Raw genomic sequence first — 144,179 nt, forward strand, 5'->3', positions numbered from 1 at the left:
GACTTGGAGTTACATTGTGTTGTTTAAGTGTTCCCTTTATTTTTTTGAGCAGTATATTACTTTATTTGTAAAATTGATCTGCAGGCCTACAACAATGGTGTCCCTCGGGGCCTCCAGTTGCCCATCCCTGATCTTTGTCTTAATTGCCAAAATCTTGCTGTATCCCTTTGCCGTGTCTTTGCTATGCCGGATTAAGTGATATGACATGCTACTCTATAAAATCATTTATCTGTAATTAATATTACCTGATTGAACTAATCATGTAATTAACTAGAAAGTCGGGGCACCACGAAATAATGTTTATAGAGATGTTATCTTCCGAATAAACTCTTAAAGACCTAGTAATCTTTTACATCAGTAGCAGTCAATTATTAATCGTCACCTTATTCAGTCTCATCTGAACTTCGTAGAATTCTTGGTTATCTTCACGAACCCTGGCTAACAAGTTGAATCAGCAATACAAAATTTGTTTTAATTATTTATTTACTAAATACCTAAAAAGTCACACAGAATTACATAAACACAGGATGGATCATACATTGATTACTAATTATGTCATACATGAAAAATGTCCCTGGTGGACGGAGCCAACATCACGGCTGGTTACACAAAGGAAAGGGGGTTGGGTTTAAATGAAAGCGCGGGGAGACTGAGGAACAAAAGGTTCTGTGTCTCTATCGGACCTTAGGAAGCTATGCTATCGTAAATACAGAATCTTATGCATTCTAAATAACCGCCCATTTGGAAAAGGAAAATGCAATAAATATTTACTCTGAGCTGCGCTTCGATCAGTTGGTCATAGATGGAAGGCCGGGTTGTCCTTTGAAGAATGTCTGGTGGTAGAATGGATACTTGGTAGTACCGTCGTCGTGTGGTAGAACGGCTACTTTGTCCGTCCTTTCCTAGCCCATGTTTACAGCTGCTGTTGCTAATGCAACGGCTAGGAGGTATCACTTCTTTAGTGAATAAGAGTTCAAAGTTCATACCAAGTTGCCATGCTATATGCTCATGCTATATTCTGGCTGGTATAGTCGAAATTCATCCTTCCGGCGTGTAGATCGTCACCTTCACATTGAGATTCGATGCTAATTTCGTTAGGTTCTTGTCGTTCAACCAGAGCTCACGCTGAGGTTGGCTTAGTTCTGTAGGTGATCTCGTTCTTTTAACGAAGGGACCGCAAGTCCTCACGTCCTTTGAACAGAAAGTTGGATTTTCGTCAACGGGCTTATATCGTGGTGAAGAGAAGGGTGTTTCATAGTTTACAACCAATGTCTGTTCACTTGGGTGGGGCCTCTGTGTGAGCAGAGTTTACTCTATGACAAACCGTTCTCTCATTAAGAAGCTAAAATTACATTTAATCTTTTCACAAATAGTTTCATATTTAAACCTTTAAATTGCACAACAATTCCATGTGAATCTGATAACTAGAATGTGTAGACTTTCCAAGATACAGTTTATGCCATACTATCATTAGTAGTAATGTCTCAGACAACAACTGATCTGACATCATATTCATTAAGTACCAACGGTAATTTTCAACTGGTTGGATTACCGCAATATGGTTCCGTTTCCCACCTTTTGATGTTACCAGACTCTGTATGTTAACAAAGGCTTTCCAAGAGTCAACTCTATAAAGTAGAGAGAGACAAAAGGGGAAAGGTATTTATGGGGGTCCTTAACCTCCCCCAACAGGGCAATGTCATGACACCTTTAAACTAGCCAACTGCCAACAAATGCTATTAGCATTTTTATGCCAAAACTCCATGAAAGTCGAACTCTCCTGTTTTAGCATGTTTTAAATGTCATGCCCAAGTCTGTCCAGTAGAGGGCACAATTTATGTTTTATTTATTTTTTTATTTTTTATTTCACCTTTATTTAACCAGGTAGGCAAGTTGAGAACAAGTTCTCATTTACAATTGCGACCTGGCCAAGATAAAGCAAAGCAGTTCGACACATACAACAACACAGAGTTACACATGGAGTAAAACAAATATACAGTCAATAATACAGTAGAAAGATAAGTCTATATACAATGTGAGCAAATGAGGTGAGATAAGGGAGGTAAAGGCAAAAAAGGCCATGGTGGCAAAGTAAATACAATATAGCAAGTAAAACACTGGAATGGTAGATTTGTAGTGGAAGAAAGTGCAAAGTAAAAATAGAAATAATGGGGTGCAAAGGAGCAAAATAAATAAATGAATACAGTAGGGTAAGGGGTAGTTGTTTGGGCTAAATTATAGATGCGCTATGTACATGTTGACAACCCTGATCTGTTGTTCTTACCCTGACTGTGTGCTCTGTTGTCTGTAGATATAAAGCCTTTAGGGACAACAATGGAAATTACACTCTGATTTACTGGGAACTCCTGGCTGTGAGGTTAGGCTTCATCATCGCTTTTGAGGTACGCAAGGATCTGTCTGTCTGTCTCTCTCTCTCTCTCTCTCTCTCTCTCTCTCTCTCTCTGTGCCTTTTGTATTCTTTCTCTTATACTGTGCCATGTCCACCTTTCTATTCATTACTTGTCTTGTCCTGTTCTTACCCCCTTATCTACTACCTGTGTATGTTATTGTGTACCTTTGATAATTTGAAGCTTGCTTGCTCCCTACTAATCTTTGCCTCTCAATCCTCACATGGTATTTTACTCTTTAATATTTTATCACCTTAATTCTGTTGATACTGCTCTTCTCAGAATCCCGCTACTTCCACTGAGGTTTCTCTGTAATTTCACCCTCGGTCCTCTTTTCCATCTCTGTCTCTCTCTGTCTCTCTCTCTATTCTCTACCTTCCTGTCACCCCTACTGTGTGCTATTTTTCCTTCCCTCCATCCCTCCCGCCCTCTCTTCAGCATGTGGTGTTCTTTGTCCTGCGAGCGATAGACTGGATGGTGCCGGACGTCCCTGAGTCTCTGGGGCTGAAGGTGAAGAGGGAGCGCTACCTGGCCAAGCAGGCCCTGGCAGACAACCAGGAGGCCCTGTTGGTGAGTCATCGAGGTTCGGCCTCCAGCCAAGGTTAGTGGAACACAGCGATGCTCACACACCCTCACCACACACACACTGCTTTGCTGCACGGAATCATTGTGCTGGTCAGGTTGTTATTGCAAAAGAGAATGTGTTGTAATTTGTCATTACTTACCTGGGTAAATAAATGCACAAAACACAGACAGACACAGACAGGCACACTCATACAGGCAGACACAGACAGGCACACTCACACACACCCACTGCAAGCTACCATCGGCCCCACCTCCTCCACTTTCATGCTGTATTATCGACCTACCAAAGAAGCAATGCAAAGTCATCTGCTTGTGATGACTCTTTGATATGTCCTGGATACCTTAAAAGGCTTCCTTGGCTTGTCTCCTTTCCATCATGACTGGTGGTAAATGTACACTTAATGGGTTTCCACCACCTTGCCATTTTAACCTGTCCAAGGCCTTTCAAATCAATGGTCATCAGGAGAGCTGATCGTGGACTACAGGAAAAGGCGGGCCGAACAGGCCCCCATTAACATCGACGGGGTTGTAGTGGAGCGGGTCGAGAGTTTCAAGTTCCTTGGTGTCCATATCACCAACGAGCTATCATGGTCCAAACACACCAAGTCAGTCGTGAAGAGGGCACGACAACACCTTTTCCCCCTCAGGAGACTTGAAGAGATTTGGCATGGGTCCCAAGATCCTCAAAAAGCTCTACAGCTGCACCATCGAGAGCATCCTGACCGGTTGCATCACCGCCTGGTATGGCAACTGCTCGGCATCTGACCGTAAGGCGCTACAGAGGGTAGTGCGTATGGCCCAGTACTTCACTGGGGCCAAGCTTCCTGCCATCCAGGACCGGATATACTGTCAGAGGAAAGGCCCAAAAAATTGTAAAAGACCCCAGTCACCCAAGTCAAGCAGTACCGGAGCGCCAAGTCTAGGACCAAAAGGCTCCTTAACCGCTTCTGCCCCCAAGCCATAAGACTGCTGAACAATTAATGAAATGGTCACTGGACACGCCCCACACACTGTTTACAATCTATGCAGAGTCACTTCACCTCTACCTACATGTACAAATTACCTCGACTAACCTGTACCCCCTCACATTGACTCGGTACCGGTACCCCCTGTATATAGCCTCATTATTGTTTAAAAAAAATGTAAATTACTTCTTATTATTGTTTACTTCAGTTTATTTTGTAAATATTTTCTTAACTCTTTCTTGAACTGCACTGGCATGTGACAAATAAAGTTTGATTTGAGAGAAAGCCTCTTGAAGGGAAGGAGACAAGGAGAGAAAGCATATTAAAACTATTGGGGGACACAGGCTCTTATGTGTTCACTCACCTCACTCCATTGTTTGATACAGTGCCAATAGTAAAACACCCATTACCTCATTAGGGAGTGTGTTATCCATGTTAAATATTGTACCGGTGGCTACTCATTAGCTAGGGCTCCTGTTCATATGAAATTATACAGACGTACAGTAAGTCATTAAGGATATGAATTGATGACTCGTTGAGAGTCCCAAATGGCTCCCTATTTCCTCCGTAGTGCACTACTTTTGACCAGGGCATCCATAGGGCTCTGGTCAAAAGTCGTGCACTATATTGGGAATAGGGTGCCATTTGGGACTTAGGCACGCTCATTGAATCCACTGTACATATCCTCGGGTATTATGGGTGGTAAAACAGGAGACATGTTGAAGTAACTGCTTGACTGAAATGATCTAAAGCTGCTGTATAAGTAGAGCAAGCTGCATTGTTAATAAGTTACATATTACACTATCACTGAAACCAATTTGGTCTTAATAAATTAATTGCAGACTTTATAGCCTTTTAAATGCCAACCCCCCCCCCCCCCACCAAAGGCTTGACTCAATAACATTACACTGCTCAAGTTAGCAGCTATCCTGGTTGCTCTGTCATTCATACTCAATAAAAAAAATCTGATTCTGTTGTCTGCCGAGTTGACAACCTAGTTGTGCACGAACACGTGCGTACACACACACACACACACACACACACACACACACACACACACACACACACACACACACACACACACACACGCACACACGCACACACGCACACATACGCACACATACGCAATAGCTAACCACACACAATATTTAAAGACTGGACTACAATGGCCATAATATGGCCCCAGAAATGCTCAAGTGCTCAAAGCCTAACCCATAAAACATTAACCTAAGTTAATGCATCCATAACGCTCTTCCCCTGGAATGTGTAGTCTCTCTCTCTCTCGCCGCATCCCATCAGCACGAGACTGGTGCTTTCTCACCCATTGTTTCTCTTTGTGGTTGTGTGGTGGTGTGTGTGCTTCCCTGTGTTCTGACCATGCCGTTTTGGTCGTTGTGTTTCTTGTCGTGAAGGTCTTGGATGGGGTGAGTAGACAATCTCACTCCTGCAGTCTGTTGTGTTTCTATTAAGTATATGCACTGAGTGTACGAAACATTATGAACACCTGCTTTTTCCATGACATAGACTGACCAGGTGAATACAGGTGAAAGCTATGATCCACATGTTAAATCCACTTATTGATGTCACATGTTAAATCCACTTCAATCAGTGTAGATTAATGGGAGAAGAGGTTAAAGAAGGATTTTTAAACCTTGAGAAAATTGAGACATGGATAGTGTATGTGTGCCATCCAGAGGGTGAATGGACAAGACAAAAATATTTAAGTGCCTTTGAACGGGGTATGGTAGTAGGTGCCAGGCGCATTGGTTTGTGTCAAGAACTGCAACGCTGCTGGGTTTTTCACGCTCAACAGTTTGCCATGCTTGTCAAGAATGTTCCACCACCCAAAGGACATCCAGTAAACTTGACACAATTGTGGGAAGCATTGGAGTCAACATGGACCAGCATCCCTGTGGAAAGCTTTCATCACCTTGTAGAGTCCATGCCCTGACGAATTGAGGCTGTTCTGAGGGCAAAAAGGGGCTGTGCAACTCAATATTAGGAAGGTGTTCTTAATGTTTTGTACACGCAGTGTATGTAATATTCTGATATGAAGTTTAAGGGGGACAACAAGAAAGGCAATTCTTATCAATCCATAAAAGATGATGTCTTGTAAAATGAGTTTTATACTATAATTCAGTAACATAACATGATGTAGCACCTTTGTGTCTACTGTCTGTATGTTTGCTCTTGTGTGCTTCAGTGTTCTCTATGATTGTTCTAACCAAAGCTGTACTCATGTTGTCTCTCCTTCCTCATTTTCTCCCTGAACAAACTCAACTGTACTGTATGCCTCGAAGCAAGCAACGCGTCCTTTGGCAACATGAGTTAGAACGGTAGTGCGGAACTTCTGCACCAAGAGAAGCAGAACAGATGGAGAGGAGGGGGAGATAAAAGAGATTCCTTTGCATTTCGGGTCCCATCAATGGATTTGTTTCCCTGTTGCTCTCCGTCTGTTCTCTATGGTTAGTCTCTAGGTTTGTTTACGGAAGGGATGACCACACCGCAAAGGGCCGGTGTGGTTGCAGGTATTTGTTCCAGCCAAGCTGTAACACATCTGATTCAATGACCAACTTATAGTCTTTCATGAAAACTTTGATTAGTTGAATAACATTTGTTACTGCTGGGCTGGGACAAAAACTGGCACCTACACTGGCTTATTGCTGGTAATATTGGCCAGAATGGCCACCACCTGGTTTTCAGTATGTGAGAGTGGGTTTGTATTGTTCAAATTATTTTGCTTGACTATTAGCAGATGACTTGACATCCTTCAACTCTGATGATTTGTAATGTTCTCACTGTGTTAAATGGACAAGCTTGATTTACTCAAACAGTAATGTTGTTTACACTTTTCTTCAGACAGCCTGCTCTGTTGTGTGTAGGTATACATAAATATTTATATATGTGAAACTGGTCCTGCTTTTCTACACTATCACTACACTATATTTGTATGGCGATAAAACCCGAAACATATCTTGTTGTTTATCTTGTTGGTATAAGAGTTACTGCTGTATTACCATAGGATTGAAGTCCTTCTGCATGTGTTACCCGTTTTGTGCGAGCTGTTTTGCATTTCAAATTTAATAATGTTTACATACTGTTTTAACTACTTTATATATATATACATACTGTATTTTAGTAATGGCTCATCCTATATAACTACTGCTGTACACACATTTATATTCACATACTGTCCATACTGTCTATACACATCATTCACAGACACATATACAGTATTATTTATATTCCGGACTCATTTCTGGAAGCGAATATCCTGCAATTCTATCCATTTTCCTATGTGGTTTTGTACTGTGTACTTACAGTATATATTGTATTCTTGACATAGCTCATTGTAGTATTTATACTATTGTACATTGAATTTTAGTTACACTGTTTATACACACCGCATATTTATTTATATGTTGGATTCTTGACATAGGTCACTCTAATATTTCTACTGCTTTATATATAATTTCTAGTATATCTTGTGTAAATTCATCCAATGTATATACTGTACGTATAGATTGCATTTTGATTACTGTTACAGTGCTATTTTCGTTGTTAATTGGATTCGTTCCGACATTTCTTGATTTCTTGTTGCTCTTTCCGTTTTTTTTGGTTTCTGAAATTAATTATTTGTGTACCTGTTTGATATTTCACTGCATTGTTAGGTGCTACTAACATAAGCATTTCACTGCACCCGCTACAACATCTGCTATACTTTGTTTTCGACCAATAAACTTTGATTTGGTTGGATGAATTTGACATTTTTGATCCTCCAAATACATTTTCAAAGTGCTAGATTCTGCCGTTGTCAAATAAAATCTCAAATATGTTCTCAAATTTCGAAATGCCGGAGAACTTATCTTACCAAAAAATCTCCTCCTCCCTTCCTCCCCACTCGCTCGGAAACATGACCCCCTCAGAAAAGGAGAAATCCAGACAGATGAAACCCCTCTGATTTATTAGGAGTCAGAGAAAGACAGGTGTTCTGTTAATGATTTCTCTCCCTCCTTTCCCTCTTCTCCTACGCACCCTTCCAAAATATTCCTATTGCCTTGGGCAACTCTCTCTCTCGCTCGCTCTCTCGCCCTGTCTCTTTTCTCTCTCTCTCGCCCTCTCTCTCTACTGCTGTAGCGTTCATGTTTTGATTGTTATGATTGCTGTGAGTGTGTTCCTTTGCCATTCAGCCTGCAGGAAGTGTGCGCTAGTACATGTCAACTAGTGGAGGCAGGTATGCAACGTGGACACAGCCTCCAACAGACACTGTGTGCGTCCCAAATGGCACCATATTCTATATACTGTAGTGCAATACTTTTGACCAGGGCCCATAGGGTTCTTGTCAAAAGTCATGCACGATGTAGGCAATAAGGTGCTATTTAGGACAGAGACACTGTACTAATAGTTCTCCCATTATACCTCAATTCCACACTTAACAGAGCAGGGAAGCACTCAAAGGCAGGGAGTGAGAACCCATAACACCACCCAATGGTATTCAGTTGATGTGTTGATTGAAAAGTGTCAACTTGTCATTTATCCACAAACAAGTTGCCATTGTAAGATTGAATGTACAATATTGTGTAGAGTAGTTATGAAAGCACATCAACTGCCAACTATAGACAGAATTTATATGATTGATTTCTGGTTAATTGTTAGGCATCATGAAAATAAAACTCAGAAAGTCAACTTCAAAACATGTCAGCGTTAACTGTTGTTTTTTTTAATGTTTAATTAGGGAGTTACAGTGCTAGAGAGGCAGAATCCAAGGAGTTTAATCATGTCTTGCAGATACTTTCTTTCTCCAAACTGATATTTTTCTACCTACTTAATTGCACACACACACACACACACACACACACACACACACACACACACACACACACACACACACACACACACACACACACACACACACACACACACACACACACACACACACACACACACACAGACACATGCCTGAGCACACACAGTCTACTTCCCACCCCTTTCCCCCTCCTACCTGCCTGCTATCCACTTGCAGTACATTTTTGTTGACACACGAGAATCCGACCCATGCATGCACACACACACACAGACACACACTCTCACACATACTCACAGAGAGGAAATATTTTTCACTCACGCAGATGGCTGCTAGCTCACTCCTCTCTCCCTCTCTTTCTATAAGCAGGTGTTAATATGCAACACTAAACTATTAGAGACCGACAAAGAGAGAGGAGAGGGAGGATAGAGAGAATAGGAGAGCGTGCACTTCCCCAACAGTAGCAGAGGGAGAGAAACAGAGCGAGAAGGATTGTGAGCAAGGAGAGTAAGAGCAAAAGCTTAAAGAGGGATCTGCATGGTAAGTAGCCAGAAGAGCGAACACTTAAAACATTTTTTTTAAACTGCTTTTTGGTGGAGAGGGAGAAGAGGGATACAACGGAGGAGTCTGGACCCTGTCGACCAGTTCCCCTGCCTGGGCACATTGGTCTTCAGACGAGTGGAGTAAAAAGTGAAGGAAAACGACTGAAGGGAAAGAAGCCGGGAGGAACACAAGGCAGTCATGGATAGCACATAGAGGCTCAGCCAGACGCTAGGATGGCCTGGATTCTCACACTGTCGCTGGCAACCGTCCAGCCCAGAAGCTACTGATACCCATGAGGTAGTATAGCCTATCTATCCATATGGATTCCTATCTCTCTCTCTCTCTCTGTGCATTGTAATGTAGAATGTAGACTCAGTGTGTACCATTGTTAGCTGTTGTGACCTTTGGATAAGGGTGTGGTCTGGTGGGGGGTGGATTATGATGTTGAATATGAAAGTTAAGCCTGGCTGTTTTTTTTTTGGGGGGGGGGGGGGGCAGTCAAAACAGTGCCATGGTGCTGCTTTCAGACTATTGCTTTGCTGTGGGTCAGATGCACACATTTAGAGGTAGACGGAAAAATTGATAATCAAAAACGACATCAATTTTACATTATATTGAAAAAAGCACCAGGTCATATTATATTATTTTCATGGTATTTGAACTGAGAGTGTGTGTTCCTCTAATGTGCAGTCGACATAATGTGCTTTTAGAGTAAGACAGTTTGTGAGAGTTCAAGGGTCAATTTTCATTACCATATCATAGGGGTGTACTCCATAATATTTAACTGTTATGGAATTAAACTTTATATTAAAGTGCATTTAACAACTCAATAAACGTAATAGAGTAAAATATGCACAACAACAATAACAATCCCTGACATTTGCTCTAATCCAGAGACTGACTTTACAGTCTGAGACAGTATTGTGTACTGTATAAGGATTATGTATCCATGTAATACACACAGGCATCTGTCACTACATATAGAAACTTTAGGAGCACAACCTAAAGTACAGACTCAACCTTTCACATCAATTATTCATTAAAATTGTAAAATATTATATTGGAAGCGTTCAGTGGTGTAAAGTACTTAAGTAAAAGTACAGTATTAACTGTAAATAAAGTATTCACACCCCTTGACTTTTTACACATTTTGTTGTGTTTCAGTCTGAATTTAAAATTGATTACATTTAGATTTTGTGTCAGTGGCCTACAAACAATACCCCATAATGTCAAAGTGGAATTATGTTTTTAGGAATGTTTTGAAATGGGCACATTGGCTTCTGCCTGATATGCTTGGACGTGAAAGCTGTGAAAAGCTGAAATGTCTTGAGTCAGTTAGGAAAGCTAAGACTAGCTTTTTAAAACAGAAATTTGCATCCTGTAGCACTAATTCCCAAAAGTTTTGGGACACTGTAAAGTCCATGGAGAATAAGAGCACCTCCTCCCAGCTGCCCACTGCACTGAGGCTAGGAAACACTGTCACCACCGATAAATCTACGATAATCGATCATTTCAATAAGCATTTTTCTACGGCTGGCCATGCTTTCCACCTGGCTACCCCTACCCCGGCCAACAGCTCAGCACCCCAGCCCAAATCCAGACAGCTGATGTTCTGAAAGAACTGCAAAATCTGGATCCCTACAAATCAGCTGGGCTAGACAATCTGGACCCTCTCTTTCTAAAATGATCAGCTAAAATTGTTGCAACCCCTATTACTAGCCTGTTCAACCTCTCTTTCTTATCGTCTGAGATCCCCAAAGATTGGAAAGCTGCCGCGGTCTTCCCCCTCTTCAAAGGGGGAGACACTCTAGACCCAAACTGTTATAGACCTTTATCCATCCTGCCCTGCCTTTGTAAAATCTTCGGAAGCCAAGTTAACAAACAGATCACCGACCATTTCGAATCCCACCGTACCTTCTCCACTATGCAATCTGGTTTCCGAGCTGGTCGTGGGTGCACCTCAGCCACGCTCAAGGTCCTAAACGATATCATAACCGCCATCGATAAAAGATAGTACTGTGCAGCCATATTCATCGACCTGGCCAAGGCTTTTGACTCTGTCAATCACCGCATTCTTATCGGCAGACTCAATATCCTTGGCTTCTCAAATGACTCCCTCGCCTGGTTCACCAACTACTTCTCAGATAGAGTTCAGTGTCAAATTGGAGGGCCTGTTGTCCGGACATCTAGCAGTCTCTATGGGGGTGTCACATGGTTCAATTCTCGGGCCGACTCTTTTCTCTGTATATGTCAATGATGTCGCTCTTGCTGCTGGTGATTCTCTGATCCATCGCTACGCAGACGACACCATTCTGTATACTTCTGGCCCTTCTTTGGACACTGTGTTAACTAACCTCCAGACGAGATTCAATGCCATTCAACTCTCCTTCCGTGGCCTCCAACTGCTTTTAGATGCTAGTAAAACTAAATGCATGCTTTTCAACCGATTGCTGCCCGCAGCCGCCCGCCTAGCATCACTACTCTGGATGGTTCTGACTTAGAATATGTGGACAACTACAAATACCTAGGTGTCTGGTTAGACTGTAAACTCTCCTTCCAGACTCACATTAAGCATCTCCAATCCAAAATTAAATCTAGAATTGGCTTCCTATTTCGCAACAAAGCCTCCTTCAATCATGCTGCCAATCATACCCTCTTAAAACTGACTATCCTACCGATCTTTGACATCGGCGATGTCATTTACAAAATAGCCTCCAACACTCTACTCAGAAAACTGGATGTAGTCTATCACAGTGCCATCCGTTTTGTCACCAAAGCCCCATATACTACCCACCACTGCAACCTGTATGCTCTCGTTGGCTGGCCCTCACTACATAATCGTCGCCAAACCCACTGGCTCCAGGTCATCTGTAAGTCTTTGCTAGGTAAAGCTAGGTCTTTGCTTATCTCAGCTCACTGGTCACCATAGCAACACCCGCCCATATCACGCGCTCCAGCAGGTATATTTCACTGGTCATCCCCAAAGCCAACACTTACTTTGGCAGCCTTTCCTTCCAAATGACTGACGAATTGCAGCCTTTGGCAGCCTTTCCTGCCAAATGACTGGAACGAATTGCAAAAATCACTGAAGCTGGAGTCTTATATCTCCCTCTCTAACTTTAAGCATCGGCTGTCTGAGCAGCTTATCGATCACTGTACCTGTACACAGCCAATCTGTAAATAGCACACCCAACTACCTCATCCCCATATTGTTTTTTATCCTTTTGCTCTTTTGCACCCTAGTATCTCTACTTACACATCATCATCTGCACATCTATCACTCCAGTGTTAATTCCAAACTGTAATTATTTTGCCTCTATGGCTGATTTATTGCCTTACTCTTCTACATTTGCACAGACTGTACATCGATTTTTCTATTGTGTTATTGACTACGTTTGTTTATGTGTAACTCTGTGTTTTTGTCGCACTGCTTTGCTTTATCTTGGCCAGGTCACAGTTGTAAATGACAATTGTTCTCAAATGGCTTACCTGGTTAAATAAAGATTTAAAAATAAGTATTTAACCCATTTCTTATGACAAGCCTAAATAAGTTCAGGAGTAAAAATGTGCTTGACCAGTCACATAATAAGTTGCATGGACTCACTCTGTGTGCAATAATAGTGTTTAACATGAATGACTACCTCATCTCTGTACCCACACATACAATTATCTGTAAGGTCACTCAGTTGAGCAGTGAATTTCAAACACAGATTCAACCACAAAGATCAGGGAGGTTTTCCAATGCCTCGCAAAGAAGGGCACCTATTGGTAGATGGTTAAAAAAAAGCAGACATTGAATATCCCTTTGAGCATGGTGAAGTTATTAATTACACTTTGGATGACGTATCAATACACCCAGTCACTACAAAGATACAGACGTCCTTCCTAACTGCGTTGCCGGAGAGGAAGCAAACAGCTCAGGTATTTCACCATGAGGCCAATGGTGACTTTAAAATAGTTATATGGTTTAACAGCTGTGATTGGAGAAACCTGAGGATGGATCAACAACATTGTAGTTACTCCACAATACTAACCTAAATGACAGCAGGAAAGGAAGGATGCCTGTACAGAATACAAATATTCCAAAACATGCATCCTGTTTTTGTTCTGAATACAAAGTGTTATATTTGGGGCAAATACAGCACATCACTGAGTACCACTCTTCATATGTTAAAGCATGGTGGTGGCTGTATCATGTTATGGGTATGCTTGTCATCGGCAAGGACTAGGGAGTTTTTTAGGATAAAAGGAAACGGAAAAGCGCTAAGCACAGGCAAAATCCTAAAGGAAAACCTGGTTCAGTCTGCTTTCCAACAGACACTGGGAGATAAATGCACCTTTCAGCAGGACAATAACCAAAACACAAGGCCAAATATACACTGGAGTTGCTTACCAATACGACATTGAGGGTTCCTGAGTGGCCGAGTTGCAGTTTTGACCTAAATCGGCTTGAAAATCTATAGCAAGACTTGAAAATGGCTGTCTAGCAATGATCAACAACCAACTTGACAGAGCTTGAAGAATTTAAAAAAGAATAATATGCAAATATTGTACCGTCCAGGTGTGCAAAGCTCTTAGAGACTTACCCAGAAAGACTCAATGCTGTAATTCCTGCCAAAGGTGATTCTAACATGTACTGACTCAGGGGTATTTATGTAAATGAGATATTTCTGTATTTAATTCTGAATACATTTGCAAACTTTTTTTAAAAACTTTTTTTTACTTTGTCATTATGGGATATTGTGTGTAGATGGTTGAATAATTTTGTTTTAATCAATTTTGAATTCAAGCTGTAACACAACAAAATGTGGAATAAGTCAAGGGGTATGCATACTTTCTGAAGGCACTGTACTTCAGACCTATTTAAGTCGTTTTTGGGGGTATCTGTACTTCACTAGTTATATAAAATACCAGTCAAAAGTTTGGACACACCTACTGTACACATTCAAGGTTTATCTTAATGTTTTTTCTACATTGTAGAATAATAGTGAAGACATTGAAACTATGAAATGGAATCATGTAGTAACCAAAAAAGTGTTAAACAAGGTAGGCACCCTTTGCCTTGATGACAGCTTTGCATACTCTTGGCATTCTCTCAACCAGCTTCATGAGGTAGTCACCTGGAATGCATTTCATTTAACAGTTGTGCCTGTTTGAACAGCTCAAATAAGCAAAGAGAAATGACAGTCCATCATTACTTTAATACATGAAGGTCAGTCAATCAGGAAAATGTCAAGAACTTTGAAAGTTTCTTCAAGTGCAGTTGCAAAAACCATCAAGCGCTATGATGGAACTGGCTCTCACGAGGACCCACCACAGGAAAGGAAGACCCAGAGTTACCGCTGCTGCAGAGGATAAGTTCATTAGAGTTACCAGCCTCAGTTATTGCAGCCCAAATAAATGCCTCACAGAGTTAAAATAACAGACACATCTCAACATCAACAGTTCAGAGGAGACTGCATGAATCAGGCCTTCATTGTTGAATTGCTGCAAAGAAACCATTACTAAAGGACACCAATAAGAAGAAGACACTTGCTTGGGCCAAGAAACATGAGTAATGGACATTAGACCGGTGGAAATCTGACCTTTGGTCTGATGAGTCCAAATTGGAGATTTTTGGTTCCAACTGATGTGTCTTTGTGAGACGCAGAGTAGGTGAATGGAAGTTCTCCACGTGTGGTTCCCACGTGAAGCATGGAGGAGGAGGTGTGGGGGTGCTTTGCTGGTGACGCTGTCGGTGATTTATTTAGAATTCAAGGCACACTTAACCAGCATGGCTACCACAGCATTCTGCAGCGATACGCCATCCCATCTGGTTTGCGCTTAGTGGGACTATCATTTGTTTTTCAACAGGACAATGACCCAAAACACACTTCCAGGCTGTGTAAGGGCTATTTGACCAAGGAGAGTGATGCATCATATGACCTGGCCTCCATAATCACCCGACCTCAACCCAATTGAAATGGTTTGGGATGAGTTGGACCGCAGAGTGAAGGAAAAGCAGCCAACAAGTGCTCAACATATGTGGGAACTCCTTCAAGACTGTTGGAAAAGCCTTCCTCATGAAGCTGGTTGAGAGAATTCCAAGAGTGTGCAAAGCCGTCATCAAGGCAAAGTGTGGCTACTTTGAAGAATATCAAATATTAAATATACCTTTTTGGTTACTACATAATTCCATATGTGTTATTTCATTGGTTCAATGTCTTCACTATTATCCTACAACGTAGAAAATAGTAAAAATAAAGAAAAACCCTAGAATGAGTAGGTGTGTCCAAACTTTTGACTGGTACTGGAGATATATATTGTATTTATTACTTTTATGACTTTTACTTTTAATTCACTAGATTCCTAAAGAAAATTATGTACTTTTTACTCTATACATTCAGACACCCTAAAGTACTTGTTACATTCTTGAATGCTTAGCAGGACAGGGAAATGGTCCAATTCACACACTTATCAAGAAAACAACCCTACTTTCTCTGGTCTGGCGAACTCACTAAACACAAATGCTTCATTTGTAAATTATATACTGTATGTCTGAGTGTTGGAGTGTGCCCCTGGCTATCCGTAATTTTAAAAACAAGAACATTGTGCTGTCTGGTTTGCTTAATATAAGGAATTTGAAATTATTTATTTTTTACTTTTTCTTTTGATACTTAAGTATATTCAAAACCAAATACTTAGTCTTTTACTCAAGTAGTATTTTACTGGGTTACTTTCAGTTTTCATTGGGTCATTTTCAGTTAAGGTATCTCTTGGGTGCTTTTCCACCACTGGAAGTGTTATTTTTTGCATTGATTATATTTCCCTCTTCTTGGGTACAGCATAGGACATTAGGTTTTGTGAGGCTTTGAGGCTGAGGTGCAGTGGTTACAGTAGGAGGCAGGAGCTGTGAGTAGTTGCAGGGCAGGTAAGTGCACGTCAGGAATATGTTGGGGGGGGGGGGGGGGGGGTTATTAATGAACTGTACATTGCTGAAAGTTGGTGCTGTAGTGTTCACACACTCTTTCCACATCTTAGTCTACACCAGGAGACAGTTCAGTTCAGCTGCAGGCCCTCTAGTGACTACACTGTAAACTGAGGAGCAACCATGTGTGGATGTCTGTGTGTGTGTGTGTGTGTGTGTGTGTGTGTTTGCGTGCATTTGTGTTTCTCACAGCAGTGTTTGTGCAGGGAGTGTTTTTCTCTCCCTCACTCTACCTCCTAGCATGTTTGTTTGCCCATTTAACTCTGTGTCTCATAGGAACTGCAATCTGGCTAAGCTGTTTACAGACCTTTTTGAGGAACAAACAACTGATGCAATGATGACATTCAACAGCTTAGCAATATAACTGTTTAGTGCCTGTGAGGCTATTACATGGAGTTTGTCCCAAATAGCACCCTATTCCCTATGTCGGTCAAAGGAGGGGCGGCAGGTAGCCTAGTGGTTAGAGCGTTGGGCCAGTAACCGGAAGGTTGCTAGATTGAATCCTCGAGCTGACAAGGTAAAAATCTGTCGTTCTGCCCCTGAACAAAGCAGTTAACCCACTGTTCAGAGGCCATCATTGTAAATAAAAAATTGTTCTTAACTGACTTACCTAGTTAAATAAAGGTTCAACAAATAAATACTAGAGAATAGTTTCATTTGTGATGCAGGCATGCTCTAATCGGCTTTGTTTTTTTTAACTAAGTTTGATTGAGGCCATGTCCCCAAAGACGACTTCTTGTTTAGATATAGATAGTTGATGTAACACTAATGGATGTGGTGAGAGAGAGTGCCAAGGTGATGCTTAGAGAATACCCACAAGTAATTTAGTCTGTCTTACGTATGACTAAGTGCGCTGTCATTGGGAAAAGACTGTGTTTGTGTCCCTGCGTCCGAGCCTGTGCGTGTCTCTGTCTGTGTCAGTGTCTGTGCTGGTTGAATAAATGTGTGAGAGGGTATATCTCTGTGTGTGAGTCTGTGCTACTGATTTGCCTACTGGCCTATAGCATATTTCCGCTTGCAGAAACGGATAGACATACAACAGCTGCTGCACTCCAGGCTTATACTAGGATCTGTACATAAAAATGAATTAAGAGCCAATGTTTCACTTTACATAAACAGATTCAATATAGATTGCAGAATTGTCTAAGTTGAATGTATCTTTCGTTAGGAAATTAAACATATCCCTTTATCACTGACTGTTTTGCTCCTAAGCATGCAATTTTAACACCAGAATGTATTGCTGTGGGAAGGAAAGTATTGACAGAGTAATTTTATCATATAGGCAAATATGATAGAATATACCATAACAAATACTGGGTAAAGTTGAGAGTGACTAAAGCACTCTTTGGATCAGACCATAATTATTGTGTGGCTGTGGGGGCTTCCCACAGTCTGTGATGTCACAGCCATATAGTTATGTTTGTTGTCTGGGGGAGGTGAAGGAGACAGCCATAACTTGACTGACTCAGACCCCACAGACAAAAACACAGCTGTGGTGGAAACATTGACAGAAGGTTGGTTCAACTATGCCTGGTGGGTTCCTTATCATCACTGATCATTGAGTCAGTGATAAATCATTCTAGGGAAATGGCCTGTATATTACTATAAATGTAGAATATCCATAATGGTTATTATTAGTTATCATGTTATGACTATGTTGATCTAAGGTTTTCTTGCTGTGAGTCAACAGTTGAGTGATGGTCCTCTTTGAGTGATGGATTTTTATTTGAGGTCAAGAGTCATGTGCCTTCACTTAGACCTCGCTGAGGTTTATAACTTAATTTACTGCAGCGTACCCTTTTCTCCCTCCCCTTCTCTTACTTTCATATTCCTTCCCTACTCCCCTGTCCTCCCTCACCTCCCTCTCTCTGGAGCAACCTGCCCCATCACTTGTCACTCAGACAGTCTGTGTGTGTATACATGTATGCACGTATGTGTGTGTTTGTGTGTATGCATGTGTGTGCTGTGTATTTAATGTGCACTTGTGCCTGTGTTTGAGTGTGTACACGTATGCATGGTTGAGAGTGGCTAGAGATGTACAGTGGCTTCGGAAAGTATTCAGACCCCTTGACCTTTTGCACATTTTGTTACGTTACAGCCTTATTTTAAAATGTATTAAATTGTATTTTTCCCTCATCAATTTAAATACAATACCCCATAATGACAAAGCAAAAACAGGTTTATAGAAATTTTTGCTAATTTATAAAAATATCACATTTACATAAGTATTCAGACCCTTTATCCAGTACTTTGCTGAAGCACCTTTGGCAGCGATTACAGCACTGAGTCTTCTTGGGTATGACGCTACAAGCTTGGCACTCCTGTATTTGGGGAGTTTTTCCCATTCTCCTCTGCATATCCCCTCAAGCTCTGTCAGGTTGGATGAGGAGCGTCGCTGCATAAATGTAATATTTCATTTTTTTATTTGTATAAGTTACCAAAAATGTCTAAAAACCTGTTTTTGCTTTGTCCTTATAATAACAATTCAATCCATTTTAGAATAAGGCTGTAACGTAACAACATGTGGAAAAAGTCAAGGGGTGTGAATGTACATAGGGCAGCAGTCTCTAAGGTGCAGGGTAGAGTACCGGGTGGTAGCCGGGTATTGACTGTGTCTTTCATTTAACCCTTATTTTACCAGGTAAGTTGACTGAGAACAAATTCTAAAAGTGCCTCCTACTGGCCCTCCAACACCACTTCCAGCAGCATCTGGTTTCCCATCCAGGGACCAACCCTGCTTAGTTTGAGAGGCAAGCCAGCAGTGAGATGCAGGGTGGTATGCTGCTGGCTAAGGTTCAGGGCAGGGTACTGGGCAGAGGAAGGCTAGTGATGACTGTTTGATGGCCTGGATATAGAAGCTGTTTATCAGTCTCTCGGTCCCAGTTTTGCTGCACTTGTACTGTCTCCGTGTTCTAGATGTTAGTGGGGTGAACAGGCCGTGACTCGGGTGGTTGAGGTTCTTGATGATCGTCTTAGCCTTCCTGTGGCACCGTATGCTGTAGATGTCCTGGAGGGCAGGCACTGTGCCCCCGATGATGTACATATCATTTCAATTGTAAGCAAGTGTGACTTTTTATTATTAAGTTTTGACACATTTTCTGTAGTGACATCATGTTGATATGTACAGTACATTGATCAAACATGGAAAGAATGGAATGAAAAATCTAAAAATGTACATAACATAAAACAACCAACCAGTTTTTCCCCTTGATGATATCTCATATTTTGAGTGTATTCAGAAAACATATATTTTAAAATACCCATTAGATTCACAAACTTGTCCCTTTTCTTATGAGTGTGAGTGGTGATCCTGTATTTGAATTATAAAACAGAGCTGAGGGGAAGTCTTGGCCCTGGTCCTCTAAGTGAATTATAAACCAGAGCTGAGAGGAAGTTTGGCTCACGGGCTGTGTGAAAGGCCCTTCCTGACAATGTTGCTTGCACACCCATCTAGAGTTGAAGCCTGCAGGCTGTTCCAACCACTGAGTTGGCTATGGCCTCACATAATCTAAATTGATATAGGGAGGGTTTCACACATGCACTCATACACAATAATATATTTCTGTCCTACAATAAAGTTAAACAGTTCTTCAATCAAAGACAGTTGTGCAGTGTTCTTCATGAGTTAATCCCTTCAGTTGTACATGTTAGTATTCTGTTCAAAAATTAACCCCAGATATGGCTGCAAGGTAGAGTGTTGAGCCAGTATTTACTTTACTGCATTTACTTGCCAACTTGAAAGAGAACTATGGAGTTTGTCCTTTGAAATGTTCAACTGTTAGCATTTCGCCTGACTCCATTTCACCTCCTGAGGCTGTGCTCTTTCATCCTTTGTTTTTTAATAGTTTGTATCTTCCCCCTACATGCAAAACAAATATTCCTGCATATATTTTAGTCATTTAGCAGATGCTCTAATCCAGAGGAATTAGGGTTAAGTGCCTTGCTCAAGGGCACATAGACAGATTTTTCACCAAGTCAGGTTGGGGATTAGAACCAGCAAACTTCCAATTACTGGCTCAACACTCTTAACTGCTAGGCTACCTGCCAGCCTAGTCAACTTTGAGGTGGGTTCTCTACCAACCCCAATCATGTTTCAAAACAAGCAGCCCTCAGTTGACTTGTCCATACCTGTCCAGATAATAAAGGAGAGAGAAAGACAAAAAAAATGCTGTCTTGGATTGAAACTGGAGCCGAGAAAGAGGGAGAAGTGGATGAATACCACAGATGCATCAACAGAATGTTCAAAGTACATGTACAAGTTCTGACACATGATCAGATCTGAATTAAGCAATCTTTGATTGAAAGCTGTTTGAGTGGATGTGAACTAAATGTAAATAACACATCAATAACAGAACTTGGGCAAGATTCCTTTGCCTTACTTTTCAAAGTCATAAGTAATTTAAGGCCTTCACAATGCATCCAATGTTATGGATCTACCATAGTCAATGAAACAGTGCTGTCCATTGTTACGACGATGTGGATTCTCACACAGGATTGTTGAAAAGTACAAACATCTCAGGGCTTCCGTTTGCTTTGTGATGAGAGGTCTTCAGTTCATCCTTAGCCTACTTTTTACAATTCAATATTATGGCATTCACCTGAATTCAATGCTATTCCTAGAAGAAGATGTAATGTAGTTAGTCATTTATCCCAATCTATTAGTCAGCATCTTGCAAAAGAGATTTCATCTAAATGAGACTAACCTGGATAAATGAACAGATCAATACAAAGCAATAATAGAGCACATTTGCTAATATTTTGATATCTGAATTGAGACAAGAAATCAGCCTTTAATTAGAGTACTTCCTTCATAAACTCGTCAGACTTGGATTCAAATACTTTTTAAAATCGTTCAAATATTTTGACTTTTGGTTTTACCCTGCCTAGAGTGCCAGATGGGCGGGGATTGCACTTTTGGGACTTTTCTATTGGTTCGTTGTGACACAGAAGCTCAATCAAGCACAGCTAAAGTATTGGAAATTATTTCAAATAGTATTTGAACCCCAGGTTTGAAACTTACCCTCCTGACTAAGCCGAGTCTGTGTCTGCTGCTCGTCTCCCTCACACAATCTTTCTCTTTGACAGGGGGGATAATATTGTCGAGGGGACAGGATGTGCTGGTGCACCGAGAGGGGGAAAGCAAAGCTGCAGATGTCTTATTGTTTACATGTGAGATGCTCCACATTTTTGTGGGATTTTAAATAATATATTGTTGTTTGTGCTGTCTGTTAGCTAGGATCCCGACTCTTCGCCGAATTGTGACACCAGTCATCATATCATATTACCACAGAGTGCTTGTTTAACTGCCGTGAATCCCATGATGACATTATTGCCATGTCTATCCCATAGAGATCACACTATGCTCAATCTTTATGCTTTGTTCTGCCAAATGGAAAACATGCTAACTTAAAAGTGTCTGATCGTACAGGCATGGAGACTTGAATCAGAATTGAATTTCAAATCAAATCAAATTCTATTGGTCACATACACGTGTTTAGCAGATGCTATTGCGGGTGTAGCGAAATGCATGTGCTTCTAGTTCCGACAGTGCAGCAATATTTAACAAGTAATGTCTAACAATTTCACAACATATACCCAATACACATAAAGGAATGGAATTAAGAATATATAAACATATAGACAAGCAATGTCAGAGTGGCATAAACTAACATACAGTAGAATAGTATAGAACATTATACAGTTTATACATATGAGATGAGTAATGCAAGATATGTAAACATTATTAGAGTGACATTATTAAAGTGACTAGTGTTCCATTTATTAAAGTGGCCAATGATTTCAAGTCTATGTATATAGGCAGCAGCCTCTCTGTGTTAGTGATGGCTATTTAACAGTCTGATGGCCTTGAGATTGATGTTTTTCAGTCTCTTGGTCCCAGCTTTGACGCACCTGTACTGACCTCCCCTTCTGGATGATAGCGGGGTGAACAGGCAGTGGCTCGGGTGGTTGTTGTCCTGTATGATCTTTTTGGCCTTCCTGTGACATCGGGGGCTGTAGGTGTCCTGGAGGGCAGATAGTTTGCCCCCGGTGATGCATTGTGCAGACCGCATTACCCTCTGGAGAGCCCTGCGGTTATGGGCGGTGCAGTTGCCGTACCAGGCGGTGATACAGCCCGACAGGATGCTCCCAATTGTGCATCTGTAATAGTTTGTGAGGGTTTTAGGTGGCAAGCCAAATTTCTTCAGCCTTCTGAAATTGAAGAGGCACTCTTATGACTTCTTCACCACACTGTCTGTGTGGGTGGACCATTTCAGTTTGTCAGTGATGTGTACGCTGAGGAACTTAAAACTTTCCACCTTCTCCACTGCTGTCCCGTCAATGTGGATGGGGGATGCTCCGCTGTTTCCTGAATTTATGGTCATATCCATGATATATGAGTCTGATACAGGATTATGCCACAAAATACATTGTTCTTAATCATAATCAAAAGAGATGCTAGTGTTGTCACGATTGTCGTAATGATTGGACCAAGGCGCAGCGTGAGTAGCATTCCACATCTTTATTATAACGTGAAACATCAGAAAAAACAATAAATGATCAAATGAAACGTGAAGACAGTGAAGTGCAAATAGGCACCTACACAAAAACAAGATCCCACAAAACAGTGGGGAAATGGCTGCCTAAATATGATCCCCAATCAGAGACAACACTAAACAGCTGCCTCTGATTGGGAACCATACCAAGCACACCAACATAGAAATAAACAACATAGAACACCCCCAGTCGTGACAGTACCCCCCCCCCCCAAAGGTGCGGACTCCGGCCGCAAAACCTGAAACCAAATAGGGAGGGTAGGGGGGGTGATTAGTGTCGGTGGTGGCTCTGGTGCGGGATGAAGTACCTGCTCATCCCGCGGATCCGCCAGCATCGGGGGCGGCTCTGGTGCGGGCCGAAGAAACCGCTCATCCCGCAGATCCAGCCATGGACCCAGGCTGAACACTGTGCCTGGACTGGATCTTGATGCCGAGGAAGGTTCCTGCCATGGAGCGGGACTGGACACCGGCCCTGGCCTGGACATCGGTGCAGAGGAAGACTCCTGCCATGGAGCGGGACTGGACGCCGTGTCTGGACTGGGCATCGGCGCAGAGGAGAGCTCCTGCCATGGGACTGGACGCCGTGTTTGGAAGCTCCAGACCGTTGACCCTCGCCGACGGTTCCGGACCGTGGACCGTCGCCGGAGGTTCCGGACCGGGAACCGTCGCCGGAAGCTCTGGACTGTGAAGGCGCACTGGAGGCCTGATGTGTGGGGCCGGCACAGGACGTACCGGACTGGGGAGGCGCACTGGAGGCCTGGTGCGTGGAGCTGACGCAAGACGTACTGGGCTGTGGAGACGTACTGGAGACCTAGTGCGTATAGCCGGCATCAATGGTACCGGTTCGATGACACACCTCGCACGGCAAGTGCGAGGAGCTGGCATAGGACGTACTGGGCTGTGGAGGTGCACTGGAGACCTGGTGCGTAGAACCGGCATCAATGGTAAACATTCGATGACACGCTCCTCAAGGCGAGTGTGGAGAGCTAGCACAGGACGTACAAGGCTGGGAAGGCGTACTGGAGACCTGATGCGGCACAACTTTCACCAGACTGATAGCACGCTCCTCAGGACGAGTATGGAGAGCTGACTCAGGTGGCATTAAACTGATAACACGCTCCTTAGGGCAAATGTCGTGCACCCTCCACCAATTCAATAACTCTCTCATTTCTCTCTCCTCCAAATTCTCCCTCAACCCACTGACGGTCTCTGATTCTCTCCGTTCACTCTCCGTTCACTCTCCTCCAGTTTCTCCCTCTTCTCCCAGACTGGCTCTGGTTCACTCCTCGGTTCCGCCAACCACCCCTTGTGCCCCCCCCAAAAAATATTTCTGGCTGTTTTTTGGGCTTTCTATGTGGCCTCGAACCCCGGCGTCGTCGCTGTCCTCCATCATAACCTTCCGTCTGCCGCTCCTGCCAAGGAAGGCGATCCTGTCCTGCCAGGATTTCCTCCCAAGTCCAGGATCCCTTCCCATCCAGGATCTCCTCCCAAGTCCAGGATACACTCTCCTCCTGGGCACGCTGCTTGGTCCTGTTGTGGTGGGATCTTCTGTCACGATCGTCGTAATGATTGGACCAAGGCGCGGCGTGAGTAGCGTTCCACATCTTTATTATAACGTGAAACTTCAGAAAAATACAAAAACAATAAATGATCAAACGAAACGTGAAGATAGTGAAGTGCAAATAGGCACCTACACAAAAACAAGATCCCACAAAACACAGTGGAGAAATGACTGCCTAAATATGATCCCCAATCAGAGACAACGCTAAACAGCTGCCTCTGATTGGGAACCATACCAAGCACACCAACATAGAAATAATCAACATAGAACACCCCCAGTAACGCCCTGACCTACTATACCATAGAGAACCAAGGGCTCTCTATGGTCAGGGTGTGACCAGTGTACTACTAATTAATGATGTAGACATTCTGTCTTACAACGGCTGACTAAAATTACACTGAAACACCTACACCAAAGTCCATAACACTCCCAAATAACACCTTATCACCAAAAGCAAATTATAAGCTTTTGAATTGAATGAATGAAAATGTAACTTCATTAGAAATGTAATGAGTGCTTGAAATACATAACTTACTCGGATGTATTTATGGAAATGACCTTGTTGGCAGTTATCAGTAGATGCGGTGCCTAGATGGAATGGGCAGACATTGCAGGTTTGCAGGGTGTTACATGTTTTGCTGTCTGATAGTAGCTTCACCCTTTGGGACCCAACACAGTGGTAGACTGGATATGAACATGTCATAGACTCAGACTGGATACTGTCTTATTGTACATGTGTGTATGACCCTACTAACTAACTGAGTGTGTGTCAGCCAACATGTGTCTCTTATACTATCCCACACTGCTTTGGTAATAACATTTTCCCCACCTGACATGTACAGTGCCCTAATTATTGGGACAGTGAGGCATTTTTTCTTCTTTTGGCTCTATATTCCAAAAGTTCGATTTGATATCAAATAATGACTATGAGGTTAAAGGGCAGACTGTCAGCTTAATTTGAGGGTATTTTCATCCTGTCATGTGTGCTACCTCTCCGTCCTCTAGGTCATCAGGCTGCTAATTATGGCGCATACCTGTCACCATTGTTACGTGCACCTGCGCGTCATCAGACTCACCTGGACTCCATCACCTCCCTGATTACCTTCCCAATATATGTCACTCCCTTTGGTTCCTTCCCCAGGCATTATCATTTCTGTTTCTGTTCCGGTGTTAAGTCTGTGCGTTGTTCTTGTTTTGTTTTATGTTGCGTTTATTTATTAAAAACACTCACTCCCTGAACTTGCTCCACCAATCAGGCCTTTATGGTAGAGTGGCCAGACAGAAGACACTCCTCAGTAACATGCACGTGACAGCCTTCTTGGAGTTTGCCAAAAGGCACCTAAAGGACTCTCAGACCATGAGAAACAAGATTCTCTGGTCTGATGAAACCAAGATTGAACTATTTGCCTGAATATCAAGCATCATGTCTGGAGGAAACCTGGCACCATCCCTACAGTGAAGCATGGTGGTGGCAGCATCATGCTGTGGGAATGTTTTTCAGCGGGACGGACTGGGAGACTAGTCAGGATCGAGAGAAAGATGAACGGAGCAAAGTACAGAGAGATCCTTGATGAACACCTGCTCCAGAGCACTCAGGACCTCAGACTGGGGCGAAGGTTCACCTTCCAATACGACAACGACCCTAAGCACTCAGGCAAGACAACGCAGGAGTGGCTTCGGGACAAGTCTCTGAATGTCCTTGAGTGGACCAGCCAGAGCCCGGACTTGAACATCTCTGGAGAGACCTGAAAATAGATGTGGAGTCACCCTCCCCATCTAACCTGACAGAGCTTGAGAGGATCTGCAGAGAAGAATGGGAGAAACTCCCCAAATACAGGTGTGCCAAGCTTGTAGCGTAATCTCTGCCAAAGGTGTTTCAACAAAGTACTGAGTAAAGGGTCTGAATACTAATTTGTCAGTATGGTGTATTATGTGTAGATTGATGAGGGAAAAAATAATTTCATCCATTTTAGAATGAGTCTGTAACTTAACATAATGTCAACAAAGTCAAGAGGTCTGAATACTTTCGCAATACACTGTGCATATACAGGGTGAATTTGTCCCAATACTTTTGGTCCCCTAAAATGAGGGGACTATGTACAAAAAGTGCTGTAATTTCTAAACTGTTCACCCGATATGGATGAAATAACCCTCAGATTAAAACTGACAGTTGGGACTTTAACCTCGTCCAACATTTAAAGTATAGAGCCAAAATAAGAAAAAATGCTTCACTGTCCCAATAATTACGGAGGGCACTGTATATATTCAAGATGCATTAATTTACTGTGAGAGTAATTTACTCTTCTCTAGTGTGGAAGGATCACAAACAGTTCCCACACCCTCTTAGATATCCTGTGTACCAGGCAACCTACCCCGAGCCATAAGGATAAAGAAAGCCTTTGTTTAAAGCAGGGAACAGGCAACCAATTGTGTCTGCACTCGTGTGTGCGTTTGTGAGTGCGTGCGTGCGTACGAGGCAGAGAGGGCCGCAACTTGCCTATCTGTGCACTCACGAGTGGGTGTGGTTATGTGAAAGGAGAAGGAGCTGTTTGTGCAGCAGGTGTGCGTCCGTGTGTGGGTCCGTGTGTGTCTCTCTTTAACTGGGAGCCTGTGCCTGTTACCTGAGTGGTGTTAGAGAGAGAGTAGAGAGAGTTACCTGTGCTGTGAGGAGGGGTACAGTAGGAAGAAACCGATGGCTGGGAGGATGTTCTTTTATTTAGACAAAGAAAAAAGAGGCAGCCCTCTATCTGAGTATATCGGTCAAGTATGTGGTGAGAAACTATCACAGCATTATGAAGGTCTGTTGTGAGAATCTATCACATCATTATGAAGGTCTGCTGTGAGAAACTATCACAGCATTATGAAGGTCTGTTGTGAGAATCTATCACATCATTATGAAGGTCTGTTGTGAGAATCTATCACACATTATGAAGGTCTGTTGTGAGAAACTATCACAGCATTATCAAGGTCTGTTGTGAGAAACTATCACATAATTATGAAGGTCTGTTGTGAGAATCTATCACAGCATTATGAAGGTCTGTTGTGAGAAACTATCACATCATTATGAAGGTCTGTTGTGAGAATCTATCACAGCATTATGAAGGTCTGTTGTGAGAAACTATCACAGCATTATCAAGGTCTGTTGTGAGAAACTTCCAAGCATTATGCAGGTCTGGAAGTAGTTTCAAATTGATTGAATTCAATACTCCACTACCCCAAGACACAAGTATAAATGGTAATCATACTCACTCACTGGATGTCTGGGTTTGAAAACTCGTATACATTCCAAGAACATCCCTCCCTGTTCATAATTTCCTTATAGTTAGTAACACTAGCGTAAAGTTCAGTACTCTTATTCATGGGTCAGTGGGTGAATCATTTGTGAGTCAACGGCCCAGACTGTGACTCTCTTTCTCCCTCCTCTCTCTCTCTCTCTCTCTGAATCTCTTGACCACTGATCATGTCATAACATCCAGGTTAAAGGTTAAACACCGTGAGAGAAAGATGGGTCTATATTCTCAAGTGAAAGGGTGAAAGGTCACAGGGGCTGAGGATACTGTCTCACTTGGTTTGGCCGTCTGTTGAAGGGTTCTGAATGTGTGTCTGTTGTGGCTCTGGCCATGCCATCTGTAGATGAAGGAGGTGTGTGTGTGTGTGTGGAGAATAAATACAGGGGGCTGAGAGCTGTATGTGGAGCAGTCTTTAATTAGAGCAGGAAGACATGGCTCAGCAGCCGCACAGGGCCCGACCTGGGGGGCAGGTGGAAGGCACACTCCTATGCATGTATCCAAGTTCAACCTCCATTGTGCTCCAATGAACAGACTTCTTCCTTAATAAGTATATATTTCACACTACCCACAAGAGATTGTTACATAGTGAGCGACAGATAGAACAAACTGAAAATATCACAGGAAACATACAATTTGTTAACAGTATACATCACAAAACCTGGACAATTATGAGTGGAGGGGACCTATTTTGGCATACACAAACTGTAAGCAATGGCTTCGGGACAAGTCTCTGAATGTCCTTGAATGGCCCAGCCAGAACCCGGACTTGAAGCTGATCTAACATCTCTGGAGAGACCTGAAAATAGCTATGCAGTGACGCTTCCCATCCAACCTGACAGAGCTTGAGAGGATCTGCAGAGAAGAATGGGAGAAACTCCCCAAATACAGGAGTGCCAAGCTTGTAGCGTCATACCCAAGAACAATTGAGGCTGTAATCGCTGCCAAAGGTGCTTCAACAAAGCACTGAGTAAAGGGTCTGAATACTTGTGTAAATGTTATATTTCATTTTTGAATTTTTTAGAAATGTGCAAAAATGTCTAAAAAACTTTTTTTGCTTTGTCATTATGGGGTATTGTGTGTAGATTCATGAGGGAAAACATTTATTTAATCAATTTTAGAATATGGCTGTGATGTAACAAAATGTGGAAAAAGTAAAGGGGTCTGAATTCTTTCCGAATGCACTGTATGTATAGGGGTACGGTGACTAGGCATCAGGATATATGATAAACAGAGTAGCAGCAGCGTAAATGATGATTACGTGTGTGTGTGTGTGTGTGTGTGTGTGTGTGTGTGTGTGTGTGTGTGTGTGTGTGTGTGTGTGTGTAAAGTCAGTATAAATGTGTGTGCATTTTATGTGTGTGTTGAAGTGTCAGTTGAGTGTGCAGAAAAGTCCTCTCAGTGCAAGGGTCAACTCAGATAGTCCGTGTAGCCATTCTGTTAGCTATTTAGCAGTCTTATGGCTTGTGGATAGAAGCTGTTCAGGAGCCTATTGGTGTCAGACTTGATGCAATGGTACCGCTTGCCGTGCGGAACCAGAGAGTCTATTGCTATTGCTTGGGTGGCTGGAGACTTTAACAATTTTCTGGACCTACCTTTAGACACTGCCTGACGTAGAGGTCCTGGATGGCAGGGAGCTTGGCTCCAGTGATGTACTGGGCTGTCCGCTCCTCCCTCTGTAGCGCAATGCAATCGAGCGGAGTGCTGTTTCCATACCAAGCAGTGATGCAGACAGTTAAGATGCTGTCAATGGTGCAGCTGTAGAGTTTTTGGAGGATTTGAGGGCCTATGCCAAACCTTTTCAACTTCCTGAGGGGGAACAGCCGCTGTTGCGCCTTCTTCAGGACTGTGCCCGTGTGAGTGGACCATTTTAAGTCCTTAATGATTTGTACACTGAGAAACTTGAAGTTCAACGGCATTTCATGCCTTCTATAAAGGGAAGCCTGAACGAGACCAAATTATGAAGTGTTTATTAGAGATAAGTGAATACAATATAGCCTACAGTCGGTGCTGTTTTACCAGATATGGCAAGAGGATATTATGTTGGCAATTGAAGTTTATGGCAAAAACTTTTTTCCTTTTCTTCTGCAGCTCCCATGTGTTCTCTCAGTCATGCTTCCTGGGTATGGATTCTTCCCTCTCCCTGACTTCCAGCCTCACCTACACGCCTTCCGTTTCCGAGGAAAGAGCCCCAGCATGTGGATCCCGGTCTCAGGCGAGTCCCAGGCTTTGAGCGAGGCCCCGGACAACATGCCTCTCCTGCGGCAGTGCCACCACAAGCACATCGCTGTGTGTCAGCAGGAGACTCTGACCTTCATCGAGCTGCAGCCGCCTGTGACACCCAGCGTCAAAGGCTGGGGCTCCCCTACTGCAGACACTCAACGCTTCAGCCCGTTGTCTCTGAATCATCGTAAACACACAAGTGAAGCACAAATTGGCAGTGGGAGAAGTAAACCTGATCATTACACTGATACTGATATGGACCTGAGTTTAGACTCTCAGACGCTAGGGGGCGAGGTTGAGCTGGTTATCCAGGAAGATATCAGGACTAACCCTCCAGTGCAGGAGCAGTATGAGAGACCCATGACGGTGTCATCTGTGTTTCTTCCCCTCCACGCAGCCCTCAGCCTGCCCCTGTCCCTCCCTCTGTCCTCCATGTACAGGGACACAGACTCCTGGGACTCTCAGCCACCTGGCTCTCCATCCTCTCCTGAGCTTCCGTGGCTGCAGAGCCCAGATACCTGTCGACCCCAGAGGAGGTCATCACAGAGCTCCCTCAGGGAAAAGTCCATCCGTATGTACAGTATCTATCCATTTCACATCTTCAACTCTCTGTTAGTCCTCATCATGAGAATGTTTTATCCCCCTTCACATATTTTTATCTGTAGGACTTCAAGATCACACTTATTTCAGAAATATTTTGCTCAAGGCCATATCCAATATGACTGGACTGTAATTTGGGGGGGGGACATTTTCACCTGAGTCTTGTTTGTGTTATGTCCCAGGGCGTAAGGTGCGGGTGTACTCACCAGACAGCCTGAGCGACAAGTCTCTGGCCAGCCCCATTCTGGACGGCGACTACCTTTTCCCAGGACCCTTCGACTTCTTTCTGGAAGAGGACCTCAGGGGAGACCCTGAAGACACCGCGAGTCCCTCATCAACAGGGGTTGCCGTAGACCCTCAAACCCCCAACCTCCCAAAGATTCCACCTCTGTCCGCAGAGCCACATCAGTCGTCAGAGGACTCCTCTGTCTTGAACCTTGGGGCTGTAGAGAATTCCTCGGCCACCGGGGGGAGCACTTTAGCCTGCTCTTGTATGGCGGAACACGAGCGGCGGCGCTTCTCTGCCTCTGAGCTGATCTCACGGCTGCAGCTGTCCCAGAGGAAGAACTCGTTCACGCTAAAGCTAGGCAAGTCACTGTCGGCTCGCGTGGCTTCCAGTGACAGGCAGACCTCCAGCAACCTCAGCCCCAGCTCTGACTGTAAGTGTCCCGCATTAGCCAAAAATGCTAATAAATAATTTAGCAACTTGAGGCAAAATTCTGTGGTGGTTGTGTGTCTGCTAGTTTCCTCCACCTCCATCTAGAGGTCTTCATGGGTCCACCTGACCCGATATGCATAAATTAATTTGAAGAAATAAAACAAGACCGTTCCAAATTGACCCTCGGACAGTTAGACCCAAAAAGGACCTTGGAAAACAGACCCAAACAGATCCATGCTGGTTCAGATCCAAGAGACCCGTTCAGATCCGAGAGTAGAGAGAGAGAGAGAGAGAGAAACCTCCAACTGGGCGCTGCCAGTGCCATCAATAAACAAGCTATAATGGCCAAATGATCCACAGTTATGTGTACTTAAAAACTGACAATAACAAATTACAAAAAAACTATTGTTGTTTTTCAATGTGTAGCATATTCAAAACATATAGTCTATTGTTTTATTGGTTTTTAATTTCCTAAAACAATAATTGTGTACCACATGGTTTAGCTGTCAGAGATTTTAGCACTAAATGCATCAGGGCATTGCTTGCATATAGGCATAGGTCTGGGCGTCCACTGTATGATATTCATATTAAAAAAATATTAAGGGAGACAAGCTTAGGCCTAGCCCTAGAGAGACCAAGACAAAGATAGAGATATGCCGGCATCATGTTCCCGACATCGACATGCACTGCTATACAGATATAGGCGTACAGAAGGAGGCTAATTCATACATTTTCTAGCAGAATATTTTTTATAAAGATACGCATTATATTTTTAGATTAAAGGAGTAACTCTGGTAGGCCTAAAACATTAATCCTCACCTCAAATTCCACTGTCAGAGTCAGTTGTAGTGCCGGGACGCACTGCCTTCACAGGCCTGCAGTAGCTAAACCTATTCTAAACCTAACAATTGCCATACCACACCAAACTTTCACAAAAATTGCTTAACGTTATTAGGGTAAGATTAAAAGTAAGTCAAGTCATTGTTTACGTCTTGCCTTCTTTGGTTTTTCCTTTTCATGGTTTGAGTGCGAGTAGCATAGTGGGCCTACGGGTAATTCTATTATATTGCAGCAAACACAACGTTACAAATGGAACTTAATTTGGCCAACAAAAATGGCAAAACAGACTTAAATCTTTAAAAAAGTTTTGAACAGGCTTATATTGCAGCTATTACAAACAAAGGTGATTGCCTACCTTAGGCTTACCCAACAAATGACAGTAATAGGCTAATGCTATTTATTTTACAACAGGCTTATAACAATAATTATTATTATTATTAATGACTAAACAATTGATAATAAATACTAAATAAATAAATGAAAGATAGAAAAACCTAGAGCAAGTTGCAGACAGTCCATTTGGCCGCGCGAACGTTCTTCTCATCTTTGTCCACTACAATATTAAAACTTGTCCCCGAGGACATTCCCCTCGTCGGCTTCTCTTCACTATACTCTTTGTCCTCTAACTTTCATTTTACTTCAATGAAAGAGAATCCATTTTTGCAATCAAGAGTGGCCTTTGCCAAGGCTCTGTTTACTCTCTCTCTATATATATATTTCTCTCTCTCTCTCTCTCTCTCTCTCTCTCTCTCTCTCTCTCTCTTTCTCTCTTTCTCTCTCTCTTTCTCTCTCTCTTTCTCTCCCCTAAGCAGCAGGTCGCACTTGAGGTGAGCAGCTGGAACCAGTTTCAGCTGAACATAAGCTATACGTTTTATTGAGTTGCAATTGGCTGACACAGATTACAAGCTTGCGCAGTTCTCATCACACAAACAGTACATTAACAGAGGACAGTTCCAAATGGGTCCAGTCGGTAAATCAATTTTAATTGCACATGTCCGAGACCCATGGCAATTATATCAGACCCACCCAGATCCAAGACAAAAGTCAGAATTTAAGACCCGGGCCTGCTCGTGTCCTGGGTTGGATCTCAGAATTTTGGGTCTGTTGGACTTATGAAGACCTCTACCTCCATCTACCTTCTTATTCTCCAGATAAGTCCACTTCCAGGCACCGTGGCTCAGGTGGTTCCAGTCACAGCGCCCCCCACAGTCCTGTAGGACCTGTACTGCCACTACCTACTGCTGACAATAACACGCAACAACATCGACGGAGCACCGGATTCACAATCAAAAAGTGTGTTTTAACAGCTAAAATGGGTATATATTATCAAGATTAAACTCACATTTCAACTATACATCTTTGCTGGAAGTGGGTCGTAAAGATGTCTGCTGTAAAAAACACTGTTATAATGATTATAACTACAAACCTTCCCACAGTTTGAGGAAGAAATCCATCGAGGAGGATTGGTGCACTCCTCCCACAGTCAGCAGCTCCAATCGTCTGTCATGGTTTCTCCCCAGCTGTGAGTCTTACATTCCTCTTATCCTGTGTCAATAATTGAGTTAATTCCACCTCCGTTCTCCACCTCCAGTGTCAGTGGTATTTATATGGCATAGCAATTGTGTTCACGCTCGTTCAACCACATGCTTCATAACATCTGAAAGTACTTTTTTTTACTTTCTTCAATAACGATTTTAATTCTCAATCAACCCTGTATACTCTTCTTACTTCTCTCTCTCTTGCGCTGTTTCTTTCTTTCTCTCTCTCTCTCTCTCTCTCTCTCTCTCTCTCTCTCTCTCTCTCTCTCTCTCTCTCTCTCGTTCTCTCTTTCTCTCTTGCTCTTGCTCTTGTTCTCTCTCACTCTCCTCAGCAATTCTATACCAGGAGTACAGTGATGTTGCAATCAACCGAGAAATCCAGAGGCAGCAGGGGGAGGAGCCAGGTGCTGAGGAGGAGAGGCTAAGGGTGGAAGGGGCTGGGGAGGCCCCATCTCCGTCCAATCTGTCTCCGTCGAGCTCCTTTTGCTCGTCACGAGGCTCCGCCTTCTCCCTGTGGCAGGACATCCCTGATGTCCAGACCAGCGATCAGCTGGACAACTTCAGCAACGAGGAGCGCAAACTACAGGAGGTGAGAGCATGAGGATGACATCAAGCCACATTGGGATTTAGGCAGCACTCAAAGAGATGCATAGAAGTTGTGCATGACTTTTGTGGAAAGTGCACCCTCTATACATCTCTATGGCAACCTTACAGGCTTTTAACTTGTCCAATTAGCCAGCTAAGTTGATTTGTTTCATCTATGTGATGGATTTAAAAAAAATATGGGCTAACATATTTTGACATAACAATTGTGGTCATAACATTATATTCATGATTTTTTTCCCCCCATAATGTCTCATGATAATATTTGATATTTTTTATATAAATAAAGCACCATGATTTTAATTGTGAGTGAGAGGTGCACCTATTGCTTCCTAAAGGCCCATAATGTCTCCTCATCACAGGCCAAGTTTGAGCTAGTGACGTCTGAGGCATCGTACATCCGGAGCCTGGCCATCGCGGTGGACCACTTTATGCTGTCCCAGGAGCTGGGGGAGTGTCTGGGGACCCAGGACAGACAGTGGCTCTTCTCCAAGCTCCCCGAGGTCAAGGACGTCAGTGAGCGGTATAGTATAGTAACATGACACTGATGGAAGAGTACATTTCTTGAATGTATATCATGAGATTATTTAAGTTTTTTTCTGTCTTGTTTTTTCGCTCAGTATTTGGGGGTTCTGTTTCTCTGGCTTTCAGCATCTCTCTATCTTGATCACTCACTCTTTTTGCTCTGAATTCTTCACTTTCTTTGTTTCTCCCTCTCTTCCTCTCGCTCTCTCTTCCTCTCGGTCTAGGTTCCTGCAGGACCTGGAGCACAGGTTGGAGGAGGACATCTTGCGTTTTGACGTATGCGACATCGTCCTGGCCCACTGTCCCGCCCTGCGAAGGGTCTACCTCCCCTACGTGACCAACCAGGCCTACCAGGAACAGACCTACCAGCGCCTGTTGTGAGCAGTCTTACTTTGTGTGTATTTCTATTGGTCTTTGTTGCACATTTGAGTCTGTAAGTATGATGCTTGAAAATGACTGTATGTCACTCAGTGCCTAGTACACACACTTAAATAGTTGCTTTATACATATGGATTGGGTGGTTAACCCATAGAGGGTGTGCAGGTTTCTGTTCCAGCGAAGCAACTAATCAACTAATCATCAAGACCAAGTGCGTTAGTGCTGGGTTGGAACGAAACCCTGTAGCTCTCCAGAGTTCATGACCACGGATATACACTACATATCCAATCCATACCAGTGAAGGTTTTCCTACTATGTTGCTTGATTTTAGTGTTTTATATTTTCTCTGTAGACAGGAAAATGCTCGCTTCCCAGGTATCCTGGCTCGTTTGGAGGAAGACCCCATCTGCCAGCGTCTTCCCCTTGCCTCCTTCCTCATCCTCCCCTTCCAGAGGATCACACGGCTTAAGATGCTGGTGGAAGTACGATATAGAGCGCCCCTGTTCACCATAAAATGCAACTATTCATGACTTGCTGTAGCGACAGAACATTACTCTACCTTACATCAGATTACTGACCAGCGAATAGGCCAGTACACAGCAGTATGTTTTTGCAGTGCCCTTAGGTGAAAGTCTAGATCCAAAATGTTCTATCTTCTTTCTATCTTATAGAATATCCTGAAGAGGACAACACCAGGCTCTAGGGGTGAGGACACAGCCACCAAGGCCTTCAATGAACTGAAAAAGGTAACAGAAAAATATACAAAATACGCACGCATTTTTGTGGTCACCCTCCCTTCACATTTCTCACTGTCAATCGTGAATGATAATTCTTCAAGTTTTACCAGTAAAAGGTCTATGCAGCATCTGCATGCCAACCATTTGATCTCAATGGAAATATGCTTCTTGAGTTATGTACAGTGCTGTTTCAAAGTGCAGTGTTGTTTTGAAATTGTGAATAGTGAGCACATTTTTGAGTAGATGGTGTTAACAAACTGTAGCATAGGCCTACCTGTGTTTTGTTTCAATCAAAGCACATATTTTTCCGCATGAGTAAAAAAAAAAAAATGAGGTGGTGTTTTTTGTCTTACAGTAACCTTATAATATGCTATTATATTCGGTTGTGTTATGTCGAATACTGTCATCTTGCACAAGCACCATTCCCCATTCATCACTGAAATTCGCCAGAGTAGCCTGTTCTCTGAGCAGCCGAACAAGCAGAGCAAAGACTGTGCGTAAAGTAGAGAATCCTGCACATGCACAGAAGCTTCAGATCGTTAGTTATCGGCAAGAGGGTTACGAAGAATTCAGAACCGCAGCCACTCCTTATACCAAAAGCTGGAGTGAGGCCAATTTCTGGTCATTAACAGTAGACTTTGCATAGACATAGACATTGCATTTTGAAGAAACAATTACACTTTTTTCTAATAGACTATTGTGCCCAAAACAGCTTATAAAGGAGTGTAACTCCAGTGTGCAATCAATGAAGAGGATGGAAGAGCTCATTCACCTCAATAAGAAGATCCACTTTGAGGGCAAGGTAGATGAAAACATCACTCATTAGGAACACGGAGAACATTCATTCTCAGTACACCTACTGTATGTTAATGTATAGTATGTTCCCCTTTCCTCTATCCATTGCGGGATTCGTTTTGGACAACAAAGAATCCTATTTTTTATTGCCATAGTATGGGTTAACCCTATCATGTTTGCCCATTCTATATCCCAAGTAAAGAAACTACTATGCCTCTAAACCCAGTAATAATTAATTAACTGTTCATTCATGCTCATTAATAACATACGTACATCTCCCCGTTTTAGATATTCCCTCTGATCTCCCAGTCTCGCTGGCTGGTCAAACACGGGGAACTGCTGGAGGTGGACACACAGACCATGAGTATTTCTGGGTCAAAGTTCAAGTTGCCCACAAGGCCTGTGTATCTGCATCTGTTCAACGACTGTCTTCTGCTGTCCAGGAGGAAAGAGTGAGTACTAAATATGTCAAATGTAGAGGGAGAATATAAAAAAACCTACAGTTGAAGTCCACCTTAGCCAAATACATTTCAACTCAGTTTTTCACAATTCCTGACATTTAATCAGAGTAAAAATTCCCTGTCTTAGGTCAGATAGGATCACCACTTTATTTTAAGAATGTGAAATGTCACAATAATAGTAGAGAGAATGTTTTATTTCAGCTTTTGTTTCTTTCATCACATTCCCAGTGGGTCAGAAGTTTACATACACTCAATTAATATTTGGTAGCATTGCCTTTAAATTGTTTAACTTGGGTCAAACGTTTTGGGTAGCCTTCCACAAGCTTCCCACAATAAGTTGGGTGAATTTTGGCCCATTCCTCATGACAGAGCTGGTGTGACTGAGTCAGGTTTGTAGGCCTCCTTGCTCGCACACGCTTTTTCAGTTCTGCCCACAAATTTTCTATAGGATAGAGGTCAGGGCTTTGTGATGGCTACTCCAAAACCTTGACTTTGTTGTCCTTAATCCATTTTACCACAACTTTGGAAGTATGCTTGGGGTCATTGTCCATTTGGAAGACCCATTTGCGACCAAGCTTTAACTTCCTGACTGATGTCTTGAGAAGTTGCTTCAATATATCCACATAATGTTCCTTCCTCATTATGCCATCTGTTTTGTGAAGTGCACCAGTCCCTCCTGTAGCAAGCACCCCACAACATGATGCTGGCACCTCCGTGCTTCACTGTTGGGATGGTGTTCTTCGGCTTGCAAGCCTCCCCCTCTTTCCTCCAAACATAACGATGGTCATTAACCTGTTCGGGATAGGGGGCTGTATTTTCACATTCGGATGAAAAGAGTGCCCAGAGTAAACTGCCTGCTACTCAGGCCCAGAGTCAAATATGTGCGTATTATTCATATGTTTGGATAGAAAACACTCTGAAGTTTCTAAAACTGTTTGAATGATGTCTGTGAGTATAACAGAACTCATATGGCAGGCAAAAACCTTCCACCAGGAAGTGGGAAATCTGAGGCTTGTAGTTTTTCTATCTAATCCCTTTCCAAACTACAGTGTCTGTGAGGTCATATTGCACTTCCTAAGGCTTCCACTAGATGTCAACAGCCTTTAGAACCTTGTTTCATGCTTCTACTGTTACTGGGCAGAGAATAAGAGCCCAGTCAATCAGTGGACTGCCTGGGACCAGTGAGTTGTTTACTGCGCGAGCACACAGGCACGCTGCTCCTTCTTTTTCCTCTGTAATGAATACGCTATTGTCCGGTTGGAATATTATCGAATATTTATGTTAAAAAGACCCTAAGGATTGATTGTAAACATCATTTGACATGTTTCTATGAACGGTAATGGAACATTTTGACTTTTTGTCTCTGGTTTTACGCTCGTGCATTTTGCCTTTGGATAGTGATCTGAACACGCGAACAAAAGGAGGTATTTGGACATAAATATGGATTTCTTCGTTCAAAAATAACATTTCTTGTGGGAGTCCTGGGAGTGCATTACGATGAAGATCAGCAAAGGTAAGTGAAGATTTATAATACTATTTCTGAGTTTAGTTGACTCCAGAACTTGGCGGGTAACTGTATAGCTTGCTTTGATGGCTGAGCTCTGTACTCAGAATATTGAACAATGTGCTTTCGCCATAAAGCTATTTTGAAATCTGACACAGCGGTTGCATTAAGGAGAAGTGTATCTATAATTACTTCAATAACTGATGTACATTTTTGTAAATTGATGTGCTCATTCACCGGAAGTTTTGGGAGGCAATACATTTTCTGAACATCACGCGCCAATGTAAAATGTGGTTTTTGGATATAAATATGAACTTTATCGAACAAAACATACATGTATTGTGTAACATTGAGCCCTGGGAGTGTCATCTGATGAAGATTGTCAAAGGTTAGTGATTAACTTTATCTGTATTTCTGGTTTTTGTGATGCCTCTCCTTGCTTGGAAAATGGCTGTGTGGTTTTCTTGTCAAGTTGATGTCCTAACATAATCTAATGTTATGCTTTTGCCGTAAAGCCTTTTTGAAATCGGACAATGTGGTTGGATTAACGAGAAGCTTATCTTTAAAATGGTGTAAAATAGTTGATTGTTTGAGAAAATTGAATTACGATATTTTTGTTGTTTTGTATTTCGCGCCCTGCTATTCAATTGGCTAGGGGTCCCGCTAGTGGAACTTCTGTCCATAACAGGTTTTAAGGACAAACAGTTCTATTTTTGTTTCATCACACCAGAGGACATTTCTCCAAAAAGTACGATCTTTGTCCCCATGTGCAGTTGCAAACCGTAGTCTGGCTTTTTTATGGCGGTTTTGGAGCAGTGGCTTCTTCCTTGCTGAGCGGCCTTTCAGGTTATGTCGATATAGGACTCGTTTTACTGTAGATATAGATACTTTTGTACCTGTTCCTCCTGCATCTTCACAAGGTCCTTTGCTGTTGTTCTGGGATTGATTTGCACTTTTCGCACCAAATTACATACATCTCTAAGAGACAGAAGGTGTCTCCTTCCTGAGTGGTATGACGGCTGCGTGGTCCCATGGTGTTTATACTTGCGTACTATTGTTTGTACAGATGAACGTGGTACCTTCAGGCATTTGGAAATTGCTCCCAAAGATGAACCACTTGTGGAGGCCTACAATTTTTTTTTCTGAGGTCTTGGCTGATTTCTTTTGATTTTCCCATGATGTCAAGCAAAGAGGCACTGAGTTGGAAGGTAGGCCTTGAAATACATCCACAGGTGCACCTCCAATTGACTCAAATGATGTTAATTAGCCTATCAGATGCTTCTGAAGCCATGACATCATTTTCTGGAATTTTCCAAGCTGTTTAAAGCCACAGTCAACTTAATGTATGTAAACTTCTAACCCACTGGAATTGTGATACAGTGAATTATAAGTGAAATAATCTATCTGTAAACAATTGTTGGAAAAATGACTTGTGTCATGCACAAAGTAGATGTCCTAACCGACTTGCCAAAACTATAGTTTGTTAACAAGAAATTTGTGGAGTGGTTGAAAAATGAGTTTTAATGACTCCAACCTAAGTGTATGTAAACTTCCGACTTCAACTGTATGTTTTTTATATTTATGGATTTATGCTATGCTAAAATATGCTAAAATATGCTATGCTATACTACAATATACTAACCTGTGCTATGCTACACTATACAACGGTATGTATGGCTCATAGCATTATGTCCTAAATGCTGGTTGATTGAGTGATGCATGGCATACATTGACAAATTTCTGTCCTTGGTCTGTCTGCAGCACGTGGAAGTTCATGGTGTTTGTTCACGCTAAGATTGGGCAGCTGAAGGTGAAGGACCTCAGTCAGAAGCTCCAGGGCATCTCAGGCTTCATCTTCCACCTGCAGCTGTGTGAGGGCCAGCAGCTCAAACACCAGATCCTGCTCAAGGCCCACACTGAGTTAGCTAGTGCACACACCACTATCAATCACGATCATGATTTGTAATGGTAGTGATAATGTAAGAACTGACAGCCTCTACATGGGTTTTGTTTCTTTCCAGGAGTGGGAAACAGAGATGGATCACAGCCATGTTCCCCTCTGATCCATTGGAAGACATTGAGCAGGCCAGTGAGAATGATGGTGAGTATAAGCAGTCACATGTTGCAGTGTCACTGAGTTTCTATTGTTTAATTTACTGTAACCTGGACAATATTGCTTCATGTTTTAAAAAGTTTTAAAAATAGATTTTAACAGCACTACACCTTTTTCATTAATTTCGAATGTTTTTTTTTTCATAAATTTTCTCCTCTCAGATCTTTCTCAAGTTCAGTGCATCAAGAGCTACCAGGCCCAAGAGCATGACGAGCTAACAATGGAGAAGGCTGATATTCTTCAAGCCAAGACCATTACAAGTGACGGTGAGACACTCCATTTGGCGACCTCATATTAAACACTATCATAATAAGTATAAACTTTAAAGGGCAACTTCAATAAGATAAAAACATTTTACCCTTAAAGTAGTTCATAGGACTTTTCTATCATACGTCAAACCCAAAGTTTCAGTGTAAAACATGTAGACCACCACAAGTGATAATGTCACTGGGTGTGTTTTCGTTTGCTGAGGTTGTCGTGTATTCTATATCCACAGGCTGGGTAGAGGGCATTCGGCTGTCAGATGGGGAGCGGGGCTGGTTCCCCAAAACCAATGTAGAGGAGATCACAAATCGCAGTGCGCGTCTCCGCAACCTCAGAGAAAACATCCGCATCAAGTGTGTCACACAGAAACTGGAGGAGGAGCTCTTTTAAGTGTCCTCTCCACCCTGCAGCTTTGAATTTACACTTGGAATGTCCAATCGTAATGGTGTAGTAACTCTCAACCCCAAATATCTATAAGTCCCAGCTTTTACGCAACACCAGTTATATAAGAGCTGAGCAGTTTTAGGTGATCTGGATGTGGGAGCTTTATTTAGTCTGCAGGTGCTCATAAGATTTGGCGTATCTTGACCATAAGCAATATAGCTAAGTAATATGGTTTTCCAGCTGCATAGCAGTAATTTCCTTTCACTCATGCTTGCTATGACTGCATATTCAACTACTGTAACACAACTACTGGGACATCAGAAATCAAGTGTTTTTCTTTGCCCCCAAGCACTTTAATTGTCATCTTAAAGAGTCCTCTCAGCAGAAATAAACACAATTTCAGACATACTGTACATTAAAATCATGACTAGCCTACTAATTTACTAATGGAAAAAGTCAATTTCAACAAAACATTGAGGATTACGGAGTTTGTACATCTTCCCTGTGATTTCACAGTGAGAGCTGTTTACACGTAGACAACAATGAAGATGGAAGCACATAATATTATTGACCAACCACTACTACCATCTACATGTTGATGTACACCATTCCAGTGGCACATTATTATTATTATTTTGAAATATACCTTTGTTGGATTTCTGAGTTGTTAGTACTAATTTAAATGATTGCTGTTGCAGCACGTGTATTTGTTTATGCTCCTAGCTGGTTATTCTCTATGGAGAAAATGATGTAAATTTACATTCTGTAGATGTACTTACATGTTTAAATGAATATATGTCTAATTTACTATTATGACTGTAATTTATAAGGGCCAGGATCTGCCAAAAACATGCCATACCATTACAACAAATATTAGAATTGAGAAATATAGATTACAAAATACTAATAACACATGTGAGCTACTTGAGATTTCTGGTTATGAGCACAATACTGTAAATGCTTTACCCCTGAAATAAATGCACATACTTACATTTTTCAGTGATTTAAATGACTACTGAAAATGTATTTTTTTTTCAATAATACAGTATTTAGGTGAGGCCTGAATGTTTGTGGACATGACATAAAGTTTGAGTTACTTGTACAAAATAAGTAGGCCTACGCAATTTGGGAAAGGTAGTGATGAAAAAAACATTTTTATTGAGTTTGTACTTACAGTATCAAGAACAACATAATAGAAAATATGAAAAGGTCATGAACAGCACTACATTTTCTATTTTGATTTAAACAGCGATTTGACGAGAAATATTGTAAGATCAGTGCACTAAAAATATACTCCCAATTTAGCCTATCCATTGCTATTACTGTCACTAGTGAAGCAGATTTCTACAGACAGTAACCTACAGCATATGAAATTTCACCAGAATCTCTTCATTTCATTGTACCAGACTGAATAATGTATGCATATACACTGTATACAGTACATGCTATCCACAATTGCAGTGTCTGTTGATGAAAAGAGGCAGGAGTCTTCTATTGAGTGAGGCCATTGGCCAGTGAGTCTCAGTCTCGTGCTACTGTCATTGGTCCCTGGGACTCCTTCCTGCTCCGCAGTTTTTTCGGCATGAGGGGTGGAGCCGTGTGGTTTGAAGTAGCTTGGAGGTTTTTTTCCAGCTATGTGAGAAAATAAATGAATTTTTAGGTTATTACATTTTGGGACTACTTTTGGGGACTTACTGTCACTAACTTGATTTCTTCTGTAAATTAATCTGCTATCACAACAGTTCAAGGCTAAGCTAACTCATTTTTAGCATCCTGCATCTTCACAAAATGGATATACATGTATGGCTCAATTGGAATCAATATATATAGGCAGAGAAGGCTGGCCACACAGTTTTTCCAACCAGTTATATCTTTGTTCCCTCATTTCCCTTTTTAATGGGACTGTAATGGTACTGTACCTGTTGTAGCTGGAAGATCCAGTTCTGATAGTCTTCAGGACAGGTGCAGGATACCTGCAGCGGCTCCATCAGTTCACCTGCACCACACAACATACAATAGAAGTGCAATGCTCTTCACCACTGTCTACAGCAACACTTGATACAGTTGACTTGCTGCAGATCTAGTCGCAGTTTCAATGGTTAATTTAGGGTCCTTTTGCCTCACTATGCAAAAATGTTAGAGCAGTATGACGTACATTATGTCTGTTTTGTATTTTACCTGTTAACTCAAACTCCAGCCTCCCAGGTAATGCAGACCTCTCCACGGCTGTGATGGTTTTCCGAGACAATCTACCCTAAAGTGTTATGACAAACAGGTTGAAGTGTCATGTATTGGATCAGCTCTATAAATTACAACATCTTCTGAACTGTACATTTTAGAATGTCACACCAACATCTACTGTATAGCGGAAATTGGCAAACTAGGTAAGGTCACTAGGTTCACAATGTTTACTGTGACATTGTTTCCTTGAGAACATAATTTGACTGTACCTCATATTTGACACTGAGGCGCTCGTTATCCACAGAGAGCAGGAGGACATCTTGAGGGAAGAGTACGAGTAGCTGCCCATGAAGTCCCTGCAAGAATATATCAATGTTGTCACAGTGTTTATTTTATCTCAAGTCCACTATTATCATTATAGTTACTGTTATCATTAGCAATATGACTATTAGCATAATCAAGTACTATTATTAGCCCTATGACCATTATTACTATTAGTATATGTATTAACATTAGCATTATTTATATATGCTTTTTTATGTAGCAGATAGTTCTGACAGAGTACTGGACTAGTGTAGGATTATTTTCTGAGTAAACTGGTGTAGGTGTCACGTTCGTTGGAATGATCGGACCAAGGCGCAGCGTGAGTAGCGTTCCACATATTTATTATAAAGTGAAACTAAGCAGAATTAAAAAACAATAAAGAATAAACAAAACGTTGACTACAGAGGTGCTACATACACTTACTCAAAATACAATATCCCATAACCCACAAGTGGAAAACATGCTACTTAAGTATGATCCCAAATTAGAGACAATGATTATCAGCTGCCTCTAATTGGGAATCATACACAATCACCAACATAGAAAAACAAACCTAGAACCCCACATAGAAATAATAAACTAGACTAATCACCCAGTCACGCCCTGACCTACTCTACCATAGAAAACAAAAGCTTTCTATGGTCAGGACGTGACAGTAGGATTATTTTCTAAGTAATTGTTTAATTTGTATGGCATTTATACACATTTCTAATATGTGGTGAATCTGTGTTTTAGAAGATAACTGTGTTTGCCTAATTCTGGAAATATGTCATTCATTATTAACCTGTGAAAAGAGAAGAAGAGGCAAAGTGAGAGGGTTTACTCCGCCAAAAATCTGTCCATGAAAATAAGACCATGAAGTGAGGAATTCTTGTATGGTGGTCAATAAGAGAGTGTCAAATTTGGTCAACAAAAAAATCATTACTAATTTGCTACATGAGGCTCATTTGCTCGAATAGAAGTTTCGTAATGGTTAGGTTGTTACGAATGCACTGATGTGAGTGTATGCACGTGGCATTTCGACAGATTTGAGAAAAACAACTTTATATCGGAGTTGTGCCTGTTGTTTACATGGGTATCTGCCCTCTCATTGGCTAGAATGGTCCCATCTGATCTCGCCTCCTCCCGACTGCCTTCCATCTTTGAGGACATGTATTTACATTGTTAGACCGGTCATTCGACTATCTTGTCAATATAATAGAAAATCTTTGCATGGGAACTAATGCTCTGTTATTTGATTTACCAATGCATTAATTGTGTTTTAATATCTTTATTGAAACAGGAAGTGGCAGACAGTTCTTGAGTTGTGGCTAATGGTATTCAATGGGTTGTCACTAGTTACCACAGCCTATTCAATGGGGTCTGCCTAAATAGTTATCCGTCTCCATCATCCAGTCCTTGCTGCTTACAGGAAGTCATCCATCCAGTTGTATGCAACCCCTAAAGTTACAATGGTGGCAGCAGTGGTGCCATTTTTGGTGGATTTGTGTCTTTTGGTGAGTTTTCATCTCAGTACATTTTGGTTAGCTAGCTTCACCTACCCAGCTTACCACTTGCATAAAATACTGTTGAGCTCTTGAGCAGCTGTTGACCTTTTGGGGCTTAGTGCTGGAGATATAATGGATTTCTGCAGTTTTATGGTCATTGTGCCACCGTTTCTGCCACCATTTGGTCCCGTGTTGCTCAGTTGGTAAAGCATGGCACTTGCAATGCCAGGGTTGTGGATTTGATTCCCACGGGGAACCAGTACAGAAAAAAATATGAAAAATGTATGCACTCACTACTGTAAGTAGCTCTGGATAAGAGTGTCTGCTAAATTACAATATTCCACATATGTTTGACTTTCTCATTCCTGGACAACATGTATTATTGTGACATATTTCAATCGTTTAGCATTTCTAAAATGCCGGCTAGCATGACAACTATTAAGCTATCAAGACCCCTTGAAATGGACTTCAGAGTAGTGGTGAGTACAGAAGATACAGCGTGGGTTGTGTTAGCTACCTGTCTCTGTGTATTGATGATGTGGACCATGGATATGTATCCCGGCTGGCCCATGTGCTGGATGGGGGCCCCTTCCCAGTGCCTTATTGGGGCTTGCAGTAAATACTTTTTCAGTTCCTCTTTCTTCCAGCTCTCATCGCAGGGTACCTACAGTAAATTACAACAGAACTGTAGCTTCATATTTGGAGAGTTTCGCCAATGATAATTCTTTTTTACAAATGTCATTTCATGATGATGTATTTAGCTCATTAGATGTTCAATTTGTGATCAAGCAAAGTAAACCTCACAATTGTTAAGACAGTTTTAGATTTAACAATGACACATCTGTTTAAGATCTATAATTTACTGCAAAAGGGGGTGGTTCTTCCAGGGGGTGTTCTGATTGAATACCTTACCAGGTAAGACAGTGCACAGCTGGAGGGGCTTAGTGGTTGGCTAATGGATTTGTATCTCCTCTCCTCCATGTGGTGTATCCATTTGTTCAGCTCGGCTGCACTGGCACAGGTGAAGACTTTGGAGTCCACCATTGGACCTAATAGTGGAAGGGAGATGCTTGCCATGTTCAATACAATAATTAAACCCTTTTCTGATGGCTTGCTTCACACCTATGACCATAGCACAGCCGTGACAAACCACAATAAACCTAACAGCCTTGTGTATTAATTGCTTTATTGAACTGTGAAGATTTTTGATCCATTATGATAATAGGACTCACCACTGATCTGGAATACGTGTTGCTTGTTGGAGTCCAGTGAGGTGGCTTGGAAAGACAGTCCAGAGAGAGGCAGGATGCCCTGAGAAAGAAGAAGCAACACACTGACTAGCCTTAGGGGAATGCAATGTACATTCAAGTTAAATGTTCAACATGCATCTGTGTCGTTACAGTATTTCCCCATTTGTAAAGCAACCAACCTCGTAGATAAAGTCTTGACGAGAGGGATCCAGAGATAGGATCAATAAGTGGAAGGAGAACAGCACCAGATAGTGTTCACTTGTCTCCTATAGGAACATAAACAAAGAAAACATGAACAGAACATCAGTACAGAAGTCCTAGAGTCGGGAAAGTGGGTGCTGGACAGTGAGTGCTAGACAGTGAGTGATGATTGACATCTACAGTATATATGAACATGGTGTAGAGAGATGTTACCTGTGTGTAGCTGTTGTGGAGAGACACACGGGAGGAGTGCACTATCTCTCCATACATGTGTGCAGGCTGGCCCTCCCAATCACGAATGGGCTGGTTGTATATGCTGTGGTGTAGCTCCTCTCTGCTCCTGCCCCATAGCACAATCTACGGGAATAGAATAGAATACTTTAGGTGTCTCATGAAAAAATAAGATGTAGTGGAGGAGTTTTCATTAGTATACATCAGTATTACTGTATCATTAATATGATATAACAACTTTGACATAAAATGGTATGTTGACGTTTGGCACCATTGGCACCACTCGCTTGCACTCAAATTATGCGGTCCACTGGGGGTTTTACTGTGTGATAAGTGCATGGCAGAACTTTTTCCACTTTATATCTTAGTGTCATTTTCATACAGACACTCTCTTTCTCTGTCTGTCTCTCTCTCGCACTCACACACACCCTCTCCTTCTCCACTGACCTCCTGATCGAGGTGTCTCACTGAAGTGTAGCGAGAGGTTGGATCGTCTTTTCCATTCCTCACAGAGAGCTGAAGCCTGCTCTCTCCTAGAGTCCATATCCTGAAACAATATATACTGTATCAGCAGTCAATCCCAAATCTCATTTTACCATATCCCATTAAACCATGTTACATTTATCCCACACTCTACTGTAGCATCTCACAAATTGAACTAGTCTACAAACACATGTGCAATTCCCCTGAACTGAGTGTAGTGACAGCAAATGTAGAAGAGGGATTCTTATTTTTTTTTACTGTAGACCAATTTGCCCACCCCACTTACAGCCTGAGCCCTCTCCGCCCGACCAGTGTCCATTCATAAGCAGATTAAAGTGGGGTGCACACAAGGAGCAGACACCCACCATCTGATCACCTCACACAAAGACCTGTTGCCCTCATTGGACCATTTCATCTGGTAGTGATATAGTAGCCACACACCCCTAAACCATTCCCTATGTGTGGTAACAGTTCTGTTACATCTGTGTTTGTGCTTGTGTGTCTGTCTCTGTGTGTACGAACAAGCATCCTTATGTGTGTGCATAGTATATATTGCTGGTGGCTGATCCCTCGTCTTCTCTCAGTTTGGACACATGTCGTCTGTGAGCTGCTATTATGATTAGCTCCTTGTTTTAATCCCCCATTCCTTTAATGAGGGGATTTAGAGGCCTGGTCAGTGTTAGACCAGGCTGGACAAAAGAGAGATGAACGGTAGTATTGTCTGCTAATTAGTGAGACAATATCCCTCCCTCCTGTGCTTCTGCATCTGAATTGTTTGCTCTTTGGGGTTTTAGGCTGGGTATCTGTATAGCACTTTGTGACAACTTCTGAAAATACATTTTGATACATTTGATTGATTTCACCGGCCGTTCATGTCCTAATCATATCAGTGTCGCATCAATATGTTCATGTCTAAACAGAGTCCAAACTAGCGTTCTGCCTCTGTGTGTGTGTGTGTGTGTGCTTTTGTGTGAATGAAAACGACACAGATATATTCATTGTTCCATAATATATGCCCTCAAATGTTATTGTTTCTTAGTCATGGAACTGAAGTGCTCAGAGAAAGAGGCCTTCCAATTTCATTGTCCATTTCCTAGTAAAACCATGATCAGCATCGCTTCGCTGTAAAAACTGAAGCAATATAAGATTGTGGTATTAGCCTTAGGCTATATAGTTATTCTGATTGACTGGTGCTGGCAACTACAAAAACTCTGCAGAAACAGACGAAGAGGCTTGAATATAAACCCGGACAGTTTACTACAGTGATCTCTTCCATAATTTGAAACTCATTTGTTTGAAAAGGATAGTGGAAGCCACAGTGGTTGTAGCACTATTATTTTCACCCATCACCCAAAGGTTCACCACTTCCTCTCAATGCTTCGTCTTATGACCTTTAATCAGCCAAAACCCAACAATAAGTACTGTTTAATAGTATTCATTCAAACTTTCCTCTAAAGCCAAGAGGCTCAGTATTTTCAACAGAGATATCAGAGAATTTTCTTGTTAGTCTTAGATGCTGTCATGTGTCATAAATATATATAAAAAATCTCCACAGTCATGTTTCCGAATCAAATTAAAATGGGATTGTGAGGTTGTGAAAAGCCAAATGGCTATCAAACTTAAACAGACCACTCCCATGAGGGATTGATATAGTTCATGGTCTTCTGTTATACATCAAACTATCAAAAAACAAAGACTCACCCTGAGTTGTCAATCTCCAGAAGCTCGATCTCGTCAGGGCCCACCTCATCAATCCCAGAATGCGCTCCTCTCTGAGTCACACTACAGCATCCCATGACCAGGTTGCCCTCTCCTCTCCTCTTGCAGCCTAGTCCAGTCCAGTCCAGACAGACAAATAACTCTTTCCTTCACCCTCAGTCCCTAGTCCTCACACTAACTATACTGTACCATTTGCCTCCATCTGCACCCATCCCCACAGCTTCTGCACCGCACTAAGACCAGACAGGGGGGATATGTAGAGAGAGGGAGGGGGGATAGAGAGGAAAAGAGGACACGCCTGTCGCTTAACTTCTTAGTTCCCCCTTTTTTCTAAAACACAATATCACTATCCCTGAAATACCAAGAAAAAGGTGCCAAAGTTCCTGAGATGAGTTTAGTCAAGAAGCGAAAAACTGTGAGCAGCGTCACAGTGCACTCTTTCTTCCTTCCTGTCAGTTTGCACTCAGACCACGCAGAGAGACACGCAACTTCCTCAGTGGTCTTTTCATTTTGACGGTGTCACAAAGCAAACTTAACTTATTCTGAAGCCTGTCAGCCTCCCTTTTAGAATTATGCAGATTAAGCAATTGAGAAACAAGAGACACTGTTGACTGTTGTTGAAAGAATCGTCCTGTTTAAATGAGACACAATGCAGTCATAAAAACAAACCACAGCTTCAACACGGTTGTTGGTGTTGGTACAGATTAGAACAGTGTTGAATAGGTGTGCTAGGACCAGTTGTCATACTAATCGTGCAATTGTACTGTTGAAGCCACCTCAAAATGCAAAGCGTCAAAGACAGAATCATCTGTTTTGTTCAGAGGATAAACATACTTTATTATTTTCATACATGATCTAGGGATTTTCTGTAATGAAAAGCTAAGCGGGATTCCTTTCATGGCGAGGTTCCATATTGCTGCCAACTAACCAAAATGAGTGTCTCAGTGTGAATATATCACAGCTCCGTGTGTTCTTTCTCATCTTTCCTTGGCTGAGCTCTGTGTGTCTTCACCTGGCTCCTGGCCCCCCTCTCCTCCCTGCCCCCCTTCCTTCTCCTGTTTGTCTGTCCACACGGGGCAGCTGGTGCCGGGCTGGGCCAGGCGGAACTGGATGGGCCTTAGGGAGTAGCAGAAGGGTTGGGCCTGGTCGGGGTGGGGGGGGGCAGGCTTTGGTGACTGGCAGGCGTCGCACAGAGAGGTGCGAGCCCTCGCTCAGAGCCGGGATGGAAAGGGACATGAAGGTGCTCTTCACCTGCAGGAGGTCTAGGGGCTTGCAGTGTTGCGTGTTCCCCTGGGAGCCACTGCCAGAAATTGCTGAGCCGGAGCTCCAGCTGAGTGCGGTCTCGCTTGGGGGGCCGAGTACTGGGTTTTGGGGTGGGATGGGCTCTGGGGGTGCCTGCTGGGCCTGTGGGTTGGTTGGGAGCAGCCTGCAGGGATGGATCATTGTGTGTAGTGACAGGGACAGGAGGGTCGGCGGCAGGGGTTGAGTGGTGTCAGTGCCAGTGAGGGATTCAAAGACAGCCGTCATGACTGTAGGAGAAGCTATGTTTCCACAATGACCTCCCCAGACACTGATGCTACAGACTCGGCCTTCTGAGTCCTGCTGGTGGTGGAGGCACTATTTAGGCGCTGGGCTCGGCAGTGTACTGCTGTTTTGCTCCTGCGGCTGAGAGCAGGGACAAGGGCAGTCTCCTCATCATACAGTAACACAAAGTTCCTTTTACTGGCCAGTGGCAGCAGCTTCAGCCCACAGTGACACTTGCTGAAGATCTCCAGAGTCAGACATGCAGGAGATAAGGCATAAGGCAGTAAGGCCTGAATAACCAACAGCTGGGTGGTAGCTACAGTATTACACATCAGGCTAACGCTCCAACAGAAAAACAGAGAGCAGCCACACACTAACAAATTAAAGGGGAACTGGAGACACATCAACAAATCATCTCGCTATCATGAATTACGAAGACAAAGTTACGAAATGAGTTTATTTCTGAGATCAGCAGCATTTGAGGAGACTTTATTTAGGTCATATAATCCAACAGAACTGGTTAAGGTAGTGTGTGCTCACCCAAAGTCTCCTCAACAATATTGGGAATCACTGCCTTCAGGACCTTGCAGTTGGTGTGGTGGGCTGGGTTACAGTTCATCTTCAACAGCCAAACCTAGATTAGGACAGACCAAAACACAGCAAGTACTTCAGCTGTTAAATTCACCAATCGCTCACTAATACATTGAAACCCACATACACACAGTATATTAAAAACCAATTAGCCTTAAAGTTCTCGTCAATCATGAAGTCACCTAATCAGGTCAAAGTACCCTGCACCCAGTCCCTAGGCAGACCCTTGTCAACCCTGAGCTTGTCATTGATGTACCGTAATTTCCGGACTATAAGCCGCAACTTTTTTCCCACGCTTTGAACCTCGCGGCTTAAACAATGGATAATATATGGATTTTTCCCGCTTTTTTCCAAAAGAACACATTCTGTGACGTGCTCAGTTTTTTGGCGGCATGAAGCTTTCATTAGACCAATTAAATTGCCGAACGGGTTAAGGTCAAACAACGTTTTTGTTTACTGTTTAGATTAAATCGAGCGCGCTCAAACTTCCCATCATTCTGATTACGGTAGTCATTTTGTCACCCTGATTCATGGGGGCACAACAAAGTATTTGCAGCCACTCGACATCAGTGTAAATTGTGCATTTAAGGTGGCGCTCCGTGTTCAGTGGGAGGCTTGGATAACAAGTGGGGAGAAATCCTTCACTGAAACGGGCCGCATGCGAAGAGCAACTTATGGTCAAGTCTGACAGTGGGTCCTGACAGCGTAGAGCATTGTCAAAAAATCCACTATCATCAACGGGTTTCGAAAGGCTGGACTGCTGTGTGTTGAAGAGGGCTCAGCGGGGGATTTGCCTCCGGATGAAAGTGACGAGAGCGACAATGAAAACGATCCAATATCGGATGAAGCAATTCTGAGGCTATTCAACTCCGAGTGGGTTCAGTGGTTTCAGTGCACAGGAGGAGGAAGATAGTGACCAATGACTTTCTTGGTAGGCTACTGTTTACTGCTAATTTTACATTTTTTGTTACAAGCCGTGTTTCGATAAAGCCTATTTATTTTTGTTACAAGCCGTGTTCCGTTAAAGCCTATTTATTTTTGTTACAAGCCGTGTTTCATTAAAGCCTATTTATTTTTGTTACAAGCCGTGTTTCGTTAAAGCCTATTTATTTTTGTTACAAGCTGTGTTTCGTTAAAGCCTATTTATTTTTGTTACAAGCCATGTTTCGTTAAAGCCTGTGTAAAGTTCATTTGTTTCAATGTACCGGTAGGCACCTGCGGCTTATAGACATGTGCGGCTTATTTATGTAAAAAAAAAATACAAAAATTTAATTCAGTGGGTGTGGTTTATATTCAGGTGCGCTTAATAGTCCGGAAATTACGGTAGGTGTTAAATCAGTCCATGAACCAGACGGTCTCCTCCTTCAACACACTGTACAGAGTGTTTTTCTTCTGCTTGTACTGTGGGGAAACAGCAGAGAGAGTGGGCCAGAGAGAGAGAGAGTTGTTGAAAGTGGACTGGTACCATTATTTTATGACCTGGTTTCTGGTCTATTTTCATGCATCTGTTGACAACCTGATTCTGAAATAGTGAATCTCAGATTATATTACTAAACTTGCAGGTCAAGGGATGCAAAATAATTTTGCAAGCCGAACAAGAGAAGCATCTTTTTTCTACTCATCTTATTGGTCAAATGGGAAGAGAGGTTGTTGGAGTTGGGGTCATAAAGGTCACAGGAAGTGCAAGTAACCATGGCGAAATAACAGGTGTGTGGGTGTGGCGCTGGCAATGAGGAAATAGAAGCACACTTCAAACTTTCTTGCCTTCAGGAGCAGAGTGTTCTGGACGTACCTGAGGAAACATGAGTTATTATACATTACAATCCACTTGGCTGATCTAGGATCAAGCCAGTCCATATAATCTTATTCATTTGGATCTATAAGCTAAACTGATCCTAGACCAGCACACATACTCTGAATCTTTCTGAATACAAGCCCAACACATTGTATCTACAGTACATCTCTTTTAAAAACAGATCTTGTATTCCCTCTGTTGGTAAGAAATGGAATAACATATCCAATTCTGGTTGACACTGGCAGCTTTACAATTCATGGAGAATTTTCAAACACTTTTCTAAATTTGGTTTATACAAGCTGCGTGGCTGCCGCGGAGTACTACAGTATAACCACATTGAATTAAACACGAATTTTCGAATGTATATGATCCATAGAGAATGATAGAGACCTCTAGTGGCCATTGAGGACATCGCCATTGAAGACATCCACCACTTCAATGTAGTCAACTAGGTGGGACTTCCAACTTCATTGGCTGATCCCTCCTGGTGACCTTGTTGGAGTCATGTCCAAATGGGTCATCAGGAGGGATCAGCCAATCGTGAAGAAGAAAATTGACTACTTCAAATTGGAGATCGCCTTAATGGCGCTGCCCATGCTTTCACAGACACTATAATGGCTCAGCTACAAAGATGTCCTATCTATCTATCTATCTCTATGATATGATCATATCATCTGCAATTCCTTATGGCAGACAAAGTACTGAATGTCCTAACAGAGTAGTGTTCACAGCCCTAGTATTCACCCACTGATGCACGATGCATGCCTGGGGGCAGGCGAAAACGCAGCTTCCTGGTGCATTGACTCTCTGCGATGTTCTGCAGCTTGAGTCTAAAGGCTGAGATATCAATCTGGTTCTTCAGGAGGAAGATGCCCGCCCCTACTGAAGGCCCATGGGTTTACAAATCCACACGCTCATCTCCTCATCACACATACCTAGTAGCAACGCAATGGTCTTTTTAGAATATCTCATGTAATGGATAAAAAAAATTATGCGCAAGAGCAGTGTGTGGGTTTCTTTTTTCTTTGACGTTATCACATTATTTCCACGTGCCTGCAACAAGATAAGTCAGATGTGTGAGTGTGTTTTTGAATATCTTATAAGAATATCTCAATAGTAACCATTGTAGTTACAGTTGAAGTCGGAAGTTTACATACAGTTAGGTTGGAGTCATTAAAACTCGCTTTTCAACCACTCCACAAAGTTCTTGTTAACAAACTATAGTTTTGGCAAGTCGGTTAGGACATCTACTTTGTGCATGACACAAGTAACTTGTCTAACAATTGTGAACAGACAGATTATTTCACTTATAATTCACTGTATCACAATTCCAGTGGGTCAGAAGTTTACATACACTAAGTTGACTGTGCCTTTAAAACAGCTTGGAAAATTCCAGAAAATGATGTCATGGCTTTAGAAGCATCTGATATGCTTTTTTGAGTCAATTGGAGGTGTACCTGTGGATGTATTTCAAGGCCTACCTTCCAACTCAGTGCCTCTTTGCTTGACATCATGGGAAAATCAAAAGAAATCAGCCAAGACCTCAGGAAAAAAATTGTAGGCCTCCACAAGTCTGGTTCATCCTTGGGAGCAATTTCCAAATGCCTGAAGGTACCATGTTCATCTGTACAAACAATAGTACGCAAGTATAAACACCATGGGACCACGCAGCCATCATACCACTCAGGAAGGAGACACCTGTCTCTTAAAGATGTACGTACTTTGGTGTGAAAAGTGCAAATCAATCCCAGAACAACAGCAAAGGACCTTGTGAAGATGCTGGAGGAAACAGGTACAAAAGTATCTATATCTACAGTAAAACGAGTCCTATATCGACATAACCTGAAAGGCCGCTCAGCAAGGAAGAAGCCACTGCTCCAAAACTGCCATAAAAAAGCCAGACTACAGTTTGCAACTGCACATGGGGACAAAGATCGTACTTTTTGGAGAAATGTCCTCTGGTGTGATGAAACAAAAATAGAACTGTTTGTCCTTAATGACCATCGTTATGTTTGGATGAAAAAGGGAGAGGCTTGCAAGCCGAAGAACACCATCCCAACCGGGAAGCACGGGGATGGCCGCATCATGTTGTGGGGGTGCTTTGCTGCAGGAGGGACTGGTGCACTTCACAAAATAGATGGCATCATGAGGCAGGAACATTATGTGGATATATTGAAGCAACATCTCAAGACATCAGTCAGGAAGTTCGCAAATGGGTCTTCCAAATGGACAATGACCCCAAGCATACTTCCAAAGTTGTGGCAAAATGGCTTAAGGACAACAAAGTCAAGGTATTGGAGTGGCCATCACAAAACCCTGACCTCAATCCTATAGAAAATGTGTGGGCAGAACTGAAAAAGTGAGTGCGAGCAAGGAGGCCTACAAACCTGACTCAGTTACTTATACCAGCTCTGTCATGAGGAATGGGCTAAAATTCACCCAACTTATTCTGGGAAGCTTGTGGAAGGCTACCCGAAACGTTTGACCCAAGTTAAACAATTTAAAGGCAATGCTACCAAATACTAATTGAGTGTATGTAAACTTCTGACCCACTGGGAATGTGGTGAAAGAAATAAAAGCTGAAATAAATGATTCTCTCTACTATTATTCTGACATTTCACATTCTTAAAATAAAGTGGTGATCCTAACTGACCTAAGAAAGGGAATTTTTACTCGGATTAAATGTCAGGAATTGAGAAACTGAGTTTAAATGTGTTTAAATGTATTTGGCTAAGGTGTATGTAAACTTCAGACTTCAACTGTATACAGTGGGGAGAACAAGTATTTGATACACTGCCGATTTTGCAGGTTTTCCTACTTACAAAGCATGTAGAGGGCTGTAATTTTTATCATAGGTGCCCTTCAACTGTGAGAGACGGAATCTAAAACAAAAATCCAGAAAATCACATTGTATGATTTTTAAGTAATTAATTTGCATTTTATTGCATGACATAAGTATTTGATCACCTACCAACCAATAAGAATTCCGGCTCTCACAGACCCGTTAGTTTTTCTTTAAGAAGACCTCCTGTTCTCCACTCATTACCTGTATTAACTGCACCTGTTTGAACTCGTTACCTGTATAAAAGACACCTGTCCACACACTCGATCAAACAGACTCCAACCTCTCCACAATGGCCAAGACCAGAGAGCTGTGTAAGGACATCAGGGATAAAATTGTAGACCTGCACAAGGCTGGGATGGCAGGACAATAGGCAATCAGCTTGGTGAGAAGGCAACAACTGTCACGACTTTCTTCGTCGGAGGACGATATAGCGAAATCGTCGTCTGAAAAGGTGGACCAATATGCAGCAGAGTTGGTGTTCATTTTCTTCATTTATTAACGAACGGTTGAACACGAAAAAAACAAAAACATAAAACAAATACCCTCTGCCACGTCCTGACCAAACTACAATAAATATTAACCCTTATACTGGCCAGGACGTGACAACAACTGTTGGCACAATTATTCGAAAATGGAAGAAGTTCAAGATGACGGTCAATCACCCTCGGTCTGGGGCTCCATGCAAGATCTCACCTCGTGGGGCATCAATGATCATGAGGAAGGTGAGGGATCAGCCCAGAACTACACGGCAGGACCTGGTCAATGACCTGAAGAGAGCTGGGACCATAGTCTCAAAGAAAACCATTAGTAACACACTACGCCGTCATGGATTAAAATCCTGCAGCGCACGCAAGGTCCCCCTGCTCAAGCCAGCGCATGTCCAGGCCCGTCTGAAGTTTGCCAATGACCATCTGGATGATCCAGAGGAGGAATGGGAGAAGGTCATGTGGTCTGATGAGACAAAAATAGAGCTTTTTGGTCTAAACTCCACTCGCTGTGTTTGGAGGAAGAAAAAGGATGAGTACAACCCCAAGAACACCATCCCAACCGTGAAGCATGGAGGTGGAAACATTATTCTTTGGGGATGCTTTTCTGCAAAGGGGACAGGACGACTGCACCGTATTGAGGTGAGGATGGATGGGGCCATATATCGCGAGATCTTGGCCAACAACCTCCTTCCCTCAGTAAGAGCATTGAAGATGGGTCGTGGCTGGGTCTTCCAGCATGACAACGACCCGAAACACACAGCCAGGGCAACTAAGGAGTGGTTCCGTAAGAAGCATCTCAAGGTCCTGGAGTGGCCTAGCCAGTTTTCAGACCTGAACCCAATAGAAAATCTTTGGAGACAGCTGAAAGTCCATATTGCCCAGCGACAGCCCTGAAACCTGAAGGATCTGGAGAAGGTCTGTATGGAGGAGTGGGCCAAAATCCCTGCTGCAGTGTGTGCAAACCTGGTCAAGAACTACAGGAAACGTATGATCTCTGTAATTGCAAACAAAGGTTTCTGTACCAAATATTAAGTTCTGCTTTTCTGATGTATCAAATACTTATGTCATGCAATAAAATGCAAATGAATTACTTAAAAATCATACAATGTGATTTTCTGGATTTCTGTTTTAGATTTCATCTCTCAGAGTTGAAGTGTACCTATGATAAAAATGACAGACCTCAACATGATTTGTAAGTAGGAAAACCTGCAAAATCGGCAGTGTATCAAATACTTGTTCTCCCCACTGTATGTTACCTATACTGATGAATTAGTAATAGCACCTATGCTGACGACATTACCTATATGTCATAATAATTAATTATTTATGTCACAAAGCAATGGGAAGAGCACTGGCAAATGCAGCTCTGTTCTGTTGTTCTCCAGGCAGTATATCTCACTGGCTCACTCAATCACATGGGGGTCTCACACAGATGGTGGTACAGTATCTTTGGATTTGTTTACTTTGTGATAACTGCGTGTTATATTTTACCTTATTGTTGTCATTATGCTGTAGTCTTGAGATATGCTGTTTCAGTTGATAACAATATGCAGATGCATCACTGTCATCCTTGTAACTGAATTTGAATTAAAGTTACTATAAACTGCATGTATGTTTCTACTTTTATGAAGAAACATGATGATGAACATTGCAAATTATACTGCATCCTTCTTCTACGACAGCTGAGTCATAAGTCTATTTGTGCTATTGGTGTTAAGTGGGAGAACTGACTGTGTCATGGTTTCTTCTTCAACAAACCTTCTTACTGAAGAAAGCACACACATCCCTGGGTCGCTGGTCTTTTCAGTTCGCTGCAGCTAGCGACTGGAACGAGCTGCAACAAACACTCAAGCTGGACAGTTTTATCTCAATCTCTTCATTCAAAGACTCAGTCATGGACACTCTTACAGACTGCTTTCCGTGATGTATTGTTGTCTCTACCTTCTTGCCCTTTATGCTGTTGTCTGTGCCCAATAATGTTTGTACCATGTTTGTGCTGCTACCATGTTGTGTTTCTACCATGCTGTGTTGTCATGTGTTGCTGCCTTGCTATGTTGTTGTCTTAGGTCTGTCTTTATATAGTGTTGTATCTCTTGTCGTGATGTGTGTTTTGCCTTATATTTATACGTTTTTAATTTTTATTATATATATATTTTTTGGTAGGCCGTCATTGTAAATAAGAATTTGTTCTTAACTGACTTGCCTAGTTAAATAAAGGTTAAATACATTTTTTTAAATAAAAAACCCCAAATAAACAGGTTTGAAATTTGGAGAGACATAATGGTGGAAATCCTGCTGAGGCGAGGCGGTAGGGGGACTTTTCAAAGGACTGTGGGTGTCATGGCTTCTCCCTGTGTAGCTCTCTTTGTGTCTCAGACCTGCCCTCTGCCAACATGTCTCTATGGCAACAGAGCAGGTTTCTCTTGTGATTTTATCACACTAGCCTGCTGGGAACTGAAGTTCTGTACTCTACAGTATGTACCGTAACTTTCCAACATAAAATCAATAAATAATAATACATTAAAATCACAAGGACGACTATTGTGTCACTCAAACCTGTCAGTTACGAATGATTTGTTTTCATAGTTTGCTTTCATTGTCTCTTCCATGAAGCACAAGTTCCTTTTTCAACTCTAGCCCCCTACAGAATCTAGTTCTGTATTGTAGTGTGCTGTTATTGGCGCGTCATCGTGTAACTGGAGGCGTTATGTTTGACCTGGGCCAATTTCTACCTTCCCGCTGGGCAAGGAAAACCTCTCTCTCATCCCTCGCTCCCATGTGGAAGGTAGCGGGGGAAAACTCCTCAATTTTCAACCTCCTACAAGGCACAGAAGCAGCTGTTAGATGAAAGGAAGTTAAACTGTCTTATTTAAAGGGATAGTCTACTTTTTCAAATTTAAAAACGGTTCTAGGAAAGACGATACCCTAGGGAAGTACTTTTTTTTTTTTTTTACTCATAAGTTTATGTAGAACAGTGACTACAGGCTAATACTTCCGGGAACGCTGCCTCATGAAGCAGACTCGACAGATCCGGGTTTGGGGTGTCAATGAGAGAAGTGAATAATGTGTCCTTAGTTGTTCATTTTCTCAATTTCTCAAGGCACAACCCATTATTGACAAACTGACACGTTTTCATTTTTGTAAAAAAATACTTTATATCGAAGGAGTGCCTTGATTTGATGGCCTACACAACCATTAGACCCAATGACGTGTTTCTGCGCGAGCTTAGCTATCTAAGGCCCATGACATCGCCTACAAGCGTGATCTGAGATTTATTTTGGAGAAGCAGTTTCTAGGCATCATATTAAACCATATTTTGCAAAAAAAATAAAGAAACACTACAAAAAGGCCAATACCATCATTAGTTATGTTTTTAAATGAACACTAGATGGGGTACGTGTTCAAATTGAAATGTTTTTATTAATGGGTCTCTCTTTTAATCATGTTAATGGTCTTTATTTTATGTAAGCTGCACTGAAATTCAGTTTTCTTTAATGTAAACTGCCAAAGTGCACCATTGTGGCACATGTATTTGTGAAAATTAAACCTATCTATATCTTTGACTGTACTGTGAGAGGCCTATGCACCCTCTTTGTCTCAGATGCCTCACCTCAGTCCTGGACCGTGGTTGACCTTGCTGCTGATGCAATCATACTCCCTTAGGTTGCTAAGGAGGACGATGTTAGTGGTCAGCACCTTGTTGTTGGGGATCTGGTACAGAAGCTGTTTACCTACAACAGGGTTTCCCTAACTCGGTCCTCAGGACCCCAAGGGGTACACGTTTTGGTTTTTACCCAGTACTGAACAGCTGATTTAATCAACTAAACATCAAGCTTTGATCATTTGAATCAGCTGTGTAGTGTTAGAGCAAAAACCAAAATGTGCACCCCCAGGTCTCAAGGACTGAGCTTGGGAAACGCTGACCTACAACATGATGACACATTCAAAACTGTTCTCCTTCCTATTGTTGTCCTCCACAAAAGACACAACATTTCAAACACTGAACCCAGATCTATATTTGGTGCTTATTTAGAAATAATCAAGACTGAATAAAATGTAATGTTACTGTCACTGTATTGATACCTTTGAGGGGTGAACCACATGAGCTTGTATAGTACAGCTACTTTCTTTGAAATTGTAGTAGGTGATAGGAGATTTAGTCTCGGACCACTTGAGTTTAAAGTCCTCCAGTCTTGTCGTAGATCCGTTGCCATCCTCTACTCTCACAATAGGAGGTTAATACTCTAAATACTTAATCAAGAGGTATGTTGAATTGTCTTAAAATGTCACATCATTGGTATAGGGGAGGGACTCCTTCAAAGAAAAAGAAGGGCCCCGGGCCCCTGGGCTCCTCTCCCTCTCTGGGTACGGTAGTAACAACACCACCCTGGGGGATGACCTCCTGCTCCCACTGAGGCACCGCTCCTCCAAACACACACCTTCCACACCCAGAAATATGGATTAAAACACACACACACACACAAGCATGTATACACTCGCACACATGCGCATGCACACACACCTAAACACACACACACATGCATACACTCGTAAAGTACATGCACGCATACACACACTTGAATTTAGGTATGTTTAGTGTAGTACAATGGAGCTTCCGTGCCCTATTCATGTGTGAGCCTTCAACTCTGCTATTCACTAAGGCTCAGGCTGCTACAGTAATAACATAGGGTCACCCAAGCCTTCTATCTATTTAACCCTTCAGGAAGCCAAGACCATGCATTGTTGGATAAGATATGCATCTCATTTTACTCATCAGGCTTTAGTGGTATACTGTATCGCTCAACTGACTCAGAGTGCCAAATTCTATTCAGCAAGTGTCAATAGATACTATAACTACAAAGGTGGGAACTCCAGAGAAAGTATTTTTTCCTAAACTATAAGAAATAACTTTGGTTGGACACCGTCTTTTCTTTTCTTTGTTCACGGAAGCACATATGAACTGTTTTGCACTGTATGATTAACTGGCAGTTTATGCCTCTCCTGTTACTTATTATCAAAAAACTTGAACAGAAATAATAGAATTGAACAAAATCCTACCATTCCCCACACATACCTGGCCCTCCATTCTCTCTCGGCCCCCCTCCTCCGTGCTGCAGACGTCTCCTGGTTACCTCGGAGGACCGCCTCCTTGTCCTTTTGCGGTTGGCCTTCCCCTATACTGGGTTCTGATGTCACTTCCTGTATCTGGTTGTTGTAGGCCAGGGACTTGCTGTCTACCACCTCCTCCTGCTGTGTTGAACCCCTGGCTCTGGCTCTCCTTGGGCGGGTTGTCTCCACAGACCAGCTGGGTGTCCGGCAGCCCTCTAATATTCAACTCTTATAAGACATGGAGCCCAATATACACTCAGGTTTGACAACTGATGTACAACACATTATGACAATGGTTTTGATACTGATATTTTTGTTATGCAACCCAGTTCTCCGATGACGTCACTGACTGCTGACCCAGATAGTGGGAGTACTGGAGCAGGAGTTTTTCCATTCAATGTCAAAGTGGTACAAATTGTATTTTTCATTTATAGCCTAGAACATTTTGTCAAATTGTATCATTATTTTATGCTTTATAGATAATTAAGAATGAAAATAAAAATGTTTATTTAAAGTAATTAATATGTCACCAAATGCATGAAATGTAGGCCTGTTTTGCAACATGCAGAATCGGGTGTTTAGCAGAAGTAGGTAGGCAGTACGTGATGACCTCTGACCTTATCTAGTGCTGGTCCTGTTGCACACTGATGCCTGTAGAACTGGAGGGAAAACTTGAGATATGCATATGGCTAGGTCCAAAACACGAGCCTTTTATGTATGCATTTCAACCAGTTGTCCACGTGAGGCCAAGAAAAGGAGAAAGAAATTGCCCATGCACAAATGAAATAGTGTAAGCCAATATGTTGCAATTCAGTGTTAGTCGATGTAGGTCTTGGTCTGTACCATGCCAACTGAGTAATAAGGTGTGTAAACAACCACTGGTTACATGGGAGATTGGTGCTTTGGCAACAGTTGCTCATTTTAGATTGAATCTTGCAACAATACCTCCACAAAATATACTACTCAAGGATATGAATACCACTTGCACGCCACCTCCAAGTTTGGCGTCATTCAATATTAAAGCCCTTCCCAACAATGCAGAGAGAAAAAAGAGAAATAATAGAATAAATACACAATGAGAAACAATCAATTGGATATATACAGGGGTACCAGTACCGAGGGGTATGAGGTAATTGAGGTATATATGTACAGTACCAGTCAAAAGTTTGGACACACCTACTCGTTCAAGGGTTTTTCTTTATTTTTACTATTTTCTACATTGTAGAATAATAGTGAAGACATCAAAACAATGAAATAACATCACATGGATACATGTAGTAACCAAAAAGTGTTAAACAAATCAAAACATAATATATAGTTGAGATTCTTCAAAGTAGCCACCATTTGCCTTGATGAAAGCTTTGCATACCCTTGGCATTCTCTCAATCAGCTTCACCTGGAATGCTTTTCCACCAGTCTTGAAGGAGTTGTTGGCTGCTTTTCCTTCACTGCAGTCCAACTCATCCCAAATCATCTCAATTCGGTTGAGGTCGGGTGATTGTGGAGGCCAAGTCATCTGATGCAGCACTCAATCACTCTCCTTAGTCAAATAGCCCTTGCACAGCCTGGAGGTGTGTTTTGGGTCATTGTCCTGTTGAAAAACAAATGATAGTCCCACTAAGCGCAAACCAGATGGGATGGCGTATCGCTGCAGAATGCTGTGGTAGCCATGCTGTTTAAGTGTGCCTTGAATTCTAAATAAATCACTGACAGTGTCACCAGCAAAGCACCCCCACACCATCACACCTCATGCTTCACGGTTGGAACCACACACCACACACTCATCAGACCTAAGGACAGATTTCCACCGGTCTAATGTCCATTGCTCATATTTCTTGGCCCAAGCAAGTCTCTTCTTATTATTAGTGTCCTTAAGTAGTGGTTTCTTTGCAGCAATTCGACCATGAATGCCTGATTCACGCAGTCTCTTCTAAACAGTTGATGCTGAGATGTATCTGTTACTTGAATTCTGTAAAGCATTTATTTTGGCTGCAATTTCTGAGGCTGGTCACTCTAATGTACTTGTCCTCTGCAGTGGAGGTAACTCTGGGTCTTCCTTTCCTGTGGCAGGTCTCATGAGAGCAAGTTTCATCATAGCGCTTGATGGTTTTTGAGACTGCACTTTAAGAAACTTTCAATGTTCTTGACATTTTCCTCATTGACTGACCTTCATGTCTTAAAGTAATGATGGACTGTTGTTTCTCTTTGCTTATTTGAGCTGTTCTTACCATAATATGGACTTGATCTTTTACCAAATAGGGCTATCTTCTGTATACCACCCCTACCTTGTCACAACACAATTGATTGGCTCAAATGCATTAAGAAGGAAAGAAATTCCAAATTAACTTTTAACAAGGCACACCTGTTAATTGAAATGCATTCCAGGTGACTACCTCATGAAGCTGGTTGAGAGAATGCCAAGAGTGTGCAAAGATGTCATCAAGGCAAACGGTGGCTACTTTGAAGAATCTCAAACATAAATTATATTTTGATTTGTTTAACACTTTTTTGGTTACTACACGATTCCATATGTGTTATTTCATAGTTTGGATGTCTTCACTATTATTCTACAATGTAGAAAATAGTCAAAATAAAGAAAACCCTTGAATAAGTAGATGTGTCCAAACTTTTGACTGGTACTGCACATATAGGTAGGGATGAAGTGACGAATATGATAAAGTATGGATAAAGTGAGAAATATGACAACAGAGTGTCAATCAAATGGATTTACCAGTTTTCCAAGGCATTGTATCTAACAAAATTGCAAAATAATATTTGATAGTGGATGCACACATGCTTTTACATACTGGTATTATAATGAAAATTAAAAATCTATCCAGGGGGCATTTCGTTCAAGCTACAGGTACTCCACACCTTATTTGTTCCATTTCTTCAATTTTGATTGAATTGTTTTCCTAAACATTGTCAAATCTGATATGCTTTCTAGGTTTAATTTTGTACACTTTTTGTTTATTTTTGTGTATAATTTTTCTGCAATATGGATCAACTGGCAAATACTAGTAGCTAAGGAACCATTTTCCTTTTTTCTCTCCCAGATAATTTTTGCTTCCCTTTTGGTAAATCCAGTAATCACTCCCCATCTCAATAATTTGCTTACAGAGGACCCACCCCGTCACAGTTGGCAATTACCACTAATCCTATCCCTACCTCCCAACACCCTGATAATTTACTGGTAGTGGTGTCATTGCATCTACCTTTAGCGGATTTGCCAACAACCACAATCATCCAGTTTTTAGGGACATCGGTACCTTCAAACTATCTTCCTTTGCCGATGAAAACCGGATGTGAGAACTTTGCTCATGCGTTTCTTCTACGTCTGCTATGTTAGGTTACATTGCATCAAACAGCCATGCAACTCTACAATATCCTATTGTCTGATTGGGTAGGATAAGGATTTTGATTTTATTGTATTTTACTTATGAATGGATTTTGTATTTCTTTATGATTATAAATGTTGGTAAATAATGGCCAAAGAAAGTAATGGCCAACAATACACAATTTTCCAGATAAATGAAAATATTACCTTTAAGTTCAGTTGTTGCTTGGTAGGACATTGAAGACACTAAGCACCCCTAACTTTTACATGGAACCCTCCCATATTCTTGTGTTAAAGTGCTTTGTGTTTCATTAGTGTTCAGCCAATGTTAGTCACACCTTGATAAAGAACCGCCATCTGATAGACACTGTGCAAAGTGCTGCGTAGGTAGACAAAGAAAACAGGTTTGTTTTACAACCCTGACTGTCGGGGTTGGCGGGAGTCTCCACTGACTCCCGCCTATTTGTGCACATTCATTGATTCATTGTGTCAATTGTGTGCACTTTGTTTGTCAACGTCTATCAATTCCCTGTTAAATATATACTCAGTATTGAAGTTATCGCTAATCCCCGCATTTCCCCAGCACTCGATAATGTTTGGTTATTGTAGCCTAATTTATGTTCAGTCATTACCTAAATATATTATTACATGCATAGCCTACATTTCTCATTCTAGAAGTTGTTTGAAGAGCTCAGAAACTGCGCAACACTTGTTATAAAGAAGCTTTGGTTTATTTAACTCTATTTACCAGTTTTATGTCAATTGTTTCATTGTTTTTTACTTGGAGCACATGTCTGGTTTTTCCACCTTGTCCAATGATGTGTGAAATTGCCATTCCAGAATGGCTGCTGTGGCTAATGCTAGCTAGCATGAGGACAAAAGGGCAGTTTTCCAAGAAAACTAGCAGTATTTCAATCTTCTCAATGGTGCAGTGTGGATGAAGGTCAAATTTAGAATACCTGCATTGAGGTACGTTTTTCGATCCGATCTCGTGCCGGCTCCACCGTGTCTTAAGGTAACCATGATTGAAAGTATGAAAGTCGCACTGGATAAGAGACTCTGCTAAATGACTAAAATGTAATTGAGTTCCAACTCCAGTGCAGCTCAGAGTAAACAAGCGTAATGGTAGGGTCGGAACTTTCTGGCAAGGTAGACCCCACCTGTGACTTGAATGGTTAGTACAGATTTTGGCATATAATAAGCTTTTTATTTAGAATAGTCCGTTTGAAGTCTAGAACTTTGTATATATAATCAATTGAATTGTAAATGTATCATCACCAAATCATCACCAGCACTGTGTAAATAAATTCAACCACCATTTACACCTCTACCTGCCTGCCTACTGCTGAATCTTTGTCCTCACGACTGCTACAAGGTCACTATTTTACACCTTGGCTCGCCATCAGCCAAGATAGAGAGCGTGTGTGTGTGTGTGTGTGCGTGCGTGCGTGCGTGTGTGTGTGTGTGTGTGTGTGTGTGTGTGTGTGTGTGTGTGTGTGTGTGTGTGTGTGTGTGTGTGTGTGTGTGTGTGTGTGTGTGTGTGTGTGTGTGTGTGTGCGCGTGCGCGTGCGCGTGCGTGTGTTTGCCATTGGGGGAGACAGGGGAAGATGTGTGTATGTGGAGATTTGCCTATTCCCATGCCATCCCAACTGCCTCATGCACCAGGTAATAAGCAATTGTAGTGCACCCTCCAGTCATGGTGTCTCTGTACAACCCATTACACAGAGGGATTCTCCTTGTCAAGGTGTTATAGTGGAAGTGAAGGAGTTTGGTGTAAAGAAAGGCTGTTATTCAATTGCTCTCTCACACCATTCATGATATCCTTACAGAATTACAGTGGCAATGGGGGCTTTAGGGGTAAGTGTTTCCCATGCTTAGGGTCAGATCCATTCCACTGAGGGGGAGATATACATCCTGTTACGTAACACAGGATTTGCCAGCCTCCCCCAACTGTGAGAACCCGGCAAGAAGTGTCTATCATGTTTTTCAGTGAAACCTCATCCTTTTTGAGGGGAAATAGCAAGAGCAGCAAATAGAAAAATGTTGTGAATATATTGTATGAGAATAATGCACTATTCTAAGATAGAAAAACTCCTTGTCTTGAGTTTTGCTTTTGTGATTGTGGCTATTACACAAGATGAACATGTTTTTTTTAGGGTGGTAGAACTACCTCCAATAGATGTTGGCTCATTGAGGATCATTCATCATCATAAATATTTATACTAAACTATAACCGTCATGTCCCTAATCTAGACATACGCTCCCACCCAAATGAACCCCTTCTTGTAATTCAATTGACATACCTGTACGTGTGTTTGACTTCTCTCAGTGAAGATGGCTGTTAGAGGACCTAATGACACTCAATGAAATAGCTATGAATTGCTTTCATTTTCTGTAAGTGTCAGATTGCATTTTGGGTTTCCAAATACATCCAAATATACAGTGCATTTGGAAAGTAATCAGACCCTTTACTCGTACTTTGTTGAAACACCTTTGGCAGCGATTAGAGTCTCGTGTCTTCTTGGGTACAACGCTACACGCTTGGCACACCTGTATTTGGGGAGTTTCTCCCATTATTCTCTGCAGATCCTCTCAAGCTCTGTCAGGTTGGATGGGGAGCGTTGCTGCACAGCTATTTTCAGGTCTCTCCAGAGATGTTAGATCGGGTTCCCATTTAAGTCCGGGCTCTGGCTGGGCCACTCAAGGATATTCAGAGACTTGTCCTGAAGCCAATCCTGTGTTGTCTTGGCTGTGTGCTTAGGGTCGTTGTCCTGTTGGAAGGTGAACCTTCACCCCAGCCTAAGGTCTTGAGCACTCTGGAGCTGGTTTTCATCAAGGATCTGTCTGTACTTTGCTCTGTTCATCTTTCCCTCGATCCTGACTAGTCTCCCAGTCCCTGCCTATGAAAAACATCCCCACAGCATGATGCTGCCACTATCATTTATTTTTACTTCACCTTTATTTAACCAGGTAGGCTAGTTGAGAAAAAGTTCTAATTTACAACTGCGACCTGGCCAAGATAAAGCAAAGCAGTTCGACACATACAACACAGAGTTACACATGGAATAAACAAACATACAGTCAATAATACAGTAGAAAAAAGTATGTATATATACTGTGTGTGCAAATGAGGTAAGATAAGGGAGGTAAGGCAATAAAATAGTCCATAGTGGCGAGGTAATTACGATATAGCAATTAAACACTGGAGTGATAGATGTGCAGAAGATGAATGTGCAAGCAGAGATACTCGGGTGCAAAGGAGCAAAATAAATAAATTCATAAATACAGTATGGGGATGAGGTAGTTGGATGGGCTATTTACAGATGGGCTATGTACAGGTGCAATGATCTGTGAGCTGCTCTGACAGCTGGTGCTTGAAGTTAGTGAGAGAGATAAGAGTCTCCAGCTTCAGCAATTTTTTCAGTTCGTTCCAGTCATTGGCAGCAGAGAACTGGAAAGACAGGCGGCCAAAGGAGGAATTGGCTTTGGGGGCGACCGTATGGATGGTGCCAGGTTTCTTCCAGACGTGACGCTTGGCATTTAGGACAAAGAGTTCAATCTTGGTTTCATCAGACCAGAGAATCTTGTTTCTCATGGTCTGAGAGTCTTTAGGTGCCTTTTGGCAAACTCCAAGCGGGGTGTCATGTGCCTTTTACTGAGGAGGGGCTTCCTTCTGGCCAAGGCCCTTCTCCCCCGATTGCTCAGTTTGGCCGGGCGGCGAGCTCTAGGAAGAGTCTTGGTGGTTCCCAACATCTAGGAAGAGTCTTGGTGGTTCCCATTTAAGAATTATGGAGGCTACTGTGTTCTTGGTGAACTTCAATGCTGCAGAAATGTTTTGGTACCCTTCCCCAGATCTGTGTCTCGACACAATCCTGTCTCAGAGCTCTACGGACAATTTCTTTGACCTCATGGCTTGGTTTTTGCTCTGACATACACTGTCAACTGTGGGACCTTATATAGACAGGTATGTGCCTTCCAAATCATGTGCAATCAATTGATTTGACCACAGGTGGACTCCAATCAATTTGTAGAAACATCTCAAGGATGATCAATGGAAACAGGATGCAGCTGAGCTCAATTTGAAGTTTCATAGCAAAGGGTCTGAAAAAAATAAATTTGCTAACATTTCTAAAAGCTATTTTTGCTTCATCATGATGGGGTATTGTGTGCAGATTGCTGAGTTTTTTAACATGTTTAATCCATTTTAGAATAAGGCTGTAATGTAACAAAATGTGGAAAAAGTCAAGGTGTCTGAGAGCTTTCCGAAGGCACGGTATACCAACTATGCCACAATGCCCTAAATCCTACTACGTGTTCAATCTCTCTGACTCACTCTACCGGAGATCCCTCCCCGTGTGTGTGTGTGTGTGTGTGTGTGTGTGTGTGTGTGTGTGTGTGTGTGTGTGTGTGTGTGTGTGTGTGTGTGTGTGTGTGTGTGTATATATATATAATGTGTAGTATATATATATATATATATATATATATATATATATATATATATATATATATATATATTGGGTTAATTTTGTTAAGACACTCCAGGACCGGACTTGTCCAGAGCAGATTGTTGATAAATACATTTTTCCTCTTTGTATCTGTAAAAAACTAAAAACATGTATGTCAAATAAATTTTTTATTAATTTTTCAAGAATAAAAAATTTACAACAAATCAACAATTCCCTCTGGGCAAGTGTGAAAAATATATCTAAGGATAACCACACAATATTTGGTGAATGCTTCTGAAGCTGAGAAACATTTCTTGGCATGAGTCTGATTTTTGGGAAATGTCAGTTAAAGACAAATACATGCAATTTATTCTACAAAACGCCAAACGTCTGTTTAGACCCAATCACCAACTCTTCAAAGTTACTAAATATAGTCCAGTTTGTAACATTCTTTATGAAATAGGCTTTAAAATGATGTATAATTAGAAATTATTGATGCATGTCCATTTTAAAGTGTTTAAAATTCATTAACATTTTAATGAAAATAGTATGATAAACTAAAGAAAATGTTTATATATACTTTATGGAAATTCTAATATTAATAGACCAAAATACCAACAAATCTCAAAATTGACAGGTAGTTGCAAAAATGTAAATTCAGCCTGTGGTGCCTGGCCTTAAACGTGGCCCCTCTATTATGGGGCCGTTTCACCTCACTGGTAAACCCAGGTGAACCTCACCCTCCGTGGTGAATCGCAGGAATCTGGTCGGATGGCACTGGTGCATGCACAGACCAGCACTGGAATCCTCCCTCTCCCAGCTACGGGCAGTCTGTGATGTCACACAAAGCCAACATGTTAAAATAGTTGACTACCCCTGAAGTTTTTACATGTTTTATGTAATTTATTTTTATAGTTTCAAAAAAATAATATATGTGTACCCCTTCCTTGATTTGGCATGAATATAACATTTTGTGACCATGAACTCACACAGAAAGTGGATGTTCAGTCAAAGCATCAAGGGAAATAAAACTGACGCAATTCATTGCATAGTATTAGTCAGTTACACATTTGTTGGCTGATTGTTAACCAAACACCTATTCATTAGCATTGGAAAACCATTTCATAGTAGCGAGGGATGAAGACTATTTCCTCTGAACCTTTTAACGTGCTCAGCTCTTGTTCTGCATCGGAGATCAGTGGGGTCCAGGACCTGGTTTAGTAAATGGTCGAATGGACTCTGTGTTTGTGTTCCTCCTGATACAATCAGAGTTCCAAGGAAACCAACCCCTCAGAGGGGTATACTACAAAGAGGATCAATGAGTTAGCCAGCTAACTTTGATAAACAACCAGAAATAACTGTTGATTTTCTGATTCATTAAGAAAGCTAAACATATATACTGTATGTGTTTTTTGGTTGTTGAGTCAATTAGACCATTCCCAATTCAAGCTCATCGTTTCAAAAATGTTTAACTTATTTTAGAATATTTTGGCAAGTTAGGACAACTCCTCAATCCTGCTTTATAGTGTACACCTCAGGCCTCTAACTGCTCTAATTAAACACCAATGGGGTTATGCTATTTGTGTGTTTGTGTGTGTTTGTGTGTGTCTGTGTGTGTGCGAGCGTGCATGTGTGCATGTTAAAGCTACGATCCATAACGGTGAAACTGCAACTTCCGTTTGCAATATTACAACAACGAAGAAGTCCCTTCAAACACAGTTTTTTTCCCCTGGGACATTGCTGCACATCATTGCACGTAGAACAGCAGAGTATGTGCTAAACAATTTTACCAAGATGCTGGATGCTCCTTTCCTCCTGTCATAAACAAAACAAAAACAATCACAAATGTGCCTGGGGAGTCCAGTGGCGCTGTTTCACTTAATGTGGATTCCAGCTTTAAGAGTGAATTTCTGGCCCTAAAATCTGTGAAAAGTGTCTCTATGCATCTCAGGCTAACAACGAGACACACTGGGCAGCCTGTTAGGAGGTGCTTTTGAGCAGGAGTTGGAACACAATAAGGGCTTGGCTTGGCTGATAGGGGGACCTCATGGGTAAATTGAGACATTTAAAAAGGAGCTCTGTTCAGATGTAACCTGATCTCCACCTGACTGGGGCCAGGCATTGCGCTCTGCCTGGTAAAGAGTCCCCTGAACACAATGATCGGAGCAAACAGCAAGGACAGGCCTGCATATCATCACATTCATATCCCTTCAAACAAAACTATGTGACTAGAAAAAATAATTCAATGCATTCAGACAACACTTTATGATCACAGTCAAAAAGAAAGGCGCAAAGTCAAATATTATTTTTCTTTCAGGTTTATTTGATATTTTCATGTCATATTTTTATTGACAAACATATATGGTTATCTACAACTTAGTTGTTACAAGTTTTACTGTACCTGGAGAAATGCCAAACTCTGGGCAAGTTTCCCATGTAGAATTTAGTAACCATGAGAACCGTGTGGAACACCAAGCGAATACGCAAATCTTTATTTTTTTAAGTAAGATAATACCAAATTAAATGTTATTCTAAATCCTTTATTTACATGAACATAATATTACATCCATATAGATATAAAATAATTGATACAGTACATTTAGAGAGAGAGAGAGAGAGAGAGAGAGAGAGAGAGAGAGAGAGAGAGAGAGAGAGAATTTGAATGCACCTTAAAGCATTTCAATTACTTCTGGCATCACATATATCCCAAAATGCTGTATAGCTTTCTTTTAGACATCCTGGGCCGCTGCTCAAGGAAGAAGCTCTGACACAAGCTTGGCACATGGAAAATCACTGGCAACTTAATCAATCTTCCAGTGCAAAGTTCCTTTATAGTTATTGTCTTTATCCCCATAAACACCATATCTCAACCCATCTGTCATTTCAATCATTGTGTCCATGTTCTGGTCATATACACACACAAACACAGTGTATACACACATTAACATAGTGTAGGCCTAAGAGCTCAAACTTCTATGCAAGAAGGAGAGAGGAAAAGGAGAAGGTAATGCCATTCAATGGACGGCATTACCAGACAGTATTAGACAGGGATAAATAGATCTAACCATGTCTGGTAAGACGCCAATCAACAGGCCATGGAGCTACGACTGAAGGACGCTCTGAACCAACCGTCCCCTGTACGCAGAGGGAGCCAGCTGAAAAAAGGCAGGATGAGATACAAGAAGAGACAGGCTGAAAAAGATACAGTATGTCAGTCTGTCTGTCCGTCTGTCTGTCTCACACACAGACATGCATACTAGTTTGTCTTTTTCGTATTCTCAAAGACTATGTTATATGGAGTTAATTTACAATGAAGACAAAAGACATATTGATGATTGACTGGTCACGTCAAAGATATAGAAAAACAGCTTAAGTGGGAAAATGTGGTGCCTTTTCACCACAAATGAAATTCTTATGCCACTTTAAGGTTCAGTGCAACATCTAAATGGTATTTTTAACCGTGTGAAAAGGAGAGGGGGTAAAAAAGGGAAAGAAAAAATATGACAAACATTGAACCATTCTGTGTGTCTATGTCATAGATAAAGGCAAACGACATGAGTTGAGCCAATAAAGGTGTGGTTCAATATTTGTGGGGTGATTCTCCCTCCTTAAACAAACATTCAGACTGTACTGGCTCCTTGTTTATTATTTTCCTATGTCTGTGCTGCCTGTTTGAAAGCTTTAGCTATTCAATTGGGATTTATTTTTCTTTATGGAAGACCATGAAAAATGGGAGACATGGAACGAGATGGAAGTTTTCCTTAAGGGATCAATTCATTCAAGTCTATGGCTGTTTATCAGTTGCTTATGACAAAAAGGAAACACAATAAAAACATTCTAATTGTAACAAAAAAGATGCGAGGCAAAACACTTTTGTTCTCCAATAAAGCCTAGTAAAACGACAAAAGACACTACAGATAGAGCTATGGGATATACTTAGCAGTGATAAAAAAGAGCAATCATTCATATGAAGGGAGAGAGAGAGGGGAGGCTGGGGGGTAGTCAAGGAGGATGTTGTTGAGTTTCTTTCTTTCGTAAGTGCTCAGGTGAGCTCGTGTCAGTTTCAGGATGTGCCACGCAGGTAAAGCGAGCTGAACCAATCACAGTGACACAACACAAAGCCATACGCTGCAAGGGGGGAGGGGACACGGAAATGAGTAGTACGACCGGTGGAACCATCAACCGACTGGTATTCTTTAACTCAGGCTGGGTGGGGCTGCTATAAAACAGGACAGGGAAGTGGATAATACAAAGACTGGGTGAGCTAGGGCCCCTAACTGTCTCCTCTACTTGTCCTCTCGGTTCTCGCAATCCATTCGTGCCACTAACCTACTCCATTTGCTTAAATTGATTCCTAACTGAGTAACACTAAGATATTTCAACTACTTTGATTGACAAAGCACCCCAGTCATATCTGCCATACATTTTTCCAATATGATTCACAAAATAAGCACTTCATATGCCTATCTTTTTGACAAATAAATGATGACGTAAAACTAATCATTTTTCAGATGTGTAGTTTCAGCTAGTGTAATAAAGATATGCCAAACTGAAGATTTAGGACAATCGCCCATGTAGAATCAAGTCAACTCAAAAAAGGGGAAACACATTCTCTTCCCAGTTTCCTGGTATAGCCAGCACACCTCTGCATGCTAGCAAAATTCTAGCCAAAATTACAGATGCGATGCTCAACCAAGTCTTCTTATCAGTGACGTTATCAGACATCAAATCCTTGAAGAAAGATAGAGTTCAAACTGGAGTCAAGTGCTACCATTACCACAGTACAGTTACCACAGATAATCTAATAATCTGATCAGGTATTGCCTTTTCATCAAGGGGTCACACCTGACCCTCTAAGTCTGTCCATAGCTGAGGAGTATCTCTGGAGGTATGTGAGTCACCCAGGAAACATCGTTACCAGACAGTGTTAGAACACAGTTGTACAATCCAGCACTGTCAGGTAAGATGGATCCTGAAAGCCATTTCAGTGGGAACCAGGCCATTTAATTTGAAACAAAATGGCCGCCAAGTTGAGGTAAAGTGTGTTAATTTAGCTAGCTAATGTCGTAAGTTGTGTGGTGTCTCACTGTAGTTAGCAGATGGCTACCATCATCATTACCAGGCAGTATTAGAGAGAGTGATTATATCCAATGCTGCCTCGTAAGATGGGGATGACCATCCAAACATGAATAGGAGACAAACAATGGGTCATAAAAGTGATTATTTTACAGATCGCATTAATAATATTTTCCTCTGAGCATTTTCCAATACATGTTTCTCTTGTATATATTAGTGTTGTGATATCTCCTGATTCTGACTGACAAAAAAAATTGATAAAGGCTAACCATGCTTTGGTAGGTTTGTGTGTGGATAAGCCCCGCCTATGGGCATAATGGAGGCTTCAGGGACATTCCACTCTGAAAAGAGAGGGGTGTTCTAAACTGTTGACAACCCTGACTGTGGACGCAAATGATCATTAGAAGGCCAGTCTATCACATCTCTGAAACTACATTTATATTTAACAGAAAGAAGGAGAAACCTATACAAAATCAAGTATACCCCCTACCCAGGCACACATACAACTCGTCATCAATATCCATTACAACCCCACTTCAGTTGACTCAACAAATTTTGGCTTTGGGTGGACTTCACTACCTCAAACTCAAACTAGCAGTGATAAGTTTCGATATATCACCTAACCCTCAGGACCTGAACAAGACATGAAGTGGGGGAAACCACGTATTTGAAACTCGCCTCGAAACTAAAAATACAGCTTGTTGTACGGCAGACAGGGTCTTTGTTCTAGTAGGGGCTGTAGCTTAGGCTGGCTGTTACAGGAGAGTGGGTCACAGTGGCTGTTAATGATTGCCCAAACCTGTTCTGACTGGTCTGGTTCTATGGCACAGCAAGGCTGGGAGGGCTGCTTTTCTTAAAATGGATGCAACTTTTCCCTCATTCCGAACATCCATTCTAGACTAACCCCACTGCATTTTTCATAATCAAAACTTAAGTAACAAGGCTTTGGGGGGAGTTGTTCCGTATTCATATCGCATGTCACTGAAGATGTTAGCACAGTTAGCACGTTGTTGCAACATGCTGTTTTGGCACCAAACTCTGCTCATTTTAATTTCAATAGTAATTTGATGAAATGTTGAAAACGAAGGGGGAAATGAATGCCTTGCTTTTTCCTGTTCCTCATGTATTTGTGTTTGTAATGTGATGAAAGCCTGGAGGAATGCTGGACTGACCTGAACTGTTCCTATGCAGTGTGTGCAGAAGGTCATTGAGACAGCCTTCGTTTACTGAATAACATGGGCGATTCACAGGTACTGTACACAGTGTGAAAATATCACACTCATTAGAATCCCATATGACGTAATGCTGCATGCTCATTATTTCTATTTATGTAAGATAAAGACTCAAATATAGTATGTTACAGTATTCCTTAATTAGTCATTCTATTTACATTACCACTTAAAATAATAGTGACACAAGTCTGAATTAAAATTAAAATACGTATACATTTAGTCGACAATGAAAAGTGCCTACAAACTATTTGCATCGTGCTTTGTAAAAAAAAATGCTATTAACTGTTAGAATATATTGAGACTTGGTACAGTAAGTCAGCAATACTTATACCAATTAACTATTTTAATATATTTTAAACAGGAATAATTTTCTGTAAACCTGAAACAAAAATAGAATCAAGACAATCTTGTGTCCAGAGGGAAAGAATAAAGAATAGACTTCCAGTCATCCTGCCAGTGAGCTAAATGGAAGAGCTTTAGTGAATGAGAGAGAGTGAGAGAGCAGGAGAGAGGAGAGAGAAAGACAGAGCATAAGGGAGGGAAAAGCACAGGCAGCAAAGGGAGGTGGAGAATGAAAATGGAGAATGCACCTGTAACCTTACCGTTGTGAAAAGGAACCCAAAAGGAAAGAATGTAACAAAACAAAGTGATTAAAGGTGGGGGAAGGGGGGAGAAAATATCTTGAATTTCCAGTAACCAGAGCCTGTAAACACTTCAGCTTCTTCCCGGTCAGTCAGTCAGGCCCCATGAAATGAGAAAGCCAAGCAGACCTGCTCTCTGCAGCAGCCTATATTTGGTTAATCATCAGCATTATAAACCAGGGCTGCAGGCCTAAGGAGGAAGAGAGAGAGAGAAAGAGAGCAAGAGAGAGAGAGAGAGAGAGAGAGAGAGAGAGAGAGAGAGATTAGTGAGAAAGAAGGAGTATTAGAATGAATGCTTTTAGAATGAAGAAGAAGACAATGGAAATAAAAGTTAAAGTCAAGTAGACCCTATAGTTTCAAGTATTACCGGAGTACTTGGCATCCTACCGCCAACAAGTACTTGCTATGAATTTCTTCTGTTATCTTTCCTTCTTTTAGCTTCGCTTAAGTTTTCTCCCTTTCTCCCTGAAACTCATCCCTGTTTTGGCTGAAGTTATTCCGTTGTTGGAGCTGTTGTTCATTTGGCATGGCGCTTATGTCTGCCCATGCTGTAGCCTTACTGATTTGTAAGTGAGGCGTGATCAGGTAACTCTGCCCTCTCCGCTGGAATGTGACTCCACTGTGAAATGAACAACCTGATAGGTAAACCAGCCTGGCCCTTAATCAATAGTTGCCATTTTTGTGGAGAACATTGGCAGGGAAATCCAAAACCTTATTTAAGGCTAAACCTTATCTCAACACCACTAATTAACCCTCCAGACTACTGGAGAGAAAAGCTTAGTGGCTCGATTTGTCGCTTTTGTCGCTTGTTCAATTCCCTCTGCTAAATCACTGAATTAAGTCTGAAATTCTATTCACTATTCTACTATTTTATCAGAGTTAAATATTTCAGTTTAGAACTATCACTGTTTCCTTTCCATTTAGTTTTAAATATTTCCTATGAGTGAGTGAAATTTGCAAGACATTTGTTAAGCAATAAAGGTTTGTAGACTCTCTCATGCATGGTGCCTTAATTCAGTAATCTATATTTCAGTTTGGGTTGGTATAAGTCTCACAAATATAGATTAGCATTTCCAATTTTCCTCACATTGATATTAAAGCTAGGAATAGACAAGAGTAATGTATTTCCATGATTTGTCTGATTATATTTTCTTGCCTTAACATATCGTTAAATAGATTGCCTTTAACATATAGTTAAATAAAGGTTAAATAAAAAAATATCCTTAAAAAATAAGGGAAAAAACCCCCTAAAATCCTGCCAATGTTTCACATATTTTTATAGCACCTAATGCCATTGATTTATCGAGGCACAAAGCAACAGCATTCCATCAAGATCGACTATAACGTTAATGGTTTAAACCGGTTATTGAACAAACTGCATAGTCAGTCATACTGTACCTATTTAAATTGCCTGTTCTTCAGTTCACAAACTTAATGTTTTTTTTTCCTGACCTCTCACCTTACTCCGTGATTGGCACTACAGTTTTCTCTCACCGAGAGGAAACACACTAGTAAATGTGTTCTTAGTTTCACATGTCTGTTTTCTAAGCTGTAAAAAAAAACTCTAAAATAAATGATATAAAAAATTCAACCACCATTTTGTATGGCCTGCCAATACAGCAAGTCACATTCTATGGAAATTCTCTACAGACCAGTGGTGATATCTGTAATACCCAAACCATAGCCATAATCTTTAAAAAGCTATAAACAATTACAAATGACTCATTCATGTATGTGTATTAATTGCGCAAATATCTCTCTCTCTCTCACCACCAGACAAAATCTTCCACCTCACTCCTCATATTTTCCCTCCATTTATAAACAACCCCTTTATAACTCCATGAAATATGCAAAAGATTAGTTTAATCTTCTTGCCAACATAAAACATTCCAAAAACATAACCATCATCATGGCGATTTTATAATCCCAGAAGTCTAACAATATATAACAGTCCTTATTGACTTGCAATTCAAACCACACAGGAGAGTAAAATGGACGAGCAGACATTTTACGTTCAACATACATCCACTACATGAAGCCTCTTATTTCTCACATCAAAATGTTAAGAAAAACAGAGATTTATATTTCAAATCTCTATCTATAGATGCCAAAGGAAACAAGTAAGAACAGGCCTAGCCTTGGTATTTTAGTCTCCTTTTCAAGACATGCAACAATCCTAACAAAAGGCTGCGATGAGACTCTTATTCAACTGGTATCAGAGATAAGTTATCAAAAGCCATTTTAAATCAACAAGAAATGCTCCCATGCCTTCATTATAATTGTTTATCAGAAATAGATACAATCTTTTAAATACATAATAACAATGTTTCTTTTGTGAAATAATCAAAACATTCAACATGATTTTTTCGTCAATTCGTTATCATCAGCTTTTCTAGATGTAAAACTAGCATAACGTTACCATAACTGCTCAAATGTTCCTTCAAATGTGCATTGGAGGGAAAAGGCCGCTGTCTTTATATCCTTTGACAAGTCTGGCTGTTTGCCTCTACCTGCCCCAACTGGTCTTTCCAGTTTAGTAATGAACGTTTGGCTCTATTGTTCCCTCTTTTTCTTTCTGTTTAAATGGACTGGAATCTGATACAGTTTATGATATGCTTGCCATCGAAACACGCATTTTCCTGTAACAGCATACAAATACCAACAACCTTGTTTGCTTGCCATCCACTTACTGGCCATTGCACAAGTATACACACAACTGGGCTTCAGTGTACCTGTAAGCCGGTGCTGAACAAGGGCGATGACAAAGCAAAAATATCACAAATAATGTCAGAGGAAATCATACACTGATCAAAGTGAAAACAAATAAAGAGATATCATGTTGGTGAGTTACCCTGTCCTTCCCAGATGTGGTCAAGCGAGCCAGAAACCCATGACAAGAGCCATCAATGTGCACTGGCTGCTGGGGATGCTGGGGCTGCTGGCTGCTGGCTTCATATGCTTGTCTTCCTCTTCCCTCCTCTCACAGAGAGACAACCTCTACGACGATCGCTTTGAAAAAGTCGTCAATCTCAGGCAAGAGAATTAGCTCGGCTTGACTAGACACCCAACGAGGAGGCGAAGAACTAACACCAAAAACCTAATCAACAGGTTTGACTCGGTTCAAGTTTCAAGGGAGCTTGCGGCGCCGCTACCTGGTTAAGCTCCTTAAGATGAGTAGACTGAATTTGTAAAGGGGCTAGGTTTACATCTAGCCCACCCCCCCACCCCCACACAGGTGTAATTTTCAGGTTTCAGCCAATCCCCTAAGCCTTTGGCGCTCACAGGTGTGTCCCCTGCGCTGCAGTGGGCCAATCAGGTCTGAGACTAACCCCAGTCCCCCCTCCAGTCCCACCTCACCGGTTCGACTGCTAGCCACCCACACACCCCAACGCTCCCGCCCCAGGTACTTTGTATGTGTTTATGATGTCAGCCTGAGCTTCTGTTCCTATCACAACACAAACTACACCACCATCATCCACGATTGGGGGGGGGAGTAGAGCCTACCTAAAATCCTCTGTAGAAAACCACATGACCTCTGGCTTACTTGTCAGCGTATATGAAATGGCTGTAACCTGAAATACCTGCTCTTTGCCCTTGTCTCTTTCAGTCTCTCTATTTTCTGTTCACACACCCATTCCAGCCTCAGTGACTAACAAATAAAGCCCTACTGGTTTACAGCCAGAACGACAGTTGAACAAAGTACCAGTAGGTGAAACAGACAGACAGAGAGAAACATGGTGTTGGAGGTGAGCCAGGGAAGGCCAGGGAAGGAGAGGGAAGGAGAGAGAGGGAGGGGGAGGTGACAGGAGCAGGATATGTTGGTCTATCAATCACTGGGGCTGGTGGGGCTGAGGCTGAGCCCCGGAGGCATCAGGCCCTAATCCCTGGGCTGGTCTGGCTGGCTGGCTGTTTAGTTGGCTGGGCTGGGCTGACTAGTGGGCAAGGCAGCCACTGTGGTCCTGGTGTAATTGACTGGATTAGCTTTAACAATACAAACAATGCCAGATTCAGATCCTGTTTCAGGGGAGCGGGCGTGGCACAGATTGCCGTGAAGCAGCTGAGAGGAGAGGTGATTGTTCGAATCGGCAGGCCACAGATATATACGGATTGTACAACAGTTGAGGCTGCTGAGGGGAGGACGGCTCATAATAATGGCCAGAATGGAGTGAATGGAATGGTATCAAACACATTCATGTTTGATATGTGTTTGATACCATTCCATTCACTCCATTCCAGCCATTATTATGAGCCGTCCTCCCCTCAGCAGTCTCCACTGGTGTACAAAACATTAGGAACACTTTCCTATTATTGAGTTGCACCCCTCTTTTGCCCTCAGAAAAGCCTAAATTCGCCGGGAGATGGACTCTACAAGGTGTCGAATGCTCCCCACAGTTGTGTCAAGTTGGCTGGATGTCGTTTGGATGGTGGACCATTCTTAATACACACAGGAAACTGTTGTGTGTGAAAAACCCAGCAGTGTTGTGGCTTTTGACACACTCCAACCAGTGCGTCTGGCACTACATTACTCTGTTCAAAGGCACTTAAATCTTTAGTCTTGCCCATTCCCTTTTCCCTTTTCCCTTCATTCTCTGAATGGCACACATACACAATCCATACCTCAATTGTCTCAAGGCTTAAAAATCCTTCTTTAACCTGTCTCCTCCCCTTCATCTTTACTGATTGAAGTGGATTTAACAGGTGAAATCAATAAGGGTTCATAGCGGTCACCTGACTTCACCTGGTCAGTCTATGTCATGGAAAGAGCAGGTGTTTTGAGTAGAATTATGCAGAATCCATCTAGTTTGAACTTTAAAAACAAAATGTAACTAGGCAAGTTAGTTAGGAACAAATTCTTATTTTCAATGACAGTGGGTTAACTGCCTTGTTCAGAGGCAGAACAACAGATTTTTACCTTGTCAGCTCAGGGATTTGATCTTGCAACCTTTTGGTTATAAGTCCAACACTCTAACCACTAGGCTACCTGTCGCCACTGAACATTATATCAGTTGGAAACACAACCCGTCATAACATTACATTTTAGTTAGCAAAGCGTCTTACAGGCATTGTATTCAACTAATATTAATAAAAGCAACCACATACAGTGGTTGTGAGAGTGTAATGACTACTCAGGGAAGACTATGATATGTGTTTATTTTTCTGCATTTAGCAGACATGGGTAACTACTATGGGTGCACCAAAGCACCTAAGTGTTCAAGCACACAGAGAAAATGTGAAGGCATGTTTCCTTCCAAAAAATACCTATTAGGTTTTCTGATTCTCTCTAAAGTTGTTCCTGAGTGAAGTTAGCCTTTTTCAAAGGGATTGGTGAGTAAATTGCCCTGGTCTGAAAGGTTTGCTTTGTTTAGCATTTTCATTTGCATTCCAAATTAGGTTTAGAGTGAGGAGCTGGGGCACAACCTGAGTTCATTTGAGTACTGATGGGTATCAGGCTGGCCTGTCACGCGAGGGAGGATGTAAAGACATCTATCAACACTGTCCAGCGTTAACCACACACACACACACACACACACACACACACACACACACACACACACACACACAGCACCACAATTCTGCTCAATGGGCTAGTGCTCATGCCGTCATAGAGTGTGTGTGTTTTTGTATTACTTTGCATTTATGCCCTGTTGTACTGTGTGTTTATCCAATTGTATCCACTTCTTATTGTCTGATTAGTCGTTGTTGATTTTGTGAGGTCATTCATTTTAAATGTAATATCATGTGTTCAGTTTGTCTGTTGTCAGTTTGTGGACTTTTATGACCCCTCCTCCCAAATAGATCCCTGTTACCTTACGCCACTGGACACTAGTTAGACATTAGGTCAGCCCTATAGACAGTCTGTGAGTTATGATCACATTTCATTTTGTCATCACTCACGTTTTACAATTTCACCTAGCTACCTACATGATTTTTCCCCTCTTACATCGTAAGCCAAGTCATAGTTTTGTCATTACTCGTCAGTACTTGTCCTCCATTAGGCCAATATGCTGAATCTGTTTGTTTTGTTTTATCCACCTGTCTTCCTTTTGTCCTTCCGCTCAGTGACTGTGGGATAATTACAGAGATTGACATTGTTTTACAGGAAATGAAAGGACTTAGCACAGGTGTGATGCTGAAAGGGCTCTCATTATCATGATCAGTGCTGAACCATTGATTTCTATGAAGTTTCTCACCAATTACCTCCTTGTCTTTGCACTACTCAAGAGTTCAGCTACCTCTGAGTTGACCAGAGATGAGCTATGAGTGTGAATGAATGACTAGGCCTACTACATAGATACATTTCATGTGACAGAGTACCTTAACTCACTGTAACTCCATATTGTGATGTGTTCCTATATGAAAGAGGTTTAGAAGTGATATGAGAGGAGTTGTGTGTGTGTGGAGTATTCACCTGGGGACTGCCACACACAAGCAGTCTAGCAACCACAGCCTTGCTCCAACTTGCTGCCATATACCACCAGGTAATTGGGCCCCAAGGATTGTGTGGGGGCAGGGTGTGTGTGTGTGTCTCGGTCTCGGAGAGCCATCCCATAAGCCCCAATGAGGTTGTTGCCATAGGAACACAGGGAAAGGGGAGTCAGACATACCAATTATTAAAGCACCTTTATTCCACAACACATCTGTTAGGCCAGCCCAGTGGTTTAATTTACTCAACACAATCAATAGTCCTCACCAGTGGAGAAAAAGCACTTTCATGTGATCTTCAAGGCCTAAAGCTGATAAGTTTTATAATGCACAAAATCCACTATGATGTTCGGCCTTAGAAAGGATAGCATACAATGCTGGAAGTCACTTACTGGGCATTACTCTCAAATGTAGGGCCTTAAAGTGCCTTTTTTGTTGGGAATGCAACAGTGCTAGTGGAAATGTATTGTATTAGTTAGTAGTGCATTCAAAAGCATGGACACCAACACATAATTATTTTATGTGATTATTTTTATTCAACCTTTAATTATACAGATTGTAATCTCTTTTACAAGAGAGACATGTTCATAAAGATCAAATTACAAACCCCACTAAAGCACTTTGAACATTAGAAAAAAACACTTTTACAATCCATTGCTCATTATTATTCTTATTATTTTGGACATTATGATCATTCATCTCTTTATATTTGAGCGAAGCCATCACATTCTCATCTGCACACATTAACCCATGAAAGGCCCTGCTAGGTCTGACCGCCACAGCCCATCAAACACACCTGGCCAGTGGCTGCTCAGGGTCAAGTTTCAGTAATGAGGGGAAAGCCATGTGCGTGGCCCTGTGGAGTTTGTTTAGGAGATGAGGCTAAATGTTGACTTCCAGGTCTCCTTTTTCATTGTACTCCTGGTATAGAGCATGTCTGTTTGCATCGCCTGCTTCTTGGGCACATTGGGTATTGTGTCGTTTTGAAGAGGTTTGTGTGCTCTGGACACAACATATGGACTATTGCAGCGCACCATCTTCAAACACACCTGTCTGTCTCTCCCATTCGAGAATCCTCTCCATTGTTTCTCAAAGAATACCAAAGCCAGTTATGAATTGTTCACAATAGAACAGTACATGCACATACATGACCAAATCATCTTAAAAGGGAATGGAAACACTTCAGGAAGTAAAGCTGAGCAAAAATATGTATTCTGTCAGTTCTCAGACCTATGTGAGGAGAACGACACTATAGACATGTCATCTGTGCACTAGGCAGTTAATAGCTGCCCCCACGGTGACAAGGATAGGCAGGGGCTGGAGAGACTAGACAACATGCTTCTGAGGCTGCAAACAGGGCTGAGGGACAATCACACCCTCACCGGAAACATACATAGATATATGCTGATTATACCAAACATTAGAAACACCTTCCTAATATTGAGTTGCATCCCTCTTTTGCCCTCAGAACAGCTTCAATTCATTTGGACATAGACTCTACAAGGTGTCGAAAGCGTTCCACAGGGATGCTGGCCCATGTTGACTCCAATGCTTCCCACAGTTGTGTCAAGTTGGCTGTATGTCTTTCTGTGTGGTGGACCATTCTTGACACACACGGGAAACTGTTGAATGTGAAAAACCCAGCAACCCAGATATTACAGTTCTTGACACAAACCGGTGCGCCTGGCACCTACTACCATACCCCGTTCAAAGACACTTAAATATTTTGTCTTGCCCATTCACCCTCTGAATGGCATACATACACAATCCATGTCTCAATTCTCTCAAGACTTAAAAATCCTTATTTTTGGCCTGTCTCCTCCCCTTCATCTACTCTGAAGTGGATTTAACAAATGACATCAATAAGGGATCATGGCTTTCACCTGAATTCACCTGGTCAGTCTATGTCATGGAAAGAGCAGGTGTTCTTAATGTACATAGGTACTAGTAAAGGGACTCCTAGTCTTCACCTAGTAGCTCAGATTTTCACTGGTAATTTCCCCTTTCTTGCCTGCTTTTAATTTGGTCTGACTCTTCTTGTATTAGGCTACAGGCCTAGTGAATGTCTGTAAGAAGACATTTAAGTTGTAAAAGCCAATTATTGTTATTATATCCCTTATTCTTATAATATTTTATAATTCCAGTTAAATTTTGATGACAATATCCATGAGAGGAATATTGTATATAATGTTATGGTTAATACATTTACATGTTAGTCACTTAGCAGACGCTCTTATTCAGAGCAACTTACAGGAGCAATTATGATAGTATGATACCATTGGTCCTATTAGCCAACGTACAATCATTGGATAATAAAATAGACAAACTACAAGCACGTATATCCTACCAACGAGACATTAAAACTGTAATATCTTATGTTTCACCGAGTTGTGACTGAACAACGACATGAATAACATACAGCTGGCGGGTTATACACTGTATCGGCAGGATAGAACAGCAGCCTCTGGTAAGACAAGGGGTGGTGGTCTATGTATATTTGTAAACAACAGCTGGTGCACGATATCGAAGGATGTCTTGAGGTTTTGCTCCCCTGAGTTAGAGTATCTCATGATAAGCTGTAGACCACACTATTTACCAAGAGAGTTTCATCTATATTCTTCGTAGCTGTCTATTTACCACCACAAACGAATGCTGGCACTAAGACGACACTCAATGAGGTGTATACGGCCATAAGCAAACAGGAAAACGCTCATCCAGAGGCAGCGCTCCTAGTGGCCGGGAACTTAAACGCAGGGAAACTTAAATCCGTTTTACCTAATATCTACCAGCATGTTAAATGTGCAACCTGAGGGAAAACAAATCCAGACCACCTTTACTCCACATACAGAGACGCATACAAAGCTCTCCCTCGCCCACCATTTGGCAAATCTGACCATAATTCTTACAATCAAAACTAAAGCAGGAAGCACCAGTGACCCGGTCAATAAAAAAGTGGTCAGATGAAGCAGATGCTAAGCTACAGGACTGTTTTGCTAGCACAGACTGGAATATGTTCCGGGATTCTTCTGATGGCATTGAGGAGTACACCACATCAGTCACTGGCTTCATCAATAAGTGCAGTGACAAACCATCAAACAGGCAAAGCGTCAATACAGGACTAAGATCGAATCATACTCCGAAGAACGTGGCAGGGCTTGCAAACTATTACAGACTACAAAGCAAAGCACAGCCGCGAGCTGCCAGGTGACATGAGCCTACCAGATTAATAAATTACTACTACGCTCGCTCGAGGCAAGTAACACTGAAACATGGACGAGAGCATCAGCTGTTCTGGACGACTGTGTGATCACGCTCTCTGTAGCTGATGTGAGTAAGACCTTTAAACAGGTCAACATTCACAAGGCCACAGGGCCAGACGGATTACCAGGATGTGTTCTCCGAGCATGCGCTGACCAACTGGCAAGTGTCTTTAATGACATTTTCAACCTCTACCTGTCTGAGTCTGTAATACCAACATGTTTCAAGCAGACCACCATAGTCCCTGTGCCCAAGAACACTAAAGTAACCTGCCTAAATGGCTACCGACCCGTAGCACTCACGTCTGTAGACATGAAGTGCTTTGAAAGGCTGGTCATGGCTTACATCAACACCATTATCTCAGAAAACCTAGACCCACCTAATTTGCATACCGCCCCAACAGATCCACAGATGATGCAATCTCTATTGCACTCCACACTGCCCTTTCCCACCTGGAAAAAAGGAAGACCTATGTGAGAATGCTATTCATCGACTACCACTCAGTGTTCAACACCATATTGCCTCAAAACTCATCACTAAACTAAGGACTCTGGGACTAAACACCTCCCTCTGCAACTGGATCCTGGACTTCCTGATGGGCTACCCCCAGGAGCTAAGGGTAGGTAACAACACATCAGCCACGCTGATCCTCAACACGGGGCACCTCACAGGTGCGTGCTCAGCCCTCTCCTGTACTCCCTGTTCACTCATGACTGCATGGCCAGACACGACTCCAACACCATCATTAAGTTTGCTAATGACACAACAGTGGTAGGCCTGATCACCGACAACAATGAGACAGGCTATAGGAAGGAGGTCAGAGAACTGGCCATGTGGTGCCAGGAAAACAACCTCTCCCTCAACGTGATCAAGACAAAGGAGATGATTGTGGACTACAGGAAAAAGAGGACCGAGCATGCCCCCATTCTCATCGACGGGGCTGTATTGGAGCAGGTTGAGAGCTTCAAGTTCCTTGGTGTCCACATCACCAACAAACTATCATGGTCCAAGCACACCAAGACAGTTGTCAAGAGGGCACAGCAAACCTATTACCCCTCAGGAGACTGAAAAGATTTGGCATGGGTCCTCAGATCCTCTAAAAGTTCTACAGCTGCACAATCGATAGCATCCTGACTGGTTGCATCACTGCCTGGTATGGCAACTGCTCAGCCTCTGACCGCAAGGCACAGAGGGAGTGCCTACGGCCCAGTACATCACTTAGGCCAAGCTTCCTGCCATCCAGGCCGTGTCAAAAGGAAGGCCATAAAAATGGTCAAAGACACTAGCCACCCTAGTCATAGACTGTTCTCTCTGCTACCGCACGGCAAGCGGTATCGGGGCGCCAAGTCTAGGTCCAAAATGCCTCTTAACAGCTTCTACCCCCAAGCCATAAGACTCCTGAACAGCTATTCAAATGGCTACCCAGACTGTTAGCATTGCCCCCCCTCTTTTACGCTGCTGCTACTCTCTGTTTATTATCTATGCATAGTCACTTTAACTCTACCTACATGTACAGTTGAAGTCGGAAGTTTACATACACCTTAGCCAAATACATTTAAACTCAGTTTTTCACAATTCCTGTAAAAATTCCCTGTCTTAGGTCAGTTAGGATCACCACTTCCTTTTAAGAATGTGAAATGTCACAATAATAGTTGAGAGAATGATTTATTTCAGCTTTTATTTCTTTCACCAGTGGGTCAGAAGTTTACATACACTCAATTAGTATTTGGTAGCATTGCCTTTACATTGTTTAACTTGGGTCAAACATTTTGGGTAGCATTCCACAAGCTTCCCACAATAAGTTGGGTGAATTTTGGCCCATTCCTCATGACAGAGCTGGTGTAACTGAGTCAGGTTTGTAGGCCTCCTTGCTCGCACACGCTTTTTCAGTTCTGCCCACAAATTTTCTATAGGATTGAGGTCAGGGCTTTGTGATGGCTCTCCAATACCTTGACTTTGTTGTCCTTAAGCCATTTTGCCACAACTTTGGAAGTATGCTTGGGGTCATTTTCCATTTGGAAGACCCATGTGACCAAGCTTTAACTTCCTGACTGATGTCTTGAGATGCTTCAATATATCCACATAATTTTCCTCCCTCATGATGCCATCTATTTTGTGAAGTGCACCAGTCCATCCTACAGCTAAGCACCCCCACAACATGATGCTGCCACTCACGTGCTTCACAATTAGGATGGTGTTCTTCGGCTTGCAAGCCTCCCCATTTTTCCTCCAAACATAACAATGGTCATTATGGCCAAACAGTTCTATTTTTGTTTCATCAGACCAGAGGACATTTCTCCGAAAAGTACGATCTTTGTTCCCATGTGCAGTTGCAAACCGTAGTCTAACTTTTTTATGGCGGTTTTGGAGCAGTGGCTTCTTCCTTTTTGAGTGGCTTTTCAGGTTATGTCGATATAGGACTTGTTTTACTGTGGATATAGATACTTTTGTACCTGTTTCCTCCGGCATCTTCACAAGGTCCTTTGCTGTTGTTCTGGGATTGATTTGCACTTTTCGCACCAAAGTACGTTCATCTCTAGGAGACAGAACGCGTCTCCTCCCTGAGCAGTATGATGGCTGCGTGGTCCCATGGTGTTTATTCTTGCGTACTATTGTTTGTACAGGTGAACGTGGTACCTTCAGGCGTTTGGAAATTGCTCCCAAGCATGAACCAGACTTGTGGAGGTCTGCTACTTTTTTTCTGAGGTCTTGGCTGATTTCTTTTGATTTTCCCATGATGTCAAGCGAAGAGGCACTGAGTTGGAAGGTAGGCCTTGAAATATATCCACAGGTACACCTCCAATTGACTCAAATGATGTCAATTAGCCTATCAGAAGCTTCTAAAGCCATGACATCCTTTTCTGGAATTTTCCAAGCTGTTTAAAGGCACAGTCAAGTTAGTGTATGTAAACTTTTGACCCACTGGAATTGCCATACAGTGAATGATAAGTGAAATAATCTGTCTGTAAACAATTGTTGGAAAATGACTTGTGTCATTCACAAAGTAGATGTCCTACGACTTGCCAAAACTATAGTTTGTTAACAAGAAATTTGTGGAGTGGTTGAAAAGCGAGTTTTAATGACTCCAACCTAAGTGTATGTAAACTTCCGACTTCAACTGTACATATTACCTCAATTACCTTGACTAACCGGTGCCCCCGCACATTGACTCTGTACCGGTACCCCCTGTATATAGCCTCGCTATTGTTATTTTACTGCTGCTCTTTAATTATTTTAGAAATGTTTCTTATTTTTTACTTATCTATTTTTTACTAAACATGTATTTTTCTTAAAACTGCATTGTTGGTTAAGGGCTTGTAAGTAAGCAGTTCACTGTAAGGTCCACACTTGTTGTATTCGGCGCATGTGACGAATACAATTTGATTTGATTTAACTTGCACTTAGTTTTCAGGTTTGAATAAGAGAATGTATTCCCCTAACCTTATTCTTACAATTAAGTTATTGTTTTATTAATATTATATTACTTGTGTATGTCTTTTCTTATCAAATGTAAGACTGAATGCCATTTGTAATATGTTTTGTTGCATATATGTGTTTAATATCCTATTCAGATAAGAAAGTGTCTGATCACAGAAGATGCCATAGAATTCTAGAAAAATACCACCATTCACTAAAATGTATTTTTTCAGATGATCAATCCTGACAAAATAAGGAGGACTCAATATTCTCTAAGTTTTTCTCTATTTTCATTAGGAAGTTTTGTTAATGGCAGTTGTTTGGGAAAAGAGCATATAAGATACATATTTTAACAGAAGTACTTGAAGACTGGAGTTGGGAAATAAAAATTGAAAATGGTAACATATTGGTTTATTTTGTATGTATTTTTGTAATTATTATTTTTGTAACTGTTTGTGTCCTTTGACTGTTAAACTTGTGTTTTTGCATAAGCTAGAAACATATATTTTTTTAGAAATGTAACAGCAGGTCTAGATAATGATGCAAGATGTGTTTGTGATGAGAGGACCCTTGGGGAGCGGGGCTCATGTGAAGATACAGTCATCACTGGGCCCAAAGGGATTGGTTGCCAAGGAGGGGATCCGACCGCCATGGTACACCTATCGCCCTTCTTAGCCCTTCCATTGTGCTAAGAAGCCACCAGGAACATTCTAAAAATTAAATGTGATTTATAAAATAAACAGAGATGATACCAAGATCAGCAGCATGATAAAGATATGAAATGTGAATATTGGGGTAAGAATAATCAGGAACCTCAACTAACACTCTCAAAAAATGTTGTATAGATACAATAATAAGCACAACTCAATGGTCAAATCTCATGTTATCATAAAATCCACTCACAAGGAACATAGATGTCACATACTGTATGTGGAACAACTTAAAAGCAGACCAATGTTCTGTTGCATATAACCCTTCTGATCTTCAATAAAAGGCATCAGCCAGAGTGTACAGATTAATAAAACTGACTGCCTTAATGTCTAAGTACATTTCTGAATTGAAATGATGGACGTGTTTGTTGCTGGCTGCACTGGGGACCCTTTGTTCTTCAATGAGGGTGTAAAAAAACTGGTTCCTCTTTGAGTTCAGTGAGTAGCATGATTTACTTGAGCACAGTATTAAAGGTCCCAATTAAAAGTGATTTACTGAGAAATACTGAGAGCCATTGTCAAAGAATACATCTCACCTAAGCATTATAGTGAGTAGGGGGAGATCAAGATATTCAAAACGCTCCCACATGAACAAATACATTTGAGGAGAATGCATGGACACACACACACTGATAAATAAATGCTTATCTTTTTCTTTCATCACCTATTATATCTAGAAATTGAATGATCTAGACTCTCTCAAGTTTAACATTGTCCACACAGGCCCTCAGGCCAAGTAAATGATTGGCAGATTTAATTTATTTTCAATGATTCAGGAAGAAATTAGGAATCAAAGTCCACGGGCCTGCCTGCGTATCATCTGACTCCATCATATACACACTTTGGAGTCTGCAAGAGGGCTATACATTAACCCATTTGTCAGTGTGTGTTAATAGAACAGGGGCTGTTGCTCAACCCTGGAAGCAGTTTTATGGCTTCACAAAACATTCAGTTTCGGCGCCACTCTGTCAACAGAGAGATCTCCAGTCACAGAGCTAGTGAGTCCACTACGGCCTTTGCCCAATCAGAACGCAGCTAGACATAACACAGTCCCAAAAGAGCCTATCAGAGAACGGGAGTTAAGGAGACCAGCTATTCATAATTCACCCTGATGATGTCCGATGTTATGATATAGAGATAGACTTGGGCATAGGAACATGTAAATTACTGGTGCTACAGTACATGTATGGCACAGATGCTATAGTATTTGGGTTGGTCATGTAGCCTGGTCAAGAGAGTTAAGTGGTATCTGATAAGAATATCTTTCAGGAAGACAGGTGTTAATTAATGTAGCTATCAAACAGCACTCTGGTTTCACCTAAGAATTTCCCCTCACACTTTGCGCGGACATCATTGAGGTTTGACGTATATGATACAAACATCCAAAACTCAATTGTATCCAAACAAAACAACAAGTAAAATAGTATTGGCAAACACATATTTATGATCTAATTTTGATTATATTTAGAGATGCAAGCAAAATATTTTGAAGAGCTGAAAAGGAAGAGCTAACTCAACTTTACAAAACAATATGAAAATGCTTATTTATCTAAAATACCGGTATTTGGTACTGCTGCTGCAAGTAAATTAAACAGAAATTTGAAATGGCACCACAATCCATCGAGATACATTACCTTCAAACAACTTATTTTGCCTGAAATGGATTTCAACAAGTCATTCTGTTCTACTCACTATTAATTCTATGACAGTAAAATGCACGTGATTGATTATATTCTCCTACTCCAAAAAGTGCCCGTTTCCAGTCATAGTGACAGGTTGACACTCGGTAGGTGTGAGAACACCTACCTCATGATGAATGTGACATGTGCCGTGGAAGAGAAACAAATCCAGCAGTCTCCTGTTCAGGAAAACAAAGACAACACCACCATGCACCACCCGGAAACAGCTCCCTCTGAAATCCAACCTCATACGCCAACTTCAAACTATCCAAACACTGCATGGACTTACTTAGCCTACTTGGTTACAGGAGCTAAGCCAGAGCTAAAGAAATAAGGCTTGGGGGGAAAAGAGATGTTGGTAGCTGTGATGTGTGTTGAGAAAAATGCATCAGTGTTATCACTGTGGGTTATGCAAGAATAGCTTGGTGTAAACCTTTGCCTGGTACAGCACTGGGCCCCAGCCTGCACGTGGCCATGGAATCCTACCCTGAAGAATTCCTAATTGCCCTTCCTTAACAGGAAGCTGTCATAGCAGCCAGACTCACCCAGGGTCTCCTGCCTGGGTTATCACATATTCCACCATCCTCCCTTTTCTCCCAACGATACTATTTTTAGGCTTATTTGTAAGACAACCGAGGGCATTAGGTGTATGGGAGGCATAAGGAGAGACTCCATCATTGTAATGTATAGCCTGAGCCAAAATCCTTAAAAGTATTTACAGTAGGATAGGGACTTTCCCATGTACTGTTCTGTATCACTATCCAAGGCAGGAATCCTAACTGATTCTTTCACACACAAAAATGTACATTTACACAGATTTTACACAAACTGGTTTTGTAATTTATTGGGGGTTATTTTATTTATTGAAATCTTTATACCTAGCTACAAGCAACATTATTTAGGTATGCTCTTACCTTCGATGGTGTGTGTAAAACAGTAACATGAATTGTTCGTGGCCAACTGCATATTCAAAATGAAGTCTGCAGGATGCAGTGTAGTAGTGACTTTGAGCCCAGCGCCATAGACCTGTTTGCAGTGACAATGGGTTGAGGAAGATGGATATCAAATGAAAGGGGGTCTGTAGATTTAAGGCTTTTTGTCTTTGGTCATTCAAAGGAAGCAGCTGCCAACTGCACAGAGCCTGGGCCTATTCATGTGGTGGTGGGGCACAGACATGGACCACGCCAGCACACACCAGGGTTGGGCTCAATTCAGAATTTTGTAATTGACACCCCGCAGGATGTAGAGTTACAATTTGAGTTTGAGTGACAGGAAGTAGAATTTAAATCTGTGCTATTCAAATAAATTCTACTCAGTCATACTGTCTGTAGTCATGAAAACAATTAGGCTAAATACATTTATATTATGTTGGGTAACGGATCAGATCTCGGAACTCATTAAGAGGCAGTTTCTAACTTCAATATAATCATTCATTCAGAAGGTTAAACCCATAGGTTTTAGGCCTGCAGTAAATTAAATTAGATTACCAGGTTCCTTTTTCATTAGGTTATAATAATCCATGCCTTCTGGGAATGTTATAAAGTCCAACAGTTATGGGTTGAGTTAGAAATTTGACTGTCAGAAGTATTAAAATCAACCAATGTCAGCCTTTATTATCCAAATGTTTAAAGTGCGTGTGGACGACAGAGAGAAACAAAATGGTGCAGTTTGAGGCAATGTGGCAGAGAGTGATGCGGGCGCTGGAGATGGGAGTGTGAGCAGGTGGGTCTGGGCAGGTGTGATGTCGTTTTGTATTGTCTAAAAATCGTACAAAAAAAAGAAGGAAAAATGAAATGCTTGCAATAGCATTCCGATTATTCATTATGAATAGGATTTATATGATTTACATTCTTCATTGTAACCACAATGTCACAAATAATTAACACACACACAGCAGATTAACTTGGTTAAAACAGTCAAAACATTTCTTTATTAAAGACTATCAGAATGAATGTTGGTACTTATTTATTTGGATCCAAAGTCACGAATGATTGAGTCACTCAGCTTTATGCTGACAAATCCTTGCTGCACTCTCTTTCATTCGGTTTCTTCTTCACATCAGCAAAGGACTCTGTGTTTCAGAGACGTACTTTATGTAGAGGGGCTATCACTCTTTCACACTGTGGTAAATAAAGCCAGTTTTATTTAAAACCAAAAGCCCACCGTGCCTATTTTTCAAAATTCGTCAGTCCACATGTCAAGTGTAAATGCGCCATTGTATTTACCCACGTTCTCTCTCAACTCCAGGACCACCGCCAGCATATATATATATTTTTTTATAATGCAGAACACTAGTGCCAGAGGAGACTTTCAGACTGAAAACACCTCCATTCATTTATGAAAAGATAGTCAATTTGTGCCACAGTTTAGACTATCGATAGATCAGCTTTCTAACTCCCCCTTGTGATAGTGTGGTGCAATGACAGAATTACGCAATTTACCACAATCTGCCAGCATCTACCACAAACAGTAACGGCATAAACTAGAAACCTTTAAAGAAAGAACAATTGCAGAACATGAGAGTTGCGTTGAATCTGACAGGTCACTCTTCCAGATACCAAAAAATGTATCACTTTTCTCTGAAAACAATGTTCATATACTCTTTTAACCTTTGTGCTTAGAATAGCCGATAATATTTCCACCAACCATTTTATTTGTTTGGCTTCTTTTTGAAGGCCTCAGGGTCAACTTGATGGTTAAACTAATGCATTCTGGGAAATGCGCACGCATGCATACATAGAATAAAAAGAAATGGAAGGAATGTATTTAATGTATCATACACCACAGCCAGAATATTGAATCTACATTATTACTGTGGCTAAAATAACATTTAATTAACAATGACATCATGCATCCCCATGGCTCATGAATATTGTAAATCCAAATGTCTGAAAAACCAAGAATGGGCCCAAAGGATATGAAAAGCCCTTTCCACTGTTGAGATTCAAATGTCACCCAGTCTTCTGTATCATGTTGCCTGCAGCTTGAGCCTCCATCCCCAGCACAACAGTAGATATTTGCATCCGAGGCAAATCAGTCTGGCTCTGTCCACAAAGAAAGTCTGGTATATTTCATGTGTTATTATGGGTGTGGAACTGTGGATAGTTTATAGAGCTTCACATATATTCTGACCGAGGGAAGACTAAACAGACATACAATTATCTTAATACATGTTACGATGAGCATAACGTATACATGTAATCTTTTGAGTAGTAATACATTTTAAATGTAAATTAGGTTTGATAGCACTGTAAAAAAATGGATTTGAGGGTATATAACCCACAAACTAAGATTTGCTTATCAATACATTGAGCTGATAATGATTTTGGGCACAGACACATTTTCAACACTTTCTTGTAGAACAGGTTAGTATTAGTCTCACCAGCCAAGAGTTCCAGGTCTGGTAATTATTAAATAGTTATGTTACCTTTAGTGTCGATGGATCCAAAAGTAATGAACATATATGCCTAGTTAACTCCTCAGCCTTTAAAGACTACACTTTAATTTTCCTATGCAAATAACTTTGCATTAGTTGAGCGGATGCTTTGCGAGGTTAGGAGACAAGGATGTTCTGTGCCACCCTGATCCTATCCCTGGCCCAGTAAAAACCAAACCAACATGCAAAGCAGCCTTCAACAGGGTCCTCAGTCAACACTCACCCTCCATTAGGGCTCAAACAGAGGATATCAACAAATGACAACGACACAATCTGCTGTCTGTTTCTGTGCCATGGGTCTTGTACTGACACTGCTTTACCAAACATTTCCCAACTAGCACATTTGGTTCCTTGGAAGTTGTGGGAACATAGTGTATGTTTTTGGTTTTTAAATCAGTTGTGGGAACAAAGCCATACATTTCCTGCCTGGTAAAACAGAATGTTTTTTCAATGTTCTGAGAACAGAAGTGTACATTTTGTCTGTTCTGGGATGGTTTATTTTTAGGTTGCAGGGAGGTTCTGAGAAAGTTTTACTCTGGTTCCTTGAAAGTTTTTTTATGGAGGTTTTATTAATGCTCTGAGAACAGAAATATATTTAGAGGTTTTTCAATAACTTCCTTAACTTTCACTGAATATTTCAATAAAACTTATAATAACACTGCTAGCTTACTTGGCGTAAACTTTTTTTTTTTTACTTCAAGTACAGATAGGACACATGGAAATTCATATCCTTAGGCATTAATCATGCAAACATTAATTTTTTATTGTGATGCGGCATCAGTGAGATTCAAACCTATAATATTCCATTCTCTATCCAGGGAATTAGTCCACTGCACGCTATGTTTATGCAATATTGGAGATAGTTTGGTGAGATCTGACATGCCCCCTGAGCCCACTCAGACACTCTTGACACCTATCCCAAATGGGAACTACACATGTGGCTCATGCGCACAGTGCAATATCCCTATAAACCTTCTTTCTTCAGACACCCACATACAGGTCAAAAGATCCCTGTTAGGGGTATCATCTCATGCAAGACCAAGGGAGTAATCTATCTCATCACCTGTTCATGTGGAAAAGCCTATGTAGGACAAACGAAAAGACAATTAAAACAACGCATAGCTGAACACCGCAGCTCAATCAGGTGTAAGAACATTGACTCTCCAGTAGCAGCTCACTTTGTTGAAGCTAACCATCCCATCTCCTCCCTCAAATACACAGGCACTGAGCATGTTGCTCTACCAAGGAGAGGAGGTAACATGGAGGTCCTACTACTACAAAGGGAGGCTTACTGGAGATCCTCTCTAAAAACATTGAAGGTGGTCTGAATAGTGACTTTGATCTCTGGCCCTTCTTATGAACACATTTTCCTTTATGAACAAGTCTTACAAATTGAAAAATGATTTTTTTTACAACTTATTAGCGTACACCTAATATGTTCCCCCTGTTGATGATGTTCATTATATATTAAGGTTGAACCAAAAGATTACATGTAACAAAAAATATGAAATTATGTGAAATTGAATGAAACAATAATGTATGTTGATGCTAATATGATGTACAATATTCCATTATGTTTCTATATGATAACAATAGCATAATATATTTAATATGCCATATACAATTTTTTAACAGTTTCACAAATTAATTTTAATGAACTTATTCATTATGACACACCCCTCAGTACTGTCATTGCATTTACATTACATTTACATTTACGTCACTTAGCAGACGCTCTTATCCAGAGCGACTTACAAATTGGTGCATTCACCTTATGATATCCAGTGGAACAACCACTTTACAATAGTACACCTATATCTTACACTAAGTGCACTGTGTGTCTAAATAACTTGGTTCAAGTACTCATGACATTACCCTGAGGAAGGCACAGCGATGCCGAAACGTTGGTTAATACCCATTAAATTGCTGGGAGATTATACATGGAGTGTGCGACTTTTAGTTTATTCACCGTTAGTCAGCACCTCCACACAAACTATTATTCTGGGTGTGCGCCAGCTCATGTTTTTTTTCCTTTTTTACATATCTGGGGGATACAACCTTTCCAGCTCTCCAGATTTTTAAGTATCTTTAACTTACAATCTGTAGAAACTATGAGAATAGAAAGGTTCAGAACTTTTGAGAAGCATCACAGTTTAAAAATATATGGCAAATAGAAATCCAATATGGATGGTGTTAAGAGATAGATGGGAGGGGTTGAATGGAGCTGAAGGGTGGGACTAATAACAAATGTAAAAGCAAATGTAAAATATACTGTGTCTGTAAAATGTACACTACGGTTCAAAAGTTTGGGGTCACTTAGAAATGTCCTTGTTTTTGAAAGAAAATCACATTTTTTGTCCATTAAAATAACACCAAATTGATCAGAAATACAGTGTAGACATTGTTAATATTGTAAATGACTATTGTAGCTGGAAACTGATTATTTTTTATGTAGATAGAGGCCCATTATCAGCAACCATCACTCCTGTGTTCTAATAGCACGTTGTGTTAGCTAATCCAAGTTTATCATTTTAAAAGGCTAATTGATCATTAGAAAACCATTTTACAATTATGTTAGCACAGCTGAAAACTGTTGTTCTAATTAAATAAGCAATAAAACTGGCCTGCTTTAGACTACCGTAAATTCCGGACTATAAGCCGCAACTTTTTTCCCACGCTTTGAACCTCGCGGCTTAAACAATGACGCGCTAATATATGGATTTTTCCCCCTTTCAATTTTTTTTTCTAAAAAAACCCCACATTCTGTGACATGCTCCGTTTTTTGCCGGCATGAAGCTTTCATTAGACCAATGAAATTGCCGAACGGGTTAAGGTCAAACAACTTTTTTGTTTACTGTTTAGATTAAATCGAGCGCTCTCAAACTTCCCATCATTCTGATTACGATAGTCATTTTGTCAACCTCATCATGGCAAAGACACGGAGAAATGCATATGATGCAGCTTTCAAGTTGAAGGCGATTGATTTGGTTGTTGGAAAAGGAAATAGAGCTGCTGCACGGGAGCTTGGTCTTAATGAGTCGATGATAAGACGTTGGAAACAGCAGCGTGAGGAATTGACTCAGTGCAAAAGACAACTAAAGCTTACTGCTAATTTTAAATTTTTTGTTACAAGCCGTGTTTCGTTAAAGCCTATTTATTTTTGTTACAAGCCGTGTTTCGGCTCAAAATGGCCAGAAACAAAGACTTCTTCTGAAACTCGTCAGTCTATTCTTGTTCCGAGAAACGAAGGCTATTCCATGCGAGAAATTGCCAAGAAACTGAACACCTCGTACAACGCTGTGTACTACTCCCTATTGGACAGTCTGAGATATGGCTTTTTCTTTGAAACTCTGCCTAGAAGGCCAGACTGGTGTTTTGCAGGTACTATTTAATTTAAAACTGGGACCAGTTGCAGTTCTGTACTGGAGTCTCTTCCATATAGTCTCTCTTTGTTGGTCACATAGCCTCCCTCTGTCAGGGAAGAGACACTGACGTGACACTAGAAGCTTTTCATCGCTCTGGGATTAGATGTCTGAGACAAATTGATTCTTAACACTCTTCAAGCTCTTAAACCAGTTATAACTTTCCCATCTCTGCACCAATCAGAACTCCTCTTCTCCAGTTCTACAACCAATCACAGTTCAACTTCTCGGCTCTTGAATGGTTTGCAACAAACTTGATGGACTCCCTCACACACAGAATGTCCATGCCGTCCACCTACTCCCAGAGACAGGAAAGTCAATTAAGCAGATATAACGTTTATTCACTGACTGTGTGTCTCCTACCTTGAGGCCAGGAATATAGTATCTTCTCTAAGTACTTAGTGCTAGCAGATGACCTCTTGTGGTTCTCATAGATGAAGATACATGGCAGCTGCCACAGAGCCGCCATGTTGAAAGACTCAAGGATCTGGCCCTGATTGGACAAGAGGAAGATAAGATAATCGATTATGATTATTAGATAGATAGGTAGGTTAAGTTTCACACACACACGGTTGTTGCCCTGGTACTGACAGGCTAGGGACACACCTGCCCCGAATGAAACTTGTAGACACACACACAGCGTGAGAATGCATCTTTCCTAAATTTAATGAAGCATTTATAAGTTAAGCATTTATAAGTTACATTCTTCAAGAATCAATGTCTATATATCAATAGTTTCACAGTACACAAATTGATAGTGTCAATCCCAGATTGTCTCTTTAAGTAAAATATATTCAGGCCTACACATCATCATATTATGTTTTTTTAATTTGACCTTTATTTAACCAGGTAGGCAAGTTGAGAACAAGTTCTCATTTACAATTGCGACCTGGCCAAGATAAAGCAAAGCAGTTCGACACATACAACAACACAGAGTTACACATGGAGTAAAACAAACATACAGTCAATAATACAGTAGAAAAATAACTCTATATACAATGTGAGCAAATGAGATGAGATAAGGGAGGTAAAGGCAAAAAAGGCCATGGTGGCAAATTAAATACAATATAGCAGGTATAACACTGGAATGGTAGATTTGTAGTGGAAGAAAGTGCAAAGAAGAAATATAAATAATGGGGTGCAAAGGAGCAAAAATAAATAAATAAATACAGTAGGGAAAGAGGTAGTTGTTTGGGCTAAATTATAGATGGGCTATGTACAGGTGCAGTGATCTGTGAGCTGCTCTGACAGCTGGTGCTTAAAGCTAGTGAGGGACATAAGTGTTTCTAGTTTCAGAGATTTTTGTAGTTCGTTCCAGTCATTGGCAGCAGAGAACTGGAAGGAGAGACGGCCAAAGGAGGAATTGGCTTTGGGGGTGACCAGAGAGATATACCTGCTGGAGCGCGTGCTACAGGTGGGTGCTGCTATGGTGACCAGTGAGCTGAGATAAGGGGGGACTTTACCTAGCAGGGTCTTGTAGATGACCTGGAGCCAGTGGGTTTGGAGCGAGGGCCAGCCAATTAGAGCGTACAGGTCGCAGTGGTGGGTAGTATATGGGGCTTTGGTGACAAAACGGATGGCACTGTGATAGACTGCATCCAGTTTATTGAGTAGGGTGTTGGAGGCTATTTTGTAAATGACATCGCCGAAGTCGAGGATCGGTAGGATGGTCAGTTTTATGAGGGTATGTTTGGCAGCATGAGTGAAGGATGCTTTGTTGCGAAATAGGAAGCCAATTCTAGATTTAACTTTGGATTGGAGATGTTTGATGTGAGTCTGGAAGGAGAGTTTACAGTCTAACCAGAAACCTAGGTATTTGTAGTTGTCCACATATTCTAAGTCAGAACCGTCCAGAGTAGTGATGCTGGACGGGCGGGCAGGTGCAGGCAGCGATCGGTTGAAGAGCATGCATTTAGTTTTACTTGTATTTAAGAGCAGTTGGAGGCCACGGAAGGAGAGTTGTATGGCATTGAAGCTCATCAGGAGGGTTGTTAACACAGTGTCCAAAGAAAGGCCAGAAGTATACAGAATGGTGTCGACTGAGTAGAGGTGGATCAGCGACTCACCAGCAGCAAGAGCGACATCATTGATGTATACAGAGAAAAGAGTTGGCCCAAGAATTGAACCCTGTGGCACCCCCATAGAGACTGCCAGAGGCCAGGACAACAGGCCATCCGATTTGACACATTGAACTCTATCAGAGAAGTAGTTGGTGAACCAGGCGAGGCAATCATTTGAGAAACCAAGGCTATTGAGTCTGCCGATGAGGATGTGGTGATTGACAGAGTCGAAAGCCTTGGCCAGGTCAATGAATACGGCAGCACAGTATTGTTTCTTATCGATGGCGGTTACGATATCGTTTAGGAACTCGATTTGTGCACAGGGGCATGGTCATGCTGAAACAGGAAAGGGCCTTCCCCAAAATGTTGCCACAAAGTTGGAAGCACAGAATCGTCGAGATAGAATGTCATATGCTCTAGCGTTAAGATTTCCTTCACTGGAACTAAGGGGCCTAGCCCGAACCATGAAAAACAGCCCCAGACCATTATTCCTCCTCCTCCAAACTTTACATGTTGGCACTATGCATTGGGGCAGGTAGCGTTCTCCTGGCATCCGTCAAACCCAGATTAGTCCGTTGGACTGCCAGATGGTGAAGAGTGATTCATCACTCCAGAGAACGCGTTTCCACTGCTCCAGAGTCCAATGGCGGCGAGCTTACACCACTCCAGCCGACGCTTGGCATTGATCTTAGGCTTGTGTGCGGCTGCTCAGCCATGGAAACCCATTTCATGAAGCTCCCGACGAACAGTTATATTATGTTCACTCCGGGGCCTGAAACTCCCCATACTCCCCTGTTGTTAGGTTATATTACTTGTTAGATATTACTGCATGGTCGGAACTGGAAGCACAAGCATTTCGCTACACTTGCATTAACACCTGCTAACCATGTGTATGTGACAAATAAATTTGATTTGATTCTACTGACATTGCTTCCAGAGGCAGTTTGGAACTAGGTGGTGAGTGTTGCAACCAAGGACAGGCAATTTTTTACGAGCTACGCGCTTCAGCACTCGGCAGTCCCGTTCTGTGTGCTTGTGTGGCCTACCACTTCGCGGCTGAGCGGTTGTTGCTCCTAGATGTTTTCATTTCACAATAACAGCTCTTACAGTTGACCAGGGCAGCTGTAACAGGGCAGAACTTTGACAAACTGACTTGTTGGAAAGGTGACATCCTATGACGGTGTTACGTTGAAAGTCACTTCAGTAAGGCCATTCTACTGCCAATGTTTGTCTATGGAGATTGTATGGCTGTGTGCTCGATTTTATACACCTGTCAGCAATGATGTATGATGAGGTGTCCACATACTTTTGTATATATAGTGTACCTGTAGACTTTCCATCACCATGAAGAAAAACAATGCACAATACAGTAATTGAGTACATTCAGACATCAAGTGGTTTGTGATGATGTGGCTCAGTTGATAGAGCATGGCGCTTGCGACGCTAGGGTTGTTGGTTCGATTCCCACTGGGGACTTGTTTGCACTTTTGCTCTGGCTAAGAGTGTACTAAAATGTTAAAGGAACGAATAGACCATTTCAGTTTTTACACAGAAATAAATTGCATTTGCAAAGTATTTGAAGAAACTGGAAAACATATCAAGCAAGTATTTTATATTCCACAAGTATTATCAGATTAATTGTTTTGTTTTTTTTACAGATAATTGTCAGACTCAAAATACAAATGCTGGTATCACTCAAATACAATACATTTAGGGGGAAAAAAAGTAGTCCACTGGGCCTTTACTAGTCCTGTATTAGTGGACAGATATAGACGTATTCAGCGCAGGCCAAAAATTGTTTCTGCGCATTCGTCTAAGATGCACTTGAAAGGTACGGTCCAAACACTTAAAAGACACCTCGTCCACTTACCCTCGCCTTATGCCCTTGGGGGAATCCCCGTCGCCATCTTGGAGGATGGTCCAAATGATTAGCCAAGCAAAGGAAGTTTGCAACTTAAGCACCTCAGCCCCGTTTTTAGTCGACTTTGCGAGTGTACAATTATGTTCACTCCTCTAGTCCTCCAAATAACTTACTTCTAGAGGAAATTGAAGAAATTCTTAAAAGTCTTCTGAGAAAATATCCATCCAGTCAGATTATAGTTGGTGGAGATTTTAATATGGTTTATTCTAATGAGACTGATAGTGTCACGTCCTGACCAGTATAGAGGGGGGGGTGTAGCACAGTACCGTCGTTGACGGCAGCCACCCTCCCTTCCCTCCCTGTAGTTTAGGGGGATTTTTCTGTTTGTTTTGGGGGTTTCTGTGTTTTGTGTAGGTGCATCCGGGGTCTGCACCTTTGGGGGGGGGGGTACTGTCACTTCCTGACCAGTATAGAGGATATTTTGTTATTGTAGTTTGGTCAGGACGTGGCAGAGGGTAGTTTATTTATGTATTACGGGGTTTTTTGGTCACTGGTCTATGTTTGTATTTCTATGTGTATGTTCTAGGGTAGTTTTCTATGTGTAGGTTGGGTGCTGGACTCTCAATTGGAGGCAGGTGTTTCTAGTTGCCTCTGATTGGGAGTCCTATAAATAGGTGTGTGTTTTGTTTGTCACTTGTGGGTAGTTGTTTGAGAGCACTGCTTTTGTTGAGCCTGCTTATCTGTGCCTGTCGTTAGTTTGTTTATTGTTTTTCCCGTGGTGTTCTCATTTTATTTAATAAATATTTTGAGCATGCAACCCGCTGCGCCTTGGTCCCATTCTCTCTTCCACGACAGCTGTGACAGATTGCCTCATAGGCCTAACATTGGTGTGAACAAGTTGGTGAATTTCTGCCAAAGCCTGGACTTAATTAACATATGGAGAGTAAAAAACCCTGGAGAGATACAATACACATGGAGTAATAGAGATCGTCTCTTACAATCAAGATTTGATTTGTGGGTGATAACCTCTAGTCTTGAGCCCAACATTGTAGAGGTAAAAATACTGCCTGCAGTCCTGACGGATCATAAAGTCATATGGTTGACTGTAAGAATGTGCAGTAATGATGGTAAGAAATACTCTGGTGGTTACTGGAAATTAAATAACTCATTGTTATTGCATGATTTAAAAAATGTGATTAAAAATCTAATTTCTGTTTACTGGAGTTTAGCTACATCTAATGCAGAATATGGGAAATATTGGGAACTGCTGAAATTTAAAATCCGCTCAGCCTGTATTACTTATGGAAAACGGCTTGCTTTAAGATGTCAGGTAGCTGAACTCTCTAAAACAATTGCCGATATCACAGAGATTGAGCATCTTGATCTTAATGAGAAAGCTAAATTGAATGTTTTACAGAATCAACTAGATACATTGTATGAGGAAAAGGCTAGAGGAGCTTTCATAAGATCTAGAAAACAATGGCTTGAAAAAGGTGAAAAGAACAGTAGATACTTTTTTAATTTGGAGAAGAGAGGGGAACTCAACACACTTCAGAAATGTAAGATTAATGGGGTTACCACTGAGGATAGAGTTGTTATCAGACTTTACGAGAATCTTTACTCCTCAGATAAGAATTTGAGTGACTCTAAGGATCGCCTTGATTCTATAGAGAATGTTAATTCGGTTAGTGAAGAACTCAATCAGTCTTGTTGCCAAGATTTATCCATTATGGACATCCTGTACGGGGTTGCTCAGTTAAAAAATAACAAATCTCCAGGTTGTGATGGATTAACCTCTGAATTTTACAAAACCTTCTTTGAAGAAATAGCACCTTTTTTACTTGAAACCTTTAAGGAGGCTATAAAGAAGGGAGAACTACCTGCCTCTCTGAAGCAAGGGGTTATTACTCTTATACCTAAACCACACAAGGATCTCCTAAGTATTGATAATTGGCGTCCAATCACACTCCTAAATAACGACTACAAAATTATAGCCTTAATCTTTGCAAAAAGGTTAAAGTCTTGCTTAAATGATCTGTTTGATGAATGTCAATCAGGGTTTATGAAAGGGCACCATATATCTAATAATCTGAGGCTGGTGTTAGACTTGGTTGAGTATTGTGATCTATTAGATGACTTCCCTGCTATCCTATTTTGGGATTTTCAGAAAGCATTTGATACAGTAAGTCCCAATTTTATCTTTGATTGTCTTAAACATTTGAAATTTGGTCGCTTTTTTGTTGATGCTATTAGAACTCTGTATAATGGTGGCAATAGCTGTATCAAACTCTGCCATGGAACATCCTCGAGGTTTAACATTTACAAAGGAATACGACAAGGTTGTCCAATTTCACCTCTTTTATTTTTGTTAGTATCTCAAATGTTGTGCTCATTAGTTCATAAAAGTCAATTTGAAGGCATTACATTCCAGGCCAGAGAGATCAAGATATCCCAACTGGCGGATGACACCTCACTTTTTTTGAAAAATGTGTCTCAAGCTAGATTTGCATTGGATATCGTGAAGCAGTTCTCCAAAATCTCAGGTTTGGCATTAAATCTTCCCAAATGTGAGATGTTTGTTTTGAAAGGAGCTGTCAATCCAGCAGATTGTAATATCTCTGAAAAAGATACTGTAACCTACCTCGGGGTGTAAAGATCACAAAAAATCATAAGGCTGTGAATGATCTTAATTTGAACCCGGTAACTGAATCTGTCAAAAAAAAGTATCCTCATGGTTAGGGAGGGATTTAAGTCTTCAAGGAAGGGTGCTTTTATCCAAAGCTGAGGGGCTATCTCGTGCATCCTGCATCCTATATTTTTTCATCTATTGACATTCCCAAATCCACTTGCTGTACCTTAGATAGGCTTTTGTACAACTTCATATGGAAAAACAAGCCACATAAGATAAAAAGAGATGTTATCACCAACAGGGTTTGTGATGGTGGTCTAAATGTCTTAGATTTCACTCTTTAATCAGATATCAAAGGTTAACTGGATTAAAAGGTACATAAAAAATCCTCATAGTTTCTGGAATATTATACCTCATTTTGTTTTTCAGAAGTTCGGAGGGCTTAATTATTTACTACAATATCCATATATTGTGGGTAAACTTCCTGTGAAACTGGCGGATTTTCACAAGCAGGCTTTAATGTGCTGGGCTTTGTTGTATAAACACAACTTTTCACCTCAGAAATGTTTTATATGGAACAATGGGTCAATATTACATAGAAACAAGATGTTATTTAACCATAAATGGTTCTCGAAAAACATTGTTCTTGTCAGCCAATTAGTTAATAATAGTGGGAATCTATTTACACAGAGAGAATTTATGGAAAGATACAACTTTGAGGTTTCAAGCAAGGAATATGACACTTATTAAAGCTATACCTAGTGGGATAAAAACTTTACTTCAGAATAATACATATTTTGGAATATCTCCGATTGTAAGCAATATTCAGGTGAATGGCATTGGTCTACTAGATATGAAATTCAACAATCGTTTATTAAGGGATATTTTCTACAGGAAGTCTATTCCCTCTGTGATATTTTGTTGGGCTTCATCGTTTGATGTAAACTGGCGCCGTGCTTGGCTCACTCCACACAAATTTATGGTTACCAATAAAGTGAAGGAGATCTCCTTTAAGATAATCCATAGATTCTATCCGTGTAATAGCTTGATTTCTAAATACATACTTGATGTTACCAGCTAATGCAGTTTTTGTGAACTAGAAACTGAATCTATTGAACACTTATTCTGTAATCGTTTATATAGTGAAGTGTTCTGGACTGATGTAAAACTATATATTGACCTCAAATTGCATACAACCATTGAGATTTCTAAGTTTGACATATTATTTTACTACACTGATTCCACAATTGAATGTGAGTATGTCATAAATCTTTTTATTTTATTAGGAAAAAATTTCATACACAAATCAAAATTTATGAATAAAAAGCCCCTTATTTTTTTTAATCTGATGTGGAAAACTATTTAGTCTTTAAAACGTATACAAAACAAAATGTAAAAAAAATTTATTCGCTATATGTCTGTATTTGATTTGATATAATGTGGAATAGTTTTATTTAATTTTTCTCATTTCTTTGGAATCCCTCTGGCTGCTATGTTTATGTTTTGCATGTTACTGTTAATTTTAATTTTTATTATGTTCACTCCGGGGCCTGAAACTCCCCATAATTCAATTCGCGACGATTGTGCATACGCGAAAACTGAAAAACAACATCAATGGAGAAGTCAACATACAAGTGTAAGTAAAAACGAATGCAAATAAGTTAGAAATGTTGCTATTAGTAAAAATGTCATGTTTTTGTTTGGTTATCTTTTGGAAATTGTAGAAATAAAACATTTCCCTTCAGAAGTTCCAGTTAGGCAGGCTAGCTAGCTAATTAATTTGCTAGTTATCATACAGTAGGCATATATTACTAACTATATATATAGACATGCATGTAGACATGCACTCATAATTGACTGTAGCGAATATAAATCACCCACAAGTTACCGGTGGCTGAAAACACAATCATCGCGGGATGAACGAGTGGCGAACTTCCGGCCAAAAGTCTTCCTTCCCCCTTGTTACTGTTTAATAATTAATAAATACAAATTCCTTCCCCCCTTGCCCTGCAAGTGTATACGCGTCGACGTCATGATACGTAACCTGAAGTGTCCACTTAACTTGAGGGGTATGGTGTGTATTTTATTAAGTGTTTTAACTGCAGCCAAAGAAACGGCCACATGGCGATGGCGAGCATCAGCAGATATAACTTGATATCAAGAAACGCCCATAACAGAAACCACCCGGAATTGCGGTCTTTAATTACACCCTTCTCTTGGAACGCCCCTCTCTGGCCACTATTTAGTGTATATCGGCGGGGGGGACTGACTGCAGTACAACAATACACCACTAGTCTATTAGTCTAGGACCATAAAAGTTCATGTCAGTAGGGGCACGACAATACTCTTGTCGTATTTGTGTCAAACGTTAGTAGAGAAAAGTAACATGCGAGTGTCGTGCACGTGCAGCTAGCCAACGTTAGCTACCTAACTTGCTGGCTCAAGCCTCCGTCTGCTAACTAACGTTAGCTACTGTAGCCTTTATGCTTTGGGAGAACTGTAGCAGGAGATCAATGTGTAACTTTACAGGTCTCAGAGCGAAGAGGCAGGGGACAAACTGGGCAGGCAATTTTTATTTAATGCCTAAAGGAAACATACATAGCTGCAATAACTACATCTTACGCAAGGGGTAGCCACCTAGCTACTGTTGCGCATGAAAACAAGATGTGACGCACTATATATCCTCCACAATTCGTGGTATGGGCGGGTCATGGCTAGAGGGGATACAGCTTTTGTCAAATTAGACTTTTCGTAGCAGGTTAGGAGACCATGACCATAGACACCGTTATGGACTTACACGTTAACACAGATTCAATATTTGGAGTCAGGTAAGGAAAGCACGACAAAAAATGGTTTTCGAGTAGATTAGTTCAAATGTTAGCGTTCGCTAACTAGCTGTGTGGTAGCTAGCACACAGGACTACCAGCTGTAGTTACTGCATTTATGTTAACTAGCTAACTAACGAAGAAAATGTATCAATATGTGGCACCACTGGCAGTTGTCGCCCAATGTCATGGAAATTGAAAATAATACAATTCCGGCAACTAGATGTTATACTGTGGATTGTAATGCATATCCACTTAAACATTTAAAACCTAGCCTAATATTGAACCATAAGGACAATTCTGTGGCCTACCCGGTTTTGACACACTAATATGTAAGACTGGTTTCAATAACAGGTGGTGAGCCTGCTTCTTCACTGGTATTCATTCTTGAAAACCCTTTATTATGTTTAGGTTTTCAGCAGTGGGCGTAGCAGGTGAGCTTCGCCCACGATTGGCTGTATGTGAACTACAATTCCCGACACTGTTTTGAAGTTGAGGAACGTCAATAATAATAATTGCTTGCGAAACGGTTTTCGAAACATATGAAAGATAATGGGCATATGACCGAGAAAGAATCGTTAAAATAAAACATTTACACTTACTGTAGCAGTTTTGCACAGATCCATACGTTGTTCCTCCACTTGAGGAACTACACTTCCTCCCCAGTTAGCTTACGCATAGGTTTTCTAAGCATGCTAGATGGCTAATTAGCACGGAAACAAGCACTGTAATTATCATGGAGATATGACCGTGTGCGAACACTAACCCTAACAGTATAAAGGTGTATAGTGATTTAACCTTTTATTTGTATTTTTCCTCGCCGATTTCCAAAACCGTACCACAAGCGACGCGTTTTAACGTTCAGAACGAGAGTGGAAGCCCTTAACAAAACTGCCCCGGCCAGAAGACACAGTACTATCATCAATAGGCACTAATGGTAACGTTAGTGTCTATGGATGGGTTACCCTGGTGTCAGAAGTGTGATAACTGTCAGTGATCAATGAAACGCATGATTTTAAAAAGTCATGATTTTGACGATGATAATTTCTGATTGCTGCCCAACTCCAATGTTTGCAATGACCCCTCAATGATTTGTATACCCCTCAGCTAAAATAAATACTTGTTCCTTCATCCAGTGCAAAGATGCAGGCAAAATTGCCTCAGGATTTGATGTTGTCAACATTGTTAAACCATGACTCAATTTAATAATGCGCCTAATTACGTAACTCCCAACTCTTTTGTTAAACTATGCAGTACGCTATTCATCTTTGATTCAGTCATTTGCTTATTACAGACTTGATGGAATAGTGCCTAGACTATATTTGAGGTCAATTCAGTGAGAGGGATAGAGACAGACATACAGTAGGTCAAATTTCTGTCTGACAAACTACAGTGAGGGGTGGCCACCGTTTGGCTTTGACAATTGTGTGCCTGAAATGACAGAAATCCTTTGTTTAAAGACAAGTTTGTAAGGCTATATTACAAGAAGACAGTATCACCACAATGACACAAGGTAGGTTAGATCACAAGAAGAAGATTGTCTTTATGGGACAATGTCTAGCCTGACTAAATGTATGATTTATTGTGAGGCAGGTTTTTTTTTATTGCAAAGGTTTTTCCCAAAAATGTGATGCAAATACAAAATTGCTTTGAGCAATGGTGGTATGGTGGTTCAGGTGCTGTTTTCAGCATGCATTCTATATAAACAGAGGTCTTAGAATCAATTGTTTTTGAGTGGTGCCTGACTGGACTGCATTGCTGCTTCTGTCTATTTTGTCTCCATTGTTTGATATTAGCCTAGCTAATTGTTATAACCATAGGCATCATGCCTAGACAGTTTCTGTGTATTGCCTAGATGCTGCTAATGTATGTTGCGGCTGCTAAAGCCTATCTGTTAACTTGGAAGTGCTGAAAATGACGTGTGTGTATAGAACATGACTCCGTAGTGTACTAAAGCTGGACGGAAGCAATCCAAAGGTCATGGCTCTGAATCAAAAGCCACAAGAACAAATAAAATGTCACTGTTAGGTTATCACCTACCGTAAAGCTGAAACTTGATCGTGATGGGCTTAATGTCATGGTTGACACATTTCCCTTGTGACAATGAGCAATAGCCCATTCCCTTTGTGACTCATTTATCTTGCATAGGTCCATATTTCACCTGAAACATCCAGAGTCTATTTTGATCACGGTGTGGTCTTGCGTGTCTGTCAGTCTCTTGCAGGGGACGAGTTGTGTAAATGCACTCTTTTTAAATCTAATCAGTTTATTGGTCGCGTGCACAGATTTTCAGATGTTATCGCAGGTGAAATGCTTGTGTTTCTTGCTCCACTTGTGCAGTAATGCCTAGCAATACAATATAAAACAATACACATACATAATCCAAAAAGAAAGAAATTAAGAAATATCAGCACAAGCAATGTCAGAGTCTGGAATACAGTGCCTTCAGAAAGTATTGACTTATTCCACATTTTGTTGTTACAGCCTGAATTCAAAAAGGATTAAACATTTTTTTATTTCTCACTGATCTCCCCTTAATGAAAAAAAATACATGTTTTTATTAATTGTAGCAAATCTATGGAAAATGAAATACAGAAATCTCATTTACATAAGTATAAGTATTCACACTCCTGAATCAATAAGAGCTTTCCACACCTGGATTGTGCAACATTTGCCCATTTATTTTAAAAAGCTTTGTCAATTGGTTGTTGATCATTGCTAGACAACCATTCTCATTTACGGGGCTGTAGTGGAGCAGGTTGAGAGCTTCAAGTTCCTTGGTGTCCACATCGCCAACAAACTATCATGGTCCAAACACACCAAGACAGTTGTGAAGAGGGCACGACAAAGCTTATTCCCTCTCAGGAGACTGAAATGATTTGGCATGGGTCCTCAGGTCCTCAAAGTTCTACAGCTGCACCATTGAGAGCATCCTGACTGGTTGCATCACTGCCTTGTACGGCAACTGTAGTGCCTTGCGGACAGAGGCCGAGCAGAGGGTAGTGTGTACGGCCCAGTACATCACTGGGGTCAAGCTTCCTGCCATCCAGGATCTCTATAACAGGTGGTGTCAGAGGAAGGCCCTAAAAATTGTAAGACTCATCATTGCATGTTCTCTCTGCTACCGCTTATTTTTCTTAATTGCACTGTTGGTTAAGAGCTTGTAAGTAAGCATTTCACTGTAAGGCCTACGCTTGTTGTATTCGGCGCATGTGACATTTGATTCGATTTTTAGGTCTTGCAATAGACTAGCATCAAAAAACCATTTTTATGCAATGTGGTTGACGCAACAGATCAGAACGTTTAGCTTAAAATGTTGATGAACTATTAGGCTATTTCGTCACATTATAAGCGCAGCAATGCGCACATGGTAGTAGGCTATAAGCGCATATGTTCCATTAGCGGAAAACACCATTATCAAAAGTGACCGCAAATGCAATTATGCATGTAATACTTTTATAATTTTCACGATTAAAAATGCACCTTTATCTTCCCCAAACTTGAAACTCACGCACTGCTTATGTATGCCAGTTAGGCTCTACACCCCTTGTAAAGTGGATTAATGAGCTTAATTTTAAGAAGTTATTTAGCCACTTTAGTTGTCTTATTAAAACATTTACCTTGTCCAGGTGGGATAGGGCGGTGCAATGGTGATTACGTCGTCTGTGGATCTGTTGTAGTGGGTCTAGGGTGTCGGGTAAAGTGGAGGTGATATGATCCTTAACTAGCTTCTCAAAGCACTTCATGATAAGTCATTTTGTTCAGTTACCTCTGCTTTCTTGGATACAGGAACAATGGTGTACATCTTGACGCAACTAGGGAAAACATACTGGGAAACGGAGAGATTGAATATATCCGTTAACATTCCAGCCAGCTGGTTTGCACATGCTCTGAGGACACGGCTTGGGATGCCGTCTGGGCCGGCAGCCCTGCGAGTGTTAACACGCTTAAATGTCTTACTTACATTGGCCACAGAGAATGCGAGCACACAGCCGGCGACGCAGGCCCATGCTGCGTCGCCGGCTCAATGTTTTCCTCAAAGTGGGCGACGAAGGTGTTTTGCTTGTCTGGGAGCAAGGGCCTGTGTCTGCGACGTGGCTGGCTTTCCCTTTACAATCCATGATTGTCTGGAGTCCCTGCCACATATGTCTTGTGTCTGAGTCGTTTTGCCTCTTTGATTGCCTTACAGAGGTCATAGCTGGTCTTTTTGTACACGTCCATGTTCCCAGTCACCTTGCCATGGTTAAATGCGTTCTCACTTTGTTTTGCACGAATGCTACCATCTTTCCAAGTTTTTTGGTTTGGATAAATTCTAATCGTCAGTGGGAGCAACATCCTCTATGCACTTCCTGATTAACCCAGTCACTGAGTCAGTGTACATACGTTGATACTATTCTCAGAGGCGACCCAGACATTTCCTAATCTTGAATCATAGATTTTGATTTTCGGTTGCGTTTTCCTCTGATTTACTTCATTAAAGTCCCGAGCTACAATAAATGCGGCCTCAGGATATATGGTTTCCAGTTTGCGCAAAGCCCAGTGTAGTTCTTTGAGAGACGTCACGTGTCGGCTTGGGGGGGAATATACACGGCAGTGACGATGGTCATTCGAGAGGTAATGCGTGAGGTAATTGGGTCTGCATTTCATTATTCCAGATTGGGAGAACAAGGACTTGAATTCCTATACGTTACCACAATCACACCCTGTCACACCATGAGTTGTTAATCATGAAACATACCACTCAACCTTTCTTTTTATTGCATCATTATTTCTTCCTGTCTGTGCGATTGACCTGTCCTATCTAGTCCTAAGCTGGCCTGCCTTGCCTGTTATATGGATGACAAGACTGGCTTTGTTTACAGACATAGAACAGAGCAGCAGGCTTCATTATTAGAATTAGTCTGCTGTGTGGTTCACCACCACCCCCTTATCATTGGCTAATTGGCAGTAGGAATGTCAGCTGCATGTGAGTCGTTCCATGTAATTTCAGCAAGCCATGACACCCACCATCTCAGATTGTTCTGAAATTGTTTCTGTAGATAGAAACATTGTCTGGTCATCCTCATAATTCAAGCTAGTCCTTCATTAAAGCAATTCAGTTTGTCCTTCTTTAGGCTTAATCTGTGTTCAAGAAATGGCCCCCAAAAAAGGTCTGGATTAGTTACTGTTAGACCATTCTTGGTGAACAAGCAGAACATTAGGCAACAGCAGTTCTAATGGTTTCAATGTTATGGTCTTCGATGATAAAAGTTCCAAACACACACTGTAGTGTTTTACAATGGTGATGATATTGGCTTCTATTAGAGTTGTAACAACATTTTAGTCCCTTGCCCATTTCTCCATCAACATTTTGGACTAGGAAAAGTCTTCATATGAGAATTGCACCATAAGGATAGCCCTCTGAGAGCTGCCACTTGTTGGACTATTCAAGAAGAGTTTGGGTTGAAGCATTAGGTTGGTAAGAGAAGGACATATTGAATTGCTTTCATGGAGGACTGGCTTGAATTGTCAGGATGACCACACAATGTATTTGAATAATGTGCCAAATCTAATAGGTTTCTACCCAAAGTTGCAAAGGAAATGTTGTGATTGATTTAACAAACACAATAGTGTAGTGGTATAGCAGGAACGGCTGCATTTAGTAGTCAAAACCAGATGCATTCACAATACTTTCAATTTTTAATTTCTCTTAACGGGGGGGGGGGGAATAAATGACATAGTATGTAGAAGCAATACTACAAGCCACAGCTTCATACTAGTTGTCAAACATATAAAACTGATAATGTATACTGGTTGTTGGGGTGAGATTGGCATGAAATGTGGGGGGTCCGTGGGGGGATTTTTGGGGCGATTCCTTTGTGCCTTACTCATTGGTAGGAAGTTTGGTCCAAATCAGATGTTGGTTATTATATTTATTAATATTACCTGAATCCTATAAATTAAAATGGCCAATTTGGGTGCAATCAATTAGCTTAATTTCTCAGAGATCAACTTATATTTAAACAAAATAATGTTACAGGAATTCTAATCACATCTGTTACTAACTATGGTCTGAAATCGTTTATAATCTCAGATGGTGGGTGTCAGCCTCTTTCTTGTGCTTTTTGAGGTGGAATGACCCAGTAGCCTGTTCATGTGACTGTTTGTAGAATGACTGGCTGCAAAATGTACTGTCTTGTCCATGCCCTCCACAGCTGTGCCCACATTACTGAATTACTGTCCATAACCATGTGCTGTTCAAAGTGTGAGAACAAACACACACACATTATTCCCATTCCTCTTCCACTTCCCTGGCTATACCTCCACACACACACACACAGTATTTATTATTGCAGTATTAATGATTGCTAAATATTGCACAATTTAAGCACTTGCCCCCCCAATCCCTCCTTCCGCAAAACAAATGTAAATATTGGACTATAAATTGTGCTTTCATGTGTTATACTTGTGCTAAAATGCATATTCTACTGAGCCATTTACTTTATGCTTGTATTTATATATTTTATTATTTATTATTGTTGCATTATCGAGAAGGAACATACCAGGAAGCATTTCGGTGGACGGTGTATACCATGTGTATCCCGTACATACAACTAATAACTTGAAACATACACAAGTCTACTCACAGTCCATGATTGAAAATTGGAACCATGGCAGGTGCTCATTCATCCCCTTATGGAAGTCCCCTTCCATATGGCCCCTTTTCTTCCCCCCCAAAAGCACAACCCCTCTCCAAACACATTGCCCCCTCCCTCCTCCCCTGCTCTCGCTGCCCCTCCCCCTCTTCTCTGTTCTTTGCCCGTCTGTTCACTGGCAGCAAATACAGAGAGAGGTGTCCCTGGGGTATGGAAAGGAAGGCTGTGCAGCACAGTGTAAAATGCGCACGCGCACATGTGTGTTGATGAGGGAGAACATGGATTTAGCAGCCGAAGAGAAGCCTATCCGTGTGTGTGTGTACGTGTGCATGCATGAGCGCAGGTCTGAGTGCGCTGCCTGGGCAGCCACTTTCCCCGCTGCCCTCCTCCTCCGATAATCCCTGCTGACACGGCGCACAAAGGACTAAACGCTGGCCGCATCCTCCAGGAAGGCCCTCTCCACTCTGCCTGTCTGCCCTCCAGCTCTGATTACCCACACAGAGGCTGAATACAGGAAGGATGCTGCTGCCGTAACGCTGCCTGCCTGCGGCTACATAACCTCTGGTTCACTGTCCACCACAGCATAGGGCTCTAGCCCCCGGATCCCCCCTCTATCTATCTCACTGGAGGTGTTCCAGGAGGTGCTGTAGAACTCTGTCCTCACCATCTTGTGCAGATCTGAGGCTGCCGCCTCCTCTCCTACCCCGTTTTTGTGTCTCTCGGCTTGCTGACTGTGCCGCACGCGTCTATTCCAACAGGTAAACCTACGAACCGAACCACAAATATGTAGCAGTACTGCAATATTTAAATACATTTTCACTAGTTTCAGGGTGATATGAGAATGCTATCTGCACATTCTGACAGTAAGGTTATTCCTTATCACATTTCTGGTAATACAGTGGCAATGCATGTAGCCTATTGCTTTTACTGTTGCTATAGCTATTGTTTTGGTTTGAAGGTTCACAAAAATTAAGGGAGTGTATTTTTGGTAACATGGTAGTAACCTGGAGAAAACATTTTTTTCACTCTGAAATGGAACATGAAGACCTTATTTTATTTATTGGTAAATATGACAACTGCCCCATTTGCGGTAGGGGATATAGAAAGGGAAACCAGTGAAATATTTGCATGTGCACAAAGACAGTAGCAATTTAACCAGTACTACAATGGCTACACTACTACGATTGTGCAATATGTAGTTGGAAACTATAGTAAAGCCAGCAGATGGAGGCTTGGCCAGGCAGGCACTACCTTCTACAATTGTTGTGTAACAGGCTAGTGATAACACCTTTTGGAGGTGCCAGAATATTTTATCAAGACATGTTTGCAGAGCTCTAGTTTGTTGTTTGAGATTGAGGTGCCAAAACTGTGACATTTGTTAGAAATGTAGAGTTAGACTACCCCTCATGTGAGAAATTAGTCTATTTGATCAAGTCTTGCCCAGCTATGATAATACTTTTATACTAGTAATTTTATTCCCCTCAACATTTTGGTTGATCTAAGCACCTACTGTAAATGTTCAAAGCTACTGTTGTAACTTATCAGTGTTGAATGCATTTAGTGATATGGGACTTAAACAGGGCAATTGCTACAACCCTTCCACATATTTTCACAGAAACCTTTATTTCTTTACATTGTTTGTCACAGATAGTGAGTCCAGTATGTTCTGTCCTTGAAAAATAGACCAAAAACTGTTAGCTCCAAAAACAAAGTGCAAAGTTCACCCCAAAACAAATAGGAGAGATACTGTTGGAACATATTTATTCCCCTGTTAGCAGGATGACTGATCCATAGTGCTAAGTTAGTCACATTGACAAGGCACTGACACAGCACAAAGCTGCTCATGGTGTCCTGCGACTCTGGAATACAGCCCTTCAGGATGTTCAGGAATGGGCTGAAGATCATGGGAAGTGAGTTTACTTCTCTCTCTTTAAGTGTACAAACTACTGTAGCTCACTGTTGCATTATTTGGAGTAATAATGGAATACTCAGTAGGACTTCTGTTGAGATTTGTGTTTAGGTCTGTTATGTGGTGAAGTGGTTTGTGAGAGTGGTTCAGAAGCTCTCTGATGTGAAAATTAGACACTTATTTGCCTAGGCGACATTGTAGAAGTTTGTGTAGGTGATCTGTAATGTCATAAGTAACAACACTTTTTCTGATTGGGGATGAGGGGAGATATTGGACTGTCAGTTATAGTAATAATTTGATGGGTGCTTACAGTGCATTCGGGAAGTATTCAGACCCCTTCCACATTTTGTTACGTTACAGCCTTTTGCTAAAATTACATTTCCCTCATAAATCCACACACCGTACTCCATAATGACAAAGCGAAAATGGGTTTTTAGAAATGTTAGCAAATTTATTTAAAAAAATCTGAAATACCTTGCTTACATACAGTACCAGTCAAAAGTTTGGAAACACCTAAAAACCTAAGGATTATTCTTTATTTTTACTCATTTCTACATTGTAGAATAATAGTGAAGACATCAAAACTATGAAATAACACATCATGTAGTAACTAAAAAAGTGTTAAACAAATCAAAATAGATTTTATATTTCAGATTCTCCAAAGTAGCCACCCTTGACAGCCTTGATGACAGCTTTGCACACTCTTTGCATTTTTAAAATAAGGCTGTAACGTAACAATGTGGAAAAAGTCAAGGGATCTGAGTACTTTCCGAATACACTGTATGTGTGTGTGTATATATACACTACCATTCAAAAGTTTGGTCACTTAAAAATGTTTTTCTTTCAAAAACATTTATTTTGTCCATTAAAATAACATCAAATTGATAAGAAATACAGTGTAGACATTGTTAATGTTGTAAATGACTATTGTAGGTGGAAACGGCAGATAAAAAAAACAATAATAATAATAATAATAATAAATTCTGGAATATCTACATAGGCGTACAGAGGCTCATTTATCAGGAACCATCATTCCTGTGTTCCAATGGAACGTTGTTAGCTAATCCAAGTTTATAATTTTAAAAGGCTAATTGATCATCAGAAAACCCTTTTGCAATTATGTTAGCACAGCTGAAAACTGTTGTCTTGAATAAAGAAGCAATAAAACGGGCCTTTAGACTAATTGAGTATCTGAAGCATCAGTATTTGTGGGTTTGATTACAGGCTCAAAATGGCCAGAAACAAAGAACTTTCTTCTGAAACTCGTCAGTTTATTCTTGTTCCGAGAAATTAAAGCTATTCCATGCGAGAAATTGCCAAGAAACTGAAGATCTCGTACAACGCTGTGTACCACTCCCTTCACAGCACAGCGCAAACTGGCTCTAACCAGAATAGAATGAGTGAGAGGCCCTGGTGCACAACTGAGCAAGAGGACAAGTACATTAGAGTGTCTAGTTTGAGAAACAGACACCTCACAAGTCCTCAACTGGCAGCTTCATTAAATAGTACCCACAAAACATCAGTCTCAACGTCAACAGTGAGGAGGCGACTCCAGCATGCTGGCCTTGTAGACAGAGTTGCAAAGAAAAAGCCATATCTCAGACTGGCCAATTAAAAATAAAAGATTATGATGGGCAAAATAACACAGACACTGGACAGAGGAACTCTGCCTAGAAGGCCAGCATCCCGGAGTCGCCTCCTCACTGTTGACGTTGAGACTGGTGTTTTGCGGGTACTATTTAATGAAGCTGCCAGTTGAGGACCGCTCAGTTTGGCTGGGGGACCAGCTCTAGGAAGAGTCTTGGTGGTTCCAAACGTCTTTCATTTAAGAATGATGGAGGCCACTGTGTTCTTGAGGACTTCAATGCTGCATATATTTTTTGGTACCATTCTCCAGATCTGTGCCTTGACACAATCCTGTCTTTGAGTTCTAGGGACAATTCCTTCGACCTCATGGCATGGTATTTGCTCTGAGATGCACTGTCAACCTTGGGACCTTTTTATATAGACGTTTGTGCCTTTCCATATCACGTCCAATCAATTGAATTTACCACAGGTGGACTCCAAGTTGTAGCAACATCTCAAGGATGATCAATGGAAACAGGATGCACTGAGCTCAATTTCGAGTCTCATAGCCAAGTGTCTGAATACTTATATGAATAAGGTATCTGTTTTTTATTTTTAGTACATTTGAAAACGTTTCTACAAACCTGTTTTCGCTTTGTTATTATGGGGTATTGTGTATAGATTAATGAGGACAGTTTTTTTAATGTAATCCATTTTAGAATAAGGCTGTAACGAACCGTGGAAAAAGTCAAGGGGTCTGAATACTCTGACTGCACTGTACTTGCATGCATACAAATCGGAACTCCAGTCGGGTCTTGACCCCTGGTATCATATGAACACGCGTAAGACATGGCGAAATGTGTATAATTGCAGGAAATTGGCTTTAAAACTAACATTTCCTCTGCCCCATGGCAAAATGTGTAGAATTTCAGGAAATGAGCTTGAAAATGTAAAAAATGTCTCTGCCAACAAGGGGTGTGAACAGTATAACAGTTTGGGGTCTCACGGCTTGCGAAGTGGGGGTTTGTTGTAACTACTCCGATAAATGACCATATCCAGTCGGACCTTAGCAACCTAGGACATTTGTGTGACCGGACCTTCTCAAATAGTACTTGAGTACCCCTGATGTATAGCCTAAATTTGGATGACGGAATAACCATTTCACTGTCTGTAGTGTTGAATTTGCCTTGTCCAACATTCTATTGTGTTAGTCCCACTTTCTAGAAAGTACATTCTTTATTCCTGTTGGAATATGTCTTCCGTCACTGGTTCAATGTAAACGGTCAATATTTGTCTTGAACAGTAAGCTACACCAAATCAAAAACAAGGGAAGTCATGAGCCTGAAATGGTAAATGGCAAATTAAGTTTGTACAGGTCATTTCCATGTAAAAGGACCCATGAGCACCAATATGTGACGTCCATAGGAGCATGTCAAATTGGGTATCAAATGAAAGCTGTCTCTATTTTGGAGAAATGAAGGCACATGTACATTTTAACCATTTTCCATCTTTAAAATTATGAATAATCAAAGGCTTTAATTTCGGGTCAAACAGATGGAAAGAAAACATACCAGAAAAAGCCTTAAAAGGTATTTGAAATGCATTAAAACACAATAGTGATGAAGTAACGACTCCAGCCAACTATCAACACTTATATTTAATTTGAGATTTTTTTTTCTAACTTATGTAAATTTAAGAAACATTGCCTTGTGCTTTAATTCCGTTACCAAAAACCCACATCTTTAAGATATTTTCTAATTTCTCTCCCTCATGAGGGAGGATAATGAAGGTTCACATAAGTAACAAGTAAAGGTATACCTATCAATTTAGTTAGTGTTTTTACTGATATCAATTTTGTTTATGAATTATGTGATTAAAACTCATTGCGTTAATGGAATTTCCAAACATTTCTGCAATTTGATTGGCTGCAATGGGAACTCATAGTAGTGGCAAACCACAGTTTAGTTCACAAGTTTGGACAGTACAGTCAAGTAGAGTATAGCACTGTAGAGTACAGTAAAGAAGAGTATAGTAATGTAGAGTTCAGTACAGTACACAGTAGAGCACACGAGTTGAGTACACTAGTGTACTGTGTTAAACTGAACTGTATTCTACTGAACTCTACTGTGCTGTACTTTGATGTCCAAAGTTGTGAAACATCTATGATTGGTTCACATTTGGTCTGGTCTGGACCAACCCAAATTTGATCTTGTTTGGAGGCAGAGCTCATTAAAATAATAGCCAGTGTGTAGAATAATACCCAAATATGGGGATATTTGCATATTTATAACTTTTTGTGTACCTATTTAGGATATATCACAATGAAGAGAATGACATATCCATAATTATGCGTCTCTGTATAGTACAGATCAGGAACGCATGATGAAATTCCTTTACCGCAATTCCGTTGCTGGATGTAAATCCACTTAACCTATTGTAGTTCAATAACCAAAATAATTTTTTTTCAAAATCAATATGTCATGTCATAGCTGACACTCACGTCGTTGAATTTTAATTTGGAGTAGATATAAGTTTATTACAATCCTTATTAAACATTATAGGCTACTGTAGGTTTATGCAATTTCAAAGCAAGTACCTAGCCTATTTCTATCCATATAGGCCTACCTACTTCAAGATATGTGTATGCATAGACCTATATGATGAAATACATTATTAGCCAGAGAGAATGTGCATTATCCACATTTTTACAGCGGTCTAGATGTACTGTAGATGGCCATCAGATGTTAGTGTGATAGAATAGGATAACATGGCTGTTTAGGCACTCAATCCTACCTTTACCAGTGGTTGACATTATTATACCGTTTAAATTTTAGTCAAGTCAATCAAATTTTCACAATAGCATATGGGACAGATGTATGGCATTTTGTTGTTATAGACAGGCAAACAATCAGTGTTTATTTCTGTTTAGGAAAATTGGTATATTTCGCTATTGATAGATCCGTATCCACTTGCCTTCAGCCGATACACTTGCCTCTAATGTAATGCTTAGAATTTGGGGAGAGACCCACTCTCTTTGTGAAGTGAGTGATTGATTAGTAATGTTTAGGATTCATCCACCCATACAGGGTTGGAGACTTGGGTATGTGTCTTGTGTACTGTTATCAGAAAATGGCCCTCAATTTAGATGTTGCCTAATTGTATTACTGATTCTCTTCTCAATAAGCACCTAGAGAGTATTACGTTGGAGGTAATTCTGTGTCCGACAGTGTGTGTGTCTTTGTGTGTGGTGACGTTGGCCTCACAGATAGGTCCTCAGCGGATGTGTGACAGAGGCCAGTCCATCTGTTATGAGAAGCAGAGCTGCTTATCCTCTCTCTTAGCCCTCAGACACAGATTGGCAGAGATTGCTCCTAACAGGTGGCCTACCCAGGGCCCAGTCCACCCCAGGGAGGACTGTGAGGACACCCTGTCTGGCTACCACCCCTGTCTCCCTGCACATGCAACCGCAGCCCCCTGTTGGGCACACTAAATATGGACTGCTGTGTTGGTGTTAAGTTTTGGCTTGCTTGCGCTCATGCTCGCCCACAGTGCATTCGGAAAGTATTTAGAATCCTTGACAAAAAATATTTCGTAGTCAATCTACACAATACCCCATAATGACAAAGCGAAAACTGTTTAAAAAAAGATTTTTGCTAATTTTATAAATTTAAACAGATCATACCTTATTTACATAAGTATTTAGACCCGTTGCTATGAGACTCGAAATTTAGCTCAGGTGCATCCTGTTTCCATTGATCATCCTTGAGACGTTTCTACAATTTGATTTGAGTCCACCTGTGGTAAATTCAATTGATTTGGACATGATTTGGAAAAGCACACACTGTTGACAGTGCAAAAACCAAGCCATGAAGTCGAAGGAATTGTCCGTAGAGCTCCGAGACAGGATTGTGTCAAGGCACAGATCTGGGGAAGGGTACCAAAAAATGTCTGCAGCAAAGAAGGTCCCCAAGAACACAGTGGCCTCTGTCATTCTTAAATGTAAGAAGTGTGGAACCACCAAGACTTACTAGAGCTGGCCGCCTGGCCAAACAGCAATCGGGGGAGAAGTGCCTTGGTCAGGGAGGTGACCAAGAACCCGATGGTTACTCTGATAGAGTTCCTCTGTGGAGATGGGAGAACCTTCCAGAAGGACAACCATCTCTGCAGCACTCCACAAATCAGGCCTTTATGGTAGAGTGACCAGACAGAAGCCACTCCTCAGTCAAAGGCATACAACAGCCCACTTGGAGTTTGCCAAAAGGCACCTAAAAGACTCTGACCATGAGAAACAACATTCTCTGGTCTGATGAAATCAAGATTGAACTATTTGGCCTGAATGCCAAGCTTCACGTCTGGAGGAAACCTGGTACCATCCCTACGGTGAAGCGTGGTGGCAGCGTCCTGCTGTGGGGATATTTTTCAGTGGCAGGGACTGGGAGACTAGTCAGGATTGAGGGAAAGATGAACGGCGCAAAGTACAGAGCGGTCAGGATCACAGACTGGGATGAAGGTTCACCTTCCAACAGGACAACGACCCTAAGCACACAGCCAAGACAATGCAGGAGTGGCCCAGCCAGAGCCCTGACTTGAACCCGATCAAACATCTCTGGAGAGACCTGAAAATAGCTGTGCAGCAAACGCTCCCAATCCAACCTGACAGAGCTTGAGAGGATCTGCGAAGATGGTTGGGAGAAACTCCCCAAATAGAGGTGTGCCAAACTTGTAGCGTCATACCCAAGAAGACTCAAGGCTGTAATCGCTGCCAAAGGTGCTTCAACAAAGTACTGAGTAAAGGGTTTGAATACTTATGCAAATGTGATTTCTACGTTTTAGAATTTTTTATAAATTCGCAAACATTTATAAAAACCTGTTTTTGCTTTGTATTTATGGGGTATTGTATGTAGATTGATTTAATCCATTTTAAAGTAAGGCTGTAGCGTAACAATGTGGAAAAAGTCAAAAGTACAATCTTTGTCCCCATGTGCAGTTGCAAACCGTTATCTGGCTTTTTTATGACGGTTTTGGAGCAGTGGCTTCTTCCTTGCTGAGCGGCCTTTCAGGTCATGTCGATATAGGACTCGTTTTACTGTGGATATAGATACTTTTGTACCTGTTTCCTCCAGCATCTTCATAACGTCCTTTGCTGTTGTTCTGGGATTGATTTGCACTTTTCGCACCAAAGTACGTTCCTTTCTAGGAGACAGAACACGTCTCCTTCCTGAGTGGTATGACTGCTGCGTGGTCCCATGGTGTTTATACTTGTGTACTATTGTTTGTACAGATGAACATGGTACCTTCAGGCGTTTGGTTCATCCTTGGGAGCAATTTCCAGACTTGTGGATGTCTACAATTTTTCTTCCTGAGGTCTTGGCTGATTTCTTTTGATTTCCACATGATGTCAAGCAAAGAGGCACTGAGTTTGAAGGAAGACCTTGAAATATATCCACAGGTACACCTCCAATTGACTCAAATGATGTCAATTAGCCTATCAGAAGCTTCTAAAGCCATGATGTCATTTTCTGGAATGTTCCAAGCTGTTTAAAGGCACAGTCAATTTAGTGTATGTAATCTTCTGACCCACTGGAATTGTGATTAACTGAAATAATCTGTCTGTAAACAATTGTTGGAAAAATTACTTTGTGTCATGCACAAAGTAGATGTCCTAACTGACTTGCCAAAACTATAGTTTGTTAACAAGACATTTGTGGAGTGGTTGAAAAACGAGTTTTAATAAATCCAACCTAAGTGTATGTAAACTTCTGACTTCAACAGTAGATTCATGGAGAGATTTTTCCTTCTCTTTTGGGGCGTATCTTCTCCTTTCCCTAATCTCCAATTATTTCTTCATCCAGGGTGCATCTCAGTAATTTCAATGATCCTACACTATCTATTTCTCCTGGTTTCTTTTCTTGTACTGTAGGCCTAGCTGGAGTGATCTGAAAGAACTGCCAGGATTTCTGCTTTATTGCTTTAACCTCTCCAGTAGATCAAAAGGAGACGAGGACAGGAAGCTACTTTAGACTGACACAGGCTTGCTGAATTGTCTTTCTCCATTCTGATTTGTTTATTCTAAACCAAACTAGGACACAACTGACAGTGAAGTAGAACAATTTGTGTCGATCCATACACAGAGAGAGAGAACACAGGAGTTATGCGAACAGAGGGCCATGGAAAATAATGGAATTGGACGTTGATGTCTTCCTGTTTGCATGCACACAAACCCTGTGACAGTGAATTGTGGAGCGATGGTAATTAGTTGGTGCCCATGATGGTCTGTGGACTGAGTTAGATAACTGGCCAGAGTTTTTAATCCAGTGAAAGCAGCATAAACTGTAATTTTGGGGCTGGAGAAAGAGAGTATGAGCAGCCTTCTTATTCCCTGGCTAATCCCCCCACTCCATATGTTTTCACGCTAAAGCAGATACCTTTTAATACACAAATGACATAAGCATACAAATATAATTTTAAAACATTTAAGAATAATTTTGTTTTGCCTATTGCTGCAGGATTAAGATGGATTTAGGCCAATACTAAATCACGTAATTTGATACTTATTCTGGGATTAAGACTGAATTAGACAACAAAAAATTATGACATGAACTTAGTTCGGTCCACATTGGCATTGGTTGTGTCACTCAGGGTGAATTAATGTTGTTTGTAACCGTGAAGCCTCCTAGGTAGTGTTTTGTGCGTGGGTAGAACTAGCCTAATAGTTGCAGGTTCTTTCTGTTATTGGAAGCTGTGAGTGTGAAATAGTCTTTCGAGTGAGAAGTAGCGACAATTTAAAGGAATACCTGTCAGAAATTCTGTGGGTTAGAAAATTGTAGCAAATTTGAGTGTGTTTAAGATTCCAATCCATTTCTGACAGGCCTATGTTTTTATTAGACTCGCCCTCACACACATGCACACACAATTCTGTAGGCTGTTACATAAAGGCTACAAGCCCACGGTAGGCAGCCCAGGCAGAGGAGGAGGATGCAGAGAGACAGGCTGATATAGTGTGCTCCATCCACATCTACAGGTGGATGGACTGCCTGCTTCTATCTATGCAGTCGCTCCCCCTAGATTCCTCTGTGTACTGTAGACCCAGACCAACGAAGCAGCATCAAATAATGCTACCACCAACATGATCAACAGAAATCAACCAAAACCAAACGTGTTGGCCGAGGGACAACCGAGGTAGGCTTCCCCCGCCTCAACAATAGTAGTTAAATAGCATTTGTGAATTAATTGACCGTTAACGTGCCTTAGCCTCTTTGGTTGTGGCTGTGTAGTCGGTCTGTTGGATCTAAGCATGCGTCCGCGAGGAAGATGCGGAGGGTTGAATATCAGTCAGTGTTTCAACAACCAGTCAACTGAGACATTCCTCCTTGAAGAGCAATGCTATGTAAGACGGGCTAAAGTAGGCCATGTATGCAGTCTGCCCAATTGGCTGACTGATTGGAATACCTCTTTGAAGGTTCCTGCCTTTCTGCTGACTCAGTCCATATGAATATAGGCTTCCTTCCCGCGTTTGTTGGATTTTAAGCCATGCTACATGCCATGGCTTCATGATGAGGGCATGCCTGTATAGCTGTTGTGTGGTAGACTGTGTGTGGCTGCTGTGTCATGTCAGGGGTAGAGAGTAGAGCAGTGGGGCATGTTAGTGGTGTCTAATGTCCAGCTGCTCCTCTCTGAGTTGGCCGATGTCACAGCATGGTGCTCAGTGTATATTCCAGGAAGGATGGGGGAAAAAAAGAGCTTCAGTACTCGGGTTAATAAGACCTAAGACCTTTTTTTTCTGCAGCTTCACTGACTGTCCTTCAGCAGTCATCGACTAAAACACACAGTATCTCTGGGATGAGTGTTAAGCATCATTGTTTTAGGGCTTAGTCTCACTGCTCTTTTAAAATGTGTCAAGATCATAAAATGATTACGCAATGAAGTGGCGGTGAATAGCTTATTTACAGAAAAAGCTGCTTGGCAACAATTACTATTTGTCACAACAAAAGCTCAAATTCATGTTCTAATTTTTTTTTAAAGTACATTTTATTTCACCTTTTATTTAACCAGGTAGGCCATTTGAGAACAAGTTCTTATTTACAACTGCAACCTGGCCAAGATAAAGCAAAGCAGTGCGACAGAAACAACAACACAGAGTTACACATGGGATAAACAAATGTACAGTTAATACAATAGAGAAATATATGTACATTGTGTGCAAATGTAGTAAGATTAGGGAGGCAAAATAATTACAATTTAGCGTTAACACTGGAGAGATAGATGTGGAGAGGATGATGTGCAAGTAGAGATACTGGGGTGCAAAAGAGCAACAACAAAAAAACAATATGGGGATGAGGTAGTTGGGTGTGCTATTAACAGATGGGTTGTGTACAGGTACAGTGATCGGTAAGGTGCTCTGACAGCTGATGCTTGAAGTTAGAGAGGGAGATATGTCTCCAGCTTTAGTGATTTTTGCAATTCGTTCCAGTCATTGGAGAACTGGAAGGAAAGGCGGCAAAAGGAGGTGTTGGCTTTGGGGGTGACCAAATAAATATACCTGCTGGAGCACGTGCTACAGGTGGGTGTTGCTATGGTGACCAGTGAGCTGAGATACGGCGGGGCTTTACCTAGCAAAGACTTCTAGATAACCTGGAGCCAGTGGGTTTGGCGACGAATATGTAATATGAAGCGAGGACCAACCAACGAGAGCATACAGGTTGCAGTGGTGGGTAGTTTATAGGGCTTTGGTGACAAAACGGATGGCACTGTGATAGACTACATCCAATTTGCTGAGTAGAGTGTTGGAGGCTATTTTGTAAATAACATCGCTGAAGTCAAGGATCGGTAGGATAGTTTTACGAGGGTATGTTTAGCAGCATGAGTGAAGGAGGCTTTGTTGCGAAATAGGAAGCTGATTTTCTAGATTTAATTTTGGATTGGAGATGATTAATGTGAGTCTGGAAGGAGAGTTTACAGTCTAACCAGACACTTAGGTATTTGTAGATGTCCACATATTCTAAGTCAGAACCGTCCAGAGTAGTGAGGCTAGTCAGGCGGGCGGGTGCGGGCAGCGATCGGTTGAAGAGCATGCATTTAGTTTAACTAGCATTTAAGAGCAGTTGGAGGCCACGGAAGGAGTGTTGTATGGCATTGAAGCTCGTTTGGAGGTTTGTTAACACAGTGTCCAAAGAAGGGCCAGATGTTTACAGAATGGTGTCATCTGCGTACAGGTGGATCAGAGATTCACCAGCAGCAAGAGCAACATCGTTGATATATACAGAGAAAAGAGTCGGCCCGAGAATTGAACCCTGTCTCACCCCCATAGAGACTGCCAGAGGTCCGGACAACAGGCCATCCGATTTGACAAACTGAACTTTGTCTGAGAAGTAGTTAGTGAACCAGGCGAGGCAGTCATTTGAGAAACCAAGGCAATTGATTCTGCCGATAAGAATGCAGTGATTGAATGCAAGGTTGAAAGCCTTGGCCAGGTCGATGAAGACAGCTGCACAGTACTGTACAGTATGATGCACAGTATGATATCGTTTAGGACCTTGAGCGTAGCTGAGGTGCAGTGATCACTGACCAGCTCGGAAACGAGATTGAATAGTGAAGGTATGGTGGGATTCGAAATGGTCAGTGATCTGTTTGTTAACTTGGCTTTCAAAGATTTTAGAAAGGCAGGGCAGGATGGATATAGGTCTAGTGTCTCCCCCTTTGAAGAGGGGGATGACCGCGGCAGCTTTTCAATCTTTGGGGATCTCAGACGATACGAAAGAGGTTAAACAGGCTAGTAATAGAGGTTGCAACAATTTTGGTGGCCAATTTTAGAAAGAGAGGGTCCAGATTGTCTAACCCAGCTGACTTGTAGGGATCCAGATTTTGCCGCTCTTTTAGTACATCAGCTGTCTGGATTTGGGGGAAGGAGAAGCGGGGGGAGGGGGACTTGGGCAAGTTGTTGCGGGAGGTGCAGAGCTTTTGGCTGGGGTAGGGGTAGCTAGGTGGAAAGCATGGCCAGCCGTAGAAAAAGGCTTTTTGAAATCCTCGATTATCATAGATTTATCAGTGGTGACAGTGTTTCCTAGCCTCAGTGCAGTGGGCAGCTGGGAGGAGGTGCTCTTATTCTCCATGGACTTTACAGTTTCCCAAAACCTTTTGGAATTAGTGCTACAGGATGCACATTTCTGTTAGGAAAGCAAAGGCTAGCTTTTTCAAACTGACTTTTTGGTTCCTGACTTCCCTGAAAAGTTGCATATCGCGGGGACTATTCAATGCTAATGCAGTACGCCACAGGATGTTTTTGTGCTGGTCAAGGGCAGTCAAGTCTGGGGTGAACCAAGGGCTGTATCTGTTCTTAGTTCTATATTTTTAAATGGGACATGCTTATTTAAGATGGTGCTTAAAGCACTTTTAAAGAGCAACCAGGCATCCTCTACTGACGGGATGAGGTCAATATCCTTCCAGGATACCCGGGCCAGGTCGATTAGAAAAGCTGCTCGCTGAAGTGTTTTAGGGAGCGTTTGACAGTGATGAGGGGTAGCCGTTTGACCGCGGACCCGTTACGGACATAGGCAATGAGGCAGTGATCACTGAGATCCTGGTTGAAGACAGCAGAGGTGTATTTAGAGGGCAAGTTGGTCAGGATGATATCTATGAGGGTGCCCATGTTAACGGATTTAGGGTTGTACCTGGTAGGTTCCTTAATAATTTGTGTGAGATTGAGAGGTTGAACAGGCTAGTAATAGGGGTTGCAACAATTTTGGTGGCTAATTTTAGAAAGAGAGGGTCCAGATTAGAGGTCGACCGATTAATCGGAATGGCCGATTTAATTAGGGCTGATTTCAAGTTTTCATAACAATCGGAAATCGGTATTTTTGGACGCCGATTTGGCCGTTTAAAAAAATATATATATTTTTATAATTGTTTTACTTATTTTGTATTTTTTATTGACCTTTCTTTAAGTAGGCAAGTCAGTTAAGAACACATTCTTATTTTCAATGACGGCCTAGGAACGGTGGATTAACTGCCTTGTTCAGGGGCAGAACGACAGATTTTTACCTTGTCAGCTCAGGGATTCAATCTTGCAACCTTACGTTAACTAGTCCAACGCTCTAACCACCTGCTTTACATTGCACTCCACAAGGTTACGCGAATGCAGTAAGAAGCCAAGGTAAGTTGCTAGCTAGCATTAAACTTATCTTATAAAAAACAATCAATCAATCATAATCACTAGTTAACTACACATGGTTGATGATATTACTAGTTTATCTAGCCTGTCCTGCGTTGAATATAATCGCTTAGGTACACGTTGCTCCAACCATAAACATCAATGCCTTTCTTAAAATCAATACACAGCAGTATATATTTTTAAACCTGCATATTTAGCTAAAAGAAATCCAGGTTAGCAGGCAATATTAACCAGGTGAAATTGTGTCATTTTGCGTTCATTGCACGCAGTCAAGGTATATGCAACAGTTTGGGCCGCCTGGCTCGTTGCGAACTAATTTGCCAGAATTTTACGTAATTATGACATAACACTGAAGGTTGTGCAATGTAACAGGAATAACGTTTTGTTTTCGAGATGATAGTTTCCGGATTCGACCATATTAATGATCTAAGGCTCGTGTTTCTGTGTGTTATTATGTTAAGTCTATGTTTTGATAGAGCAGTCTGACTGAGCGGTGGTAGGCAGTAGCAGGCTCGTAAGCATTCATTCAAAATAGCACTTTCGTGCGTTTTGCCAGCAGCCCTTCGCAATGCATTGTGCTGTTTATGACTTCAAGCCTATCAACTCCCAAGATGAGGCTGGTGTAACCGATGTGAAATGGCTAGCTAGTTAGCCGGGTGCGCGCTAATAGCGTTTCAAACGTCACTCGCTCTGAGACTTGGAGTAGTTGTTTCCCCTTGCTCTACATGGGTACCGCTGCTTCGAGGGTAGCTGTTGTCGATGTGTTCCTGGTTCAAGCCCAGGTAGGAGCGAGGAGAGGGACGGAAGCTATACTGTTACACTGGCAATACTGAAGTGCCTATAAGAACATCCAATAGTCAAAGGTATATGAAATACAAATTGTATAGAGAGAAATAGTCCTATGATAACTACAACCTAAAACTTCTTACCTGGGAATATTGAAGACTCATGTTAAAAGGAACCACCAGCTTTCATATGTTTTCATGTTCTGAGCAAGGAACTTAAACGTTAACTTTTTTACATGGCACATATTGCACTTTTACTTTCTTCTCCAACACTTTGTTTTTGCATTATTTAAACCAAATTGAACATGTTTCATTATTTATTTGAAGCTAAATTGATTTTATTGATGTATTATATTAAGTTAAAATAAGTGTTAATTCAGTATTGTTGTAATTGTCATTATTACAAATAAAAAAAGGGGGGAAAAAATCGGCCGATTTAATCGGTATCGGCTTTCCCCCGGCCCTCCAATAATCGGTATCGGCGTTGAAAAATCATAATCGGTCGACCTCTAGTCCAGATTGTCTAACCCAGTTGACTTGTAGGCTCATATTGTAGGACGGCCTGGGTGTGAAGCATATCCCAGTTTAGGTCAACCATCTCTACGAACTCTGAAGATAAATGGGGGGCAATCAATTCACATATGGTATCCAGGGCACAGCTAGGGGCTGAGGGAGGTCTATAACAAGCGGCAACAGTGAGAGACTTATTTCTGGAAAGGTGGATATTAAAAGTAGAAGCTCGAACTGTTTGGGCACAGACCTGGATAGTATGACAGAACTCTGCAGGCTGTCTCTGCAGTAGATTACAACTCCGCCCCCTTTGGCAGTTCTATCTTGTCGGAAAATGTTGTAATTGGGAATGGAAATTTCAAAATTTTTGGTGGCCTTCCTAAGCTAGGATTCGGACATGGATAGGACATCAGCGTTGGCGGAGTGTGCTAAAGCAGTGAATAAAACAAACTTAGGGAGGAGGCTTCTGATGTTAACATGGATCAAACCAAGGCTTTTATGGTTACAGAAGTCAACAAATGAGAGTGCCTGGGGAATAGGTGTAGTGCTAGGGGCTACAGGGCCTGGGTTAACCTCTACATCACCAGAGGAGGAGTAGGATAAGGGTACGGCTAAAGGCTATAAGAACTGGTCGTCTAGTGCGTTGGGAACAGAGAAGAAAAGGAGAAGATTTCTGGGCGTGGTAGAATAGATTCATGTACAGACAAGGATATGGTAGGATGTGAGTATAGTGGAGGTAAACCTAGGCATTGAGTGACGATGAGGGAGGTTGTCTCTGGAGGCACCAGTGTAGCCAGGTGAGGTGTCCGCATGTGTGGGGGGTGGGACAAGAGAGCTATCTAAGGCACGTTGAGCGGGGCTGGGGGCTCTACAGTGAAATAAAACAATAATAACTAACCGAAACAGCAGTGGACAAGGCATATTGACATTAGGGAGAGGCATGTGTAGCTGAGTGATCATAAGGTCAAATGAGCAGCAATGGGTGAGTCAGGGAGCCGTTTGGTAGTCGCTACTACGCTAGGTGAACGGGAAACCCAGCGATTCAGAAAGCTAGCGGATGGGTCTTCGGCGACATCGCGACGGAAAAGCCTGTTGAAACCACCTCGGATGATTCACACCTTCTCTGGTAGACAGCGCCCCAACTGATTTTGTATTTTTTCTTTTCTCTCTTTCTCCCCTCAGTCACCCCTGATCTGGTCCCGGAGCCCCTCGTTCCACCTGTGGTGCCTACCCTGCCCTCGGTGCGGGTCCGGCCTGCCCTGCACAGGCCCCGTAGGCGCAGCAGCAGCGGCAACAACAACAGCAGCAGCGGAGGCGACCCCACCAGGCCGTGGCCCTCGGGCCTGGCAGGCCCCAGAGGAAGCATGGAGGTAGGCATGCGCGTGGTGCGTGGCCTGGACTGGAAGTGGGGGAACCAGGATGACGGTGACGGCCACGTGGGCACAGTGGTGGAGATCGGGCGGCAGGGCAGCACCACCACGCCCGACAAGACGGTGGTGGTGCAGTGGGACAGCGGCACACGCACCAACTACCGCACAGGCTACCAAGGCTCCTACGACCTGCTGCTCTACGACAACGCCCAGATCGGTGAGCACTGAGCCCTGATCACCCCACCACAGGTTTTTAAACACATAAGTTACACTATATATACACTGCTCAAAAAAATAAAGGGAACACTAAAATAACACATCCTAGATCTGAATGAATGAAATAATCTTATTAAATACTTTTTTCTTTACATAGTTGAATGTGCTGACAACAAAATCACACAAAAATAATCAATGGAAATCCAATTTATCAACCCATGGAAGTCTGGATTTGGAGTCACACTCAAAATTAAAGTGGAAAACCACACTACAGGCTGATCCAACTTTGATGTAATGTCCTTAAAACAAGTCAAAATGAGGCTCAGTAGTGTGTGTGGCCTCCACGTGCCTGTATGACCTCCCTACAACGCCTGGGCATGCTCCTGATGAGGTGGCGGATGGTCTCCTGAGGGATCTCCTCCCAGACCTGGACTAAAGCATCCGCCAACTCCTGGACAGTCTGGGGCAATGTGGCGTTGGTGGATGGAGCGAGACATGATGTCCCAGATGTGCTCAATTGGATTCAGGTCTGGGGAACGGGCGGGCCAGTCCATAGCATCAATGCCTTCCTCTTGCAGGAACTGCTGACACACTCCAGCTACATGATGTCTAGCATTGTCTTGCATTAGGAGGAACCCAGGGCCAACCGCACCAGCATATGGTCTCACAAGGGGTCTGAGGATCTCATGTAGATACCTAATGGCAGTCAGGCTACCTCTGGCGAGCACATGGAGGGCTGTGCGGCCCCCCAAAGAAATGCCACCCCACACCATGACTGACCCACCGCCAAACCGGTCATGCTGGTGGATGTTGCAGGCAGCAGAACATTCTCCACGGCGTCTCCAGACTCTGTCACATGTGCTCAGTGTGAACCTGCTTTCATCTGTGAAGAGCACAGGGCGCCAGTGGCGAATTTGCCAATCTTGGTGTTCTCTGGCAAATGCCAAACGTCCTGCACGGTGTTGGGCTGTAAGCACAACCCCCACCTTTGGACGTTGGGCCCTCATACCACCCTCATGGAGTCTGTTTCTGACCGTTTGAGCAGATACATGCACATTTGTGGCCTGCTGGAGGTCATTTTGCAGGGCTCTGGCAGTGCTCCTCCTGCTCCTCCTTGCACAAAGGCGGAGGTAGCGGTCCTGCTGCTGGGTTGTTGCCCTCCTACGGCCTCCTCCACGTCTCCTGATGTACTGACCTGTCTCCTGGTAGCGCCTGGACACTACGCTGACAGACACAGCAAACCTTCTTGCCACAGCTCGCATTGATGTGCCATCCTGGATGAGCTGCACTACCTGAGCCACTTGTGGGGGTTGTAGACTCCGTCTCATGCTACCACTAGAGTGAAAGCACCGCCAGCATTCAAAAGTGACCAAAACATCAGCCAGGAAGCATAGGAACTGAGAAGTGGTCTGTGGTCCCCACCTGCAGAACCACTCCTTTATTGGGGGTGTCTTGCTAATTGCCTATAATTTCCACCTGTTGTCTATTCCATTTGCACAACAGCATGTGAAATTTATTGTGAATCAGTGTTGCTTCCTAAGTGGACAGTTTGATTTCACAGAAGGGTGATTGACTTGGAGTTACATTGTGTTGTTTAAGTGTTCCCTTTATTTTTTTGAGCAGTGTACAAATGTATGTGGACACCCCTTCAAATTAGTGGATTTTGCTATTTCAGCCACACCCGTTGCTGGTGTATAAAATCGAGCACACAGCCATGCAATCGCCATAGACAAACATTGGCTGAAGAAGAATGGCCTTACTGAAGAGCTCAGTGACTTTCAACGTGGCACCGTTTTTTATTTATTTAGTATTTTATTTAACCTTTATTTAACAAGGCAAGACAGTTAAGAACAAATTCTTATTTACAATGACGTCCTATCCCGGCCAAACCCTAACCCAGACGACGCTGGACCAATTGTGCGCCGCCCTATGGGACTCTCAATCACGGCTGGTTGTGATACAGCCTGGAATCAAACCAGGGTCTGTAGTGACGCCTCAAGCACTGAGATACAGTGCCTTAGACCGCTGCGCCACTCAGGAGCAGCGTTATAGATTGCCACATTTCCAGCAAGTCAGTTCGTCAAATTTCTCCCCTGCTTGTGCTGCCCCGGTCAGCTGTAAGTGCTGTTATTGTGAAGTGGAAATGTCTAGAAGCAACAACGGCTCAGCCGCGAAGTGGTGGGCCACACAAGCTCACAGAATGGTAGAGCGTAAAAATCCTCTGTCCTCGGTTGCAACACTCACTGCCGAGTTGCTTTTCTCTGTAGTTTTTGGCTAAAAGCAACAGTGAAAGAGAAGTTTGACGATAGAACTGATTCTGTTATGAAAAGGTTTTGCATTGATCTGTGTCAGGTCTTGTGGAAACTCTGTTAGTTGTTTGCCTGTAATTGCTATTTGAAGCGGGGGAAATAGCATTCCCGAGGTCAGTGCATACTGGAGGGTAAATGTGCAGCAGTAGTGCAATGCAGTTATAAAAACTACATTCACAAGTTTGTTTTATTAAGCATTTCAAATGTCATGGTATATCCCTGACGGTAACAATATCACTAGGATCATCTAATTTATAACAAAGCTTTTTCATTGTTAAAATAGGCCTACAATAATTTTTCTCTCCAAAAATGCACACTCACTCAAGTAATCAAATACTAATGTCCTTTCAGATATCTAGATATTCGATTAACCTTGCCCATCCCTAGTACTTGTGTATAAAACAACCTACTGTATATAAAACCATATTCAGTGAGGCCAGGATTCAATCTAATCCATGCAAGCTTGACCTTTAAAGGACATTTCCGATTGAGGAAACATGCACAGCATTTACCGTGAATGTGATCTCTGCGAAAGTCGGGGAAATTGCCTTTTAAAAGCATCATTGTCCACTGTCCAGCACATTTTGCTCTGAATTGAGTCCCAGCTTTAAACTATATTCAAGTTTGATGAATTTTTTTGTATATCATTTTTTATTTTTTTAGGTATTTATGTCTCATCTCTATGACTCAAGCAAGCTTCCTCAAGCTCATGTTTACTTAGCATCGCAGAGCAAAGGGCATCTTTCTCCATCTCCATTTCCTTTCGACTCAAAAATAGAGACAGGCAATACAGCCCTGTTTTAGAATCAAATGCCAAGTGCTAAGGCAGGATTAGTCTGCATTTTGCACCATTAAAGACAGCATTTTTCTGACTCAGAAGCCAATAAGGCTTCAATTTTAGCCTAAAAAAGGGGGAGAAGGAGAGTCAAAAGGAGAGCAAGGGAGAGGGATGAGGAAGAGCAGCATTTCTCGACATCTCTTTCATCAGTCCAAAGCGTCTCATTTGCTAGGCTGTCTTGTCCTCCTTCTGACTCTCTCGCTCTCTCTCCTCTTTTCTCTGTCTCAGGTGTGCGCCACTCCAACATCATCTGTGACAGCTGCAAGAAGCATGGCATCATGGGGATGCGCTGGAAGTGTAAGGTGTGCTTTGACTACGACCTGTGCACGCAGTGTTACATGAACAACAAGCACGACCTGGGCCACGCCTTTGAACGCTATGAGACCGCCCACTCCCAACCGTGAGTACCATGGTCAACCCCCCCACATCTTTTCTCAAGAATTCCCAATTTCCCCCATCATTTAGTGCAACACATCCAATATTATACAGACATAGCTAAAACACTATATGGGAGAACAGTACTTAAGCAAATATGTTTAGTGATGCCACGCAGAATACTGTTGGCCAATGGTACAGTAATTCCTTATATGGCACCAATTCCCTCTTATCTGCGATTGTTACACATTTCATTACATAGTTACAGCTTCCTCAAGTGAGTGAAGGCTTTTGAGTCCTTAGACATTGCGAAAGACATTAGGGCAAAATAAAGAGGAACTGTGTCAGAGAACAAGCTCACCAAACCTTCAATGGCTGTATGTCATTGCTGCTTAGGTTTATTCAATTTTTAGGGTTAAAGTAGCCTGAACTACTGAATGAATGAGTCTTCATCTTGACATGCAAAAAAAGCATTATTTTTTTTTAAATTATTCTCTCATATCGAGAAGATAGAGAAAATGTATTTGTCACTGACGGTCAGCTCTCATATTCTGTACAATACAGTCTGACAGAGGCTCCTTCCCCTCTCACTTTGACTCCCGCCTCAGTTTCTCTAGTCTACGGTATTGATTTCACATTGGGCCTGCATGCTTTTATAAGATCTGATTTAAATGTGACTGCTTTGTGTCACATCGAGTGAAGTCTGGACTTCATGACTTGAAAGCTGATGGGAGAGTAAACACAAGGCTAAATGTTGGATTTCTGTCCTTTGAAAACACTAGTGGACAGCAGTTTGCCCCAAGAAGACTACTATAAGGTCTTATCGGTCTTGTTATTTTGAGGATGTTTACAAACTACTCAGCCCCACTGTAGGACTTACTCTAGCTACCTGACAAGATTACAAATCTCAACCTTTAAATAGATTTATCTTCTTGTACTTATATCAGTCTGCTCAGCCCCACCAGAGGACTTACGCTCGCTACCTTACTAGACCGCAAATCTCAACCTTTGAATAGATGTCTATCTTCTACTTATATCACTGGCTTCAGTACAAAGCTTGATAGATCTGGTGGGTGTGTTGATCCGATTTGAGAGTAGTAAACATACACACCACCAAACTGCTGCTTTGTGGTGAGGGAAACAAAAGGCCATTATTTGGTTACTTCACCATTTATGAAATTACTCCCACAAACACATTAACTTCTCTATATCAACAAACAGAGCAGAGAGGTAAAGGCAAATGTAGGATTAGATATCTCAGTAGTTGAATCCTGTGCATGAATGATGGAGGTTTTGAAATGCAACGATTGTTTGATTTTGACCCAAAATGGCTGATGGTTAACACATGTTTAGTGCATGTGGTCCATGCAGGAATTGAACCAACAACTCCTGAATGCCCCAATCTGGATGCCAAAACAACAGAGGGAAGGTTCAAATTTGAAGTGGGTCTCTGAAGGGATCTGTCACCCCAGTACAAATGCGTTATGAATCTCAGCGCCTTCTCTCTTGAGACATCTTTAAGCATGAATGGAGCAGTTAGTCTAAAGCGGAATGAAAGAATGTCACTCAGCTGAAGTTAGTGGGCCTGCAGTGATGTGATAGACCCTTCAGACATCTCTGGCCTTGGCAAGAGAGGACAGCAATGTGATGAGTGGAGGGCAGACGTGGCAAGGAAAACAACTCGTAGTGAACAGACGGGCTCTTATGCAACCCACATCCCGATGGAGAACATTTTATTAAGCTGATTCTACGAATGTTTTCCCACCGTGACCACTGAGGATTCTGAGAAACAGATGTTGTCAACAATGATACATACAAAGAGTCATTGATGGTCTTTCTCAGTTCTCTTTAGGCCTCGCTACTTAGCCTATTTCAGACACTTGTGCCTTTTGTATTCACACAGCTCATGAGGTACAGCACATGTCTTTAGAGAAGCCCACTGAGTCTGCATTAATTTATTTGAACTATGACTCCCATTGGCATCATTCTAAATTCGCTACATTGGTGTCAGGTGGGAGGCTGAACCAGTTTCAGTTCTCCTTTGGCCAAATATGCCATATGCATGAAATAAGCCGGTCATTTATATTTCAACACCTCATCATACCATAACTCATCCATACGTCATTAGATCATGCCATGAGCATTTTAGACATACTCCAGCAGCTTCCACCCATACCATACAAGCTTATTATGGGACATTGCATTCGTCTTTCAAAAAGCTTATCTGTAAAACGTTTCATTATTGTCGATATGAATGGAGATACAGGAGGAGATAAAGGTAGACAATGGTGACTAAATTAGTCAACGTCTATATCCAACCATTGGATCCCATTTCTGGTTTAAATGTACTGTTGATGTCATTTATTACACACTGAAGTAGGGTTGGGCGATATATCGAATGAATTAGACTGTATTATATTACGCGATATGCCTGTATCGCAAGAATCAAATATATACAGTACAAGTCAAAAAGTTTGGACACACCTACTCATTCAAGGGTTTTTCTTTATTTTGACTATTTTCTACATTGTAGAATAATAGTGAAGACATCAAAACTATGAAATAACACATATGGAATCATGTAGTAACCAAAAAAGTGTTAAACAAATCAAAATATATTTTATATTTGAGATTCTTCAAATAGCCACCCTTTGCCTTGATGACAGCTTTTGGCATTCTCTCAACCAGCTTCATGAGATAGTCACCTGGAATGCATTTCAATTAATAGGTGTGCCTTAAGTTAATTTGTGGAATTTCATACCTTCTTAATGCGTTTGAGCCAATCAGTTGTGTTGTGACAAGATAGGGGTGGTAAAATAGCAATAGCAAGTCCATATTATGGCAAGAACAGCTCAAATAAGCAAAGAGAAATGACAGTCCATCATTACTTTCAGACATGAAGGTAAGTCAATCTGTAAAATGTCAAGAACTTTGAAAGTGCAGTTGCAAAAAATATCAAGCTCTATGATGAACCTGGCTTTCACGAGGACCACCACAGGAAAGGAAAACCCAGAGTTACCTCTGCTGCAGGGGATAAGTTCATTAGAGTTACCAGCCTCTAATGAATGCTTCAGAGTTCAAGTAACAGACACATCTCAACATCAACTGTTCAAAGGAGACTGCGTGAATCATGCCTTCATGGTCAAATTGCTACAAAGAAACCACTACTAAAGGACGTCAATAATAAGAAGAGACTTGCTTGGACCAGGAAACACAAGCAATTGACATTAGACTAGTGGAAATCTGTCCTTTGGTCTGATGAGTCTAAATTTGAGATTTTTGGTTCCAACCGCCGTGTCTTTGTGAGACAGTAGGGGAACGGATGATCTCAGCATGTGTGGTTCCCACCGTGACGCATGGAGGTGGGGGTGCTTTGGTGGTGACACTGTCGGTGATTTATTTAGAATTCAAGGCACACTTGAACAGCATGGCTACCACAGCATTCTGTAGCGTTACGCCATCCCATCTGGTTTGGGCTTAGTGGGACTATCATTTGTTTTTCAACAGGACAATGACCCAAAACACCTCTAGGCTGTGTAAGGGTTATTTGACCAAGAAGGAGAGTGATGGAGTGCTGCATCTAATGACCTGGCCTCCACAATCACCCAACCTCAACCCAATTGAGATGGTTTGGGATGAGTTGGACCATAGAGTGAAGGAAAAGCAGCCAAAAAGTGCTCAGCGTATGTGAGAACTCCTTCAACACTGTTGGAAAAGCATTCCAAGTGAAGCTGTCAATGCAAAGGGTGGCTACCGCTAGCAGCATTTTAGCCAAAGACTATTATATGGCGCCGATAGCCATGGTAGCTCTGCTTCTAGCTCCTAAGCAACTTAGACTTTTTTTTGGTTTTTTTTGTTTTATTTCCTGCATTATTAGCCCAGACATTTTTTGGTGTTATTACATACAGCCGGAAATAACTTTTGGATATCATAGCGGCGGTAAATCACCAGCATTACGACCAGGAATCCGACTTTCCCAAATTGGATCCTTTGTTCGTACCCTCCCAGGGCAATTTAACTTATTCCAGAGGCTGCTCCAAGTTGCTTCGGCAGAGAAGAGGTATTCAGAATTTACACCATCCACCGCTTCTGAGTATATTACTCGCTAAGGTTTTGTCTCTGGACAATAAATTAGACTAGCTCAGGGTTGAGGATTTCCTTCCAGAGAGACATCAGGGACTGTAACATACTCTTTCATGGAATCATGGCTCTCTCCGGATATACTGTCCCTGACCATGCAGCCAGCTGGGTTCTCAGTACATCACTCAGACAGGAATAAAGAACTCTCCAGGTTTATGTTTCATGATTTAAATACTCATGGTGTGATTTTTCATAACATAACAAAACTCAAGTCCTTTTGTTCACCCGACCTAGAATACCTCACAATGATATGCCGACCGTATTACCTCCCAAGAAAATCCTCTTTGTTTATAGTCACAGCCGTGTGTATTCCCCCTCAAGCCGATATCACGACAGCCCTCAAGGAATTACACTGGACTGTGCAAACTGGAAACCCCATATTCTGAGGCTGCATTTATTGTAGCTGGGGGATGTTAACGAAGCAAATTTGAGAAAAATGCTATCAAAGTTCTATCAACACATTGAATGTAGGACTTGCGCTTCTAAAATGCTTGACCACTGCTACTCCCCCTTCCGGGATGCCTACAAGGCCCTCCCCGCCCTCCCTTCGGCAAATCAGATCACGACTCCATTTTGCTCCTCCCTTCCTATAGGCAGAAATTCAAACAGAAAGTACCCGTGATAACGTCTATTCAACACTGGTCTGATCAATTGGAATCCATGCTTCACGATTGTTTTGATCACATGGACTGGTATATGTTCCAGGTAGCCTCCTGAGAATAACATTGACGTATAAAGTGGTTCGTCCTTTAAAAGTTGTTGCGTGGTGCCGCAGAATTCTATGACATGTTATTTAAGTGCCAACCACTGCTACCATTAGTTCTAGTTTTACAACCAGAGGGCATCTTTGAGAAGCATTTGATAGCCTTCAATAGTGGCTGTACTAGAGAATTTAAAACCTTTTTTGTAAGAACATAGTATATGGGACTGATTTTTAAGACATTTTGCTTAATACCTTTGATTAATATGGTGTTTCTATTCCAAGAAAAATGAAAAACCCTCTGTTTTCCGTTAGGATGGAACGGAAAATATGGCGCTGTACAACGTAACGGTCGGGAGTAGGCCACAGTACTGGGCTATTTAGCTAAAGAATCCCCGTGTCGTGCGTGCATGCGGGAGACTGGGGTTCAATTCCCCGAAGGGGAGGAAAGGACTAGGCTGTCCTTGTAAATAAGAATTTGTTCTTAACTATTATACTAAGAGTATAACATTTCTACACCCTAATTGTATAATTGTAGTTTAACCAATACCCAAACGGAGATTCAGTGAAAATAAAATCTCATTGATTTATCAAGACTAGTCCCCATTCTTGTCTCAGAGCAGCGCGAAACGGAGCTAAAAATAGTTGTAGGCTATTGCTTCAAATCCTATTGCTTCTAACTTCAATATGCTCTTTAAATAAATAAGACCTACACCACTTTTAACAGCACATTACTCAACACTAGTGAGACTCATGACGCCTACGGTAGGCCAACAGTATATCGAAAAAATGACGTTACTCTCCGTCAATAATTACAATTAGAGGATTGGAGGATATTTCTGTAATTCTGATATTTATTCCCACAGTAATTCGTTATGGATCCATAACTAAATAAACATCGGCATTTTGAAAAATAGTATTTTTATCATTTATTTTATTAACGAAAGCATAAAGATGCCATTATCAGTTACATTGTTTTAGTTTGAACTTGCAGACAGGCGCTAAGAACAGTGGGAACGTTTCCCTAGTCATCGCTATTATTAGTGTAATGCCCCTTTAGTGTTGCTCTGTGCTACCCAGTGTGGCGAGGTGGGGATCCATCCCCCCCCCCTTCCCCATGGGCTAGGTCTGTCTTCTGTGCGCGGCTCTGAGGCCCATCCCGTGCCCCCTGCCCTCGTGCCTTGAGCCTTGCGCACCTTCAGTGGATACAGCTGTAGAACTGCAAGGAAATCCCATTGTGCACCACTCGGGAGCCATGACCAATATGACCGATATATATTGTCCTGCTAATAACAGGATTAATAATATATCTGTGAGAATATCCAAGGGGCTTTTATATAATTCTAAATGAATAGTAATAGTTATAATAATAATCGCTTGGTTTAAAAAATAGCAATATTTTGGAGATTTCGTTTTCAAATAACATAAAATGAGTGAGGAAAGGCCGTTCTTGAACATGGGTGAGACATATTTACTAATTTGTAAATAAAGCTAGTTTGTTATTTAGAATGATTCATTTCTGTTTTTAGAGGGAGAGTAACCAAAAACCTACAGTCATCTCATGGGTCTCCCAGTTGATGCTGGCACGGGTATTGAACCAGCATCTGTAGCAACACAGCTTGCACTGCTATGCAGTGTCTTAGACCGTTGCCCCACTCAGGCGCTGTACAACGTGACCAGTCGGGAGTGGGCTACAGTACTACAGTAAAAGCAAAATAAAATAATAAAAACCTTAGTGTAACAACAGTTTTAGGGATCACAGTGGAGAAGGTGAAAGCTTCAAGTTCCTCAGCGTACACATCACTGACAATCTGAAATGGTCCAACCACACAGACAGTGTGGTGAAGGCACAACAGCGCCTCTTCAATGTCACTGGTCACCTCAATAATGGAACACTAGTCACTTTAATAATGGTTACATACTGCTATACTCATTTCATATGTACAGTTGAAGTCGGAAGTTTACATACACCTTAGCCAAATACATTTAAACTCAGTTTTTCACAATTCCTGACATTTAATCCTAGTAAAAATTCCCTGTCTTAGGTCAGTTAGGATCACCACTTGATTTTAAGAATGTGAAATGTCAGAATAATAGTAGATGATTTATTTCAGCTTTTATTTTTAGATCACATTCCCAGTGGGTCAGAAGTTTACATACACTCAATTAGTATTTGGTAGCATTGCCTTTAAATTGTTTAACTTGGGTCAAATGTTTTGGGTAGCATTCCACAAGCTTCCCACAATACGTTAAAATAATTTTGGCCCATTCCTCATGACAGACAGAGCTGGTATAAGTAACCGAGTCAGGTTTGTAGGCCTCCTTGCTCGCACACACTTTCAGTTCTGCCCACAAATTGTCTTTAGGATTGAGGTCAGGGCTTTGTGATGGCCACTCCAATACCTTGACTTTGTTGTCCTTAAGCCATTTTGCCACAGCTTTGGAAGTATGCTTGGGGTCATTGTCCATTTGGAAAACCCATTTGCGACTAAGCTTTAACTTCCTGACTGAGGTCTTGAGATGTTGCTTCAATATATCCACATCATTTTCCTTCTTGATGATGCCATCTATTTTGTGAAGTGCACCAGTCCCTCCTGCAGAAAAGCACCCCCACAACATGATGCTGCCACCCCCGTGCTTCACGGTTGGGATGATGTTCTTCGGCTTGCAAGCCTCCCCCTTTTTCCTCCAAACATAACGATGGTCATTATGGCCAAACAGTTCTATTTTTGTTTCATCAGACCAGAGGACATTTCTCCAAAAAGTACAATCTTTGTCCCCATGTGCAGTTGCAAACCGTAGTCTGGCTTTTTTATGGTGGTTTTGGAGCAGTGGCTTCTTCTTTGCTGAGCGGCCTTTCAGTTTATGTCGGTTATAGGACTCGTTTTACTGTGGATATAGATACTTTTGTACCTGTTTCCTCCAGCATCTTCACAAGGTCCTTAGCTGTTGTTCAGGGATTGATTTGCACTTTTCGCACAAAAGTACGTTCATCTCTAGGAGACAGAATGCGTCTCCTTCCTGAGCGCTATGACTGCTGCGTGGTCCCATGGTGTTTATACTTGCGTACTATTGTTTGTACAGATGAACGTGGTAACTTCAGGCATTTGGAAATTGCTCCCAAGGATGAACCAGACTTGTGGAGGTCTACAATTTTTTTTCTGAGGTCTTGGTTTCGTTTGCTTTTCCCATGATGTCAAGCAAAGAGGCACTGAGTTTGAAGGTAGGCCTTGAAATACACTGCTCAAAAAAATAAAGGGAACACTTGAACAACACATCCTAGATCTGAATGAAAGAAATAATCTTATTAAATACTTTTTTCTTTACATAGTTGAATGTGCTGACAACAAAATCACACAAAAATAATCAATGGAAATCCAATTTATCAACCCATGGAGGTCTGGATTTGGAGTCACACTCAAAATTAAAGTGGAAAACCACACTACAGGCTGATCCAACTTTGATGTAATGTCCTTAAAACAAGTCAAAATGAGGCTCAGTAGTGTGTGTGGCCTCCACGTGCCTGTATGACCTCCCTACAACACCTGGGCATGCTCCTGATGAGGTGGCGGATGGTCTCCTGAGGGATCTCCTCCCAGACCTGGACTAAAGCATCCGCCAACTCCTGGACAGTCTGTGGTGCAACATGGAGTGAGACATGATGTCCCAGATGTGCTCAATTG

The 144,179-nt window shown here is 41.6% G+C and overlaps 4 protein-coding genes, 1 long non-coding RNA gene and 1 pseudogene across 8 annotated transcripts in view; 3 read left to right on the forward strand and 3 right to left on the reverse strand.

The window, feature by feature from the left end:
* Window positions 1–3,525, forward strand: part of LOC106572008 (anoctamin-7) — a 41,633-nt gene extending 38,108 nt beyond the window's left edge. Inside the window, exons 21-22 of the mRNA XM_014145700.2 lie at window positions 2,312–2,402; window positions 2,847–3,525. Of these exons, the coding sequence (XP_014001175.2) occupies window positions 2,312–2,402; window positions 2,847–3,014 (259 nt within the window). The 3' untranslated portion in view covers window positions 3,015–3,525. The remainder of the gene's footprint in view (window positions 1–2,311; window positions 2,403–2,846) is intronic.
* Window positions 3,526–8,987: 5,462 nt separating this feature from the next.
* LOC106572006 (rho guanine nucleotide exchange factor 19) lies at window positions 8,988–42,289 on the forward strand. 2 transcript variants are annotated; one of them, XM_014145698.2, is made up of 17 exons: window positions 8,988–9,602; window positions 29,276–29,530; window positions 29,766–30,468; window positions 30,680–31,156; window positions 33,147–33,288; window positions 33,432–33,517; window positions 33,866–34,122; window positions 34,499–34,659; window positions 34,886–35,038; window positions 35,392–35,521; window positions 35,711–35,785; window positions 36,489–36,578; window positions 36,860–37,023; window positions 40,298–40,456; window positions 40,558–40,637; window positions 40,811–40,915; window positions 41,146–42,289. In XM_014145698.2, exons 3-17 carry the CDS (start codon window positions 29,787–29,789, stop codon window positions 41,301–41,303), a joined length of 2,919 nt encoding a protein of 972 aa, XP_014001173.1. In that variant the 5' UTR covers window positions 8,988–9,602; window positions 29,276–29,530; window positions 29,766–29,786; the 3' UTR covers window positions 41,304–42,289. The 2 variants fall into 2 exon arrangements, with proteins under 2 accessions (XP_014001173.1, XP_045552113.1); XM_045696157.1 differs by lacking the exon at window positions 29,276–29,530.
* A 132-nt stretch (window positions 42,290–42,421) lies between these two features.
* Window positions 42,422–49,635, reverse strand: LOC106572007 (probable pleckstrin homology domain-containing family N member 1). The gene is made up of 11 exons (XM_014145699.2): window positions 49,156–49,635; window positions 47,419–47,518; window positions 46,954–47,097; window positions 46,719–46,805; window positions 46,522–46,600; window positions 46,202–46,338; window positions 45,807–45,953; window positions 43,748–43,834; window positions 43,476–43,551; window positions 43,217–43,293; window positions 42,422–42,929 (listed from the first exon to the last, which is right to left on the reverse strand). Exons 1-11 carry the CDS (start codon window positions 49,248–49,250, stop codon window positions 42,819–42,821), a joined length of 1,140 nt encoding a protein of 379 aa, XP_014001174.1. The 5' UTR covers window positions 49,251–49,635; the 3' UTR covers window positions 42,422–42,818.
* Window positions 49,636–53,121: 3,486 nt separating this feature from the next.
* LOC106572280 (protein polyglycylase TTLL10-like) lies at window positions 53,122–61,919 on the reverse strand (annotated as a pseudogene).
* A 7,563-nt stretch (window positions 61,920–69,482) lies between these two features.
* Window positions 69,483–79,421, reverse strand: LOC123727327 (uncharacterized). Its single transcript, XR_006759251.1, has 2 exons — window positions 79,108–79,421; window positions 69,483–70,138 (listed from the first exon to the last, which is right to left on the reverse strand). It is a non-coding gene; the product is annotated as an uncharacterized lncRNA (long non-coding RNA).
* A 28,372-nt stretch (window positions 79,422–107,793) lies between these two features.
* Window positions 107,794–144,179, forward strand: part of LOC106572005 (E3 ubiquitin-protein ligase MIB2) — a 100,668-nt gene continuing 64,282 nt past the window's right edge. Inside the window, exons 1-3 of one of the 3 annotated variants that reach the window (XM_014145695.2) lie at window positions 107,794–107,979; window positions 131,731–132,135; window positions 135,510–135,681. In XM_014145695.2, the coding sequence (XP_014001170.1) occupies window positions 131,913–132,135; window positions 135,510–135,681 (395 nt within the window). In that variant the 5' untranslated portion in view covers window positions 107,794–107,979; window positions 131,731–131,912. Of the gene's footprint in view, window positions 107,980–114,797; window positions 115,370–116,356; window positions 116,522–131,730; window positions 132,136–135,509; window positions 135,682–144,179 lie in introns of those variants that run through there. The other 2 variants (XM_014145696.2, XM_014145694.2) reach the window with 2 other exon arrangements.

Source organism: Salmo salar, chromosome ssa15 (assembly GCF_905237065.1).
Source record: "Salmo salar chromosome ssa15, Ssal_v3.1, whole genome shotgun sequence".
NCBI classification, from domain to species: domain Eukaryota; kingdom Metazoa; phylum Chordata; class Actinopteri; order Salmoniformes; family Salmonidae; genus Salmo; species Salmo salar.

Bases quoted from the DNA above. Each gene is read 5' to 3' on its own strand.
- LOC106572006 (XM_014145698.2), top strand. From the start codon at position 29,787: ATGCTTCCTGGGTATGGATTCTTCCCTCTCCCTGACTTCCAGCCTCAC. The intron at 36,579-36,859 runs GTAGATGAAAAC...TCCCCGTTTTAG, and splicing joins AGATCCACTTTGAGGGCAAG to ATATTCCCTCTGATCTCCCA. The intron at 40,638-40,810 runs GTGAGTATAAGC...TTCTCCTCTCAG, and splicing joins GCAGGCCAGTGAGAATGATG to ATCTTTCTCAAGTTCAGTGC.
- LOC106572007 (XM_014145699.2), bottom strand. From the start codon at position 49,250: ATGGGATGCTGTAGTGTGACTCAGAGAGGAGCGCATTCTGGGATTGAT. The intron at 46,339-46,521 runs GTGAGTCCTATT...TTCCACTATTAG, and splicing joins ACACGTATTCCAGATCAGTG to GTCCAATGGTGGACTCCAAA. The intron at 43,835-45,806 runs GTAGCTAACACA...ATATTCTTGCAG, and splicing joins TCATCAATACACAGAGACAG to GGACTTCATGGGCAGCTACT.